This window comes from Archocentrus centrarchus, chromosome 6 (genome assembly GCF_007364275.1).
Source record: "Archocentrus centrarchus isolate MPI-CPG fArcCen1 chromosome 6, fArcCen1, whole genome shotgun sequence".
NCBI lineage: Eukaryota > Metazoa > Chordata > Actinopteri > Cichliformes > Cichlidae > Archocentrus > Archocentrus centrarchus.
The window spans coordinates 8,376,277-8,520,455 of NC_044351.1; the positions used below are offsets into that span (position 1 = coordinate 8,376,277).

At 39.8% G+C, this 144,179-nt stretch overlaps 1 protein-coding gene and 1 non-coding gene across 2 annotated transcripts; one reads left to right on the plus strand and one right to left on the minus strand.

Annotated features, from left to right (window-relative positions):
- The first annotated feature begins 30,513 nt into the window (after positions 1-30,513).
- LOC115781671 (solute carrier family 23 member 2) lies at positions 30,514-99,253 on the plus strand. The gene is made up of 12 exons (XM_030731467.1): positions 30,514-30,585; positions 57,144-57,284; positions 62,661-62,818; positions 65,574-65,757; positions 66,657-66,838; positions 71,271-71,388; positions 78,524-78,680; positions 80,259-80,512; positions 85,976-86,140; positions 88,583-88,691; positions 98,722-98,817; positions 98,907-99,253. The coding sequence occupies exons 1-12, from the start codon at positions 30,514-30,516 to the stop codon at positions 99,074-99,076; spliced, it is 1,806 nt and encodes a 601-aa protein (XP_030587327.1). The 3' UTR covers positions 99,077-99,253.
- Positions 32,938-33,150, minus strand: LOC115782393 (small nucleolar RNA U3). Its single transcript, XR_004020133.1, has one exon. It is a non-coding gene; the product is annotated as a small nucleolar RNA U3 (small nucleolar RNA).
- Positions 99,254-144,179: the final 44,926 nt, after the last annotated feature.

Sequence of the window (144,179 nt, forward strand, 5' to 3'; positions counted from 1 at the left end):
TGGTTCACTCTCATTCATTCTCTCTTTCTTTTCCCCACTCTTAAACTCTCTTCTGTTTCGTATCTCTTTCCAGTGAGGGTACAGGAGGTGACACTGGCTGCTGTGTATTTGTTGCTATAGGTGAAAAGACCTATCTGGATCAACCATAGAATAAGTCATCTTAATTCAAACATGTGCTTTGAATGGAAACATAGCAGCATTTCACAGAAAAGGATCACTAATATAGAATGTGTCACGTCTTTGAAATAACTTTAAAAAGCCTAAAGAAAAATCTATAACTGTTTTGGCAATGCCTCTGGGCACTTACAATTATACATACCGGACAAATATTTGTAATTATTATCTACTTTAACTTTAATTCCAGTGGTCATCAGACAAGCCTGATTTTCTGCACCTGGTGCACCAGAAGTACAATAAGCTGTTTGGCACTGGCAGAGAGGACTTGGCAAGTTTTTTATGGGCGCGACCCACATACTCAAACCACAAATGCATTTCCTTTAAATGTGGTCCCATTTAAGAGGAAATAAAGAGACTTTCCAACAGTATAAGAATTTTTGCCAAGAAACATTGTTACAACAAAGGAAAAAAAAATCTGCCTAATACAAGTTTCCTTACTTTTTGTCCTAAGTTTATATAACCCTGGTCTAGTCATGTTTGTTTTTTTCAGTGTAGAAATGTAACACATTTAAATGGCCGGCCTTTAAGATTTACTGGCTAAAGATTTGTTGTTGCAGAACCGAATACCCTGGCCTCTTCCAGAACCAGTCAAACTGCTCACTATTTAAGGAAGCTGATAAAGTCAACACCACAAAGTTACAGATTTGTTTCAAAATACTGTTTATGAAATATCATTCAACTACATCTACATTACCCTAATAGAATTACAAATTAAACTGATGCCCTTTTATAGATTCATGGGATAGAGACAGCCTTGGGATGTTCACAGTTTATGCACATAGAGACGACTTGTCTTTGTTTTATTATTGTAACACTTGTCAACATGTTCAAAGCCCCGTTTACACGACACCGTTTCAAAATGAAAACGGCGTCATTTTGATGCGTTTCGGCCTTGCGTTTACACGACAACAGAGTGAAAACGATGTGTTTTGGAAATGGGGTCCAGAGTGGAGCGTTTCAGAAACGCACCGGCTTGCATTCTCGTGCAAACGCTTGAAACCGGGGTGATCTGAAAACGGGTGACTCACACATGCGCACTATGGTTGCGACGTCCACAGTTTTCCGCGCATGCACAAATTGATAAACAGTGCTCGCGGATTCACGAGTGCTTCTTATGCTTTTCTTGTGTTTTTACCGTTTTGTAATTCAGCGTTGTGTGCACCAGCGATCCAACCTCATCGTCAGTCCACACAAAACTTCTCACATTGGCCGTTTTGTAAGTAATGAGCAATTTGCCACTTCCTACTGTGTCACTCCACGCATGCGTGTCTTGCGTAAACAAGCTTTGCAAAGAGAAAACCAACGCCAACTTGTGGCCTGGCATGGGAACTACATCGTTTTCATCGTTTCAGGTGTCATCATGTAAACACAGATCGTTTCTGAAATGCTATCGTGTAAACGGAAGGCTGAAACGCATCAAAACGACACCGTTTCCAGTGGAAACGGCATCGTGTAAACGGGGCCCAAGACTCACTCTGCAGCCCATACTGCCATAATCTTTTCAGATTAACAGGAAATAATAATGGATACAGATTTCTCCTACAGTCAACATATACAGACAACAGCTTCTGTGCTGTATGTGCCATGTCCCTTAATTACTGCAGATACTGTCAAAAATAAATAGATTGCATTCTGATAGGTATATTAGGATAAAAGTCCCAGTAGTAAAAGGATGAGACTATTTTTGTTCTTCCATTTCCTTCCTCTTTCACCTCACTTCAACTCCTGTTGTCTCTCCCTCCTACCAGTTCTGCCTCTTCATCCCTTCTTCCGCTGCTTATATAACAGGGTGATCATGGCTGTCCATCGGGCTGACAGGAATTCTGAATGAAGAGGAAATTATGAATGGAAAAAGCAGCCATTCTTAATCTTGTCTATCCTTGCTGCCTTTGGATCCTTTGTCTCTTGACCTTCTGCTGTATATCTCTTTATAACATAGAGGTCTTGGCATTTCCCCTTTTTTTTCTATCTCATGCTTTCGTTTCCTTTGTTTTTCCTCCATCCCTTTCGCTCATCCTTCAGCTCAGCATTACAGCAGCATCTGGGGGTATTGCTGTGCAGATTAAATGCTGTAATCCTGAAATGTAGGGATGCTGTGCGCATGCATGTGGGAGTTTTATGTGTGTATACACATGCACTGGTTCTCTGCAGAGGACCGGATGTTTCTGGTTGCTGCATATCATGGCAACAGCAGTGGTTTACGATGATGATGCTTTCAGTGCTCATTCAGGAAAACAACAGCTGGATGAAAGAGGGGGAAGGGAGAGTGAACCCTGGAGAGCCTAAATGGGAGGGGAAAGCGTGTCATCACTGGGGGAATGTGCTCATGCTCATTCAGAAATAAGAGAAAAGGAGTGATAGCAACAACTAGCCTTACATCAGTGTAACAGAATAGGGGAACTTTGAAAATGGAAGAACAGTAGGTCGGAGGACGGAGTCACGGAGACTATGCTGTAGTCACGCGAGACTTTGTGAATCTCGGCAGTATCGTTAATGGCGGCGTGACTCTATCAGCAAACATTTGCGTGATTAGCCTTTTTTTTTTTTTTTTTTTTTTTTTTTCGCCAATTTATAACTAGACAGGCTTAAAACCAAAAAATATAGGTAGTTTCTTAGCCTAACTTAAATTATTTACAACAATCTGGAGGACGGTGAAGAGGACCTGGATAGTTTGCTGCGGTACATCGACGGGTGTTTTGAGCGAGTCGTCATGGGGAAAACAGACAAGACGCCGACTCCCTCCACCAGCAAAGCAACGCCGTCCACAAAAAGAAGCCGCCCAGAAGATTCCCCAGAGGCAACTTCGTCACCCACCACCAATATTGTGGACATTCTGGAGTCCATTAATAACAAATTGTCCAGCTTTGACGCCCGCTTGGCCCTGGTTGAAATCCTTCACAAGGAGTTTCAGGCCCTGCGGGAGTCAGTCGAGTTCAGCCAGCATCAGGTGGAAACACTGGCTGCTGAAAACGCTGTCCTCAGAGAGTCGGTGAATTCCCTCACCGAGGAAACGACCCGGCTCTCAGAAGAAAATAAGAAAATTAAAGAATCGATTATCGAGCTTCAGGCCCGCAGCATGAGAGAAAATCTTGTGTTTTCAGGTATCCCGGAGAAGGCAGAGGAGGACCCGGAGGCTACAGTGAAGGAATTTATCCAAACTCACCTGAAGCTCCCGGAGGACGCCGTGAAGACCATCGCCTTCCATAGAGTCCACCGCCTGGGAGGGAAGCGACCCGGAGCACGCAGACCCAGACCGATCGTGGCCAAATTCGAACACTTCAAAGAAAAAGAGCTGGTGAAGAGCCGCGGCTGGGAGCTGAGAGGGACGGACTTCAGCGTCAACGACCAGTTTCCAAAGGAGATTCTGGAGCGACGCAAGGCCCTATTCCCCATCCGGAAGAAGTTCATGCAGGGAGGCTCCCGGGCTGTCATCGCCGTGGACAAACTGTATGTAAACGGACAGCTTTACCGAGACAAAAACACCACGCCATGGCTCAGCTGATCGATCAGGTGATCTGTGTCCATATTAACGTTCTTTTCTGAGTTTTTTTTTCAACCATCTAAACAGTACCATTAAATAGTCTAAATCTGTCTAAGTAGTACCATTAACGCCGACGAGTCAGCATAGTACCGTGATCGTTTGTTTGTTTGTTTGTTCTGTTTTGTTTTCCCCTCATCTAATTTCATTCTTATGTCACTTAGGTCACTTTTTACACGTCTTTTTTCTTTCTGCACTCAGCAATATGTTTACGTCACTTACAATGCTACAGTTTACTACACTAACATACAGCGCAGATGCACACACACCAACATACAGCGCACATACACACGCACACATCAATATAAAGGGCACACGCCAACATACAGAACATATGTACACACACACACACATCCTTAGTGAGCACACAACAGTCCATCAGTTAGTTTAAATATGAGCACACTCAGATTTGTCTCATGGAATGTGCACGGGGCTGGTTCGAGGGAAAAGAGACTAAAAATTTTTAATCGGTTAAAAGACTTAAAAGCAGATGTTGTTTTTCTACAGGAGACACATGTGTCCAAAACATCTGTGCTCACTCTTTCCTCTCCACAGTTCCCTCACACGTACTCAGCCTGCTATAACTCCAAACAAAGAGGTGTAGCTATATTGATTAACAAGAAGATAAACTTTAACATTAGCAACAGTACAATAGACCCTGAAGGTAGATTTATAATACTTAATTTATCTATACAGAATACAGATTTATGTATTGCTAGTATATATGGACCAAATGTTGATGACCCCTCCTTCTTTCATGCTTTGTTCACTTCACTCTCAGATCACTCTGACACCACACTTGTAATAGGAGGAGACTTCAACCTGGTACTTAATGCAGATATTGACAGGCTCAGTACAGCAGTGAGTCAGAGGAACTGGCAGTCTGCAGACATTCTTAAACAGTACATGAAGGATTTTGGACTTTGCGATGCTTGGCGTTCACATCACCCTACTTTGAGAGATTATAGTTATTTCTCACCAGTACACAAATCTCATTCCCGCTTAGATTACTTTTTAGTTAGCAGCTCCATAATGATGGATATCACAGACACTCAGATTCACCCTATCACTATTAGCGATCATGCACCGGTGTCTATGTCTCTGACACAGAAAAGAGTCACACCACCAATCAGGAACTGGAGATTTAATACATCATTACTTAAAGAAGAAGATTTTATTAATTATTTCAAAAAGGAATGGTCAGCATACTTAGAATATAATGATATTCCAGGAATATCACCATGTGTTCTTTGGGAAGCAGGAAAGGCAGTAATGCGGGGCAAAATAATATCTTACTGCTCGCATAGGAAAAATAAAGAAAAAGCACTTGTGTTAGAATTAGAACAAAAAATTAAATCTTTAGAAACTGCTTATGCCGCTTCACCACAAGAACATACAATTATCAGCCTGAGGAAACTGAAACTGGAGCTAAATGAAATAATTGATAAAAGGACACAATTTATGTTGCAGAGGCTGCGTTTGGAAAACTTTGAGCATGGAAATAAATCTGGAAAATTCCTGGCCAAGCAATTAAAACTGAATAAAGAAAAAACAGCTATTTTTTCTATTAAAGACTCGACTGGTATTATTACTCATGACCCACAACAAATAAATAACTCTTTCAGAGACTTCTATGAAGCCTTATATTCACCACAGATTAACCCATCTGATACTGAAATTGAAGAATTTCTTAATAATATAAATCTACCAAAACTAAATGACAGCCAGGCTGCAGCTCTGGATTTACCTCTTTCATTGTCTGAACTTAGTGAAGCCCTACAGCATCTCCCAAATAATAAAGCCCCAGGCCCAGATGGTTTTCCAGCCGAGTTTTATAAAGAATTTTGGTCTGAGCTAGCTCCCATTTTTTTCAGAATGGTAACTCAGATTCAGAATGACCACATCTTATCTCCAACCTTAAACTCTGCTAACATTAGCCTGCTTCTTAAACCAGGCAAAGACCCCACACTCCCATCCAGCTACAGGCCAATCTCTCTCATTAATGTAGATCTTAAAATAATTTGCAAAGCCCTTGCCAAAAGATTAGAAAGTATTACTCCATTTATTGTACATCCAGATCAAACAGGCTTTATCAAGGGTCGGCACTCAGCCAATAATACACGTCGACTGATAAATATAATAGACTATTGTTCTATTAACAAATTAGAGACGACAATCGTGTCTTTAGATGCAGAGAAGGCATTTGATCGGGTAAATTGGAAATTCTTACTAGCAGTTCTGCAAAAATTTGGATTCGGTTCATCCTTTATAAACTGGATCAGAACACTACACAGCTCTCCGAATGCGCGTGTTAGGACAAATGATCTCATTTCACAAAGTTTCAGTCTGCAGAGGGGCACTAGGCAGGGCTGCCCACTCTCTCCCTCTCTTTTTGTAATTTTCATTGAGCCGCTAGCAGCAGCAATCCGTCAAAATGCAAATATTAAAGGGATTCAAACTGAAAATATGGACCATAAACTTAGCCTTTATGCTGATGATGTATTACTTTTCCTTGGGAATTCACAAGGCTCTCTTTTGAAGACTATCACACTGATAGATAAGTTCTCATCTATATCTGATTACTCTATCAATTGGAGTAAATCAACAGTTTTGCCTCTGAATTGTAATTTCCAGAGAACCTCTAGGACCCCACTAAAGTCAGGAAATATTAGATATTTAGGCATAAATTTTTCCGCCAGGCTCTCAGACTTGGTACGATTAAATCATATCCCCTTATTAAAAACAATAGAGGATGATCTCACACGTTGGAACAGTTTACCTATATCACTCATGGGGAGAGTTGCTGCCATTAAAATGATGGTTTTACCAAAAATTAATTATCTATTTTCATTGATCCCTAATAAACCTTCTATTCCTTGGTTCAAGTCACTAGATTCAAACATCTCAAAATTTTTATGGAAAAACAAACCGTCAAAAATAAGCTTAAAAACTTTACAAAAGCCAAAACACAGTGGAGGTCTAGAATTACCAAACTTTTATTACTATTTCTTAAGCAGTAGATTGCAGTATATTTCAAAGTGGATCAAATCCAATTCATTAGACAACCCATGGCTGGATCTAGAACAGGCGTTTTGTGGAAAAATAAAAATCTCAGATTTACCTTTCATTAGTTCCAGTATTAAACATCATAACTGCTATAAAGTCCTTAGTATAAATACCTCTCTGACAGCCTGGTGGGAATTTTTAAAAATAACTAAGTCTTCACTCATCCCCTGTAAACTAACACCCATTTGGAACAATCCAGATATTTGTCAGAAAAAGAAAATGCTGAATTTTCCGTTATGGCGTGATAAGGGTATAAATAACTTAGAACATATTATCCAAGATGGAAATTTTATCACGTTCCAAGAACTTATATCAAAATATAGAATTGGCAACGGTAGATTTCTGGAATATCAACAAGTTAAGTCCGTCCTACAGGGAAGATTTAACCTTAATCAATTGAATCTAGAAATGCCTACTTGGGTAACAGAATTTCTTAACCTCTGTACCCCAAAATTGTTATCAAAATTATATAAATTATTAATAAAAACTGATGATTCAGTTTCCCTCCCAATTACAAAATGGGAGCGTGATCTTTCTGTCAACCTGGATCAAAATTTATGGACAGAAATATGTTTAAATATCTTCAAAATGACTAAAAGACCCCAAATACAACTTGTACAATATAAGATTCTCCATAGAACATACTACACTGGACAAAGGATGTTCCAAATGGGCCTTACACACTCAAACATATGCACCCACTGTACAAGCAATTCAGAGGATAATCATCTACACGCTCTGTGGTCTTGTGTACCAGTTCAGAGATTTTGGCAGAGGATTTGTGAAGATCTATCCACATGGTTTAGCTGTCATATCCCAACTTCCCCCAGACTATGCATCTTAGGTGATGTCAGTGAATTAATTATGGAGTTAAATATATCACACATAGTTCTTACTGCCTTGTGCATCGCTAAGAAGATGATCCTCATGAACTGGAAGACAAAAAATAAACTATGTATTACTCAGTACAGAAATTTATTAGTAGATCATGTTAGTTTAGAGAGAATGTCTGCTTCTTCTAAAAACAAATTGGAGGAATTTGACTCTCTTTGGTTCCCACTGCTCAGCTCCATTACTTAGTGGGGATGGTGGGCTGCGGGCTCTGCTCCTGATGTGCTTTGTGGGGGGGTGGGGGGGGACTCCGGGGGCCTGGGTAGCTGGTAGCCTCCTGCGGCTGGGGTCCTGGGGCGACCTTCTGGTGATGTCTGTGCGCCTGTCCTGGTTGATGGTGTTGGGGGCTTGGATGGTGCTGCCTTCGGTCCTGGGGTGTGGGCGGGGTGCTTGGGGGGGTGGTGCCGGCCCTCGGTCGGTTGGCTGGTCTTCCCTGTATGGCTTGGGGGCTGGGGTCTGGGGCCCCGGCACTGGGGCCGCGCCGGCTCCCGGTGGGCCCCCCCTGGCGCGGGGGGGGCCTCTGCTGTCCCGGCCGCGCCGCCGGGTGGGGTGGGTTGGCCTGACGTCGGGATGTCCGGTCTACGCTTTTGGGGCCCTGGGGTGCCTGCATTGCAGGGGGGTGGGGTGGGGGATGGGGCCGCGGTGGGGTGGTTGGGGGGGACTGGGCACTGCATTTCCATGCCCAGGCCAGTATGTCCTGTCGCCTGTTTGTGTCTATTGTTGAGTGAATGGGCATCTAGGAGGAGCGGGCCGCCCTCTGCGGTGGGGGCGAGGGTGCCAACCTCGGGTGCTGCAGTGCTCCGGGATGCTGTCACCACGGCCCCGGGCTCACCTCCCCCTGCCCTGTGCTGGGGTGTGGGAGGTCGGGGTGCCTATTGAGCCAGCGGCCAGCTGGCTCTCTTCTTCCAGGATTTTTCCTGGTCATATGCCCCCCCCCCCCCCCCCTCCCCCTCCCCATACACAAACACACACACACACACACACACACACACAGAATACACATCACTCACAGATGTAGGATGGAGAGGCCACGTGGAGAGCTGCACCACCACTTGCCTCTCCGTTTTAATTGCACTTTAGTCATTATAACTCACAACACATACACACTTACACCCTGATACACATAGGACCTTTGGGGCAGGCATGTTAATCAGAGGTTGATGAGATGGGCCGCTGAGGTGGCCCCACTCGGATCCTCGTCACTGTCTGTCTCCAAATTTTATTTGCACTTTAGACATGGAGGGTTTTGGGGGGGCAGTGTGGGCAAGCGCTGACGACCAACAGTTGGCGCTTGTGGCATAACTGTCCCCTCAATTTTAACTGCACCCTATACACCTCATTCACTCACAAACATTAACACATAGACCTACAAGTTGGGGAGGAGGAGGGGTGGATGGGTCATCTTACACCCCGATTTCTTGCGTCTCGCCCGGGGTAGGGGTCGGGTGGTTCCTTGGGGACCGGGCTGGTGGCGTCCTGGGGTCGCTGTTGGCCCTGGGGTGGTTTCCACTTGCCCCGCCTTCAGAGGGTGGGTAGCTATGGATGAATGTGTGTTTTTGTGTATTTGTCACCGTCTCCGTGAGTATGGGTGGGTGAGTGAATGTGTATGTATGGCATATCTGTGTGTGGGTAAGTATGTATGGGCATGTATGAGTATCTGTGTATAAATGTGTACACGGGTGTCTGGGTGTGTTTGTATGTATGGCTGGACCTGGGTCTGGGCCTTGTGCCTTGCCTCCTGGCCGCTCCTTGCTGGTTGCCTCCTCCCCCCTACCCCCCTGGGATGGGGGTGCCTCGGAGTTCCTGGGTGGGGCTGGGTGTTCTGGCGTGGGTACTGGCCTGCCCCCCTTGGGGGGGCGGTGCGGGGCTGCGTTGGCTTCTTCGGCGTGGGGGGGGGCTCTGTGGAGGGTCGGGCGGTCCTTGGGTGCCGTGGGCCCGGGAGCCCTGCCGCCGGCCAGTGCAGGGGGGTGGCCGCTGGGGGGGGGCTGGCTTCTCATCGCCTTGGGTTCCCTGGAGCCCTCGCTCCTCGACTGGGGGGGCTCCGTCTGAGACCACCCTCTCCCGTCTGCTGGGGTAGGTGTGCGGTTGTCTTTGGACTGAGTGGCCGGGGGTCTTCCTGGCTCTTGGTGGGCTGCTGGTGGCCTGGGGTTCCGGGGGCTTTCCGTACCTGCCTCTGGCTTCTGATGGGTGGAGCTGCAGCGTTTTGCCCTCATTGGTAAGTACGTTCCATGACACAGACACAAACATGACACAGACACAAACGCCCACTCAATCACAACTCAACAAAATTGTTGGTGTGCGTAACATGCTTTGTTAGTTTTGTTTTTCACACACAAATTTATTTTTGCAAGTATTGATAGTATTTTTTTATATGTTAAAGTGATGAAGTATCTGATTAATAGACTTGTGCTCTTTCCCCTTTTTTTTTTTTTTTTTTTTTTTGCTCCCTTTCTCTCTCCCTTTTTCTTCTCTTTATTTTCCTCTTCTTCAGCCTGTCAGCTCTGGCTGTTACATAGTATGTGGAAAAATAACTCAGATAAATAAAATAAAGGGTTAAAACAACAACAAGAAGAGCCTATTGAGAACCTATAGAGCTCATCTTGAAATAGCAAATATGTTTGGCACAACAACGCATTCAGATCACAGTTCTGCTTGCAAGATCTACCAGACATGACAGGCTGAAAAAAAAAAAAAAAAAAAAAAAAAAAAAAAAAAAAACAAGAAAATGGAAGAACAAGGAACACATTTTTGTAATGTGATAAAAGCAACATATGCAACAGTAGGAGATAAGAGATTAAAATGAGGAATTACAACATTTTCATCAGGGTCACAGTTGGATGGAATCCACTGAAAATGCTATAGATTACAGCTTGACCAATTTTGCAGTTAAACTGCATTGATGGTGCAACAACACTGCCTTGATGCAGACAATTGAAGAGAATGATCAAATTTGAGAAAGCAAGAGGGAAAGTGAGAAGAGCTTCACATGTACTGACAGCTTTTTATGATGAGAAATGAACAAATACTAATAAAAGTATTTGAAAGCCTCAGCTACAGAGTGAACAAGGTCTCTTTTCTAACAAACCTCTTTTTGGGACAAGAAGTTTTTGGAAGAAATTGGAAGTCTTTTTGCAACCATATGAGACACCCCCTGCTGGAAATAAATATGTGAAGAAACCCTGGTATAAAAAAAATTACTTTAGGTCCATAACAACTACAATAGTAGTGAAGTTTTTATACCTCACTCATTTACATCTTAGTACAATCTAAATTTATGTATGATTAGGGGCATAGCTGTTTTGAGACACAGGTGGATCTCAGCACAGGTGACTTTAGCAGGTAGCCATCTCCATCTTCAGTAATTTGCATCATTAAACTGGGTCTTTATAATATTCCAGGATATCATGTCTACAGACAGGAACATGAACATGGCAAAGGAGGTGATGTAGAGAGCTTGACTTATCAAAGGACAGTGTTGAATATATTGGAATAACAATTATTCTTTCCCCTGAAATGTCCTTTAATGTAATTGTATTGTATCAACCACCTACTGAAAATGATTTGCTTTTTGATTCACTGTCTGTTGTACTTAGAAAATGTAGCAGTAAAGAAATGATCTTAATAGACGATTTTAATTGGCTAGACAAAATGTGTAGACATTGTTAATAAATTCCATATGAGACAGATAATAGAGAATCCTACAAGAATAACAAGATCTTCAAAAACTTTGTTGGACTTAAGTTTTAAAAAATAAAATGGAACATATATCCAAAATATCTAATCTCATTAGTAGTATGTCAGATTAAATGTATACATTCAGTCCTGTTCACTATTTTTATTTTTAATTATACTTTCCCATTGTGTTTGCCTTATTTTATTATCAAGTGCTGTATTTCTGTCTTTGGAATAAATTACATGTATTTATTCATTTCTAATAAAATTTGATTTTTGTATCACTTTTTGATAGCTGTTTTGCAACTAAAGTTAAATTAAGATCCAAATTTACTAAGAAGAATAACAGAAAACAAACCTTGTAAAAGTAAAAATAAACACACCGCACAAGGCCCAAAGACTGATCAAAATAACACAGGAAGTAACTAAACAGGTCAGGACTAAGACACATGAACAGAGGATAAACAGTAAACATTGTAAAACAAAACACCTGCTCAACCTAGAACACAAAATAATACACAACCAATAATAAACTAAGAATCCAAACTAAGAACCAAACTAAGAAACACAGCAGAATAAAAATAACAACAAATGTCAAAGAACAAAAACACTGGGTAAACAGCCCAGGACCATGACACTAGTTGTGGCAAAGAGTTTTGATTTTTTTTTTTTTTTGCATTTTTGGCCACAGGGGCTTTTCTCAGCAGTGGAGAGAGACAGGAAATGTGGGAAAGATACCCGGGCAAATTCACGACAGGCCGGGACTCGAACCCGCGCCACCCGGACCACAACGGAACATATGCACGTGGTCCCCGGCTTCACCACTAAGCCACCCAGGCGCCTGTGGCAAACATTTCTTAGGATCTGTTGTTTACTATATCTATCTATCTATCTATCTATCTATCTATCTATCTATCTATATCTATATCTATCTATATCTATATATATATCTATCTATATCTATATCTATATCTATATCTATATATATATATATATATATATTTTATTTTTTTTGTTTGTGTGTGTGTATGTGCAGATATGTGAGTATGTGTATTTGTGTTTTGATGATCAATTTAATCTGTTTTAATGTTTTCTACCTACTCAGGGTATGCAGATGGAAATTAGATGATAGTTAAATCCAATACAGTACACTTTTTCCTTTTATGTGTTTAATGTATTTTGTACATGGTCACTGAAAGTTGATGGTAGAGAAACTGAAGTTCACTCTAAAATCTTACTTTTTTCATTAGGTTTATAAGCTTAAGTTAATGTTTGCTAAATGCCTTAAAAAGTAATTGAAAACTGGGTCAGTTAAACTCACTGGGCCCCGAGGCCTTTTTTGTTGACCAGTGGCTCAGTCATTCTTTCTCACACACACATAGAGTTAGAGGTCAGAATAGGAGTCAGGAAGTACATGTGATGTCTGTGTGTGTATGTCAGTGTTAGGGTTAAATTGGATAATTGATTTTTCCCAATGGCCCATGTGCTTGTTTGCGTCAGTATGGAGTTTGTTTAAAAAAAAAAGAAAAACAAACAAACAAACAGATGCACCTAGATTTTAAAATGTGTCTATGCAAAACTAAATAAATAAATAAATTGCAGCACCATGAGCAATAACAGGATGCAGAGTAATCTGATTTACTCTACCTGGTGGTAACAAGTCAATAGTACTGTTGTGGTGTGTTTGTGTTCTCTACATCTCAGAACTGACTGTTCTGGCTGATTTTCACTTACATTCCAATTAATCTCAGTTTGTGTACTGAAATCCTAAGCAGAACGGCCTTGAAATATTCTCAAAAATTATTGTTATAAAAAGTTTTGATGCTTGGCCGGGGTGGGAAAGGTATCACAGACATCTGAGATCTGTGATCAATAAACTGTAGTTATCTTCAAAGTAATCCATAAAACGAACAGAAAAAAAAAAATAGACTGTTGCTTCCTGATTTAGGCTGTACTGCCATCTTGTGGGCAGATATGATATTAAAACCTGATAATGGAGTCAATTTCTAACTTATCATTTTCATTTGGGGATAATCAATAAAAATGACATATACTGTACATGCAGAATACAGCAGACAGATAATGTGGGGAGCTAGTGATTCTACACTATAGTAATGGTAATATATATATAATCTTTATCCAAAATGACATTATACTGATTTAAATTCAGCTATGTTTGATACACTAATGTCAAATTGTGTCAAACTGTGAAGTCCTTTGCTCACGAAAGAAAGGATATCTGTAATTTCCTACAATGTTGACATTTTTCCCATTTACAGTATGAAGATTCAAAATCCAAAGATCAGTGATTATAAATGATCTTCACAAGCAAATAAATTTGACCCTTTAAATGATCACTTCTGACTGATTGTCCATGCAATCATATTTCAAATAGTGAAGGAAATGACAGACTGTTAATTGTAACTTGTTACCCAGGTGTTTCCTTTTGCATTGGTTTTCCCCTCATAAAAGGACAGCAACTGTTCAGCCTTCATTTCAGTTTATATGTTTAAATTTCAGCTGGAGTCTGAAACCACAGACCAACTGAGCAGAAACTGACAGAAAACATTCATTGAGATACCATTCATAGATTTTTTTGGGCTATGTTTGGCGGGGTAAACATTTGCTTCTCTTTGAAGCAGTGCCAATATGGTTTCAGTGTAGAAAGCATGTATAAAGATGCCTCCGCAGAGCAAGATAATTAAGTATAATTAGTGGTCAAAACATTGGGAGCTTATTTTCAGTCAAAGCTTGTGCATAACTCTGTGGAAGTGTCAGTTAAACATAACATCTACAGCAGCTGTGCTCAATCATCTCACATGTTTTCCATATTGTGATAAAAACTGTGGCAGTCACAGTATTCAGATTTTTATTCCACTTGCGAGCATTCACATTTCATGTTCAATGCAAAACACCAGATCAAAAACGGTACATTATTCTCTCAAATGGGATTTTCTGTTAATTTGTGCAATTTTTAATGTTTATTTATTTAACTATTTAATTAATTAAGTCCCTGCCTTGGTTTCTTGTTACTTTTTTTTATTTATTTATTTTTTTTTGTAATGTCATTACCGTTTGGTTTTGCCTTATCAGAGAGGAGAGAGAGAGAGAGAGAGAGAGGAGAGAGAAAGAGAGTGAGAGAAAGAGAGAGAAAGAGAGAGAGAGAGAAGAGAGAGAGAGAGAAGAGAGAGAGAGAGAGAGCAAGAGAGAGAGAGAGAGAAAGAGAGAGAGAGAGAGAGAGGAGAGAGAGAGGAAGAGAGAGAGAGAGATAGAGAGAGATAGAGAGAGAGAGAGAGAGAGAGAGCCTGGGAGCTTGAGGGTCCTGTGCAGTATCTTAGCTGTTCCCAGGACTGCGTTCTTCTGGACAGAGATCTCGGATGTCGTTCCTGAATCTGCTGGACCCATTCTCCCAGTTTTGGGGTCACTGCCACAAGTGTTCCGATTACCACAGGGACCAATGTTACCTTCACCTTCCACATCCTTTCAAGCTCTTCTCTGAGCCCTAGATATTTATCGAGCTTCTTGTATTCTTTCTTCTTGATGTTGCCATCACTTGGCATTGCAGTGTCTATCACTACAGCTTTCTTCCTTTGTTTGTCCACCACTACTATGTCTGGTTGGTTAGCCATTACAAGTTTGTTTGCTTGTTTGTATCTGGAAGTCCAACAGGATCTTAGCTCTGTTTTTCTCGACCACCCTTGGGGGTGTATCCCATTTGGACCTCAGGACTTGCAGGTCACACTTGGCACAGATGTTCCTGTATACTATGCCGGCCACTTGGTTATGGCATTCCATGTATGTCCTGCCTGCTAGCATCTTGCACCCAGCTGTTATGTGCTGGATTGTCTCAGGGGCATCTCTGCACAACCTGCACCTGGGATCTTTCCTTGTGTGGTAGACCCCAGCCTCTATCGATCTTGTACTCAGAGCTTGTTCCTGTGCTGCCATGATTAGTGCCTCTGTGCTGTCTGTCAGTCCAGCTTTGACCAGCCATTGGTAGGATTTTTCTATGTCATCCACTTCTTCTATCTGCCGGTGGTACATGCTGTGCAGAGGCCTGTCCTTCAAAGATGGTTCCTGTTCTTGTTCCCCTTCTTTCTTGGGTTTCTGCTACCTGAGGTACTGACTAAGCACATGATCCTTTGTGGCCATCTTTCTGATGTACTCACAGATCTTTGTCATCTCATCTAGGATAGTGGTTCTGACACTCACTAATCCTCGGCCTCCTTCATTCCGTTTAGCATACAGCCTCAGGGTGCTGGATTTGGGGTGAAACCCTCCATGCATGGTAAGGAGCTTTCTTGTCTTGACATCAATGGATTCTATCTCCTCCCTTGGCCATCTTATTATCCCAGCAGGGTATCTGACAACTGGTGTTGATAGTCCGGATCTTGTTCTTCCCATTCAGCTGACTCCTTAGGACTTGCCTTACTCTTTGCAGGTACATGGAGGGTGCAGCTTTCCTAGCGGCCTCTTCATGGTTCCCATTTGCCTGTGGGATTGTAGCAGTCCTCAGTGTCTGCAATGTTGCCTTCTGGTAGTGCAATCCCCTCAGTTCTGACTTCCTTCCTTCCCTTTGTTACCATCTGACTACACTTCTCCAATGACATTCCAATGTCATTGCTGTAGATACTAGTAGTGTGAATCAATAAATCAATATCTCATTCACTCCTGGCATACAGCTTGATGTCATCCATGTAAAGGAGGTGGCTGATGGTTGCTCCATTTCGTAGACTGTATCCATAGCCAGTCTTGTTGATGATCTGAGGGGATTCAGGCCTATGCAGAACAGCAGTGGGGACAGAGCATCTCCTTGGTAAACCACACACTTGATGCTGACTTGTCCAGTTGGCTTAAAGTTGGCCTTTAGCAGTGCTCTCCACATCTGTCAGGTTTCCAGCTTATCTTTCAGGTCAGCTGCACTGGCATTCAAAACAATTCAACGTATCAGTTTTTACTGGGGCGTGGTATCAAATCTGGAAATGTGGGGAAATCTCACCCGACATCCTGGCTCCACCTTGCCATAGCTGTGTTGTACCTCATCAATCTCTAGTTGCTTTTTGCAGATGTTGAGTGTCAAAGAATCCATAGGTTCCACCACTAGCGTAACAAATCAGAGCCGGGGCGGGGCAAATGACCGGGCCCTTTATACCCAAATAATAAAGCTCATCATAACATCATTTTATAACATATACATGCCCAGAACAACGGGAATGTGTATGTTATGAAGCACTCATGTTAGCTTAGTCCGTAAAAATGCTCCACCTAAGGCCTTTAAGGCCGTTTCACACCAGATGCGTTGCGTTAAAAACATGAAATTCCGAATCTTTTGGATGCGAACCTGTCGGACACCGGACGCGCTGCGTTTTTGCGACTAAATTGCCCTCATAAAACGCACTGTGAAAGAAAGGAAGCCGACATCAAACAATGATGTAATGAGGTTGTGATTTTTCTAAACAAGAGAAGGAAGAAAAAGAGATTCTGGGTTCATCCAACACATTAAAAGCAGCAGCAGGGAGAGTTTCATGGTTTGATCCAGGAGTTGAAGCTGCATCACGGATGCTTTCGCGCACATTTCATATCATCAGTGGACAGTTGTTGTTGACAGAGTTGGGATCACATGTGAGGAGGCAGAGAATAATTTCAGAGAGCCGACTGACTCAGAACAGCGTGTAGCTGTGTGTCTGAGGTAAAATAGTACAAGTTTACTGTTCCCACATCACTGTATATTCAGTACATCAGTGCGCGTTTTGAGCTATAAACTCACATGTTGCTAAATGCAGCTGTGGCCCATCTAAATGATGTAACCACAATAGTGTTTAAAGGTTGCAATTTTAAATGCCACTTTATAAGTGTTACCTTATAGCCTACATGAGTATTGAGCTTATAATCGTTTACTTTGTATAAGTAGTCCTGTTTAAATGATATTGTGGAGGAGCGGAACCTATGCGCACCTCTCAGTCCCGGCTGCATAAGCTGGTGCAACTTCCTGCTCACGCTTATACGCGGTCTGGAGAAAGACATGAGTGTTGGTGTGCTTCTTACTTCCACTCTACAATTGCTTTACAGGTCGGTATCCAGTTGAACAACTGTGAGTTAAAGCCTTAAGCTGTTCATCATGCTCGGATTGCTTAGTCACTGCGTAGGATGATCGCCGTGACTTGCGATGACTGTTTTATTGAGGATCGCTGAGCCGCGATCGGTAACGGCGGTAGAGCTGAGCCGCGATCGGTAACGGCGGTAGAGCTGAGCCGCGCCGCTCGCTTTGCTAGTCTCGCGTTAATGATCGTCTTTCTCGCGATAATGAGCATTTTCCTCTCGACATTGAATTCACGCTTAAAATGTGGTTAAAGGGGTCGACATTATCATATTGATCACCTCATTCACATGTACATGTCTCCCAATCTCCTTTGTATAACTCCTGATGTGGCTTGATGAGTTTTATAAGCATAGAATGATGCATAGTTCCAGATTATTAGTGTTGTTGTGTTAATGCCAGACTGTCAGTGTTAACTTTATGTATTAGGGAAGTATGTTACAACCAAGAGAGTTTATAGTTAAGTAAAATTTCAAAGAGCTAAGTCCAATTATAAATGAGCTTAACATGCTTAGGCGAAAGCACAGGTGATGCACTGAGTTTTGCACTATTGAAATAGGAACCTATAGTACATTGAAACTACAGTATATATACATTGTTTACCAGCATTCCTAAGAGTCACCTGGAGGTGGAAAAGTTGTAATTGCATCTAGTTCTGTGTAATAAGAAATGAATGAGAGCAGGATGCCACTCCATTTTGATTTTTATCTATCTAGATGGTTTGTACTGGACATTTAAAGCATTGAAATGTATTGTAAATGAGTTGAAACAAAATTATTAATATACGCGGTCTGGAGAAAGACATGAGTGTTGGTGTGCTTCTTACTTCCACTCTACAATTGCTTTACAGACACTCTTTTTGTTACCGGAGTCCCTGTGTCAACTGGGACCTGCAACAAAGCACTCTGATTATTCGCAAAAACGCAGCGCGTCCGGTGTGTATATAGGTTACACGACAAGTTCACATCCGAAAGATTCGAAATTTTTTCATGTCGTTTTTACGCAACGCATCCAGTGTGAAAGGGCCATTAGAGTGAAAATAAAGCCAGTCAACATCTTATTCAATATTTTACACCTACTACATCACTAAAGTCAGTCGGTCTTGTAAAGTTTTGAGCAACCATGACTCAGTCCTGACTGTGGCAACCTTTAAAACCCCCGTGTAAAACATGAATGATGGGTGATGTATAGTGGGTTGTATACTGTGCACACTGAGCCATGCATATTGCGATATAATCAAGACAGGGCCCTCCTTCTCCACCTCGCCTTGGACGTGACAGAGGCCTGGCTACCTGAAATCTTATTCTCCTCTCCTCTCTCCCATCCGGGACCCCGCTAGCCCCGGGCCGGGGGCGTGCCGCCCTCCCAGCCCCTCCAGAAGCTCCGCCCCTGGGTTCCACATTGTCTTCATGCAAAGCCCTACTTTCTCCCTGTATCTTGCAAAAACAATATATTTGTACCACTTTTTAAACTGAGTCATGCTGAGACATTGCTTCAGTTTCATGCTCAATCTGTTATACAGCTTCACTTTAAATACAGACATGCAAAAACTTTTTAACATCACATGGAATTTTACTCCCATCTCAAATTTTATTCCCCATGTCTGTTAGAGAAAAGAATTTTAGAATTTTGTCAAGAAGCAGGTTGTTTATTGTTTTATACATAATTTTTGCAGTGTGAAAATGAACCAGATCAGTGAATTTGAGTATTTTTAATTTTACCTTGAGTCTGAAAAAATTAGTGAAAAGAATAGTGGTAATAGTTCCATTAATTCTTCAACTACTGTTTCATTTTGGCCATTATAATTTCCCCAGAATGTACCATGAGCATTAAAATCCCTACAACAAATTACTTTTCTCTCAAATGTACCCTAAATTCATCCACTGATTCAAATGGATAGTCTGCTACATGGGTTGTAATGAAAGTTTTATTTTTGCCTAAATCATGTTATTATTTTAAATGTTTGGTTCAGATTTTTGTCTTTTCTGAAAAGCCTGAAAAAATGACTTACACGTAGACCCTTATTTTAAGAGGCTGACCATAGATTTTGTTCCTTTTCCCAAGACTCTACATCGAATTCTCTGTTTTACGAATGTTATACATCCTCCCTCATTACCCTCACCTCCAACTTTGCAGACACTAACATAACCTTTAATAGCAAAGTCTAAAGATGGTTTAAGTCAGGTTTCCTGAATACAGATGAATTCTGGTTTCTTTCTGAAATTTTATAAATCCTCTAACACTAGAACTCCCAAGGCAGTCATTTTGATCCTTTTTAGAATTTGCTGTCCAATATCTTTGTTGACACAAACCCTATGTAACTATAGGATCCTTTCCTAAATGTGTGTATACTGTGTTTTAACATTTTCTTTTTAATAAAATTACAATAAACAAAAGATTTATGAGTGTTTCTACCTAGAACTCCCATAGGCGGTCATTCTGACCACCATACATTATTTTCATAAGTGTATAATACCGGGGAGGCTGAGGAGTATGATCCCCGTAAGTCGGAGCACACCCTCCGGTCTCCCTTCTTAAAGATGGGGACCAGCCTCCCTGGTAAGGTCTATGCCAGGGTGCTGGAAAGGAGGGTCCGTCTGTTAGTCCAACCCCGAATCCAAGAGGAACAATGCGGTTTTTGTCCTGGTCGTGGAACGCTGGACCAGCTCTTTATCCTCTCGAGGATATTCGAGTGGGCATGGAAGTTTGCCCATCCAGTCTACATGTGCTTTGTGGACTTGGAGAAGGCATTTGACCGCATCCCTCTGGGTATCCTGTGGGAGGTTCTGCAGGAGTATGGGGTGTCTGGCCCATTGTTGTGTGCCATTCAGTCCATGTAGATCCGCAGTGAGAGCTTGGGCCGTATAGCCGGCAATAAGTCGGGCTCGTTTCCTGTGGGTGTTGGACTTTGCGAGGGCTGCCCTTTGTCACCGATTCTGTTCATAATTTTTATGGACAGAATTTCTAGGCATAGACATGTGGCAGAAGGCTTGGTGGCTTCAGAATCTCATCTCTGCTTTTTGCGGATGATGCAGTCCTGTTGGCTTCATCAGGTGGTGGCCTCCAGCTTGCAGTGGAATGGTTTGCAGCTGAGTGTGAAGCGGCTGGCATGAGAATCAGCATCTCTAAATCTTAGGCCATGGTTCTCAGCCGGAAAAGGGTGAACTGCCCTCTCCGGCTTCCGTGTCCAGACAAGGACCCGCCCACACTCATACGTAAAGGAGCAGTTCACAGAAACGCGGTGGCAACGTGGGCCCGTTCTTAAGCGTTTCGCCGGTTCATTGGGAACAGCACGGGCACTGGCACGCGAACCGGTTCCTCGGCTGTGGGAAAGTGGCATTTGTGTACAAGATCCTTCTCCTCACTTACAAATCCCTCAATGCTTTGGCCCCTCAGTATTTGTCTGACCTCTTGCATCCATACAAACAGCCCCAGACACTACGGTCCTCAGCCATGGGTCTGCTCTTTGTCCCTCGCACCAACCTCTATACCTTTGGGGACAGAGCCTTCAGTGTGGCAGCCCCTACTCTCTGGAATGTTCTCCCTTCTCAGCTTAGCAATACCCCATCACTGGACACTTTCAAGAAACTGCTGAAAAATAACCTGCTCATAAAAGCCTTCAATTCCTAGGGGTTTTATTTTCTCCTTTTTTGCCAGGCCCAGGTCCAGCAGCTTAGAGACCAGCCTGGAGGGGACTATGATGTTGAATGCTGAGCTGTAATCTACAAACAGCACTCTCACATAGTTCCCCTTACCAGTGTCTATGTGCGAAAGGGTCTTGTGGAGGAGGAAGGATATGGCGTCATCTGTGGATCGGTCTGGCCTGTATGCGAACTGTAGTGGGCCGAGGGTGGTGGGCAGTGAGGAGGTGATGAATGTCTTGATGAGTCTCTCAAAAATTTCATCACCACAGAGGTGAGTGCTATGGGCCTGAAGTCATTGGGGCTGCTGGGGTGTGGTTTCTTTGGGACAGGGACTATAATGGACTTTTTGAAGCAGGTGGGAATCACACACAATTTCAGTGAGAGGTTGAATATCACTGTAAACACAGGTGCCAGGTCTTAAGGACACGTCCGCTAATACCGTCTGGTCCAGCCGCTTTTTGGTGTTTACACTTCTAAACACCCTTCTCACATCACGTTTCGTCAGTGAGTGTCTCCGCCCCTCTGGCTAGGAGCGCAGCAAGCTGCAAATAAGTTGTTGAGTTCATCAGCCAGAGAAGCATCGACACTCAGCAGGTGGGGGTGTGGTGCTTTGTAGTCCGTGATGCTGCGTAGTCCCTGCCACTGTTCCCTGGAGTCAGACTGTTGTAGTTGCTGTTCCAGTCTGCGGCTGTAGTGATGTTCGGCCTCTTTCACCGCTCTGCGGACGTTGTATGATGCAGCCTTGTAGTCCTCCATGTTCCCAGAGGCGAGGCCGGAGTTGTAGGCAGCGGTGCGGGACCTCATAGAGTTGCAGACAGATTTATCCACCCATGGCTTCTGGTTGGGAAAAGTCCTGATGGTCCTCCTAAGCCAGGGGTTGGCAACCTGTAATCCGGAAAGAGCCATTTGAACCCGGTTTCCACGGAAAACAAAACAGTGAGAGCCGCAAATACTAGCGGAAGCCGGTAGCCGCTACCAGAAGCCGGTAGCGGCTACCGTGAGTGAAGCATATATTGAGAAACTAAAATAAATAAATAAGTAAAATGATTTTATTTTAATATTTCAAGATCACATTAATGTTCCAATTTAAAACTACAACAAAAACCGAACTGACAAAAATAAAATGCACTTCAATTGGATACTTATAATTTACTTCCGCGAGCCGCACAGAGCCGCAGATTAAGCCTGAATGAGCCGCATGCGGCTCCGGAGCCACGGGTTGCCGACCCCTGTTCTAAGCGATGTGTCATCAACAACATTCCCAGTGCCTTGGGTCATGTGATGATGCACATAATGATATGGGTCAGTGACCACCTCCAAGGGTTTAAATACCTGGGACTGTGCACCGTTTGGTTTTAGAACCGAAGAAGCCTCATGAATAAGAGGTGAAATGTATTAAAAATTTATATATATAAATAAGTGCATATTTTTCAAGCTCTTGAGACAACCATGCCCTGGATGAGTGAGAATCTACACAGTCATGTGTTCCTGCTATTGAGGATCCTTGCCATGGCCATCTTTAGTTGATTGGTAACAATTCCATGTATATTTCAGTTTTTTATTGATTGCAAATTATATTTATATAAATAATTTATTATAAATTCATGCAAATAGTGTATGGCAGTCAGAATGACCGCCTGTGAGTGTTCTAGTAGTTCTAGAATTCCGGGAGTTCTAGTGTTAAACTCTTGTCCGTTTGCTATTACACCTCTGGCATTCCACTGTAAAATAATCTTATTGTGCTCTCTCCTGGCCCTCCAGCCTGCCCACCTGTCCCCAATCTCTTATTAACATGCTCCCAGGATATCTGTTTTGTATTTCACTTGGTCTGTGCAATTTATTACATAAGCACTGAACAAAATCATTTTCTCCAGTGTAAGTGCTGTATGAGTTTCCTCTCTGTTCTAGGTCTGTTGTTGAAATTTGACCAACCATTCCCATCTCATCCATTGGCTTCTGCACTTTTTTGACAGCCTCTGAGTAACTTAAGTTTTTTACTTTTACTTTTTTTTCTTTTACTTGTTTTATTTACATAGCTTTCCTCCTAACCTCACATCCCCCATAGGGTACCCCGTGGTGTCCACCAGTTACATTCAACTTATATATTATCACATTCATATCTGTGCTTACCCCCACACTTAAGGCACCTCTGCTTCCCTCAGCACACTACAGTGCTGAAATCTCTGTCATTTGTAGCACCTGAGAGGAGCAGGGCAACCCGATACATCCTGTCTTGACTGGAAAAAACAGATTATTGGAATTCCAAAAGCACAGATAAGCTATCAACTGTCACCCCATCAACTTTTTTTTTCCACTGCCATGAATACTCCATTTGAGCTTCTCTAGATCCTCATCCACTGGCATTCCTGTAATCACTCCTCCACATTCATTTAGTCTCTGCTAATATCTTTCTTTCTCACTGTTTTCTTACACTCTCAGTGTTTAACACTTTGTCTGCTTTTCTGTTTTATCTGCATGCTTCTATCTTTGAGAATTTTGGCTAGTTGCTTCTTTTTCACTTCCCTATAAAAACCTATTGGACTTAAGCGCATGCCTTTGTCTTCCTTCCTGAATTTCAGGATCATTTTATAGTATTCTCTGAGAGTCTTTTGGACTATAATGCCTTCATCTGAACTGTTTTCTTCTAAACTTCATTTGCTGCTCTGTGTCTCCAACAAACTTCTCTCCTCTATCCTGCTTTCCCCTCTTCCTGGCCCTCTCCCACTAGAAACCGACTTCCAGTCTCCTAAATCCATGTCATTGTCATCCTCTACCTGAGATGCCGTTCCCGTCCAATCACATACCAGCTTATGTCAACCACCGAGTCTGTGATCCCAAATCTGTCATCAAAAACCAAAAATGAATTTTGTTTGTAACTGCTTAAATCTTACACTCTCCTCTTACCCAGCTTTGTTTTTCTTCTGCTCTGGTATTTAACAGCAGCTTACATCCATTTGTGTAGCATTACTGCCTCCTACAGCTTCAGTTATTGACCTTTCACTCTGACAGCTGTTGTACAAAGTGATATTCTAGTGAAGTCTGGTTGATTTCAAGAACCTAAATAACATTCTTCTCTCCTGTACTGAGTCTCCACACATGATCACATGTTTTAAATTGACCTCTCCTAGCCCTAAACTTTGCATACTTGTACTTAGCTCTTCTTGCATCACAGTATTCCCTGCATGAAATCAAGACATGTTCTATTGTTTCTTTCCTGACACTGATTACAACAGCCAATTGTGTACTACCTCATAATCAAAACCATACCATTTAAATTACTGTGTCCAATTTGAAGTCTGCTAATGATCATATGCTCCTTCATGTTAGTGTTCCAGCCTCTCATCTCTTCCACCAATGAAATCCTGTTACCACAGTTTGGTTATTTCTTTACATGCAATGCTTCTCCCCTTTGACTTTGGCAATTGAATCTCTACGGTATATTTCCTTTACTGACTGATTCCTTTTATACTTTGTCTGCCCTTTCATTGCTAGGAATCCCTGTGTGTTCTGGTATCCATGTGAATGTTGTGCTTTTCCCTGCTCAGTTAACTGATAAAATTTCATAAACCATCTCCAGGTGCTTGCTGGCTGTCCCTGTATCATTAGATGATAATGCTCACAGTGAATCACTGTATACAAGTATCTTATTATGCCTTACAACTTCTGCCCACTGCACACAATTCTGCCACATATACACTTAAATAATTAGATATTCTTCTACCTATGCTGCTCTTATATGGGGATAAACAATGCTGCCCCTTCCGCCTCTGTTTGAGGATCCTTAAAGCCATCTGTGAAAAATCTGAATGTAATCCCTGTACCAAATCTGCTGCTTTATTCTTGTTCTTAATATTTAACAATTCCAAGTCAACATTCCTCCTCCCTCCACAAGCAGAGCACACAGTGTTGCTGTCTTCACTGCCCCTAAATAAATCCTAAGGGGTCGCACCTGTATAACATCTAATTTGGATAATACCAATTTGGCTGAGGATTCATACAATACACATATATACTATATCCTTGACTTTATTAATGGGACATACACTACTCACAGGGATATTTGGCTTTTGGGTGAAATTTCATTACGAGCCTAAAATGCATTCAAACCTTTACAGGTGAACTTAATGTGACGTTCTCTAAGCTTTTGAATGCACATGTCCAACTGTTAAATGTTTCAGAACTTTTTGCATAAGTTGCTGTTCTCTAACGAGGAGCTTAATGGCAAAATTCACAACAGGTGTTTGATCCTAGAATCGACCAATAAATGTTCTGGTTCATGATGAGGACGACTGTTTAAACACCAGCTCTAATTGAACCAGGACATTTATTGGTCGATTCAAGGATCAAACAGCAGCCCCCAAAAGCGAAAGGTTTTTTTACTATTTCTAAATTATTTTCACGTAACTTCTTTGTTCCCTTATTTTCTTGCAAAGCTCATAACTGTATTTTTTCCCCACTATTTCCCTTTTTTTTTTTTTTTTTACATGGCTTCCTGCAATTTTTTTTAATTACACAGTCATAATTTCTTCCTCTCTTCCACAGAATCCCATCGTCTGCAAACAGTACTTTCCCATGTCCAGCTGAATCCTGTGAAATACATCATTTATAATTACAGAAACCATTGTTGGACTGGTCACACTGCCTGGAGATGTATGAATTTCTCCCACATGTTTATCTGAGAGGTCTGCCCCTATTTTAACTTGGATCAATCTCCAATTTAGAAAGTCCATTATCCAGTTAAACATACTGATTTCAGATTTATTTATTTAAAAGGCACAATGCATATTGATGAATATCGCAATGTAAAAATTATGGTAAATGGACTAGTTCTTATATAGCGCTTTTCTACTCAGTATGAGCACTCAAAGCGCTTACACGTTTACATTTAATTATCTAACATTCACACACATTCATACTCCGACAGTTGCATCGGAGAGCAACTTGGGGTTAAGTATCTTGCCCAAGGATACAATGGCATGTAGCTTGGAGTAGCTAGGAATTAAACCGCTGACCTTCCGATCAGTAGGGGACCTGCTATACCTACTGAGCTACAGCCACCCCAAATTAACCCTCTCTTAGTTACTCGCCAATATGCTTAGGTTGCCAGGGGCTTCCCATGGTGCGCTGAGTGTTTCTTCTTCACACACCTCTTTTCACTCTGTGTTTATACATCACTCTGTCATGGTTGTGGGTTGGTGGCCCAGGGTTTGAGTTCTTTTTTGTGTAGTTCCATTTTGTCGTATTTTTTGATGGTGGCTGTTATTATTTAGATCCTCGGTTTGTTATGGTTAGGTTTTCTGTTAGTTAGTTGTATGTTATTCAGGGTTTCTTGTGTTTGGTTTGGGTGTTTAGTTCCACTTCCTGTTTTATTTTGTTAGTGTTGTGTTCCGTGTGTGTTGTATTAAGTTTTGCTTCCCCTTGTCTCCTCTGCGAAATTATGGTCAGCTGTTTTCCCACCTGTTGTCACTCCCCTCATTAACCCTTGTGTATTTATTGTCTGCTCTTGTCCGTTTCCTTTGTCAGGTCCTATGTCTTTATACGTTTAGGTTAACGTTCGTGCTGAGTGTTTTGTATTTTCGAGTCTCCAGTTTTCAAGTCCTTTCGTGTAACTGGTCTGTCCAGCTTAGTCCTTTGTGTTTATTTGTTTAAATAAAGTTATTGTTTAGTTCAGCTCTTGCCTGCGTCCTGCTGTGAGGTCCTCCCTGCCCTGCCTGCAGCACCCAGCCATGATACACTCTGTAATTAATCATTGGTTATTAATAATTATTAATTATTAATCTCTGGCTCTCTCATCTGCCTCCCTCAACTCACTTCCTAAACTGTGGTGGCAGATGGCTGACCCTCCCTCAGCCTGGCTCTGCCAGAGGTTTCTTCCTGTTAAAAGGGAGTTCTTCTTTCCCACTGTCATCAAGTGCTTGCTCATAGAGGGTTGTCTTATTGTTGGAGTTTGCTCTGTGTTATTGTAGGGTCCTTACCTTACAATATAAAGCACCTTGAGGCAACTGTTGTTGTGATCTGGCACTATATAAATAAAAGTGAATTGAACGAACCCTGTCTGAACCTTGTGGTAATGGTAAGATATTGGCTCTATAGAAAGTACTCTTTCTCACAATAAAGAAGGCAATTATCATTGAAATGAAATTAAAACTTAAGTTAAGCCTTTGTAAAGGTGAGGAAAGACCCTCTCCCTCCTGTCATCGATAGATGCTTTGCTGGTAGATTACTGTGATCATTCACCAAGGTATCAAAATGCCACTATAATTCCTGCTGAATTTTATGAGTTGGCCTTAGCTGTGAAAGGAGCACATGCTTGTAACGTGTTTTCACGTGGATCTGGGGCTACTGTGTGAATGCCTTTTGTTTCTAGGATCACAAGGCTCCATGGTTAATCAAAGCCTGGAAGTTAAGCTCTGATCCATTCTTTTCACATATTTCATTAGTCACTGTCTACCAGAACTGCGTTAATGTTAGAATGTTTTTGGTAATATTTTACTATATGTTTCACTGTAATATGAAAAATGTGTTAATAGTAAACTTGTGTATAGAACTTGTAAGTGTGTGCATTATCGGAAAAATCTATCATTCAGAATTTGAAAATCAACAAAATTACAACAAGTTTAAATTTTCTTCGTCAATAAATAGTGCTGATAATTTTTCACTTATTACATAAAACACTTTCTACAATGCTGTTAAGAACTGTGAACTGAGAACTATCTTGAAACGCCTGCTGTATGGATCCTGAATAGCAAGTGTGAAAAACAGCCAAAAACAAGTTAGATGCACAGGAACCACCATCAAAGGGAAAAACACACCCTGGTTTATAGAGCTGTGTAAAACTGCCTGAGGTTTGGCACCTGAAAACTGTCCTGCTGACTGTTGGGGCTTATCTTTCATTCGTCTCTACACATGAATGCAACTAAAACATTATTCACAGTTTAAAACATCTATGCAAAATAGAGACCATGACCAAGGGGCCTCTTTGTATTGATGATGTAGGTACATAAAGAAAGTGATAAATAAGCATTTCTAAAGCCAACAGTCACAAGCTGTTTTACCTCCTCTGAGTCAATGCGACATGGTGAAGTGTGTAGATGCACTGCTCAGTGGTGCATTAAACCAAGTCCCTAAAAACAAAAACAGTTGCACTTTTTCATGTCAAGTCAGCTTCAGACTTCTCATAGCTGTGTGAGACTTTGAGACAACAGCTTAAGATCAAATATGTGAAACAAGTAGGGCACAACAGGCAAAAACCCTGCCCCTGGCAAACGTTTCAGCTGATTTGAACGCTGTCCGTCTCACAAACATTTCACTCTCCAAACACTGAATCATCGAGATTGTCCATGCCTATAAGGCAAAGGTTCCAAATTTCCATAAGTTGAACTAAAATAACTTTCATTTTATGGTTATTTTCAGTTTTTAAAAAGATTTCTTTCTTATAATGAGAAAATAGGTAATTTGTCAGGTGGGTGATAATTGGGGAATTGAGTGATGGGACTGACCAAAAGTTATTATATTTACATAGCCAGATGCCCTGTCAAATGTTAAATGTCCATGGACAATAGTGATATGCTTCTAAATACAACATGAACATGATGACTCTTTTTTAAGCTGCAATATGGCCAAAAATATACAACTATTTACACAACAATCAGGTGTCATGTTAAGATGCCACACAAATTATTTGAGCTGCTCCAAAAACTGGAAAAGGGATTATTACTTTTACTTGAGATTAAAGTCCTTTTGTTAAATATGGTCCAATGGGTAATTTGATTCAAAATGTTTTCATTCCTTAGCCTCAGCTGTTCCTAGGTCAGCAGAACTTTTTCTCCTTGATTCCCACTCTCATAACAATCACACATGCTACATATTTCATGACAGTGCAGTTCATTGATTTTGAGTTCCCTTAGCAAGGAAATGAGTTCCCCTTTGGCATGTGGAACAGTTGTGTTAAACGTAGCATCCATGTTTGTTTTCACTTACCTAGTGTGTCCATTTTTTGAGAATGCACAGTCATAGGAGAAGTGTGGAGAAGCATTTTTGTGTCAAAGTTACTACTGCAGTGGAAAAAATCTCAAAGATTATAAAGACTGAACCAAAGTGACAAGTTATCAAACTAATTGCAGAAGATCCCAGGCTCCACCCTGAGGCAAGTTTTGTACTTTTGCAATTGATTATTGTTGATTATTGTTATACTGATAAGAGGTGCTGCAGAATGGCAAAAATAACATTTTTAACCTAAAAATATCAAAAGAAATGGCATTAAGTTGCTTTTATTGCATTAGCCTTAAACAGACAAAGTATGGAATGTGTTGTAGCATTTGCAGGTTTATGAGAAAGAAAAGTGTTGTGAAACAAATAAAATACAGTGCTTAGCACTTTTTTAGGCCACCACCCAATGTAAGGTTTATGCCACAACTACCCTAAATTAACAGCACTGGTAATTACCCAAATAATTTTTTTTATGTTTCTGTAATGGTTAGTCCACCAGCATGCACATCCTCTTTCATCAAAATTATATTTTTAATGCTAAAATATAATTGTTACCATATCATCCCAATTGATCACTTTGTTCTCAGACTGGAGGTTTACTTGTGGTTCCTAAGGTATTTAAAAATAGAATGGGAGGCAGAGCCTTCAGCTTTTGGGCCCCTCTTTTGTGGAACTGGCTCTCAGTTTGGATTAAGGAGACACACCCTCCAGTGTCTTTGAGTACAAAAACATAAATTCAACGTGTTACTTGCCTAAGAAATAACAAAATAGTTTTTAAGTTTCAAGCACGCTTTTGACAGGTTTCTAAAATATTTGAGTTTTCTTGTTTTTATGAGAGGTGCTCTAATAAATTTGTTAAGCACTGTACATCATCAGTGATTTCGATCAAGTAAAGACTGCAACACCACAAAATCTAGAATCAAATGCACAACTCCAACTCCAGGTCAACAAGTCAACAGTGTTGGTGATTTTTTTAATGCAACTGCAATTAGTCTGATCTTACATAAATGTCAGTTATCATAATGTGACAAGTGGCAACATGGTACCTGTTGGAGCCAAACCACAGGTGAACATCAGAGGTTGAATCCTGTCACTTCCTTAATTTCCTTAAATATTTAACCTGCAAGTATTTGACAAACATGCTTCTCTATGCTCATAAGGTCCATTGTCACACAACACTAGAGGCACATGACCCAAAGTCAGAGTAACTAAAGCTCACCATCGCTCAGCAGTAGCCCAGGAACCTTTCAGAGCCAAAGAGGAGATTACGAAATAACTAAGCCACTCTCTTTTTGACTGTGATACTCAGTTTCCCTGGTGATGTGAGCCAGTTATTCACGTTGTCCCTTTTTTCACTGTCATTGTCAGAGATTTACTCCCACTTTGTGTGTTTTTGTATTTATGCGGACTTCACACCACCTTGCCTAATTTTTACCATAATGCATCTCACTACAGAAGAGACTATAGAGCTTGGACTCAGTGACCAGGGGACAGACAATCCTGCATTTGGGGTAAGTGAAATGTTACCTTAATTTACTCTAAAGTTTCCAGATTGAGATATTAGTAACAGAACTGGATATTAGACTCCAACTCTGTCACAAACACTGTAACACAAAGTCATGTCTCAATAAAAATAAAACAAAGTCATGTCTCAACATTTCGACAAGGATATGTTTGTGTATACGTATATAAAATGACTGCTTTGCTTTTACTAGCAGACTAATGTAAAATGAGCTACAGTGTGATATTCTTTCAATACAGCAGCAAGAGCAAATGTAAGCCACTCTGGAATGTGAAATCAACAAAGTGTGCGTGTGTTGCACAAAAGCAGGGATATGTAAGTGGAGCTGACTGCATGGCTGTTTATCTATAAATGGAGGGCAAAAAAGGAAAAAGTTAAGACTGCATGTGGTGTGCAAGTGTACACAGCTGAGTTCAAGGCTGATGTTTTCCTCTTCCTACCCATACCAGAATTTAGAAAGAATTTAGAAAAATGAGAACACAAAACAAACTCAACTGCAGATGGACCTACGTGTGATTCTTTCATCATCTGAAAAATGGGCCTTTATTTATCAACATTATATATAGAAGCCTCTTGCTTAGGGCAAATTTACTTCTTCACTTCTTACTCTTTAATCTACTCTATCATATTAAAGTGTGTTGTCCACATGATGCATCTAAAATTTGTCTAAGTTTACAACTTCTCTGTTGTTTGGGTCTGTTTAAACCTTGTAACAAAGCCCTAGATATTTTCATAAATTTCATCCTAGGCAACAGTTATCTAACAAAAAATGCTAAAAGATGACAATAATAAGAATATTGTGTCACTGTAGGAGACAGAGTACATTTCTGATTATATGTAAGATTTAATTACAGCAACCAAGTAACTTACTGAGAACATTTACAGTTTTCTGCAGTGTTGAGATGGGATCATCGAACCTGTTTGCATGTGAAAAATTCTGGTATATAATGAGTTCAAATCAAATTACTTACTGAGATTAGGGATGGCACGATACCACTTTTTTATGTCCGATACCGATACCGATATTTTATCTGCCGATACCAATACAAATCAGATCTTTAAAAAAAAACAAAACAAAAAAAAAATTGGTTTCAAATGCCTGGATACATTTTACGTACATCAACAGTCTCACACACATATTCTAATTTTCTGAGATACTGAATTTGGGGTTTTTATTATTTGTCAGTTATAATCATCAAAATTAAAAGAAATAAACATTTGAAATATATCAGTCTGTGTGTAATGAATGTATAAAAATGATAGGTTCAGATCATTTTAATAACTCAGAGAACAAACACACAACTCTTTTGAACTTGCGCAAGGAGGAGAGATCCGTTCCTTGAACTCAGCTCGCGGCTGAGCGGAAGTTATCTGTCCTGCAGGACCGCTTCCTGCGCAGCGCTTTTATTCGGATTTTCACAAGATCACGTGGGTTACACCAAACGCAGTTTACAGCATGTAATAAACAACATTCTTGGCTTTTTCCTTACCATATATGGTCGTAAGCATACTGTGACATGTACACATGTAACATGGCGTATACGAAACACGTATCCTATATGTGTTCTCTGCAGGCTGAGAGCAGCCTGCAGGTAACTACAACTTCCTTTGTAAAAAATGTCACCACGTGTTTCCATTTCAAACATAAAAACAACAGTATCATATGTACATAAAACAACTTATAGAAAATATACAAACAGAAGATATGATAATTCATAATAAACAGAATGGAATTTATACCATAACTCCAACAATAATATACAAATTTCACTTTTTGAATGGAATTACTGAAATAAATCAACTTTTCATGATATTCTCATTTTATGACCAGCACCTGTATGCCACAGTAATTCTAGGAGCACTGGATGTAAGATCAAGGATGCGGGATGAAGCCCTCCATTAAGAAGAAGGCTGAATTAGGGAAGCCCAGAGGGATGTTAGAGGATGCGTCACAAAATATCAAGTTGACGTGGCTGGTAGACCTAAGACCAGACCACAGCAACCTCCCAGAACAAAAAATTCACAAACTCAGACATTTAAATGGACTAGTTCTTATATAGCACTTTTCTACTCAGATATGAGCACTCAAAGCGCTTACACAACACGTTCACATTTACCCCATGCACACGCATTCATACAAGCACTTCCATGATTAATTAATTAAGCTAAGTGCTTTAATCGTCTAACATTCACTCACATTCATACTCCAACGGAACGGTCGGAGAGCAACTTGGGGTAAAGTATCATGCCCAAGGCTACATTGGCATGCAGCCAGCAGTAGCCAGGAATTGAACCACTGACCTTCCGATCAGTAGGTGACCTACTGAGCTACAGCCACCCACACTCTGATCATACTCCTTCCCTCACTATTTCCGGAGAAACAGTGAACGGTCATCAAAAGCACAGAGAGTAAGATATAACTCAAGTCTCTGCGCCCGCTTCGCGCTCAGAAAGAAGTATCAGCACCTCTTCATCGTGGTTAGCGAGACCAACACTTTAGAAACACATTTCTCAAGTTAGAAACTATAGAAATGATCCCTGAAAGTATAGTCTCATTGTTAAATGAGTCTGAAGACTCATTTAACAATGAGTCTTCAGAATGAAGAGCTCGACAGCACCAGGACCTGACGTGATCCATGCATACTGGCTGAAGAAGCTAAGAGCACTCCATGATTTCCACAGTTTCCACAACATTAATTTTTCCCATGCTTATGTCCACTAAGGCATGACTTATGACTCGTAAATTATGTGCACATGACTCAATACACGAACACAGCTCAGAATGGCATCGGAAATAAGGCCTTGAGGTAGTTAATCGTTAAACTAAGCAACCAGCTCATCTGTAAATAGTTCAGCTTGTCTTCATTTTGCATCATAGCCTCATTCAACTAGTTCTTTACATCTTTCTTCATATCATCCAAGCTGCCAGCCAATAGTCAACCAAATCATTTTTCCCATACGTATGTCTGAATGATTTGGTTACTGTTTTTTGCTTTAATTTCTTGTTTTATTGTCCTCTAAATCCAGTTTGAATGTGTTCCTATGCCTCTGAAGCACCTCTGAAAACTGAAAAGTACTGCAGTTTTGTATTAAAATTACCCTTTCTTTTGGTTGTTAGTAATGTTAACATTTATATGAAAGTGAAAAATGTGACTTAGTATATCAAAACCCAAACATATTTTTGTAACTTATTATATGATAAACCACTTAATCATGTAGACTTTTGATTGTCCACAGTGAGATGTATGCATTATCCAGAGTAACAAGCAGACATTTCAAACATTAAAGTAAGAAATTTGCCTCAGTATCTCAAAACGCAGACAAATAAAACCATGCAGCAACAAGTGAAGAACATGTTGCTCTTGTACTGAACAACTTCCTGACTTCTAGTCATACATATCTCTACTGTATGTAAATGCTGGATTATAGGCAGATAGCCACTAGATGGAAGCAAATAGTCACTGAGCAAATGTTTGTGCATGCTCCTTGGTAGAGAAGAATTGTGGTACAAAGGGGTTTGCAACTGAGTGGTTGAGACAGATTCAATGGTGATATTCCACAACAAGGTGTCAAATTTGTCTGAAGAGGTAAATTAGTGCAGGGCACAAGCTCTGAGACCCAGCAGGTTTCGAAGACAGCCTTGGTTGTGAAATGAATGTACATTGTGGTGAAAGACTTTAGTAAACTTTAGAACCTTATGGTTCGAATATGTGAAACATCCAGTTGTTTCAATAGTTCAAACCCTTTTAATACGTAGTAATTAAATACTCTGACAAAGAGATGGATGGTTTAAATTTTAGTTTATTGTTTTGAAAAGCAACACTGCAAGTGCCTTTCTATTTCAGCCATGTCATGTAAAATATGGTCCTTGTTTTGTCCATGAAATCAATACATCATATTTCGCGGGGGGGGGGGTCTCACAAGCCAGTCTCCTAGTGCCGATCCGAAGCCTGGGAAATGGGGAGGGTTGCGTCAGGAAGGGCATCTTTGCCAAATCAAACATGCACAACATAATGAATGAGATTTCCATACTGGATCAACCAGGATTGGGGTTAAGAACAACTACCTCCGGTGCTGCTGGCCAACAAGGTGCCAGTGGAAACTGTGGTATAGTTGGCTGAAGACAAACAAAGAGGAGGGGGGAAAGCGTATTAGGAGGCAGCAAGCGAGAGCAAGAGCAAGAGAAGGAAAGGCAGGAGTGTGACTGTGAGAGCAGAGACTCTATATGTAGGGACTATTACTGTGTTTACAGTGGCTTGCAAAAGTATTCATACCCCTTGAACTTTCCATATTTTGTCACATTACAACCACAATCATAAATATATGTCACTGGAATTTAATGTGAAAGACCAACACAAAGTGGTATACAATTGTGAAGTGGAATGAAAATTATACATGATTCAAAACATTTTTTACAAATAAAAAACTGAAAAGTGCGGTGTGCAAAAGTATTCAGCCCCCTTGAGTCAATACTTTGTGGAACCACCTTTTGCTGCAATTACAGCTGCAAGTCTTTTAGGGTAGGGGTTATCTTGAAGGATGAGTATGTGAATAGTGTTGTGGAGGTGAAGAGTGTGCCAAATAGGATCATGGATTTGAAGCTGTAAACAGTACTTTGAGGAGCTGATGAATGTAGAAAATGAGAGAGAGAGGAGGACAGATGGAGGATAGTTAGTATGAATCAGGAAGAGCAAAGGAGAAAGTGAGGACAGTTATGATGTTGGCCCACCCTTTGCAGCTATAACAGATTCAACTCTTCTGTGAAGCCTGTCCACGAGGTTTAGGAGTGCTTTTATGGGAATTATTTGACCATTTTTCCAGAAATGCATTTGTGAGGTCAGACACTGATGTTAGACTAGAAGGCCTGACTTGCAATCTATGTTTAAATATTTTCTAAAGGTGTTCTGTCGGGTTGACATCAGGACTCTTGGCAGTTTTTAAGTGGGAAAGATTCTTGTGATCAGTCCATAACACAAATGGTTGGTCCCCCCACCCCACCACCACCCCTCCAACCAGTGTCGCCACTCCTCCAGTGCAATCTTGACTGCTATCAGCTCACAGTCTCCAGTATCACAGTTTCATCACAGTTTCACTTGGCAAAGCTGAGATTAGCCATCTCAAAAAGAAGGCACAAAAATGTAGCTTGCCATCCAGCCCTGAATGCTGTGATAGCCTAGTTCTGGTCCTGAAGTTAGAAGCATCCACCTCCATAATGAACTGTAACTTTCGGTCTGGTTGAACAAATACAAGTGCTGTGATGAATCTTTCTTTGGAAAGTTTTTTCAAACTGTGGATCAATGGAAAGGAGTTTTAGGAGAGGTTAGTTTGGTTAAGGGTGCAGCTAACTGACTGTAGTTATAGATAAGTCGCTTGTTGGTGGTAGGTGGGGCATTCCGATACTACTTTGCTTTTCTCTGGAGTAGCCTTTACCTGTCCACTCTCAAACACAGGGGAAGGTTATGGATGGAATGTAAAACTCACAGTTCTCTGCCTTTACTTAAAGTCACCTTCCCCTTTGTTCAGAAGTCTCTGAACTATATTTATTAACATGTCAGTGATGTTCCTCCAAATAACTAGAGAAGATTAGAATATTATCTAGATAAATAAAGACAAAGCTGTTTAGGATATGACAAAGAACATCGTTACCCAGGGTGTGGAAGACAATGGGGCCATTGGTGAAGCCAAAGGGCATAATTTAATATTAAAATCAGCCCAATTCATGGATCCCAACCAGGTGATAAATGTTTCTGATGTCAGATTTAGATAAAATGGTTGCAACTTGTAAAGGTTCAAACTGTTGAACTGATGAGAAGTAGAGGATATTTGTTTTTAACATAATGTGATTGAGGTCCCCCGTAGACTATGCATAGTCTGAGAGTTTTATCTTGGCAACAAAGAAACATCCAGTACCCACGAGAGAAGAGAATGGTCAAATTATCAATAGACTCCTGAATATACTTCTCCATGGCTCTGGGAAGGAGGTCAATAGCCCAGGCGTACAGGTGGTGATATGCATTGTCCTTGTTAAAGACTTGCTGTTGGTCTCTATACTGATTAAGAACAAAAAAGCAATCTGGTGAGTATGGTGGGGAGTAGGATTTAATATTTTTCCCAAAAATGACATGAATCAAATCCCGGGAAAAGATGAGCCATTTCCCGGGAAAAAGTGTTTTTTTTTTGTTTTTTTTTTATTTTAATTAGGCCTTCTGTAGCCTGTGTCGGGCTTAACCTATTGTGATATTGTAGAGGTAGCTTTCCAGCTATGTCCTGTTATGCCCAGTAGGGGGCAACATTGGCTTGATTAATGCAATAAAACCTACATCTCGGCATTCGAGTGCTCGAGCTATGCGGTGTTGTATCCTTCCTCAACACTCCCTTAACAAATATAATTCGAATATTCCTGCATTGTACATGGAATTATACCAAGCTATTTTACAATTGCTGGTGCAAAACCATACGGTTCATCTACCACACAGCATTGATAAAGGCTCAGCTACTTGCGCTGTCGTGGCGACATCTGTTGCACTATATCTCCACAATGCACACGTTCCACCAGTGGAACGCTGTAATAGTCATTGAAAAGTTAACTACCATACTACACTATAATATGACATAACACAGGGCCTTGAGTAATGCACTACGACTTGGTCGTTGCCATTCTGGCAACAGCAAATTTATAACGCCGTGTCTAAGGGTTAAAGTGCTTTGAGTGCTCTGATTGAGTAGAAAAGCGCTATATAAGAACTAGTCCATTAAAGTAGGTTCGTTGTGAATCGTCTTTTGAAAAACTGGCCAATCCTTATACCCTAAAAAATATACATTTTACTCAACAACATTTTAAAAGCGAAATGTGTTAAAGTAATCTATTTCATGATACTTTCTTCACACATTAGGCCCGCATCCTAATTCATGATTGTTAGTAAGCGGCTGCAAACGAGGAAAAGAAACACTCGAAGTTAAACAGATATTTCTTTATTGTTCAGGGCAGGCATATTTTATAGGCTATATAATGCAATATAACAATATATAATAATATAAAATTATATAATACAAAATACCTTAGGCTAAACACATTGCGGGCAGCACGGTGGCGTAGTGGTTAGCACTGCTGCCTCACAGTTAGAATACCATCTGGAAGGCCTGGGTTCGATTCCACCTTGGCCCAGGTCTCTCCCTCTCTCTGTGTGGAGTTTGCATGTTCTCCCCGTGCTTGCGTGGGTTTCCTCCGGGTACTCCGGTTTCCTCCCACATTCCAAAGACATGCACTTACTGGGGTTAGGTTAATTGGCTAATCTAAATTGCCCATAGGTGTGAATGAGCGCGTGAATGTGAGTGTGAAAGGTTGTCTGTCACTCTGTGTTGGCCCTGCAACAGGCTGGCGACCTGTTCAGGGTGTACCCTGCCTCTCGCCCTGTGACAGCTGGGATAGGCTCCAGCACCCCCGCGACCCTTAACAGGATGTGCGGAAGCGAATGGATGGATAAACACATTGCCTACGATTTCAACAAATTAAAGAGGGAAAAAGTACAACTGTGTAATACCTGTAATAAAACGCTTGAGATGAAGGCTGAAGCCAGCCTTAAACGGAGGCTGAACATGCCTGAAATGAAGAATAATGCTTTTCACATTAAACGAACCCTTCTCTCAATATTTCCTTAAATTTAAATTTTAAATTTTCCGGTTTCCCGTCCTAATGTTTCCCGGGAAACGGGAAATGGTTCTGATCGCATTTCCTGGGAATCCTGGGTCCCGGGATTAAACCCTACTGCGCACTGGTGGCTGATAGGATTTGTAGTGTTTCTTACTACTCCTCTCTTAAAGCCGGTTGCTGTTGCTCAGAAAGTCACTTACAGTATTTCTTTGCCTAAGATTTAGCAATCTTTTAGCAATGCCTTCCTCCCTTAGGGGATGGTGAAAAGTCTTTTTAATTCCTCTGGGAAATCAGCAAACTGGTAAGGTTCAAGGGGTTACACAAAAAAGTGACTAAGATGAGTGGAAGCTTGGGTGTTGGAAGATTAATCCTGGATTGATTAGATGGAGAATAGATGGATGTAATAATATCAAACATTTGCTAGAGTCACTGATAGGTACTCATTAAGTAAGCAGAGAGCCTGCTCATGATGACCAAGCAAGGTGTCCTGTTCAGGTAAGGCAGTGGTGGGTTTACTGTGAGTTGATGGTACAAAATTGATGGTAAAATGTTAAATTCAGCTCTAAATGTCCCACAATCAGTTTGCTTGGAGAGCTCAACTGAATCATGTGAGAACTTCATGATCTTTTGTTATTGATAAGGTTACTAGCATCAGGGCCCTCATAAGTTCTTCCTCTTATGACTGCTCTATCTCTGTCACATGCCCGGCTGTTGTTGCCCAGTTTGAGCCTGTCAGTTTGCCATCTTTGAGATATATCACTGTCATATGAAGCCTGTCGGGTCTTTAAATGACTCTATTCCTCCTTGTCTTTTTAAAGAGGTCTTTTCCACCTTGGCACCATGCGTGCTTTATATTATTAATAGGAGCTTATGTAATGGAACAGGGCCTGCCGTGGTGAATGCAGTGGTGACCCCACTTATTAAAAAACCTGGCTTGGACTCTTAGCTTTTCAATTTTAGGCTGATCTCTAACAACACAATTTTTGTCTTTAGCTTTTAACTCAGTCTGAGATGCAGGCTCTTATTGTTTTAACATATTTAATTTTAATTTTTTTTTTATTTTCTCATTTTAATTTTCAGTGTTATGTTTTGCTTTTTTGTTCTGTTTTCATATGTATTGTTTGTTTTTACTTGTGTACACCACTTTGGCCAATGGCATTGATTTAAAGTGCTTTATAAATATGGTTGAGTTTAGAGTCGAGAATTACTTCCAAAGGATTTGCACCGATACAAAAATAAGGTTTTTATTTATTAATATGTTAAGTTCTCCAAAAAAACATGGACCTAAATTTACCTGCTTGAAGAAAAACTGCAATGCCATTACACCCAGGAAATTTTTTGCACATTTTATTCTACTGTAAATTTAGCTTCATATTAATATAATTGGACTGGTGACCTTTCCAGTGTGTACTCTGCAGGGATAGGCTCCTGGCCTGTTGCCCTTTAATAAACATAAAGAAGTGTACTCATCATTGAATGCTGGTATTCTGTTTGTTCATAGCTTGAGCCCCAGCATAACCTCAATAGGATGGGTGCATACGAAGAAGGTTGGATGGAGGAATAAAAATGGCGTTTTCTCTTATCAGTATAGACCTGTGAACAGTTCCCTTATAAGTATTACATTACATTTCAGGTTTCTAGCCAGAAATTTCTTTCAGCCCCCCCACCCCCTTATGCTAATTAGCAAGCTAATGCTAACAGCTAAATGCTGCTTCTGCTTGTTAATTGGGTAACAGGGCCTACATATGTAACCAGAAAGCACGTCTGAAGCCTAGGCATTAATCACAGTCTTTGTGGACGTGTAGTTACCGTATTTGTCGGGCTATAAGGCGCACTTAAAATCCTTACATTTCCTCAAAAATCGCCAGTGCACCTTATAATCCGGTGCACCTTATGTGTGAATTCTTCTTGTGCTTACTGACCTTGAACCAATTTTATGTGGTACACTGAGCTCAAAAATCTGTTGAAATGTTTTAGTGCGACTTTGGTAAGGGACGTTTAATAAATATCGAAATATTCCAGAGCGTACAAAGCGTACAACAGGGGGGAGGCGGGGTGGCGGTACGCTTTTCAAATAGTTGAGCGCTCCCGTCTGACCGCCGATGGCCGAGGCATCCACACCACTGCACCATTGCGTGGTCTGCAGCGATATTTCCTCCGGTCTGGCAGATCAGTTCAAAGGCCTCATTGAATTCTCTAAAATAGTCCATCATTGATTCACAAAATGACTCTACTGACGATATTAGACAGGAACAAGCTGTGAGTGCAGCGCAGCAGGTGTGGAAAGCAGCCGAAACCCATCCATCCATCCATTCTCTTCCGCTTATCCGGGGCTGGGTCGCGGGGGCAGGAGCCTAAGCAAAGAAGCCCAGGCTTCCCTCTCCCCAGCCACCTCCTCCAGCTCATCCGGCGGGACCCCAAGGCGTTCCCAGGCCAGCCGAGAGATATAATCCCTCCAGCGTGCCCTGGGTCTACCACGGGGCCTCTTCCCGGTGGGACATGCCCAGAACACCTCAACTAAGAGGCGGCCAGGAGGCATCCTAATCAGATGCCCGAGCCACCTCAACTGGCTCCTTTCGATGTGGAGGAGCAGCGGCTGTACTCTGAGCCCCTCCCGGATGGCCGCACTCCTCACCTTATCTCTAAGGGAGAGGCCAGCCACCCTTCGAAGAAAACTCATTTCTGTATTCGCGATCTTATTCTTTCGGTCACTACCCAAAGCTCATGACCATAGGTGAGGGTAGGAACGTAGATCGACCAGTAAATCGAGAGCTTCGCTTTTACACTAAGCTCTCTCTTCACCATGACAGACCGGTGCAGCGTCTGCATCACTGCAGAGGCAGCCCCGATCCGTCTGTCGATCTCCCGCTCCCTTCTCCCATCACTCGTGAACAAGACCCAGAGATACTTGAACTCCTCTACATGGGGTAAGAACTCGTTCCTGAGCCGGAGAGAGCACTCCACCTTTTTCCAGCTGAGGACCATGGCCTCAGACTTAGAGGTGCTGATTCTCATACCGGCCGCTTCACACTCGGCTGCGAACCGTTCCACTGCGAGCTGGAGGCCACCACCTGATGAAGCCAACAGAACCGCATCATCCGCAAAAAGCAGAAATGAGACTCTGAGGCCACCAAGGAAGAAGCCTTCCGCCACCTGGCTACGACTAGAAATTCTGTCCATAAAAATTATGAACAGAATCAGTGACAAAGGGCAGCCCTGACGGAGTCCAACACCCACAGGAAATGAATCCGACTTATTACCGGCTATACGGACCAAGCTCTCACTGCGGTTGTACAAAGACTGAATGGCTCGCAACAACGGGCCAGACACCCCATACTCCCGCAGGACCTCCCAAAGGACACCCCGAGGGATGCGGTCGAATGCCTTCTCCAAGTCCACAAAGCACATGTAGACTGGTTGGGCAAACTCCCACGCACACTCGAATGTCCTTGAGAGGATAAAGAGCTGGTCCAGCGTTCCGCGACCAGGTCGAAAACCGCATTGTTCCTCCTGGATCCGAGGTTCGACTAACGGACGGACCCTCCTTTCCAGCACCCTGCCATACACCTTACCGGGGAGGCTGAGGAGTGTGATCCCCCGAAAGTTGGAGCACACCCTCCGGTCTCCCTTCTTAAAGATGGGGACCACCACCCCGGTCTGCCAATCCATTGGCACTGCCCCAGATCTCCACGCGATGTTGCAGAGGCGTGTCAACCAAGACAGCCCTACAACATCCAGAGCCTTCAGGAACTCAGGGCGAATCTCGTCCACCCCAGGGGCCCTGCCACCAAGGAGTTGTTTAACTACCTCAGTGACCTCACCTCCAGTGATGGTCAAGTCATCTCCCTCGTCCCCAGACTCTGCTTCCACTACAGAAGGCGTGTCAGTGGGATTCAGGAGGTCCTGGAAGTATTCCTTCCACCGTCCGACTATAGCCTCAGTTGAAGTCAGCAGCACCCCACCCGCACTATAAACCGTGTGAGTGGAGCACTGCTTTCCCCTCCCGAGTCGCCTGACGGTTTGCCAGAATCGCTTCGATGCCGTCCGAAAGTCTTTTTCCATAGCCTCACCGAACTCCTCCCACACCCGAGTTTTTGCTTCGGCCACTGCCCGAGCTGCATTCCGCTTGGCCTGCCGATACCTGTCAGCTGCCTCTGGAGTCCCACAGGCTAACCAAGCCTGATAGGACTCTTTCTTCAGCTTGATGGCTCCCTTCACCTCCGGTGACCACCATCTGGTTCGGGGGTTACCACCACGACAGGCACCAACCACCTTGCAGCCACAGCTCTGAGCAGCAGCCTCAACAATGGAGGTGCGGAACATGGTCCATTCGGACTCAATGTCCTCAGCCTCCCTCGGAATGCTGTCGAAGTTCTGCCGGAGGTGGGAGTTGAAGATCTCCCGGACTGGGGCTTCTGCCAGGCGTTCCCAGCACACCCTCACAATACGTTTAGGTGTGCCAGGTCTGTCCAGCATCTTCCCCCGCCACCTGATCCAACTCACCACCAGGTGGTGATCAGTTGACAGCTCAGCTCCTCTCTTCACCCGAGTGTCCAGAACATACGGCCGCAGATCTGATGATACGATTACAAAATCGATCATCGACCTGCGACCTAGGGTGTCCTGGTGCCATGTGCACTTATGGACATCCTTATGTTCGAACATGGTGTTCGTTATGGACACCATGGTTTGCACAGAAGTCCAATAACAAAACACCATTCGGGTTCAGATCGGGCAGGCCGTTCCTCCCAATCACGCCCCTCCAGGTCTCACTGTCATTGCCCACGTGAGCGTTGAAGTCTCCCAGCAAGACTATGGAGTCCCCAGATGGAGCACCCTCCAGCACCCCACCCAGCGACTCCAAAAAGGGTGGGTACTCTGAACTGTCATTCGGCGCATAAGCGCAAACAACAGTCAGGACCCGTTCCCCAGCTCAAAGGCGCAGGGAAACTACCCTCTTGTCCACCGGTGTAAACTCCGACGTACAGGCAGCAAGCCAGGGGGATACAAGAATACCCACCCCAGCTCGCCGCCTCTCACCAAGGGCAACTCCAGACTGGAACAGAGTCCAGCCCTTCTCCAGGAGACTGGTTCCAGAGCCCAGGCCATGCGTTGAGGTGAGCCCAACTATATCTAGCTGGTATCTCTCAACCTCACGCACTAGCTCAGGCTCCTTCCCCACCAGAGAGGTGACATTCCATGTCCCAATAGCCAGTTTCGATAGCCGGGGATCGGTCCGCCAGGGCCTCCGCCCTCGGCCACCGCTCGACACACACTGCACCCGACCCCTACGACACCTCCTGCGGGTGGTGGGCCTACAGGAGGGCGGGCCCATGTAACCTCTTCGGGCTGCGCCCGGCCAAGCACAACGGGCTAATGCCCGGCCACCAGACGCTCTCCCTCGAGCTCCCTCCCCAGGCCTGGCTCCAGGGTGGGGCCCCGGTAACCCTATCCCGGGCAGGGTAAACTGTTCCCTCGTTGTTGCAAACATAGGGGTCTTCTGAACCGCTCTTTGTCTGGACCCTCACCCAGGACCAGTTTGCCATGGGAGACCCTACCAGGGGGACAAGCCCCCGGACAACATAGCTCCTGGGATCACTGGGGCACACAAACCCCTCCACCACGATAAGGTGCCGATTCACGGAGGAGGCAGCCGAAGCTGCCGGAGATAAATTCAAAAAGAAGTGGAAGCATTGTTCCAAAAATAGAAACCGTAAGCAGTAAACCGCAGAACACGATGGTGGATTTTATTCTACATGTTCCTGGCCTATTTTCATCTATGCTGCCCCGGATATTTGTGCGTAATCTAGCGATCAGCGTTGGCGCTGTTGCCAACTTTTGTGCAACAAAACTCACTGTTGACTGTCTCAAAAGTTGCCCTTTTATTAACAATTAAATGGTTGCTGTGTGCCGCAACCAAAACAAAACAGTAACAACAACGAGACTGACTCGGATAATGACGAGACGGAGCCCGGCATGCTTGATGCCGAAATCGCCGAACTGTTCAACTCAGACACTGAAGATGAGGAATTTAAAATGTGAGGGTATTTTTCTGTATTTGTTACAACTGAACAATATTCTGAGTTATTGTGAATGAGTTGAATCAAGTTCGACTTACCTGACGCTTTTGCTTCGCTCTACATATGTTTTTATTAGGAAGAATTAATCGAATCAATTAGAAGCTTTGCAATTAATTAATCGAAATTAATCGCATTTTAATCACATTTTAGTATTTAACATGATAAATATTAATTTAAGTTTGGTTGATGAATGAATCAATATACATAAGCTTAAACTTCAAAATTTTATTTTCCCACCAGTCTACTACACGGATCAACGAAGGGCAGAAGTGCTCCTGTGATAAGCAAACTCCTGAAATTAAAGTTAAGCATCGTAACTGGATAGTTTTATTCAACATTAATGTCTCACTTAATATAGTTGGAAATTAATAATTCGCTCAGCTGTATTCCTTGATGTTGTTATGCTTGTTTTAACAGCTTATTTTGAATAAAGACTTAAAATTAAACCACAAAAAGGAGAAAAAGTTCATTCTCTGTTTAACCAGCTGCTTTTACACAGCTGTGCTTCGCACTCATGGTTGCTAGGCGACATGAGCTAGGCAGAGGTGAGGGCAGGCGACGCTGATATGAAGGCTAGCCGCTCACTTCCAATCTTTGCATCTTCGTGGGCTGCGAAGGACGTGGGCCGGGTCCTTCGAAGGATGCGGCCCCTGAATTTGGACATTGTGCGTCGATATAATCTGTATACCTGGAACTCGTGCACTGAGAAACGTTCCACGGTGCAAAGTGCGATTAAAATGCGTTAAAATTTTTAATTCGTTAATTTCCCCGTAATTAATTAATCGAAATTAACGCGTTAAAGTCCCACCCCTAGTTTTTATCATGCGCCTTATAACCCGGTGCGCATTATGTGTGAAAATAGACCCGTTCATTGATAGTGCGCCTTATAATGCGGTGCGCCTTATGGTCAGAAAAATATGGTACATTTCTCAAGGTGCATGTCAGTTATGTACGTAGGACCGCTGCAGAACTCTAAATCAGGCCTTATTAGATTGATAGAGTGATCATTTTTGCATATAATCCAGAAGTTACACTTATGTCATGCATTTAATGTGTCCCAGAGTGCTGTTTCCTTCCACAAACTGGTTTGCAGAAATCACATAAAAAGCGTACACACACACTCACACACACACACAAAAAACCCCATAATCCAGATGTTTTATCGATCAGCTGCTAAAAGCATTTCCTGCATTGGAATATCAGCCACCTGTTGCTTTTTCTTGAATGCCTTTCATAGCTCCACTGGTGCTGAAACCTAATGTTTGACTATGGATTTTTGAATACAAATAGGGTTGCGACTATCGATTATTTTTAGCAATTGAGTATTCTACCAATTATTCTAATAATCAGATAAATAATTTTTCATATTAACAATTCATCTGCATATTTTAACTTCCATACTGCAGATTTCTCTGTGTGAAACAAGGTAGATGGAGCAGCAACAAAGTTCTCTTTTCTTCATGTTGCTGATCAGGTGGTTGATGAAGGACCTCCAGCTGTTTCCCGGTTGCTCCACCTGACCTCACTGTCTCAGTAGGCTCCGCCTCTTTGTGCTGCAGACAGACTGTGAAACAGCTGCTGCTGTTGTTTTTGTTGAAAAACTGGGGGCTGCCCGAGCTTAATGCTGTAATGCTTTTTATTCACAATAACTTTCAACTGCAGGTCTATTTTTAGTTGCTAATCAGGGAACAAAGCATAAAAAAACATTTTGACGGAGCCCTTCGGTACTGAGGGGAGGCTTCTGGTACAAGATTGCTAGTGCTAATGACACCCCCTCTAGCAAACTGGCAGTGACTTGAGGTTTGTGTCGGGTGAAGCACAGGCTCGTCTGGAGTCGGATATTTACATATATGAACCCAAAATTATGCCAATGGTTAATTATGCTTTAATCAACTCCATACTGTTCAATAATGATGGCAAGAAAAACAAAATATTTAATGTGAGGTCAAACTTCTTTTTTTGGGGGGGGGGGGGTGTCGGGGGGGTCTCGCTTTTTAAATAAATAAAAAAAAGAACGTGTATCATTTTGCCTTTATTTGAAGATTGGTGCGGTACCCCCCCCCCCCCCCCCCCCCCCCCCCCTGTATTTTCGCCATGCATTTATGACCGATTATAAAGAATAAACGTGTCACACACATTTATTCAGTATATTAGACAGACTGTGGGACATCAGCATGTGCAGCACAGGTGTAATCACACATATATATTGGCGATATAAAGAGAGACAGCAATGGGCATGCTCCAGCCGCCTGCTGCATTTATTGTATGTGACACAGCGCCACTAGAGGTGAGCCACAGTACTGCACTGGCTCACCTCGCATTTCTTACATGTGTTTGAAGAGGCCATCCTTAAATTTCGAGCATTTGACCATTAAAGTGTTGAAATAATTCATAAAACAGTTTTATAGACCAGTTTTATAGAACACTCAAGTGGTCAAATGTATTTTCTCTTATCACTGTTGGTATTTTACTTGCCATGATGCCATTATCTAGCCGGTACCTCTCAACCTCACACACTAGCTCAGGCTCCTTCCCCACCAGAGAAGTGTCCCAACCTCAATAGCTGGGGATTGGTCTGCCAGGGCTTCCAGCCTTGTCTGCCATCCAACTATTTCCACTATTACCACATTATTTCTGAACTGTAATAGAAAGTGCACAACCTAGTGACATAAATAGTAAAATATTTTGACAGTAAAATAGTGTAGCTATCATTTTCTAGTGCTACCTTTGTTTTTTTTTTCCTTCACTATGTGTACAGAGTGGTATATATAGTTAGATCTATGCAAGGGATTCAGATAGAAACAATGCTCCCAAAAATACTCTATTAAAAATAAAAGTTGTGCACTGAGTATGTCAGCAAAATATACTTAAAATATGCCTGCAGGTGCACGATATTTGGTTGTAGAGGTTGCAATTTTTTTCCTGCTCTAGTTGGTCAAAGTGAAGATATTTTCTAATCTCTTGGCCAAGAGTGCATCACATTTGCTCATTCCATCATATCTTCTGTTATATGAAATAAAAAATAAACTCAGTGGAGCAGTTACCTTAATATTCATCTTAAACAGGTGCAAGAGACAAAACTATTGTGTATGACAGTGAATCATACCCAAACATGGTCTACACACAAACTGATATTATTGTAATTAGACTGGGTGGAAGTGTAATAACAGTTCAGTCCTAAACAGCATGATGGCATCAAAGCGTGCAACAGACATCAAAACAAAGGATCTTTCAGTGAGACACTTAGCATTAGGTATTCACATTCAGTGTCACACTGAAGAACCAACCTATTACAAGGTGTGGAATATTATTCACTGTCACATCCATATTTGACCCACTGGGATTTATCGCCCCCTATCTTCTCAGTGGAAAAATAATCCTGCAAGAGATGTGCCATCAAGGCACAGGATGAGATGACCCACTGTCTGAACATCTGAAACCAGGGTGGGGCAATGGAGAAAGGATCTTTCCAATCTAGAGAAAGTAAAGATAGCCAGATGTTACAGTATGTGCCTGAAAACTTTGGACGGGTGATGAAAAAGGAACTACATCTGCAACTTTTCAGATGCACGCACCACTGGGTATTAGGGCTGCAACCCGGCCCTTAAAATACGGAATTGTCCTTTATTTGGCAATTAAATGTTGCGTCCGGTATTGAACCGATACGGGACGCGATTTGTCCCGTATTTTCAAAAATGTACAATAATCATTTCTGTCACACCCCCATCAACACTAAATGTAAGCACAAAATAAAATACAGGAAATACTAAGGCCAGCAAAATTGTCGTGGATCATCTTAGCACCCAGAGAGCACACAGAGAGGCCGGGACCAAGGTGGACCAAGGTGGAATCGAACCCAGACCTTTTAGATGTCATTCTAGCTTTGAGGTCTTTAAATGGGGATGCATGCAATGTAGCCTTATTTAACAGCACTTTACATGAAGCAATCTTTTGCAATAAAGTCTTCATTGCTAAAAAAAAAGTATTTAATTTTATGTATGACTAATTACTTTCTTGATCACCCGGTCACAAAAAAACACAACATAAAATGTGAGTCGGGCGACTCGGGTCGTGTTGGTCATGGCCCTGAGAAGCCGTGGTGGGCGTCCCTTATTTTCATTTGTGAAAGGTGGCAACCCTACTCTGAGGCCTCACTCCAGGTACGATAAAGTGCATCAAACGATAATGGATCGTGTGTATGATGACAAAGAAGCAACTGCTGGTGCCTTAACAGTTGTGTTGTGTTACTGTATGTGCAGTTCATGCCATCACGAGCAATCATTTGGATGAAGAGGACAAATTTAGTTGACCAAAATTTCCTTTAGTTGAATACAACCCTGATAATTCATATTATTCAAGTCTTGAGTTTATAATTGTAAACTATTATAAATAAAAATATGTTTCTTTATATATTTAACATTTTCATGCAAAATGACAGATGCAGCATCAATGAGTACGTTCTATAGAAAATGATGCTTTAATTTTGCAGTGTTATGTTATACACTATGGAGTACTGAGTACTTCATGGAACAGTACTTCAAAGGAAAACAATATCACTAACTCACAGTGAAACACTGACAAATGTTAAATGGTCTTATTTCATTTCCTGACTATTACAATGATGAGGAAAGAGTTTATTTAAAAATTGTTTTACTTTATTCAATTTAAAAATTTCTGTAAAGCCAAGTCACAACATTTATACTGTAGAGGTAAAGACCCTACAGTATTTCAGAGAAAACCCCAACAATCAAGTGACCCCCTATGAGCAAACACTTGGGCAGTGGGAAGGAAAAACTCCCTTTTAAAAGGAAGAAACCTGGGGGGTGAGGGGAAAGAGAAGAGAGAAAGGAGAGACAGACAAGGACAAAACACAAACTGCAGGCCAGAGAAGATAGAAGTTAATGACATGCAGTAGTGCAGCAGCATCATGAGAGTAGCTGTAGTCCAAAAAATGACAGCTTCACCATCCAAAGTGGACTGGATGCTGTGTTTCCTAAGAAGATGAAGCTTTTCTACAGAAAGTTTTCCAGTTATCTTGAATCTCTAGCCAGCAGCTTATGGGTAATTGTTAGCCTCATAGAATTATTGCCTAAGTCATATTTTGAGAAAATTAACTTTAAGAGCGAGATGAGTTTTGGAACATCCCACCCACTTCCACTTAATCGCCATCATGTCAACGATTTGCCTTGCTGCTTCGATGGCGCACTGCTGCTCCTCCTTTTGCTTCTCTGCAGCGGTGGTCATCAGCCTGACTGTCCTTTGGATCTAAAGCTGCTCCAGCTGTCTTCATGGGCTTTTCTCGCCCTCTTTTGTGGGCTGTGGAAGGCAGTTTTACCCTGATCTTCCTCTTATTCCCTGTGATGGAGCCCTGTGTCCTGTTGCTTGAGCAGGACGGACCGGGAGAATGCCGGAATTTCTTTCGGTACTGGTCTGACGTCGCGTCAGAGGGGGATGTTTTTTCACTCATATCTTTCCAGTCAGTCGTCCTCCTTTTTACTGACTGACTGGTGTCCTTTATCTCTTCATCAGGGTGCCTTCTTTTAAAGTTTGGTTTGACTGAAACTGTCTGGGCAGTTTGACAGTGACTGAGCCTGGAGCAGTTGGGTCTGCTCCTCTGAATTGAAGGGGGAGGACAGTTTTTTTGGGATGGGTTTGTGGTCCTGGAGGAAGGGGGCCTCTCCAGGATTTTGCTCTCAGCTGCAGGGGGATGAAGCTGCTGTTGGGCAGGTTGTCTGGTCTCGGAGACGGGCTGCTGCAGAGACCCACTCCCTCCTGTCCCGCTATCTGAAGACACTGTGCTTTTCTTACAGATCTCTGTGTGCTGATAACAGGACTGTACACTGCAAGACAGTGAATCATTCAATATGCTAAATTATTCACTCATATGGATGCAACATTTTCACATAAAGTGAGATATACAACAAACAGTCACGGTAAAAAAAAAATCACATCTTCTTTCAGTTAAAAAGTTGAATCTGGTCCTTATTAGGGATTAAAATGGGGATAAATACAACCCCAGATGAACTGCAAAGCATGACATATACCATGACAAGTGTGTGAAAAACTAAGTACACCCTTATTGTTTACATAGGAGTTAAGAGGGGAATGTTGTGTTACTGTCCAACCAAGGTTGTGTTTACCTAAATTTAAACCTTTTTCTTTTTACTACTGTGGGGAAATGTGTTGTACGTGTGTGTGTGTGTGTGTGTGTGTGTGTGTGTGTGTGTGTGTGTGTGTGTGTGTGTGTGTGTGTGTGTGTGCAGTGGGAGGTTAAGGGAGAACAATTATTCTAAATAAAAAGTGTTGACTTACTAGGAGCTCAGGTCGTAGAAGGATGCCATGTGGCTCATTGTTGCAAACGGATGATCCAGCACCTGTTCAGGTGTAATCCGTGTTTCAGGATCAAGCTGAAGCAGTTCTTTAATCATTTTAATGAACATTAGGCGATCAGACATTTCTGCAGCTTTATCAGCATCATTTTGATGCTCGGGTTCCCGGAGCTGAAAAATGAAGAAAGCAACAAATGTCAACCAAAAAGACTTTTTTTTTTTTTTTTTTTTTGCCCACTGAATGGCCAAAGGGTCCTTACATGTAAGAGGTCATTCAGAGAGGTAAACGTTCTTTCTCTTCTGTCTATGAACCAAGTCCCTGTCTCTTGGAAAACCTCTACAGGTGTCTGAAAAGATAGGGAACTTGTCAGCAAATTGTAGGAAAAATGGGCTCTCAGAACAAAATATTTGACAATATGTGAAATATTAGAAAAGAAATAGATTGCAAATAAGTTTAGAGACTGGCATACAGGAGTAAACAGAGCAATGGTGAAGTGGTCAGTACCTTAAGTTTCCAAATACTGGTGGTGGAATTATAGTCTTTGTAGAAAAAATGGGAGGTCTTTTGCCCAGAGTTTAACATTTTGTCCTCTGGCTTCCCTTGGGTTTCTACTATATATCTCATCTGTAAATACAACAGAAAATGTTGTCAAACTGGGAGTCCAGCACAGAATTTTGTCATATATTTTAGTCAAGCAAAAAACAGACTTTAGGATTACTGTTTACTCACCATCTCATATTCACAGTATCCAGGGTACAGCAGGAAACCGAGGTATAGAGTGGCAGCAATGATGCCCAGAGACCAAACGTCTATGGCCTCTGTAAACGGAAGCCCTAGAATAATCTCCGGGGACCTGATGGAGGACAGAGAGCAATGATTGTAATTGTTACATTTGTTGTCAATCGTGATCATTTGGATAAGTATGATTTGTACTACAGCTGAGAGACTCCTAACAGAAACCACAGACTCAGGAGGTTTGTGTGACTGTGTGAGTAAGAGATCAGATTTGAGTCCAGCTACTCACCAATATGGGGAGGTCTGAAGGTAAGAGCCCACTGTGGCAGCAGAGGTGACATGAGCCAGGCCGAAGTCAATCAATTTAATTTGGTATGGCTCTTGTTGGTGATTGACTAACATTACGTTCTCTAGTTTGAGGTCTGCATGTATGATTCCAATAGACTTCAGGTGTTTCAGAGCTATTGCAATCTGAACGGTACCAAAAGAAATTTGATCAGTATCCATTTTCAAAGTACTTATTAATGTGGAGAATCTTATTAATGTGAATCTTATTAATGTACCTTAGAATCTTATTATTGTACTTATTAATGTGGAGAGTTAAACATACCTGCATGACTATTGGTCGAATCTCCGTTAAACTGAGTGGCTGAAAATGTCTTTCTCGCATAAAGTCAAACAGACTTTTGTCGAGATACTCAAACTCCAGACATGGATGGCCTCTATCCATAAAAGCCCGATACCATTCAACCATGTTGTGTTTGTGGCTGTTATGCATGCTGAGCATGTATAGCATAGCCGCCTGGAAACATAGGTCACAGATGGGTTTTACATTAGTTTGACATTTGTACTGCACAATAAGTATTTCTACAGTTTTCATATCCACTACACACATATTTGAAAGAGAAATTCTAAGGAGCACTTTGTACCTCAATGTTTGCCACCTCTACTGAGTAATTTTTCATTACTTTGATGGCTACGGTCTTCTTGTCAGCCATCCTGACACATTTTGCAACCTTGCCAAAAGTCCCTTCTCCAAGGATAGTTAATACTTCATAGTTGGAGAAGCTGGAGGTGAGCCGGCTTCCAGGGACTAACTCGTCTTCAGCTTGTACGTTGGAGTACATGTTTGATGCCATCGCTTTTACGAGCGTCAATTTGTCCTGTTGTCACTCCAAAGGTTTGGTGAAACTGTTCAGTCTTCACTCTGCTTGCAGTCTGATAACATTCTACATTCTGTGGCTTTATAACTTTGTGGCTTTTTTACATCAAAAAGATTCTGACTGGATCAGGTGCCCCTGAACCCTTCTTGCAGTCTCACAACATTCTACATTCCGTGGCTTTTAACATCAAATGTTACAATCAAAGGTTCTGACCACACTTAGAAAATGACAGGAAACTTATATATTAATTTATTCATACATGTAAATGAAGGTTTTCTGAATGTAAATCTGCTACAGAACAAAAAGATTTCAGTGTGGAAATTAATTTAACTGAATTTTTTCATTAAACATAGTAATAATACTACAACAGCTGCATTAAGTGAGATGTTTAATATATTTATAGCTCTTGAATTTACCACATTTGCATAGCTTTTTAGTGCCTACTTTCTTACACATATGATCTGCTGGAGGAAGCATTCATATGGCACACTGTAACAGTACTCTGTCACAAGCAAGGATGCCCACCCCAGCCCTCTCACCAAGAGCACCTCCAGACTGGAACAGAGTCCAGCCCCTCAGTTCAATTCAATTCAGTTTTATTTTTATAACACTAAATCACAACAAATAGTCACTTTAAGGCACTTTATATTATAAGATAAAGACCATACAATAGGAACCAGTCTCCTCTCCAGGAGGCAGATCGCAGGTTGTGCACTGAGGTGATCCCCACTATGGCGGTACCTCTCAACCTCACACACTAGCTCAGGCTCCTTCCCCACCAGAGAAGTGTCCCAACCTCAATATCTGGGGATTGGTCTGCCAGGGCTTCCAGCCTTGTCTGCCATCCAACTATTTCCACTTTTACCACATTATTTCTGAACTGTAATAGAAAGTGCACAACCTAGTGACATAAATAGTAAAATATTTTGACAGTAAAATAGTGTAGCTCTCATCTTTCTAATCAAACATTTGCTACCTTCATTTTTTTTCCTTCACTATGTGTACAGAGTGGTATTTATAGTTAGATCTATGCAAGGGATTCAGATAGAAACAATGCTCCCAAAAATACTCTATTAAAAATAAAAATTGTGCACTGAGTATGTCAGCAAAATATACTTAATATATGCCTGCAGGTGCACGATATTTTGTGCTGTCGTTGGTTAAAGTGAAGATATTTTCTAAACTCTTGGCCAACAGGAATTCCACAAGAGTGCATCACATTTGCTCAGCCCATCATATCTTCTGTTATATAAAATAAAAAATAAACTCAGTGCAGCAGTTTCCTTAGTATTGATCTTAAACAGGTGCCAGAGACAAAACTATTGTGTGTGACAGTGAATCATACCCAAACATGGTCTACACACAAACTGATATTATTGTGATTAGACTGGGTAGAAGTGTACCAGTGGAGAGAAGAGTTTCAAACTAATGTCACCAAAAGTCATAAAATAAGTTTTAAATGCCATAGTTTTGTCACAGCTTGATCATTATTGTGTGATCCGCACCAGTGCATCAGCGAAAGAAGTAAAGTCACAAGTAACTCCAAACATTACTTCTGTAAGAGCATTGCAATGTGTTAGTGTCAGATGCATGGTAACCAGGGCTGGCTAACTCTTATGGCTCATGGCTCATGTGTTAGACAGAGGTCAGTCTATGATATGTAAAGTTTAATCAGGAATGTACTAGAGATGCGAATACTGAATGTAATGTGTGGAAAGCTGTTTTCTCAGGTTAGTCACTACAATTATTAAACATGATTTAACAGACACAACCACAAAAACAACTCTGACAAGAGACAAGGGGAAAACTGAGACAATAAATACACAGGATGGTGATTAGGGAAGTGGAGACAGCTGGGGCAGAACAGGTGAACAGAATAACACTAATGAGACTAAGGGAAGTAAAGCAAAACACAAAGCATAGGGGACATCAAAATAAAACAGGAAGTGAGAGGATACAGACACGCAGACTAGACACAACACGAGGAGACAGATACACTGAGGAAAACAGACACAAAAGTCTCCACAAAATAGGGAGGAACACTGAGGGAAAAACACAGGGAAAACTAAACTCTAAAGCTACTGGGAACTTAACTAAAAGCACATAAGGAGAACAATATAAACCATAAAGAACCAGTAATCACAAAACTGACTAATTACAAAAGTCCATTCAACAAAGAAACACAGGGTCACTGACCCAGGACCAGGACACTTCCCAATAGACGTTCCAATGTGAGGTCTTAAAAACCAAAACAACCATCAAACCCTTTTGGTTCAATGTCTGTTCTGTGTTGCAATAGTGTAGTTCATGTGTTTCTTACAGTGGATCACGTGTCCAGTTTAATTAGTTGATTTGAGGTGCCCCAGCAATTAACGAGGGGCGTCTTAAGAGTTGCTGAGGCAGATCCTGAGGCAGAGCTGTCCACTTTATCTTAGCTTTTACAGAATTAAAGCGCACCGACAATGATTTAATGCTTGGGGTTCTATAAAAGGTCATAGCCATTCATATTATCATGAAAGACCTCCCATAAGGCCACCTTACTGTGTCAGAGTAACATGCACCAGAGTTGTATTTTCATCAGCTCGCATACAGATGCCTAAAGGTGTGTCTGAAACCCAAGTACAGTTCTGCAGGGTTTGTGAGTTCTGCAGGGTTTGTGTGTTTTAGTCTTGGGAAGAAATCGGTTATTAATCAGAGACTGCACGGTGCATTATCACAGATTAAACTGAAAGCAGGAACAAAACTCTTGTACAATGTAACTAAAACTTGTAAAACTATCAGTTAAAAAATGTGCTAATTTCATGTATGTTTGGTTTTTGATGAAGTGGGCTACATATACAGTGGCTAAATATAAGGAAGTTGAATAAGACAATACATTTTTTTCCAGACCCTCACAGTCACCAGAGGATTAATTCTACTAACTGTGGAGATCCACTGACTTTTCCTTTCATGCCAGGCTCATGGTGGCATGTACACGTCTACAACTTGTGACTGTTTGCTGCCACATGAATGGGGTGTCAAAACTATGTTGGACAAATGTGGGCTTTTTCTTCTTTATGGCGTTTAACTTTGTCCCTGCTGGAGAAAAGACATACAAATATACAAAGAACTTTTCGAGGTGGTGTGAAACCCAGTGTTAACTGCAGCCATCGTCTGTGCTTCTCATCCTTTTTTTTTATGGTTTTTACCTTCCCCTTCATGGTGAACTCCACTGTGATGATGGATGGATGGATGATGATCCATGGATAACTTGTGTTGCAGAGGTTTATCAGAGGACTACATGCCAGCATGTCTCTGTAGCTTCTGCATTGGTTCTTCTTCTTTTGAATGCTCCCATTAGGGGTCTCTACAGCGGATCAACTGCCTTCAGCTAGCCCTTGAATCTGCATGTCCTCTTGTACAACATCCATGAACCTTTTTTTTGGTCTTCCTCTTTTTTCAACAAATGCTTGGTTGAATTCCCATAATTCTCAGCTACATAAACAGGCACCAATTCAAATCCAAAAATCTACTTCAGTTAAAATACTAGCATGTTGATGTTACTGCTGATATTGATATTTTTTTCAGAGAACTGTCTAATGAACAGATACTGAAAGATAGTAGATGAATATTATGAAGCTAATTGTCTTAACATCAAACCTGATGATAAACTATGACATAAACATGCTTCTATTTTGTCTTCATATCGCATTTGAGATTAAATATTTCAGATTTTTAAATGACTGTACATCCGTTCCTCAGCAAAATGACAAGCAGGTGTCGTTATGACCAGGGCACAGCAGTACCTGATCCCATCCATGCTGAGAACCCAATTATCTGACCCATAACGCTGACACCATGTTTTTCTTTCTCCTCAGGAATTTTTTTTCTCTTTCATATCCATCTTTATAAAAATTACTCTCTGTCAGAAACTTGAGCTCAACAGGAGGCAGAATGGACGGTGACCTACAGTATGATGAGATCCCATCCAGTGCTCCTATTTTTGTCATCAAGCCAAAATATAATTGACACCAATTTTAATAAGGGGCTCCTTGGATAGTTTGATAGCAAAATTAATAAACTTAAATAAACAAGACTCTTTAATATTAATATTCTTTAAATTGCGGTGAAATGATACAGGCGCAAGCGGTGATGATATCAGCAACCTAGTCGCGCTCCTGTCTGCTAAATGCAGTGACAGCAGAGTTCCAAAAATGAAGCGGTGAAAACCCCAGCCAGGCGCAAGAGCGTCTCAGCAAGGCGCAACGCCTGGCAATCAACCGCTAGCTAGAACACTGCATTTATTCAAATTAATGCTATAAAACATTCATACCAACTTTCCTTTTCATTTCACTTTTGTTTTTTAGATTCAAAAAGTCATTTAGTTCTAGCTCTCATTACAATGGTGTTGTGTACATACTTAAATATTGACATTGATCTGTGTATAATCACTGCCCTCCATTCCACTGCCTTACCTACCCTCCACTATCACACAGATCAATATTCCACTTGTCAAGTTCAGTATTCGTGTCTTAACTGACACACAGATAAATAGCAATGCTGAATTTCTTTTGTCTATCTAACTTTTTCTTCTGTGCTTCTTTTAAAGGATAAAGATGATGAACAGCCTCAGCTGACAGTTGACACCAGGGAGTCTCACACAGAGGACACAACAAATAAAAGCATGGATTTGGTTTACTCCCTTAATGACAGGCCACCATGGTACCTCTGCATTTTACTTGGCTTCCAGGTAAATGTTTCTGATGACTTGTTTAGTCCAGTGTCACAGCAGAAAAAGTTGTATCTGACCTTGATAGTACTGCAATAAAACATTCTGCTTTAATTTGTTTAGCCTCTTATGATAAAGCCTCTTGGTATTAGATGAATGCCAAAGTAAGGAGACAGCTTTGGAAAAAAAATTGCTCTTGTAAAGTGGCATTGGGTAAACAGATGCTCATTTACACATGCAGCAACCACAAGGTCAAATTAACAGTCATTATTCATATTGCAAAGTTCACACTCCCTGTAAATTTGCTTTTGAGACAATTAAAAACCTCCTTTAGCTCATTATTGATAGATATTTCAGTGTCAGCTAGCTAATGGTTATCTTTGTCTGCAGTTTAGTGCTGGGCAGGTAACAATTGGGGATTTGGGGAATGTTTTCCCAGCTGCATTGTTCTAGTTACTGCTTTCTGAAGCCAGAGAAAGCCACAGTAGTAAAACTAAGGCTGACATTAAGTGTAGTAGAAACTATAACACTGAGCAAAAAAGTCATCAAATTCATATAATCCTGACAGATGTGTGGTAATGTCTCTGTTTTGCAACATTTGCAACAGGTTTCTGTTCTGATTACTTGCACTTGTGCATCAGTACAGTGGATCTCAAATGCTGTCAAAATGGCAAACCTTCATCTTGAATTTTATTTCTGGGTACAAGAACAAAGAAACAGACGGCCATATGTGGTGAGCAGGGCAGGTGATGACTTACACCTGTGTTTGTGTCTGGAAAATTCTTCTATTTTCAAGAGGTTCAGAGCTGCACAGGGACCTCATGGGATACTGCGCTTTTTCTACAATAAGCTGTGAGAAACTATGAAGGTTTTAGCTTTGATTTTTCAGAAAGACCAAAATCCTAAACCCAGGATTACTGTTTTGTTCTGTAAAAGCAAACAGCAAACACTTTTTTTTTTCTTAGTTCAGTGGCTCTCTTTCTAACATGTGAGCACATGTAGGAGACCTGAGCAGAAAGCACACAGTGAGGGTGAATTTGAATAAAAAGGGAGGGAAAGTTAAATATGACATCATTTTATTTACATTTTTAGTTAAAGAATTTGACAGCATGTCACAACTTTTTGGGAAATGGTAAATGAACTAGTTCTTATATAGCGCTTTTCTACTCTAATTGAGCACTCAAAGCAAGCGCTTTGAGTGCTCAAAAGCATGGCTGCAAAAGCGTGGCTGCTTGAGACCAGAAGGTCATGTGTTGATTTCAGAGATAAGAAGAGATAACATTTGAATCATGCAAAATGGTTAAAATCCAAAGTATGGCGATCAGTTAGCAGTCTAGACATTTTCAAGATTGTAATAATAGCAGTTTTTTTGATTATGTGACCTTGGTTGAACCAGAGACCAGGGAAAAAATGACCATGCTGTAAAATATATTAAATTTAATCTCAAAGGCTGTCATGCAGAAATAATTAAAATAGTGGCAGCTTCATTATTTTCTCCAGTGGTTTATCATTTATGTGCATTTATTTGAAGATCATCTGTGAGCATGCATTTTGGAACACATGAAAGGTGCTGAGAAAGATATTGGTCATGAAAGAATACATTTGCCTGTATGTTACTCATTAATATTTACTCATTTTACATGTGCCTTGATTTTTTTAAAAAACAAAACACCTGCTAGTTTGTCCCTGCCTCTCATGTGGTGAGGCTTTGACCAAAATATTAGCTTAGCTACATCCTTGAGGTTGGGGATTATGAAAGTTGAATAAGTCATGTCATAAAATGGGGTGGCTGTAGCTCAGGAGGTAGCGCAGGTCACCTCCTGCAGGTCACCTCCTGCAGGTCACCTCCACCTCCGGCTACTCCAGGCTGCATGCCAATGTATCCTTGGGCAAGATACCGATCCCCAAGTTGCTTTCAGACGCAAGCGTTGGAGTGTGAATGTTAGTCAATAAAAGCATTTATCTTAGTTAATCATGGAAGTGCTTGTGTGGGGTAAATGTAAACATGTAGTATAAGCACTTTGAGTGGTCAGCGCTATATAAGAACTAGTCCATTTACCATAAAATGATTTTTAAGCAAACTGCATTAGTCAGTAGTTCAGCCTTATCAAAAAGAAAGAAGATTTTGTCAGAATCTCTTTAGTTACCATTTCTGATTAAGTTATATGGGATATTTCTAGTCGTTTTCAGCTTTTTCACCAACTTACAAATTGTGGAAGAAACTGATATTACATCATTTAGGTTGAGGATAATGATATAAAATAACAGCTAAATACCACACTTCATAGTTTGACATGCAATCCCTGAAATGAAATTCCACAAATCAAAATGTAATATGTAATAGTTATATCTGCCCTGCAATAACTATTATTCTGCCACTTTTGCCATGCACAGTTCTTTCATTTTCACTGCTTTACCTAGAGTCTAGGTAAAGCAGAGTCTAGGTAAACCACTTGAGTCCAGGTCCTAGACTGAAGTGGTTCCAAAGTCTTTTCTTTTTTTTCTTGCTTTGCATGAGTTTAAATAAAAGCAACAGTTGTTCAGCATTTATTAGCTTCACATCCAACATGATCAGCTCAGGTTCACTATTGTTTGAAATACACAACATAACTGACTACTGAGTAGTGTGTTGATGATTTAATTTCAGAGCAATGCAGGTATACTAAGTAGCCTGAATGCTCACTGATGCTGACTAGAAAGAGCTAATTGGCAGTTTTCTATTGACGAGTCTTCACTTTGGTTAGCTTGGCAGGTTTTTAGTAGCAAACAAAAAAAAAAAAAATGCAACTGCACCTCTAATGCAGGTAAGCCTATCAGTAAATATGCATTATATACTTTTTTTTTTAACTCCACTGGAAAACAGATTTTATATAATTTGTCAGCTATCACACCAAATAATAAAAACAGGAAGTATTGGCACTTTGGGCTCTATTTGCAGCATTCTTTTTATCCTTTTGTTTCTAAATGATCTCAAATGTGATTATTTCAAACACATTTAAATACTTTAGAGTTATTGTTAGTCAAATTAATAATAATACAGTTGTTTCGAAGTTTACACACATTCGTCATGGGTATGAATGTCGTGGTCATTTTGGGGCTTTATTGATTTTTTTTTTTTTTAACTGTTCTTTTTCCATAATAGAATTGGATTAAAATTGAGTTCAATTAAAATTTATTTCTATGGCACTAATTTCCAACAACAGTCACCTCAAGGCACTTTATATTGTAAGGTAAAGACCCTGCAACATTATCAAGAAACCCAAACAATCACATGACCCCCTGTGCAAGCACTTGTCGATAGTGCGATGAAAAAAAAAAACTTTTTACAGGAAGAAATCTCTGAATCGGGGAGGGGCAGCCATGCACTATGACTGATTGGGGGTGAGAGGAATGAGAAGAGAGCAGGGAGAGGCAGGACAAAAGACACACTATGGGAGAGAGAGCCAGTGTTTAATAATTAAATACAGTAGTGAAGTATAAACACACGGAGTGAAAACGCATGAGTGGAAAATAAATGATTAGTGCATCGTGTAAGAATGATTATACAGCATATATCTTTAATAACTATAACAAATTTGAATTTACACTGCTCAAAAAAATTAAACACTTTGAAAACACACCAGATCTCAATGGGGAAAAAAATCATGCAGGATATCTATACTGATATGGACTGGGTAATGTGTTAGGAATGAAAGGAATTGATGAAAATTATCAATATACAGAAGGCTGAATTCAAAGACATCCACACAGGGTCAAAGTACACATACAGGCTTGAATACATACAGACACACTCTCAAATTATTTAATAAGTGGTGCTTATGGTTCTACAATGTAATTTAACTTGAATGCCGAGTCTTATTCATTTCTTGTTATGGATCGTGCTTTGCTACAACGCATATTGTGTGCGTCACTTTTCATTGGCAAAATATAAAAACATTTAGGTTTATACATCTGGAAAGAGAAACTTCTGTCAGCCTCTCTCACTGAGGATCGTGATGGCATAATGGTCAGCAATCTCTCTCAAGGAATTGTCCTCACTGCCATGAAACTGACATTAGATATCTCCCTGATTGATGTCTAAGGGAGCTGCAGGTCTGCAAGTTTAAAACTATCCATCAGTATGCTAAGGCCAATCAGCATCTGCCTTCAGTGTTTTTATTCCCCTGTTTTCCACCCCTCTCCCAGACGTGAACACACACACGTTGAAGTGCGCAGGATGGTAAAGCCTTGAATGCGAGCTGCAAAGACATACAAGAATCACACTTTTGGCCATATTAAGGACATTACCTTCCTTTGTCAGCATTGCTGAAACACTAAGGATATCTTTTTTCCATTTCTCTTGAAAAACAAAACATATTAATCATTTCTGCAAAATCATTTAACATTTTTGGAAGACATTGACAAACAAGCTTGTATTGATAGCAGAATGAGCTCTGACTGCACCAATGATATTGTTAAAGAAGACAGATGATGTGTTTTGTGGTTTAGGCTGAAGGATTTGAACCAGCCATTGTCTGTCCAGATACATGTCTGTGCATCACTCAAATTAAATTAATGTGTGAGACATCTGAGAGTGGGCATATCCTGCCAGCCAGGCTGTTATGATTTGATGTGGCAGATGCAGTATTATTGTAGCTGACAACAGTGGTTTTCAGTTACATGAAATGCTCTTTTTCATAATGATTTAAAGAAAAGAAGCAGGCGAACCCTTATTGCTTAGTGATTAAAGCACATCAGATAAATCCAGCATTACTGATTTGGACCTTTCCTCATTTACACTTGGCATTAACATGTGATCTGTACTCAGATATCTTGACATAATAACATGCAGTACAACCTGGTATCAAATGAATTCTCATCTCATTTCTGTGCACAGTGACTGTGTTTCAATGTGAAACAAAAGGTGAGCGTGGCCTGACTTGTACATAGATTTGTACAAGTCATTCGCCAGTCTCATTGTACGTCCTGTATAATGACAATAAAGGTATCCTATTCTATTCTACATCTTAGATGAAGGACGGTAATGCCATAAATGGCCATTATGCATTTCAAAATCACCCATCAAATATTTTTTTCTTGTTCATATGAATGGGTGAGTGTGTCCATTTATTGTAAAAAAAAAAATTTTTTAAATCGGCTTTGGGGTGATACTGAGTTGTACTCAAAACAGGAATGGCACAAGTAAGTTTTTTTTTTCCTGAAATATAATGCATTAAATATAATGCTTAGCATTAGTTAGTTGAAAAATAATATTTTGTGTTTTTTGATCCTCATATTTTGACTAAAAGCATTAAAGATAAATTTTTACTTTTTGAGAAACATATTCACATATCAAAATAAAACTGATTATTTGGTTTAAACCCCTATAAAATCTCTCCATTAATCCATTTTTTGCAGCATTACATTCTCGCTTTTGGTGGCATCATTGCAGTTCCACTGATCTTGGCTGAACCGCTCTGTATAAAGGATAACAGCGTCGCTAAAAGCCAGCTGATCTCCACCATATTCTTTGTGTCTGGATTATGCACCCTGCTGCAGACAACTATTGGAAACAGGTAACACCCTTTTATGATTTCATAGTGCCAGTGAATCAAAAAGTACCAGGCCATGAAGAGGTCACATACACAAGAATTTCCACTTGTGTAATATTTTCTGGCAACCTAACCGTCTGTACAGTGTGTGTGTGTACATGTCCTTGTTTTAAATAGGGCTGTCAGTCTATGTTAACATTAGGGACAAGTGCAAACTGAGGCAATGCCCCACCTAAGAAGGTTTTCTGTTTGTGTTTTATTTGCTCGGCACACCTGATATCAGGGAAGCATTTTTCTATTTATTGAGGACTATTGAGAATTAATAAATGTCTTCCTATGACACAGTCACAAAGAATCTGAAGTAACAGCTCAGCTCCTGAAATGGTTCATGTGGACTTAAACTGTGAGTTAGTTTACTGTGGGGATATGCAATGTCAGCGGTAAATAATTGCATAGCTAGTGCATTTTCTGAGAGAAAGCAACTTCACTGCTCAACACTTTGACACACACATCAGACCATTGTTTCTGTGCAGGACACCAAACACACACCAAACAGCATTATTCTGATTCTCAAACAAAAAATTGTTGTTTCTGGATAACAGCTAAGCGATAGTCACATGTATGTTGTTTGATGTTAGATGCTGTAAGATATAAAAAGTACAACACGTTGCAAACGTACAGGAGCTTTTATTCTTCCCTTTCTGAGCAGTGAGACCATTGTGGTCCTCTTTGGAAGTGTGTGGCATTGTGTCCTAAAGTATGTTTAGCACGATCAAGTCTTTAACAGCATCCTCTGTAGCAGAAGATGATATTGCTGACATGAAATTTATATACAACAGGAAAAAGAGCGTGTTAATGAAATATTGACAGTGCCATTTGTAGATGAATATGTGCAGTAAAAATGGCAAATAGATCTGTTGGCGTGGAAATGAAGATGTCGTTTTTATTATCAGGCTACAGAAAACATAAAACCATTGCTAATTCAGAGTAGGTCATAGGAATATTTCGCAGCTTGCTACCTGGACTTGCTGGGATGTCCTACTAAGGAGGGGTTAAGATTAATGTCACAATACACCCAAATCCTTTGCTTAGAGAGTGCACACCATGGGCGCAATTAATTTTGTTTTAAACTTTTCTCTGGATGTTTGATTTAGTTTTGAACACAAACCACTTTTCATTGTGACCAGATAATAAGAGAAATATGGGTAAATTCCTGTGACTCCAAGTATGAGAGGTTGTAGTCTAAACCAAGGGGAAAGAAAGCATATTTATATTACATAGAGAATTCAAAATAAATACATAATTGATTAATAAAAGTTGTGTTATGCTTTATCAAGGCAAAAGGGTTTCCTTCACTTTTGGTATGCAGACAGTTTCCAGAGGCATGGGGCGATGTCACCACAAAGTCTGATAATGACAAGATCGATGGGCTTGTGTATGTGTGTAAGGGAGGAAAAGTGTTTGACTTAAACTATCACGAGAGGGATAACATTCATGATAATCAGCTGCCCTTGTCTGCACATGGCAGAGTCCAAATCAAGTGGGTTTCTCCTCACCTCTAGCAAAAATTCCTCCTAATCTGTGGTGTAATTTAGTTTGTCAGTTTGATGGCTGTGTGTGGAAAAAATATCTCCTTGATTAATGTCAGTTTGTCACTTTTAAGGTTAAAAGTTCACTTTGTGGCTATCGGTATGGGTAGAGGACGTAGAGTTGTTCTTGGCTTTAGTTTTTTCAGTATATAATTTTATCATACATACTACAATTAGTATGTATTAGTTACCATACACATGCTATATATTATTTTACTGCTTTCATGATACCCCTGATCCCTTGTAATTATAGCTCAGCTCTAGCCCAGATTCTATGTGAACCTAGTAACCCCCTCTCTGCTGTATAATGTTCATATGCATATCGTTTTATGCAGCTTTTTCTAGCAGTGGAAAGGAATGTATTAATGTATTTATTTTATATATGTGAAATCAGAGTAGTCATTTGAAGCTTTGATTAAAACAATCCTTTTGAGACCAAAGGATTAATCTTTATGCTTTCTTTGTTTTGTTTTGTTTTTTCATGTTTGTGTGGGAAGCAGTGTAGCCATACACCACAATGTAGTAACGTGCTCCAAGAGAAAGCCTGAGCTTACTGTTGTAACACTAAGCCTGAGCAAATAAACAAGGCTTTTGCTTGAGTTTTCCTCCTACACAGTTTGGCAAAAGTTTAAAGGTACAAGAATGGAAATGGAGCAAATACTTCTTAGACTGAACATTAAATACTTTAATCTTTAGTTTCAGTCCACTTTTGTAATCATCATTTTGTGAAACAAGAAAATTTAGAGATAAGACCATAAATGCTGCATGTATTGCAGCATACAATATGTTGGCAGTTATAATTTAATTGAAATTAGTAACTCTGCCATTAGTTTATAAACATACAGATTAAGCTGTTTTAGTTACCTCCTGTACTGCAATTTGTGGAATGATTTATAAGATAAGTTTTCAGAATCTTTTTGATTTGTAATGGGATATGTTTGTCAAATCAAAAAGGACTTCCGCTAATATTGTTTTGTTTCATGACTGAGGAGAAAAACAATCTGCTAATTAAAATGATCTTGTTTCAGGCTTGCTTTGAACCTACCCAGATAACCTTTGTTGCCTTGAGGCGACTGGTTGTCGTGATTTGGTGCTATACAAATAAAATTGAATTGAATTGAATTGCAGAGACTTTACATCATTTGGTCCAGTGACCTTTGATCTTTAACTTTAAACTTACTGACTTGCAGATTACCAATTCTCCAGGGTGGGACATTTAGTTTCATCACTCCGACTCTGGCTATTCTTGCTTTACCTAAGTGGCAGTGTCCTCTGCCAAACGCACCTGTGAATCTCTTGGCGCAGCTGCAGAATGCCACCAATGCACCACAAATGGAAAGTTCAGATGAGGTCTGGATGTCAAGAATTCGTGAGGTATGTTCACTTCTTTTGTGTACATACAGCCTTCGTGTCGCTTCGTCACAAAGGAGAATGACCCACCTTAGGGATGTTGTTTCATCGTCAAGGGGACCCCCACCCCTGAATGTTGCTTTGCATGGGGTGTGAAAAAAATTTCATCCAGCAAGGTGGGGTGTGATTAAAAAAAAGTTTGAGAACCACTGTCCTAGACAGAGAATAGCTACATTAAACTTGGTTAGCCGGTCAGAATGGGTCTGTTGTAAAGAAAAAGGGAAACTCTGCTCAGCAAACTAATGAAAGCACACTGCAATTGACAGAAATACTAAATTTGTCAGATAAAGTTTAGGACTGGTGGGCAGCCAGTTAATTAAAACAGTCCTGTACAGCTGGGGATGGAGGATGAGTACACTATTGATGTATTTCAGCAACAGACAAGGGTACTCCATTAATTTTAATTCTTTTTATTATTCTTTTAGTATTTATTTTTAATTTTCTTTTTTCTCAAGAGAACTTTTCAAAAATATTTTATCTAGTTAAAATATGAAACAAAAGAAATTCAAGCATTTCTGTAAAGTCCCTTATTTAACAAAATTATTTTTTCAGTTAAAATTAGAGTATGATCTGGAAACGCAAGAGGTTTGCTCTATTCATATTAGACTATCTACTGACATTTTTATTTTTGTGGTATAGCTAGTCATATTTGCTTAATCCAGCACAAAAGACGAATGAAAAAAAAATTGTCTTCCTTTTTGTGACTAAGAATTTCATGTTAAAAAGTTTTCTAAATTTTTCATTTTGCTGTATTGTGAAATACTTTTGCAATGTTCTTTATTAGTGTGTGTTCAAATATGGGATTTTTTTATTTTTTGCACATTGGCATTGGCATTATGTCCTTGTTGCCTTATCGCCCACAGATCCAGGGAGCCATTCTGGTATCCTCACTGCTTCAGATCATACTAGGCTTATCCGGGATGGTGGGACTTGTGCTTAGATATATCGGCCCTCTGGCTATCGCTCCCACCATCAATCTCATTGGCCTGTCACTGTTTACTGAAGCTGGAAAGAAGTCTGGAGGCCACTGGGGGATAGCTGCTCTGTGAGTGAAAATCCTGGTTAGCTTTATGTTGGAATAGATTTTCAAATAAGTCTCTGAGCTCAGCAGAAGTGTCTACCAGTCTTTTTACCTCTTACATTTATCAGGCACGGACAGGAATCCCCTATCCATACTTTTCTTTACTTGTTACTTCCCTGTATGGCTCCCATCAAAAGATGCATGGACCTGAATGTTTTGGTAATACTGAGCTTTCCATAGTTTCTCTGAACTGAATGCTTGCAAAAAAAGGTTTAATGGTTGACCATGAAGCTGCTTGACCACAGTTACCAGAGCTATGGTTGGAGGAGTAAGGGTGAAAACTACCAACTGTTAAATATACAGTTGGAAACAAAACACCCTGCATCCAGTGGAAATGGTACAAAAAAAAAAAACACTGGAATTAATAATTACAGAGGCAGACTACTTCAGGGTTATTCAACATAACTTCAAACCATCAGCTGAAACTTGGATAAAATCAGCTATTTCAACAGGGCAATGACCCCAAACACTCATTAAAGCTGGTGTAATGGACTATTTGTGAAATGGAAAAAATAGGGCAATGCTAAGCCTTTGGAACAGATTTTCCAAAGTCTTTACCTCAAACATATTGAAAAAAACGTGAACAAGGTTTGAAAGTCAAGCAGGAGCTACCAGAACCATCTGAGCAATGTGCAACTTGCTGTGTGATGTATTTAAAGTTAGGTCCATAGGTTTTTGGATGATTTTAATAATTTTGTCTCTGTACAGGACCACAGACCTTTAGCTTTAATTCAGTTTGGTTAACAAAAGTATTACTTTACATGTTTAAGAATTACAGCCCTTTTTTTCATAAACAGTTCCCTGTTTTTAGAAGCTAAAAAAGTAGTTGGGAAAACTAAAATAATTTAATAGAAGGATTGCTTTTAATAACTGAACCCATCCACAGTCAGTCCCAAGCCCAGATAAATGGGGAGGGTTGTGTTAGGATATCTGGCATAAAAGCTGTCCAAAATCAAACATTCAGGCCATCACAAATGAGATTTCCACACTGATTGGTCGAGGCCTGGGTTAACAATAACTGCTTCTGGTGTTGTTGGGAAACGGGCTGCCTGTGCTACTGTTGGCCAAAGACAGGGGAAGAAGAGAGGGGGAAGGTGTGTTCAGATGCAGCAAGAGAGAGTAGTGACTTTAGAGTAGGGACTTTAAATGTAGAGACTATGACTGGGAAAGGGAGAGAACTGGCTGATATGACTGAGAGAAGAAAGGTAGGTATATTGGGTGTGTAGGAGATTAGGTGGCTGGAAAGCAAGGCCAGGAGCACTGCAGGTGGATTCAAACTGGTCTATTATGGTATATATAGGAAGTGAAATGGAGTAGGAGGAGGCATACGTGAAAAGTGTTGTGGAAGTGAAGAGGGTGTCAGGCAGGGCTATGAGTTTGAAACTGTAAATCTAAGGAGCGATGTTGAATGTTGTCAGTCGGTAGAAATGTCCCACAAGTTGGAAGTTAGAAACGAGGAATTCTGAAGTTGGATGAGGTTGTAGAGTGTGTTCCAAGCGGGAGAAAGTAGTGATTGGAGCAGACTTTAATTAACATGTAGCTGAAGGGAACAAAGGTGACAAGGAGATATTGTTTAGGAATGATATTAAGGAGAAAAATGCAGAAGAACAGATGTAGTAGATTTTGTGAAAAGGATGGAAATGGCTATGGTGAACACATACTTCAAGAAGAGGGAGGAAGATGTGTACAGGAGGACTATACTTTATGTAGAAGGTGCAATCTGAAAGTGATAGGATCTTGCAACGTGGTGTCAGGGAAGAAGCTTGGCAAAAATTGGATGGTAGTCTGTAGGATGACTTCGGAAATCAAGAAGAAGAAGGCAGAGGCAAGGATTAAATGGTGGAAGCTGAAGAAGGAACAATGTTGTGCAGAGTTCAGTAAGGAGCAGCTGTGGGTGATAGAAAAGCTGGGAAAATATAGCTGAAGTGCTGAGGGAAGCTGCCAAGAAGCTATGTGGTGTGTCCCCTGGACCGAGGATGGAAGACAAGTAGACTTGGTGGTGGAATGAGGAAGTACAGTAAAGTATTCAAGGGAAGAGTTTGGAAAAAAAAAATTGGTTTACCCAAGAAGATTAAGAACGTAGAGAGGAGTATTGGGCTGCTAGGTATACAGCAAAGAGCAAGATAACAAAGGAAAAGGAAAAGGCTTATTGAGTGGCACGGTTGAGATGATTTAGACATGTCCAGAAGAGGGATAGTGGCTATAGGCAGACAAAGGATATTAAAGATGGAACTATCATACAGCATGAAAGAGGAAGACCAAAGAGAAGATTCATGGATATAATAATGGGGGACATCCAGACAGTATGTGTGACAGAAGAGGATTATAGGGACAGGGTGAGTTGGTAGCAAATGATCTCCAGTGGTGATGTGTAAAGGGAGCAGCTGAAAAAAAAAATATTAAAAGTTTTGTTTTAATACATTGCAGTCATTGACAAAGTCTAAAACCCATGGACAACAACAAATACTATGTTTCTTCCCTTGAGATGGTCTGCCAGGCCAGGACTGACTTGACTACTAAATGTCTTGACTACTAAACCTGAACCATCCCTTAGTTATGCTGCAATAGGCCTAGGCTGCTGGAGTGTTTCTTTTAATCATGAGTATCATTAATCTCTGGCTCAGTGTTTCGTCCTGCCTCCTTCCCTTCAGATGACTGCCCCTCCTTGAGCCTGGTTCTGCAAGAGGTTTCTTCCTGTTAAAAGGGAGTTTTTCCTTCCCACTGTCATGCCCCACTGTGGTTTTTACTTTACAATATAAAGTGCCATGAGACAACTATTTGTTGTTATTTGGCACAATATAAATAAAATAATACTGAATTGAATTGAATTGAATTGAATTGAATTGAATTGAATTGAATTGAATTGAACTGAATTGAATTGAATTGAATTGAATTGAATTGAATTGAACTGAATTTGTGAATATGTATCCTCAGGACTTCAGGGGAGCAACAGGTGAAAACAAACCTAACAGAGGACACAAAGGAAAGCAAATCTACAAATAAAGCAAGATGAAGTCAAAACAGACAGATGGGAATACTAACAGTTAAAAAAGGGGACACAAAGGGAGCAAGGAATTAACATGGAAAGGAGACAAAGGAGAGCATAAAGAGAAAGCCTGGGCAGCCTACTACAATAACTGTTACAAATAATAACTGTTCTGAACCAAAACCATGATAACACAAAACTGACACTCATCACTAAAAGAAACAAAATCAATCCTAGAACTGGAATCCTAGAAGACTTACTTTATATAAGAATAAAGAAATCAAAATTAAATGATAAAAATTGAAACTTCAAATACTAGACCTATGATGAGCATCAAACATAAACCAAGACTGAAATATATTAATTAGTAATTAAACTAAAAAAAAAAAAAAAAACAGTCAATCACAGGAATCACAACATTGATTCTGTATTTATCATATTTGCAATTTTTTTTTGTTATCAAAGAAGCAATGTCCACTGTTTCAGTCCACCTCTAGTTTGCCCCTGCCCAGTCCAGCACTGTGAAATCTGTCTTCATTTAACATTGCCATCTTGAGGTACTGCTGACTATTACTATTACATAGAGATATTTGTGGGTTTTAAAAGGTCAAGCACATTCACCCCCTGGTGCCATGTATTGATGGTAATCAGTCATATCCGTCTCAGCTTCAAGAGTCTGCCCACCCCCTATCCATCAATAGGAGTGTCAGTCCATATCCTGCAGCTTGTAGCAGACGTGGACAGTGTCTTTGTAATTCACCTCTGCCAGCATTTCGCAAGAAACATTTGAAGGGAAATTAAAAAGTCAATTCCCAAAATATGATGAATAGCAAGAATAAGTGGGTGAAAATCCGTTATAAAGAAAAAGAACTCATGAATGAACGAAATAAATGAGATCATAATAAATTTCCCACAATGTGGGACAAATAAAGGATTATCTTATCCTATTTTATATCACATTGTCTGTCTTTTTGTTTAATTCTGGAAATCACATTTTCATATATTTCAGCATACACCGTTCACCCACATTAACATACACATTATCCACACGTTGTTCATATGTTGCTTGCTCACGTTTAATCCAATGAAGTGGAGAAAGAAAGCGTAATTTCAAATAACACTAGTTTACTTTTATTTCCCATGAAAAGTATTGTGACACTTCTATGTGACCAGTATTCATAACAACTTTCATCACATTTGTAGTGTTACTAAAATATATCGTTTCAGGTATCAAGTTCCAGGCATTCACGCTGTGGAAAGTGGCATGTTATCACTTGCACTGATTCCCCTGGAACTGTGAAAGCATGCCCTACTTGAAAGCAATTCCACAAATAGCTGGGAGCGTGGGCCAAGCCTTTAGGGAAACTACTATGATGGATGCATTTTGTCCCATCTTCTTTGTTTCTACAGCACAGCGGGGCTGATTCTCCTGTTCTCACAATATCTCAGCAAAGTCGATGTTCCAATGATTGCTTACAAGAATAAAAAATGGATGGTGTTCCAGTACCCACTCTTCAAGCTCTTCTCTGTGAGTTGTCAAAATTTCCAAGTCTAATACCGCCTTCCTTTTATAGTGGGAAAAAAAAAAAAAAAAAAAAAAAAAAAAAATATATATATATATATATATATATATATATATATATATATATGGGATCAATAAAACCTGTTTATAACATCATTGCCTTGTTTCAAAACTATAAATATTTGATGTAAAATACACAGTAAAATCATTTGGTCACAGTGTGTCAGTCAAGTCAATCTGGTATTTGCAGAGATGATGTGGTTGTTAAAGAGATGTTAAAACATTAAAATGTTCTAACATCTAAATAACACTCTAAACAAGACAAAGTTAATGACTGTGTGTATAACAGATCACATTTGTATACTCAAAACAAGTTTGCTTTTAGATTTTCAGTTCAATTCAAGTCTGTTAAATGTGCCTTTTATCTCTTTATGGGGCTCATATTGTAATGATGACTACAGGATAGTTGTAGATTAGACATGTGATCCATAATCAGCAAGAACTGAACAGATGTACTTTTTTATTTTGTAAGAGAATGGGTTGGTAGAGGAAACATTCCTCTACCAATATTTTCATGTCAAGGCTTAAAAGTGATACCCGTGGCGCAGTCAATCTGTAGAACTGATAACATGACAAGAAGAACACATTTTTCAATATGCTTTAACATCAAAATAGCAATAACTGTGAATGTTGCACATTTATTTGTAGTCTAATACACAATAGAGTTTTCCCGCCAGTGAGTAAAGGGAATATAATGTGGATTACCTGTGATGTTTTAACAGCACTCATGAAGTACTTTCTTTTTAAACCCGTATTCCTTCCTTCTTCATAATCAACACAGACACCTTAACAGTGTCTGTTTTGAACCACAATCCTCCGGTGGCTGCCAAGAGGACAACCAGAATCAAAACTTGGAGTGCTTTCACAGTGTGAGATCTGTTCCTGCATATCTGTGACTGTACTAAGGACAAAACAAAATTAAAGCAATTCATGAACATTGGCCAACACAAATGAGTGACAGCATCAGCCAGGATGTTGACTGCTTTTGAAGATATTCAACAAACAGAAGTTTGAAAGAATGTAAAAAAGGTTGGCAGAAACATTTGCAGAGCAGGAAATATCTTTGAGTCAGTTTGGCTTCAAGGTTCAGTCTAACATTCATTGTTGTTTTTGGCAACCATTTTAGTTTTAGTCTTCGTCTTTTGGACGAAAAATTCTTCTTAGTTTTAGTCATTTCCAAATGTGATAGTTTCAGTCCAGTTTTAGTCATCAAAAACTGAAAAAAGTTTTAGTCAGCTTTAGTGGGAAAAAAAGAAGAAAGTATCAGTTTTTACAAATTAATTTGAATAATTAGTGGTAACAGTGGAATCAATTACTCCAAAAATGCAGTAAACAAAAACATTCTCACTTTGGCAATTGGGACTTTATTTCTCAGAATTTGCTAAAGTGCAATGAACATACATATGCCCAGAATATTAGCAATGGATGAGGAACACATGCTTAACTTGACCCATGTCTGTCAGGACAGTTAAGTTGTATATTATATATAAAAACAGACACCACACAGCTATCTTTAACTAGTGCAAAATATCAGGGTGCCACTTAAGATTTGTGGTGTTTTTTCCACCAAGTTTTAATCCACAGTGACCACCGTCTCCCTGGACAATGCATTCAGTTTTCCTTTCAAATGTTATTCTGTCCTCGCACAAGCATTCTGGACCATGCTAGACAGATAGCTGACAAAAAAGACTTCAGGCGTTGATAGCGTTTTCATCTTTTATGTAAAACTGAAAAAATAAATATAAAAAAGATATGCATCAACATTTTGCACACTTTACATGCATATTTGGTCTTTAAAATAAACACATGAATTAAAGAAAGAATGTGTGAACCTTGTCCATTTCTGATCACACAATCAGCTACAGAAGTCTGTTAGCAATCAAAGTATCACTTATTAGCATTAGCTTGCATGCATAGCTGTTAAGGCAGCTAGAAACACATTTAGCTAAGTTATGGCTAACACAGAAACATTACGAATGGCAACATAACAACTCGATTATTCCTCATCAAAACAATGTTCAAATACAATAACATTTAGTTAACTTACGGACAAAGACACTCCAAGGCTTAAAAACGCTGAAAACACTGTCTCTCTGCCATGCTGTGAGCGTCCATGCTCGACTGACTGACTTTCTGACAAAAACGAAACCTAACTCAAATCCGGCCACAAGGGGGTAATAAATCAACAGAATACTGGCTTTTCTATATAAACATTTCTCAGTATCACAATACAAATGTATTATTCTGAAAATAAGTCCATAGATCTTTTCTTGGTTTGCGTCCACGAGCCCCTTCCTGTAACGTCCAGCGTCCGCCATGGTCCATCGGTGATTAAAGCACATGTATAAGACCCAAGGCCTGCGGGGAACATGTGGCCCGCCATATAATTTTATATGGCTTTATATGATTTCATATACTTATTATTAATGGCCAGCGGGTAAATAGTGCTCCCATCACATATACTAGAAATCCCACAATGCACTGCAAAAGCTAACCCATTTTCAGTATTGCCAATGACATATTGATCAGTGATCAGTGGATAAAAAAATCGGTCAGCAGTTTTCAGAGGTAAATCGTGCGTCTCTTTTCCCCGCCTGTGATCTGCGGGTAAAAGAGTGGATTGGTGGGATGGATGCGGGAGAAGATGCGGAGGGAGACCGGCACAGGTGAGCTGACAATGCATCACTGGTCGCACACCAGGAGCAAAGTCCTGAAGACAGAACACGAGCATTGCAACACAGACAGCGAACTTTATAAGATGCAAAGCTTTAAGTTGCGGGCAGTTTCGGAGGAAATAGCTTCTGAGTTTGGTGACGTGCCTTATCACACAGGTGCCATCTGTCAAATTCATGAAAAGTAAAGGAAAAGTCTCAGCAGGATGAAAGGTGGCTGTGTGATAAGCATCCATACGTCCGTGGAGCTTCAGGGACGGGACCGCGTGATTATGGTGTGATTGCCAAATCACACGCCTGTGTTAGCAGCTGCGCTTTTTGCTGAGAAACTGAACACACGGTGCAGTTTACGGAGCGTTTTTCTGACTGTGCGCAGAATTTCCATTTTTACCTGAAAAATTTGCAAATTTTCATCAGCTTGAAATATATTAATTTTTCCTGATTTTATTTTTGAAGAAAAATATACTTCTATATTCAATGTGTTGAGGAAAGTTTGCTGTATTTTGGCCATTCAAACCAATTAAATTAAGTTCAATTTTAATTATATAGCGCCAAATCGCAACAAACAGTCGCCTCAAGGCGCTTTGTATTGTGGGCAAAGACCCTCCAATAATACAGAGGAAACCCAACAGTCAAAACGACCCCCTATGAGCAGCACTTGGCGACAGTGGGAAGGACAAACTTCCTTTTAACAGGAAGAAACCTCCAGCAGAACCAGGCTCAGGGAGGGGCAGTCATCTGCTGTGACCAGTTGGGCTGAGGGGAGAGAAAAACAAGACATGCTGTGGAAGAGAGCCAGAGATTAATAACAATTAATGATTAAATGCAGAGTGGAGTATAAACAAAGTAAATAAGGTGAATGAAAAGAAACAGTGCATTATCTGAACCCCCCAGCAGCCTAGGCCAATAGCAGCATAACTAAGGGATGGTTCAGGGTCACCTGATCCAGCCCTAACTATAAGCTTGATCATAAAGGAAAGTTTTAAGCCTAATCTTAAAAATAGAGAGGGTGTCTGTCTCCTGAATCCAAGCTGGGAGCTGGTTCCACAGAAAGCTGAAGCTCTGCCTCCCATTCTACTTACAAATACCAATACGAATACCTTTATTAGTCCCACAGTGGGGAAATTACAGTTAACAGAACGCCCATCCAAGAAATACAAACACAGAGACAAACACAAACAGGGGAGACAGGTGTCTGAGGTCATGCAGCCGTTTTACCGGCACTACCTTTAGCAGGAAAAACAGAAAGAGATACACTGGGATAGGTAGGTTCAAAAAAATCATCTCGTACTGTGTTCATTATGAACACCTTACAAGGTTCCAAAAAAACACCTCAGCAAAGCAGCAGCACATTTAAAGCCTGGAGAGCACTAGGGTGGGTAGGGGAGGGGCTGCCAGCGGAGACGAGCAGGATACTGTGATGGCCACACAGCTTCCAGACTAGCAGTTCATGATAATGTTCATGATAAGATGGTACAGTCAGCCTTGGTTGCCAGGATACCAGTTCATACAGGTCACATCGCGGGGCGGGGGTGAAGAGCATCTGTTTACATAACATCTTCAGAAGATAATTTAGACAGACAGCCATCCAAGGCTGTCTGGGAGCCAAATTCCAAATACTGCAATTGTTTGGGTTCAGGCCGTCTTAACTATTTGCTGACGGGCCTTACAGTTTTCTGGTTACCTCTCAGAAATCCAATCATCCGAATTTGGTTCTACTCCACCACGCAGAACAGAGACTCCAACACTCCTCCAATGTAATCCATTTCGATTCAGATCTACTGAGTCTGATTGAGTTCGTACTGTTTCTGCATCCCTCATAGGCAGCCTTACTGGGGCCCAAACAGCTGCCCAGAAACCAGATATCCCCAGGTCCAATTTGGGAAAAATCCTGGTATCAATATATATGCCACATCCACACAGTACAGCCAGGCGTGTTATCTTCCATCCCCATGGGAATCCATAACATAACCAGTCGGGTATGTAGCTGGGCCAGAGGGTTCCCCTTCTCCCAATCTCCTCGTGATGAGAATTTGATCATCAACAGTGTTGAGAGACCAGCCGATCAGATCCATAATTTAAATTCCAGTTTAGGGATATGTAAAGGGACGCTCTAAGCAGCGAAGCAGCAAAAAGCAGGGATAGATATGGAAGGTTGGGGTCAAGAGAAAAATGCATCCATCTCAACAGAGAGCAAGAAAAAAAACAAAGGATACTATTGAAGTTAACTCCGAAAGATCAACTGGAGCGAACGAGTCTAAACAAATACCAGCAGTGCTGAAAGCAGCTGAACATGAAGATAAATCTTTGAGATGGTTATGAATAATTTTTCTCTAATGTCTAAAATTTTATTTGTAAAGAAATCCATGAAGTCACTACTAGTCAACGTGAAAGGAATACTCGGCTCTACAGAGCTCTGACTCTTTGTCAGCCTGGCTACAGTGCTGAAAAGAAACCTGGGGTTGTTCTTATTTTCTTCAATTAATGATGAGTAGTAAGATGTCCTAGCTTTACGGAGGGCTTTTTTTTATAGAGCAACAAACTCTTTTTCCAGGCTAAATGAGCATCTTCTATTTTAGTGAGACGCCATTCCCTCTCCAGCTTACGGGTTATCTGCTTTAAGCTGCACGTTTGTGAATTATACCACAGAGTCAGGCACTTCTGATTTGAAGCTTTCCTTTTCAGAGGAGCCACAATATCCAAAGTTGTACGCAGTGAGGATGTAAAACTATTGATGAGATAATCGATCTCACTGGAAGCAGAGTTTAGGTAGCTGCTCTGTACTGTGTTGGCACTGAAGAGCATAATAATGAAGGAATTAGATCCTTAAACTTAGTTACAGCACTTTCAGAAAGACTTCTACTGTAATAAAACTTATTCCCCACTGCTGTGTAATCCATTAAAGTAAATGTAAATGTTACTAAGAAATGATCAGACAGGAGGGGGCTTTCAGGGAATACTGTTAAGTCTTCAGTTTCTATGCCATATGTCAGGACAAGATCCAGAGTATGATTAAAGTGGTGGGTAGGCTCCTTTACATTTTGAGAGAAGCCAATTGAATCTAACAATAGATTAAATGCAGTGTTGAGGCTGTCATTCTCAGCATCTACATGGATGTTAAAATCACCCACTATAATTATTTTATCTGAACTGAGCACTAAATCAGATAAAAAGTCTGAGAAATCAGACAGAACTCTGAGTAAGGACCAGGTGGGCAATATACAATAACAAATAAAACAAGTTTTTGAATTTCATATTGCTGATTAAAATTATTATTTTTAATCCTGTTCGGCCGTGACTCAGGCTGTGTCTTCCGTTTTCGCCCGTCCTGTGACTGAGTTTGACTCCCCTGGATTAAAGTAATGGAGGTGGTGGACGTGACCAAAAATAGATGGGATGCAGCAGCATTACTGAGCTTTTGACTGACAGATTACAAGCCCAATAGACAGACATGTCATGTTTTTTGGATGCATGGAACATCATCCATTAACCTTCTGATCTAGTTTCGTCTCCTCAAAGAAAACTCACAGACGTCCCGACATTTTTTAGTCATCAAAGAGCCATGTTTATCTGGTCATCATCTCATTACAGTCATGTAAAAAAGGGTCGTCAATGAAATCATTTCGTTATCATTATCGAAAACAACACTGACTCCAAAAACTGTTAAACCCTGAGAATACCAATAAATCTTAAATGTCTTTTGACATTAACCTTTTATGACTTGTATTTACTATCCCAATATGTATTTTTCACCAGTATTTTTTACACCATACAAAGCAGAAAATGTGGTACACAGAACTACAAGCAATCTGTTGGCAAGTCCTATTCTTATTTTGGCAATCATATAATGATAAGATAATTTGTCACTTAAATCCCAGTGAATATATTATCTCAAGTTTAAATATGAACTTTTGACAAATCTCATTCAGTTACCTTCCTTTAAAGATCAATGTCAATGACTTCAAAGCAGAAATTTAGGAAACATAATAAGCACATTTTGCTTGCATGTTTGCTTGACTTTGAGCTACTTTTTTCACTTTCCTTGATGAGGTCTACATATATTAAAAACATCCTTTTGCATAATTCTTCTCTCCCATGTAATCCCTATATGAATGCATAAATATATATTGGGGCCCTATTGTATGCCCATGTATTCAGGTTCAAATTTAAGGCAGATGCAGCAGTACATCTACAAAAATGATTATTAATGTAAATATACAAACATGAGCTGTCACCATCATCTTTTATGTGGCGGGGGGGGGGGGGGGGGGGGGGGGGGCATTGGCCTTAAGATAGATTCTAATGCATCTTAACATCTTGAGGGGTTGCTGAAAAGAAATTCAGACTTACTTGTTCTAGGTTGGTCAAACTGTATATTTTTTTGTTGTTGTTTTGAAAAAAATTCCTAGGCTTTGTTTGGCATGTGTGGTGGATGGCTAATTTGCTTCTTGATGACCGTCTTTGACATCCTGCCTTCAAAATCTGATAAGTATGGCTTCTCAGCCAGGACCGACATCAGCCTGGATGCTGTTACAAACTCCCCATGGTTCCATGTGCCTTATCCTGGTAAGTGATTAGGTATCGTGCTTTCTTTTTTTTTTTTCTGAATCCTGAACAACTTTTCAGTCAAATATAGAACCTATGCCAACAGTCAGTTGGGTTTGGCTGCAGGATTTGACTCTGAAACATGTGTTTCTCAGTTTCAAAAGGCATTTGCTTGTATGGGAAAATTTAAGACATTTTGGACCTTTTCAAAAGCAAAAAATAAAAAGTTAGATCAAAGCAAAACAATTTAATTTTGTAATAGTACACACAACAGGTGCAGTAGAGGGGCAACAATGAGACAACCCCCAAAACAGGAATGATTTTGCAGGTGAAGGCCACTGATAGTTTTTCCTCTTCATCTTTCCTGTTTTTTTCACTAGTTTTGCGTTTGGCTAGAATCAGTGTCACTAGTCAGTAATTACTAGTCACTAACCACTAGTCACTAATTAATCAAATTTACATTTGATTAATTCTATTGGGCAAATGGCAATGAATACCATGAAATAAAAATATTTGCTCATGATTATGTTCTTTTTTGTTTTGCTTTTTTTTTTTTTTTCCATGACTTTTGACATAAATATCATTCCAAAGAGTAGACCTGATGCGCAGTCTCCACTTGAATTCATCCCAAAGTTGTTCTCTCGGGTTGAGGAAAAGACTCTGCGCAGGCCAGTCAAGTTCAAGTTCTATACTCCCAAAATTGGGAGTATACACTCCCAATTTTGGGAGAACAGTTTGGGAATGGCCCTTTCCTGTTCCAACTTCAGCGAAGCAAGGTCCATAAAGCCATGGATGAGTGAGTTTGGTGTGGAAGAACTTGATTGGCCTGCACAGAGTCTTTTCCTCAACCCGAGAGAACACCTTTGGGAGTGTATTTTATATATATATATATATATATATATATATATATATATATATATATATATATATATATATATATATATATATATATATATATATATATATATCTTCTTTATTTTTTAAGATGTAATGTGATCCTATTTTCATGTTTATATGGGTCTAAAAAAGGAAAGAAAAGAAAAGACTGATTTGCCCGTCTTGGGATCAATTTGGACCTAATTTAGTCCAAACTGGTTGGACAGATTCTAGTTTATATACATTCCAGTTTTCTAAATAAAGGCTATGACTAGAGGACCAGATGTAGCCTAGGAAAATTCCAATCTCTAGTCTGCTAGGTTACAGTTACCTGTAACCCAACAACCATCTTTTTCATATAGATAGTTGAATCTATAGAGTAATTTGATAAAGTCTCAATAGTTTTAAAGTAAGTTAAAAAAAACAAAACAAAATGCACTGAAAATTGTAAAATTCTAAGAGTAAACTATACTAATGAGCACCCAACTGATGTCCAATATAATGTACAAAGTTTTACTCCAGCAACAAAGTATTTTTTTAATATATTTTTTATAAAAACGTATAAAATATAAAAATGACCAAGTATAAAAACTTTATATTTTATTTAAAACTATAACAATAATAGATTTATCTAGCAGACACTGTAGTCACCGACATGACCTGAATCTTCTTCTTGTTTCTGTAGAATAAAAAAGCTCAAGTATGCCTACTCTGTATCCACAGGCCAATGGGGCATGCCCACAGTGAGTCTGTCTTCCGTGTTGGGTATGATGGCGGGGGTCTTGGCATCTACATTGGAATCTATTGGTGACTACTATGCTTGTGCTCGTTTGTCTGGTGCCCCTCCACCACCCACACACGCCATAAATCGAGGCATCGCCATAGAGGGGATCGGCTGCATACTGGCTGCTCTGTGGGGAACTGGAAATGGCACCACTTCCTACAGCCAAAACATTGCTGCACTTGGTATTACCAAGGTATACAGTATACAATAATTGTCTCCAGTTGGGTTATAGATCTCTTTAAGCCACCTTAACAAGATCAATAACCCATTTGTAAGATTGTAGTTCAGTTGATTCAAAACATAACAAAACTCATCAAAAGAATGTGAGGAAATAATAGTTTTGAGTTTATGTCCAAGACATTGTTGAAGTGCTTATAACTATCAGTTTCTTAGCCTTCCGTACTACTCACTCACTTTTACACTAAAAAATTCATAAATTAAAGTTCGAGTAGCACCTTTTCATTATAGGCACACAAACACAGCAGTAGTCAAAAAACAAATAAATAAAGAATAAACAAACATGCAGGAAAACAACAATAAGTAGATATAAAATGTCTACCAGATGTGGTATTGCACATTAATATTGCACATTGTCTGGTATTACTTTATGTTGCATTGTGTTTGTAGTCAGGGTCAAGCTGTTGACCCCCACTCCCGCACCCCTCCCCCACTCCTCCTGTTACCCTTCCCCTCCAAAGGGGAGTTGTACAGTCTGATGACATGAGGGACAAAGGAGTTTTTCAGTCTGTTAGTCCTGCATTTGAGAAGGAGCAGTCTGTCACTAAACAGGCTCCTCTGGTTGCTCATGACAGTGTGCAGAGTTATGCATAATGCTCAGTAGTTTATCCATAGTTCTCTTGCCTGCCACCGTCACCAGAGAGTCCAGTTTCATGCTGACCACAGAGCCATCGCCTGATCAATTTATCCAGCCTGGATTCATCCTTCCTGGATGCCCCCTACCACCACCATCACCACGGTGTAAAACAAGACATTTTGATAAAACATCTCCAGGAGGCAGTATTATTAGAACACACATTTTCATTGCTGTGCAGATGATTCATTGCTGTGCAGATGATACCCAGCTTTATCTACCCATAAAGCCAGATGACACACGCAATAAGTTAAACTGCAGGAATGTCTTAAAGACATAAAGACCTGGATGACCTCTGATTTCCTGCTTCTAAATTTAGACAAAAATGAAGTTCTAGTGCTTAGTCCTAAAAATCTTAAAAACATGGCATCTAACCAGATAGTTCCTCTGGATGGCATTACCTCAGCCTCCAGTAATACTGCGAAGAATCTTGAAATCAGTTTTGACCAGAATATGTCCTAATGCCCATATTAAATAAATACATTATATTGCCAAAAGTATTTGCTCATCTGCCTTCACACTGATATGAACTTGAGTGACATCACTTTCTTGATCTATTGGGTTTATTATGATGTTGGCCCACTCTTTGCATCTTTAACAGCTTCAACTGTTCTGGGAAGGCTTTCTACAAGGTTTAGGAGTGTGTTTATCTGAATTTTTGACCATTCTTCCAGAAAAGCATTTTTGAAGTCAGACAGTAATGTTGGATGAAAAGTCCTGCTTCGCAGTCTTCACTTTAATTCATCCCAAATGTGTTCTGTCAGGTTGAGGTCAGGGATCTGTGCAGGTCAGTCAAGTTCAGTCACTCATCCATGGCTTTATGGACTTTGCTTTGTGCACAAGTGCGCAGTTGTGGTGGAAAAGGAAGGGGCCATCTCTGAACTCTTCCCACAAAGTTGAGAGCATGAAATTGTCCAAAATGTCTCGGTATGCTAAAGCATTAAGAGTTCCTTTCATTGGAACGAAAGGTGCAAGCCCAACTCCTGAAAAACAGCCCCACACCATAATCTCTCCTCCACCAAACTTTACACTTGACACAATGTACCATTCTGCTGACAACCACCAAACCCCAGACTCGTCCATTTGATTGCCAGATGGAGAACCATGATTCATCACTCCAGAGAACATGTCTCCACTGCTCTAGAATCCAGTGGCGGCTGGTTTTATGTGATGTTCATGGCGACGTGATGGAAGGCTTGGATGCAGTTGCTTGGCCATGAAAACCCATGAAGCTTTCTATGCACTGTTCCTGAGCTAATCTGAAGGCCATGTGAAGTTTGGAGGTTTGTAATGATTGACTCTGCAGAAAGTTGCACTTGTTGCAAAAGTGGCATCTTATGATGATACCACACAGGAGTTCACTGAGCTCCTGAGAGTGAGCCATACTTTCACAGATGTTTATAGATGGGGGTTTGCATGCCTATGTGATTGATTTTATACACCTGTGGCCATGGAAGTGATTGAAACACCCAAATTTATGGGTGAGTGAATCCTTCTGGCAATATAATGTATGTAGGACTGCTTTCTTGCATTTGCACAGTATCTCTAGAAACATCCTGTTTCAGAGTGATACTGAAAAACTAGTTCTTGCATTTAGTTCTTCTATTCTATTATTGACTGTTGTAATTCAATATTATCAGGTTGTTCTAAAAACTCCCGGAAAAGCCTTCAGTTGATCCAAAATGCTGCAGCAAGAGTATTGACAGGGCCTAGAAAGACAGTACATACTTCTCTTCATTGACTTCCTGTTAAATTCGGAGTCAGATGTAAAAATCTTCTCCTCACATACAAGGTCTTGAATAAGTGTTGTATATGCGCTTTGAGTACTCCATTAGAGTAGAAAAGCACTATATAAGAACTAGTCCATTTACCATCAGGTCCTATCTTATCTTAAAGACCTCATATACCATATCACCCCAACAGAGCACATTGCTTACTTTTGGTTCCTAGGGTATTTAAAAGTAGAATGGGCGGCTCAGTTTCAGCTTTCAGGCCCCTCTTCTGTGAAACCGGTTCTTAGTATGGAGTCAGGACACACTCTCTACTTTTAACAACACCGGGAAGTGAAACTAAACACGAGACCAGGGACTAAGACATAAGAAACAAAACAGACACAGGAACATCAACAGAGATGTGAGGAAGACAGGAACAAGTGGAAACTGGCAGTCGATAATAATAACAATAATTAATGACTGAACTTAGAAAACTTACGACAACCCAGAATCCAAACCATGAACAAATTTAGAACTACAATTATAACAAAACAAAAAGGAAAACAACACAAACCGCTGGCATGAGGCCCCGTACCATGAAACCTTCCCTCAGTAAGAGTCGTGGCTGGGTCTTCCAGCATGACAGTGACCTGAACACACAGCCGGTGCAACTAAGGAGTGGCTCTGTAAGAAGCCTTTCAAGGTCCTGGAGTGACCTAGCCAGGGTCCAGACCTGAACCCAACAGAAAATCTTTGGAGGGAGCTGAAACTCAATGTTGCCCAGCGACAGCCCTGAAACCTGAAAGATCTGGAGAAGATCTGTATGAAGGAGTGGGCCAAAATCCCTGCTGCAGTGTGTGCAATCTTGGCTAAGAACTACAGGAAACATCTGACCTCTGTTACCCTTTTCCACTGCCGGGGTTCCGGTGCTGGTTCCCATGCTGTTCCCAAAAGAACCGGCAAAAAGCTTAAGAATGGGCCTGCGTTTCCACCGCACTTGTGAACCACTCCTTTATGTATGAGTGTGGGCAGGTCCTCGTCTAGACACGGAAGCTGAAGAGCGCAAACGTGGGAGAACATGTTCCCCTGTCTTGTGCTGCGAACACATTTTACAGTCCAAACCAAACTACTGCAGCATCTGTGTGCAGCACAGAGGTAAACACAGACAGAAAATACGAGCAAGACGACAAGTACACACTTTGCAGCCTTTTATCTGTGATATGAACTGATACAAAGCAGCAAGTTCAGCCTTAAGACCCAAGCTAATTCAGTGAGAATCGCTTCGCTTTTCTCATGTAATACACATGTAATATGGTAGAAAAGTTTATGTTGAGAAGGCAAAGTCATGCCCTTCTGCCGCTTTCGTCACGCGTTCTTGGTTCCAGACCAGCTAGCTTGCGGGACCCGAGTTGAACCCATTTTTTGGCTGAGCACAGAGTGCGTTCATGATGGAAAAAACGCTGAACGGTTCAAATACTGGGGACCGGCATCAGAACCCTGTCAGTGGAAAAGCAGCTATATATATATATATATATATATATATATATATATATATATATATATGTATATATATATATATATATATATATATATATATATATATTTCATATATATATATATATATATATATATATATATATATATATATATATATATATATATATATGAAAGAGAGCTTTTCCAGCTGGGGGTGATATCAGCAATTGTTAAAGGCACTGGAGAGCCATAAGAATGGAGTGTGATGTTAATTTAGTGTCATGTAAAATAGTCACTGAAACAGTCTGAAAAAATAATAACAAATACTGCTTACAGTTTTATGATCATGTGACTGGAATTTCTGTAATTATTTTTGAATACAGATGGGGAGGTTGAAACAGTTCACGGCCTTGGCAAATCCATATCTACCATATTGTATACAGAGGCAGTTCATTAGAACCGTGGTTGTATAAAGGTCATATATAAATAAGATTTATTTTTTTAAAGTCACATCGTCACATGTGTTTGGATTTTAGTGAATAAACTCTCTTCATGGGTGGGCACAGTGCACAGGGTAAGCTGGGTGAAATATGATTTTGTTTGACCTTTTGATTATGGTCTTGTGATACAGTTAATCAGAGAGAGAAGTTATAAATATGGATGATTTAGTTATATTGCATTGTTGTTTGTGAGCTTTACTGTGCTGCAGACTGAATTAAGCATTTAATTGATAGCCACACACAATTAAATGGTGGAGTATTCACTGTTTTTTTTTAATTTACAGAATCATAGCAGGGCCTCTGTTGATTTGTGGTCTGAGCTAAAGTTCAAATTTTGTGAGTTGCTGAACTGTACACCCTGCTTGAATGTTGTTGCTGACAATGTCCATCCCTTCGTGATCACAGTGTTCACATAAGATGGGAACACTGTGATCCCTTCGTGATCACAGTGTTCCCATCTTATGTGGGCTACTTCCAGCAGGATAACGCACCATGTCACAAAGCTCAAAATTGTTTCAAATCAGTTTTTTGAACAGCTTGACAGTGAGTTCACTGCACTCAAATGGCCTCCATAGTCACCAGATTCAATAGACCACCCTTTGGATGTGGTGGAACAGGAGATTTGCATCAACAACAAATCTGCAACATCTGTACTATCATGTTGATATACAACAAACGTCAATACGGAATGTGCATAAAATCTTTGTCTTATATTTGTGGATTTTTGGTTACTGGTGAGCCCCTAACATAAATGTGATACTCCATAAACTTTTTATTGTTTGTTGTTGCTGCTGCTGTTTTTTTGTTGTTGTTTTGTGTTGTTTTTCAGGATGATGGGGGGTGGGGGCGGGGGGCAGGTGTAAGAAAACATTTATACCCTGTTTTAACACAAGACACCTCCCATTTCAGATGGATTTATTATTTTATGTTTTATGACCTTTGAAAGTTTAACTACTTTTTCTTTGTTGTCATGTCACATGTCCAGAGATTCTTCCCCCTGCAAGATCCTTGCAAAAAATAAAATAAATGCTAGCATAGTGAGAATGATGGATTAAGCTTTCTTGTGAGTCCCTGTGCTCCTTTTTATGTAACTGTAGGTTGGCAGCAGGTTGGTCCTCCAGACTACTGGAATTCTGATGATCATCCTGGGAATCTTTGGAAAGTTTGGAGCAGTTTTTATCACCATCCCAGATCCAGTCATTGGAGGCATGTTCCTTGTTATGTTTGGAATAATTGCAGCTGTGGGGTTATCCAACCTCCAGGTAAAGAGAATTTACTTCACAGAATATTGTATTTTTTCTTTGATGCAGCTTTTAATCCAGAACACCTGATAAATGTAGCATGGCTTATTAAGATGGCCCAATCCCTAACCCCTTCAGATATGAAGATACTGATAAACAAAATATCATCCCTTTAAGGATTCCTTGACCTACACACTGATTCTACTCACTGGTTCCACAATAATTGGTGTTGTTAGTTCTATCTAGAATACAAGCAAATAGGGATCATGTGGTAAATAAAAGCTTTATTTGGGTTTTTACTGTCATTAACCTTTTTACCATAGAGCACTTTAAATTGAACTAATTTTTAAGAAAATGCTGCACAAAAAAGTCTGATGATTGTAAAATGCCTGTATTCTTGCTTACGAAGCATGGCAGTTGCTGGCCTACTATAAGCGTAGTCCATAATGCATCCATGAAATTCAGTGTAAATATAGTAATAGGTTTCTTCCAGCGGGCAGCATGGGAAACACTTCAGGCTACAGTGAGCGAAAGTCAACTGTAATCCTCTTTTCTCCCACAAGCTTTTTGTAATTAAAGCAAGCATACTGGGAGAGGTGTCTGTTACGCTTGACTATTAAAACCATCCATAAATATATAATTGAAATGATTGAGTGCTTTACCTCTGGGGGGAATTCCAATGCTGTGTAATTAAGATGGTGGAAAAAGGCACTCCTTATCATACAAACAAGAAAACAGTGATTGAATAACATCCCAAAATAATTTTAGTGTCTTCCACCATTCTTTTTCCATCATATACATTTTTCCTAATGCCTAAATGACAGCAGATAACTTATCAATGGGAATTTTTAGGTGTTATAAAGGTGTCATACTGCTCCCCTAATGAATAGTTGAAAAAAGAAAGTGGTAGGGTGTTTGAGGAAGTAAGCTAAAAATACAAAAGTACTTTCCTGTGCTCTTACACAACAATTTAATAAGTGAATCGTTAATATGTAGAGCCAAAGTCACACCCCTCTAAGGTATTTTTCTTCTAAAGAACTTCCTCAGTCTTTGTAAAGACTAAAGATATTTCCCACTATATATTCTGTAGGTCTTTTGTTTGCACTGAATACCTAAGTATTCATGATTAGTCATAGTTCTTAGTAAATTCTTGGAGCTAACGTGCAATGTACAGTATATACCAAAAAAAAAAAAAATGGTTGCACTGGCAAAGTGCCCAGCTTAGGGCAGAAAAAACAATTAAACAAAAAACACATTATTATATGTCATGTTTCATTTTTAGAGGCAGACTAATGGGCAAATACATGAGGACAGGTTCATGTATGTGTGCATACACTCACATACTTTGTGTGTGTATGAGTTAATTTATTTGGTCAGGACAGATTAACACAGGCCAGAGTAAGGTCTATATATATATATATATATATATATATATATATATATATATATATATATATGTATTGACCTTACTCTGGCCTGTTTTAACCTGCCATGACTAAATAAATGTGAATCCTATACCAAAATAGAATTTGGGTCTCTTTTTTTCCAGTTATTTCTAATCACATTTTAGTTCCAAAACAGAGATGTCAGCTAGTTGAACACAGAACAACAAATTAATGGCTTACCTCTGAGAGTCAATAAACCAATTTGTATCACATAATGTGTCGGTCTCTCTCTCGCTCTCTCGCTCTCTCGCTCGCACACACACAACACACCACAACAACACACACACACACACACACACAACACACACACACACACACACACACACACATCTGCCCCCCCCCCCGGCGCGCACACGCACGCCACACACCACGCGCGCCCCGCGCGAGCGCGCCGCGCGCGCGCGCACACACACACACACACACACACACACACACACACCACACCCACACACACACACACACGCGGCCCCCCCGCGCGCGCACACGCACGCGCACACACAGCTGGGCCGCGCGCCCGCGCGCGCGCTGCGCGCGCCGCGGCGCGCGCGCGCGCACACACACACACACACACACACACACACACACACACACACACACACACACACGCGCCCCCCCCCGGGCGCTCACACTCACGCACACACACACTCTTGCCCGCGCGCGCGCGCGCGCGCTCTATCTCTCTCTCTCTCACACACACACACACTCACTCTTTCCCTCTCTCTCTCTCTCTCTCTCTCTCTCTCTCTCTCTCTCTCTCTCTCTCTCACACACACACACACTCACTCTTTCCCTCTCTCTCTCTCTCTCTCTCTCTCTCTCTCTCTCTCTCTCTCTCTCACACACACACACACACTCACTCTTTCCCTCTCTCTCTCTCTCTCTCTCTCTCTCTCTCACACACACACACTCACTCTTTCCCTCTCTCTCTCTCTCTCTCTCTCTCTCTCTCTCTCTCTCTCTCACACACACACACACTCACTCTTTCCCTCTCTCTCTCTCTCTCGCTCTCTCTCTCCAGTATGTGGACCTTAACTCTTCACGTAACCTCGTCATCCTAGGCTTCTCAACCTTCAGTGGTCTTGTCCTGCCTACCTGGTTTCGATCCAATCCTGGCATCATTGACACAGGTGATTTTAACAAAGATATACACTCCCACATTGGCCTTTAGGCTTATTTAAAATCAGCCATTCCCATATTATTTCTATTTCCACAGAAATATATATTTAATCTTTACATTTAGCACATATTAGATGACTGTGAACAGCAATCTCTCATGGTTCTGGGATTCTGGGGTGTTTGGGAGTTGTTTAGGATTTTTAGTGAATACACTCAAAAAAGTTTTACTGTTGTTTTACTGTTGTTGGCTTTAAAGATTCTCTTTAGTTGGATTTATTGAACAAATTAATATTTTTTTAAGTTTGTGTTATTTCAGTGAATTATTGTGTTTTGAGAGGCTAACTCAATGACTTTTCATTGAGTCAGTTCAACATTTTAGAATAAAATTCGGTCAATTTCTTGGGTGAAACCACTTAACATAACTTTTTAAATTAAATCCAAAAACATTTTTTTTTTTGAGTGCACAATATTTTTGTTGAAACGGCACTGACAGGTAAACAGGTTTTTTATGAAGGAAGACACCTGAAACACTTTAAAATAAAAATTAATACATTTAATGTATTAAAGAATCAGAAAAAATACACACATGCATGCGGGGACTCAGAAGAGACAGGCCTGTGTGTGTGCTCTCTCTCTCTGAGCCCGTGTTCCTGTCTAACCAAAACATCTTTATATCGCCTGTTATCTATTCATAAACAATCTCTGGGTGCTATGAGTTGTCCTTCGTCATTCAGTCTTGTTCAAACTGGCTTTTCATGACCCAGATTCCTCTCAGTCATAAGCACATCTTCTTCCTGATGTTCTAATTTAATCAATACAGTGAAATCTTTTCCAGATTAATAACAGAACATGGTGACGTTGGTGATGTTTTAATTGTACGTTTGGTGGCCAGTCTTCAAGGTAAGATGCACTGAAACAGAGGAGTTAGTCTAGAACTTTCTGATGAGTTGCTCTCTGTCTAATGTATTATTTAATTGTTTATTATTTGGTTGATCGACTGTTAATTATTTAATTTACTGGCATTTACCTTTAAAGATTTGTCCTTTATTCATTGAGTAAAAAATAATACCTAACAGCACAAATGTCTCAAGTAAACTTAAAAAAAATAATTTGTTCAGTAAATCCAACTAAAGTGTACTTTTAAAACCGACAATAGTGAGATTTATTTATTTATTTATTTTGACTGTATATTTGAGGCCGTTTGGAACAGGAAAAAATGAAGATTTTTAGATGCAACTTTATTCCTGTTTTTCATTTATTTTCTGTTGGCTGGTCTACAAACATTTTTACAACAATTTTATTCTGTAACTCTTAACATGCATTTTGTACTTGTGGGCCTTATATAAAATGATGGCTTAAGTCATTTTTTATTTATTTATTTATTTTTTGCGTAAATCATCATATTTTCAATATTTAGTTCTTTTTTTTTTTTTTTTTGTATTTTCTGAAAAACCTGAAAAAAATTACTTTGACCATTATTTGAAGAGGGTGTTGACATGACCATTGGAGAGAGAAATCAACAATGTTAAAGCATTAAAGGGCATAGATAAATATATTAATCCCCTCCATTATATTTGCAATGAAATTATCAAAGCATAATTTTTGCGAGTATGAACTCTGGCTTTGAATCAAAACACTGCGCTACAGTATCTATTTCAGTCTGGTTTATAATCATTAGACATTTCACAGCATAATGTTAACAGAATAGGTAAGCTGGTAAAACACACCTGTAGTAGGTGGCACACAGGTGTTGCGTACAAGTCCACACAAACACACGCTGGCTTGTCATTATACAGTACTGGTTTGTTTTTATGCATCAGTGAGCATTAACAATGTTGGAAAGGAGCAGTTTTGTGTAATTTCCTGCTTAATTCGGCACACAGTAGCCACCATATCATGACTATTCCTTTGTCTACATCTACATCAGGTGTCATCTGTGATTTACAATGAGTGATCTAAAATTCTGGAGCATAATCAGAGGACCGACATGTTCCTCTCACACTGAATGACAGGCTTTGTGTTCCCACTGCTCCACTTACAGATTAACTTTGAAAAGATAGCAGTAGTTTTGCCAGCCTAAGCTCCTAATGCCAAGGTGTTCCAAGCTCCTGCAGGCCAAGATGGTAAACATTTTATCTTTAGTCTTTACTCTGGAGTTTAAAGTGGCAAGCAGATAATTTTAATTGTCTTTTTAACCAAATATGTTTTGTTTTTCCTCGTCCTTATTATGCAGTTTAATGACAGAAATGCATTCAATTTGGAGTTCAGTCTGTTAAGGCAAGTTTTTTTATGGGTTGGATAGGGTGAAAGCATCTTTTCAGCCTGTTGGGGGCACTGGGGGCTTTTACACGCTTGACTTTTGTACAGCCACATGTGACTTTTTTTATTAACACAAGGAGGAGGCTGGGTTGTTGTCATATTTATTTCAAGTGTAATACTCTGGATGTTTTCAATACATTTGGGAGTATAATTGTAAGGGCTTGGCTTGGTTATATGTGACTTTAGCTGCTTCAGAAAACTACTATGACTATGACTGTGCAGATTGCTGGTGACCATCAAAAAAAGAAACTGATACTTAAATGTACAAGAACATGATCATGTGTTGTTGTTTGCTTGATTGTTTTTTTTTCATTAGTCTAGATTTCATTTGTAATAGTATAACGTAGAAAAAGTATAACAGCATACTGTCAATTACAGATATTACTGACAACTTTAATCAGATCTCCCACAATTCTGCAAATAATTAAAAAAAAAACAAACAAAAAAAAATGTTCTTGCCCTGCAACTGCATGAGTATTTGTAATCTGGTAAACCCATCACTTACATCTTATAAACTAATCACAGTGCTTAAGTGACAGAAGTCAAAATTATAACACATTCTAAGGGTTTAATCATGGATAAGTTTAGGTTAACTTGCACCACCCAGCTTGTGTGTTCCAGTGTGCAGAAAGGTCAGTAGCTCTCGATGAGGATTGTGTTTCACTTCATTAATGTAAGTGCTCACTGGTCTGGTACAGAAAGGACTAAACTGGGAAAAACAATGGTGGAACAAACCAAAAGTAGAAAAGTAGGTCACATTTAGGTTTTAAAAAAAGTATGAAATAGTTTTGTAATACTAGAAAAATTTCTCTACATAACTAACTGATCCAGCCATCAGTCCAAACATTAATCCAACTGATGAAATTACACAGTTCAAAGTAACTATGATCAGTCAGAGATCTTAGAACTAATCACAGATCATCACAGGTTGTCATCTGATAATTACATTATTTTGACGACATATCGATTAGCTGATTCATAGGCTTTGTGGCCACCTCCTATGAAGCGCCATCAAAAGAGCAATCTTCAAGATTAAACTGCTCTTCTCTGCAGACATAAGACCTTGATCCCATGAGTCATGTGATGCTGGTGTCTCCCAAGAAAGTGCTAATCCAAAGTTCAATACTGGGCATGAGGGCTTGTCTGGTTTTCTCTGGTCTAGGCTGCTTACCTCCCAATCCTCTTGTCTTGCCCCTATGTAACTGGCTGTAATCTGCCCAGGTCAGATAAAGCACTCTTGCTCCAGAGTCTATCCTCAACCTCAACACTTAGCTGATGGCTCCAGACAAGAGGAGACCTGTCAATGCTCTTTGTAAACAAACTCTTGCTCATCCCGACGTCTTTCGATGTACAGGCTATTGGATTTAAAATCAACTCAGTGGATGCCTTGAACTTTTGACTGCTGCCTATTTGGGCAGGAAATGTGTGTGTGTTCCTTTGTGTGTATATGTTTTGGCATGGCTTATTTGAACAAGATTTTTTCCGAGTCAAACTACGTCAGCACTGTTTTCAGTTCTTGATTCAATTCAATACAACTTCATTATGCAGTTTATTGCCTGAGAAGGATTATGAAAGCAGGGCCTTGGGCTTGAAGGCAGTTACATTTTGAATGGCCCTCTGTATTTTCCCATGTGCTGGTGGCCACACATGGCCGCATGAAAAGCCAACTCTGACTCAAGATTTTGGAGTATCTCAGTGGTCTCTAGTGATTATAAAAGGTGCCCCTTGGTCAACAAGCAACCTTTATAAATCCATATATGTGAACATCTGTGGTCCTTTTGTAGATGTCACAGGACATTCTTGTGAGGTACTAGGGGCAAATTGCACCTGTGTTGCTACTTTCTTTTACCACAGCCAGGCCTGCCACGTGGTCTTTATTAGCGCAAAACTACTTGCAAATTTCCTCTTTGGACATGTTACTCCTATCTATTTCTTGTTATCCTCTTAACTTAATATTTTGCAGATATAAAGCTTCAGGTAAAAAGTTAATTCCATCAAAGTTACAAAAAATAATGTTTTTTCTTAGCTAGTAGCTAATTTTAGTTTTACTAGAGATTATTTTCAACAGAAATACATACAGGTGACACATGCAGGTGTGGTCACAAAGTTTGGCAACTTTGACAGTTAAACAAACACCTCATAGCTACTATAAAGGCAGACTTTGGAAAGTGTTGATTAAGAAAATAATCACTTTAAATTCAAATTGATGGTTCCTTCAATAGACCTGTCCTGTTTTTGGCAGCCATATTGAAATTCATCTGGGAAGTTATTTGGGCAGTTATTTCGAACATCAGTCAAATCTGATTTTGAAGGTTTTATGGTTTGATAAAGTTTTAAAATCTTTTCTCTGTGTTAGATATACTTGTAACACGTCAAGTACGATTGAATAGAATAAAATAATTTTAATTTTTTGTCAGATATTTCTCAATATGAAATAACCAGATAACCTCAGCAACACATCATGCAGTAAGTAAGTAAGTAAGTAAGTAAAACTTTATCTACTGTATATAGCACCTTTCACAGATAAAATCACAAAGTGCTTTACAATGTGCAAGTAAAATAAATAACAATAGCCGATAAGACAAAGTAAGACATTTAACTGAAAGCTTGTCTGAATAAAAGTGTCTTGAGCTGCTTTTTAAAAGAATCAACAGATTCGGCCATACGGAGAGACAACGGCAGGGCATTCCACAGCCTGGGGGCTACTACTTGAAAGGACCGGTCGCCCCGGGTTTTAAACCGGGTCTTAGGGACCCTCAGGAGGTTCTGGCTTGAGGACCAAAGAGTGCGGCCCAAAGAAAAAACGGTCAACATTTCGGTGATGTATTGGGGGGCCTGTCCATTAAGAGCTCTGAAAGTCAAGACTAAAAGTTTGAAATCAATTCTAAATTTTACAGGTAGCCAATGTAGAGAGGATAAAACAGGTGTGATGTGTGCCCTTCCGTTGGTTCCTGTCAAAAGCCTCGCTGCAGCATTCTGGACCAGCTGCAGACGAGTTACAGCAGATTTATTAAAACATGTAAAAAGAGAATTACAATAATCTAAACGAGAGGAAATAAAAGTATGAATAATCATCCCTAGGTCAGATTTGGATAAAATTGACCTCAACTTGGAAATATTCCTCAGATGATAGAAGCAACTTTTTACCAGATGTCTTGAATGTCTGTCCAGAGACATTGACTAGTCAAACAGAACACCAAGGTTTCTGAGGCTGGACTGGGAGGAGGAGCCCAGAGGACCAAGGTGTTTTTTGATCCAAGAAACTTTTTGTTCCGGCGCAATGATCAGGGTTTCAGTCTTACAAGAATTTAACTGAAGGCAGTTGTTAGCTAGCCAGTCCTTAACACAAGAGACACAGTTACGTAAGTCATCAAGCTTGTGTAATTCTGAATCATTGAAGGAACAGTAAAGTTGAATATCATCAGCATACAAATGGTAAGATACCTTATTAAAGCTACTGATAATCTTACCAAGGGGGCTGATGTATAATAGGAACAAAATGGGTCCTAGGACTGAACCTTGAGGAACGCCATGCAGGAAGGGAGCGACTTTGGACATTACGTTATTTGCAAACAAGAAAAAGGTTCTATTGCTCAGATAGGAGGAAAACCACTGAAGAACATTTCCAGAAATTCCTATCTCATTCTGCAATCGGTGTAACAGGATTTTGTGGTCGACTGTGTCAAAAGCAGATGACAAATCTAATAGGACCAATACACTGTACTGACCAGAGTCTGCAGCCATCAATATGTCATTTGAGACTTTTAACAAGGCAGTCTCAGTAGAGTGCATCTTACGAAAACCAGACTGAAACTTATCAAGGATATTACTACTTTCCAAGAAAGTAATCAGCTGCCCAGCCACTACCTTCTCCACAACTTTTGCAAGAAAAGACAATTTTGATATAGGCCTGTAGTTGCTTAGATCAGCGGCGCCCAAGTTTGGCTTTTTCAAAATAGGACTTAGTGCTGCTTGTTTTAAAAAGCATGGAACTGACCCAGTTGAAAGAGAAATGTTAATCAACTTGACAACATATGGGCCAACAATATCAAACACCTTTAAAAATAAAGGCGTGGGTATAACATCAAGCACACAGGAAGACGGTTTATTCCTTTTTAGCAAAACCCTAACATCCTCCAAAGTGACAGAAGTAAATGAGGACCAGGAGCATGCTGTAGAGCCAACACTAGCAATGTTCCCTGGAGGTGGCTTTACACTTGCCCTGATATCATCGACCTTTTTTACAAAAAAGTTTAAAAATCTGTTACAGTCATCAGTTGTGAATACAGGCACAAGTGGGGCTGAGGGTGAAACCAAGTTATTAATGGTATCAAACAAGACTTTTGGATTTTTCTTGTTCTTATTTACAAGATTAGAAAAGTATGCAGATCTGGCCTGTTTGATCATTTCATTTAGTGATGAGATCAGATCCTTTAAATGTAGCCTGTAATCCACTGTCCAGTTAAAATATATAATATAAATTAGGATATTACAAGCTTTAACTTTGATTAATTGTCTTTTTCTCTGCGTCTCTTTCTCAGATGTTTTGCCATTTCTCAGAGTATCGCACATTAACCTGCCTTTAGCTAGTAGACATACTGTATGCAAAAGTGCAGAGAAAAATTTTGCATGACTCCTGATGTTTGTTGAGCTGATTGCATCTGAAATTACCTAGTGATTTAAAACAAACAAACAAATACTCCATGTATGCTTGCACCTCTTCAGTAGAGCAGTCTAGATCCTGAAATTGCAAATTTTTTACATCTGCAGCATGAGAAGGGGAAGAGGGAATAATTTATGTATAGAGAAGGGACAATATGATGATTTAACTGTCTCCAAGGTATCAGCTGGAACTGATGCAGTACTGCAGCACATAAAAAAATACTATAAACTACTTGGCACTATTTTGTATTTACAGTACTTTACAAAGGACGTGAGCCACTCCTCATTACTTTGTATTTTGCTTCCAAGGAGCTAGACAGTCTTGTATAGTTATGGCCAAAAGTTTTGAGAATGACACAAGTCCTTTTTTTTAGTTTTCAAGATGGCAATTTGCATTTAGTCCAGAAGGTTATGAAGAGTGATCAGATTAATTGCAAATAACTGCATCTTTGCCATGAAAATGAACTAAATCTCACCCAAACAAACAAACAAAAAATAAAGGAAAAAAAAAAAAGGATATATATAATAAAGAATATGTGTGTGTATGTGCAGTGTGTGACTGAATTATATTTCATATATTCAGGGAGGGTACCTGTTAAATAAATATCTATTAATAAATAATGCAAATTGTATTGCATATGAGTTGTTTTGCACAAGGGTTTGAGGTATTGCAGAAAGAGAATATTTCACTGTTACTGAGAGAAAGACACTTGCACAGTTCAGTTTTTTTGTTGCTCTGTGATTGCTTTATGGGCTGAAGGAGCTGGTGAGTTATTGTGATGTGTTTAGGAGTCCGATAGCCCATGAATAAAAACTGTTTTTCAGTCTGTTGTATCTGCATTTCTGGGACCTGAACCGTTTGCTTGATGGCAGAAGGTTGAACAATACATGGCAAGGGTGAGTAGTGTCTATGGATATTTTCTTGGCCTGGCAAAGCCCGCAGGAGCTAGCAATGTTTTCCAGGGTGGGCAGAGGGCTGCTTTTTCTGCCATTCTGGTTATTCCCTGCAGAGCTTCCCTGTCTGCTGCTGAGCAGGCAGCAAACCACACCATAATGCCGCGTGTCAATACTGACTCAGTGGTGGCCCTGTAAAAAAGACAAAAGCAGTTTCTCCTCCAGCTGACAAAGTGAAGCCTTTGCTGAGCCTTTTTGATAAGCATAGATGTGTTGGCTGTCCAGGTCAGGCCATCTGATATTTGTATCTCCAGGAACTTAAAGGAGGCCACCCTCTCTCCACTTTCTCCATTGATTGTTAGTGGAGCATGGTCCCTTTTCCACCTATTGAGGTCAATGACCATCTCTTTGGATTTTGTGATGTTTAGCTACAGGTTGTTCTTGGTACACCACTCTGTCAGTGCCAGTACGTCCTCTCTATACCTTGACTTGTCACTCCCAGCCCTTGATCAGTCCAACTACAGTAGGACACTACTGTAGTCAGTGGGAGTTGGGGAACGTGATGATGGAGTTCGAGGGATGAATGGGTGCACAGTCATGCATTTAGAGGGTGTACAGGAGTGGGCTCAGCACGCAGCCAGGTGGTTGGTCAGAAGGGGGGGGGGGGGGGGGGGGGTGATGGTATTGAACGCTGAGCTGTAGTTGATGAACACAAGCCTGACATAAGTGCCTGGGTGCTTCAGGTGGGTTAGGGTGGTGTGTTGTGTGGTACTGATGGCATCTTCTGTGGACTGGTTTGGTCTGTAGGCAAGCAGGTGTTTGTCATGGGACTCTGGTAAGCAGGATTGATGTGCTGGAGACAAGTCTTTCAAAGCCCTTCATGACAACAGATGTCAGCGCCATAGGTCTATAGTCATTGAGGCTTGAGCTGATGGTTCTTTTTGGCTCTGGGATGATGGTTGCTGTCTTTAGACAGGACAGAACCTGAGCCAGTGACAAGGAGGTGTGGAAGATCCCAGTCAGGACCGCTGTCAGCTCATCTGCACATGTGTGAAGCACTATGCCCAGAATACTGTCCAGTCCTGCAGCTTTCCACAGATTTGCCTTCAGTGCACATCTCATCTGGTGTTCCTGCAGGGTGAGAGTGGGATGACTGGTGGATTGGTGGGTCACCACCAATCCACCAGTGGTAGGTCTGGGTGACTCAAAGCAGGCAAAGAAGTAATTAAGTTCTTCTACTAGCGAGGCATCAGCATTGACTGTAGCTGGCAAGTTGCCTTTGTAGTTCCCTTGCCACACCCACCATGAGTCATTGGCTTCCAGGTTGAATTTCACTTTCCTCTTGTAGTCTTCTTTGGTCACTTTGATGCCCCACTTGAGGTTAGCTCTTGCTGCACTGTATAGTACTGTGTCACCTGACTTGAATGCCGAGTTCCTGGCCCTGAGAAGTGCCTTCACCTCTGAGGTCATCCAAGGTTTTTGGTTGAGATAGAGCCAGATTCTTTTGTCAACAGTAACGGTGTCTGTACAGTGCTTGAATCTAAGACTGCCTCTGTGAGCTCCTGTAGCGCCATGTGATCAAATATGGCCCACTCTGTCTACTGGAAGCAATCCTCCAGTTGGTTGAGCACACCCTCTGGCCAGGTTTTTACAGCCTTTAGTACTGGTTGGGTTTTCTTTCTGAGGGGTGTGTAAGTGTGGCCAAGGAGCAGGGAGAGATGGTCAGACATGTCTAGGTGGGGCCTGCAGTGTCATGCAGTAGCGACAGAGCTATACTAAAGTTAGCATGTGGTGGGATATATACTGTGGTTTTAACTACACATTAGCAACAGTGGTGAAAGGGCACACCAGGTATTCTCGCTTTCACTTACAGTAAACTGAGTGAGCGTGAATCTTTGTCTATCTGTGTTGATCCTGTAATGGACTAGCATGTCAGATGGGATCGGCTCCAGCTCCCTCATGACCTGAATTGCATAAGCAGTTAAGCAAATAAATGGATGGATGGATGCATGGATGATCAGATGTTAATTTTGTTTTTGAGAAAGAATGACCTCTAGCCTTCATAAGAAAGGAAGCAAGAGCAAAGAATTATAGTTATTTTATCTCAAGTTACTTGTTCATCTAGTTAGGTTATCTGATTATGTTTGCTTGTTCTTATCTCTAAAGGAATAAAAGAACTGGACCAGCTGATTCTAGTGCTTTTCACCACACATATGTTCATCGGTGGATTTTTTGGCTTCATCCTGGATAACACCATCCCAGGTGCATGACACAATACTTGTATTAAAGACAATCAACTGTAAGGCAAGCTCTATCATCATTGTAAGCTAACCTAGTCCAGTCTTTTTCAGGCACTGACAAAGAGCGAGGTATCAAGACCTGGCAAAACAACGTGCAAGATGAAAGCAAAAGCACACATGACCAGTCGTGCTATGATATCCCCTACTGCAACGAGGTTCTGAAAAGGTTTAGATGTTTCCAGTATCTCCCCTTCCTCCCTTCTTATAAGACCACCCAGTAGGAGGCAGCCATGTAATGATGTGATAACTCAGAGTGCAACACTGATGTTAGCCTGTTAGCCCCATAAATGAAAACAGAAGTGTGCACTGAAAAAAAAAATTCTTTCCTCACTCAATGGCAGAAAAGTGTACATGACATAACGTTTTATTTCTTTAACATTATTTTTGTTGATTTAAATCCTCACTGGTGACATACGGTGTTTTTGACAGTGTCACCTTTCTGCTCCAGTTTCCTAGTTCCAGGTTTGTTGATCTGGCTAGCTAAATCTAAACAGCTGAACCTCTGAAACAAATATAAGTGTTTCCAATTATAGAGGTTGTGTACATGGCATCAGTAGGCATCCAGAGGTCAGGCAGCTATGGCTTTAAACTTCCAGTGTGCTTCTGAAACCACCATTCAGACTGAGCACCCACTGCAGACATAAGGATGATGATTCTTTAACATTAGTGAAATACAATTTAGTTATGTACTGAAAAACACTGTAACAATGTTTTACTAATTATTTACTAACTGGTTAATGATTTGTTTTTATTAAACCAAGTTATGATTTAGATGGTTACTGTAAAGTTGCAGCTGATGTTTATAAATGTTTGTAAATGGTTAATCAATACCGGGATGTGGATCTATAAAAAATTAAGATGGCTTTTGTTTTAGATATTGTATAAGGTTTGTGCCCTGTTTCATTCACTGTTTCATTTTGTTTTGACTTGTCAGAGATTGTATTGAAATGTGATAAATTGGGAGTGAGGCTGTTGATTATTAATTTTTTAAAAAATTATTATTAATGATTATTTTATAGCTTGTTAAGACTAAACTGTTAATTATAATGATCACAGAGGAATTTGTTTGCAAATGCAGAGCACAAAAAGGGAAAATTAAAGTCCTAAAATCCAAATTTTGAATTAAGAAACAGGCATCAGTTATACACAGGAACTCAGGCAGAGGAGTCAAACAACTCCAAATGAGGCAAAAATAAAGTCGAAGACACAATTCAGAAATGCATCCATGAGGAAATCAACACATGTGCGACAACAAGTCAAAAAACCCCAGGCATACAAAGAGTATACTAGAAATACTAAAGTGGTTGGAATGCTTGACCAGAGAAGGACAAGATATTATGGTAATGTCAATTTTATTTTAATGCACATTTCATTGTACTCAAACTCAATGTGCTTAACACAAAAGAAAAATACCCCCAAAACCTATGTAGGTTTACAATGAAAACAGGAAAAGAAAACTACAACAAAGTAAAATACAGTTAACACATGTATGCACAAAAGCACACACACGTACACACACGCACACACACACACACACACACACATTCAGCTACAGGTTAGAAGAGGTCCACAGTAACTGAAAGCACCCTCAACACACTTAAATCCAATTCTGGGGACACTTAAAATAGCTGTACCTGATGACCCGAGAGGTCTGACTGGGTTATAGACACTGAGCAATTCAGTGATATACTGGGAGGGGCAAAGCATTGAGAGCTTTATGAACTAATAGAAGGATTTTAAAGAACTGGGAGCCAATGAAGTGACTTCAGTACTGTGGTAATAATAAGTCATCATGCTTATGAGTTAGATAACCTGCTTGATATGAATGCATGGACCAATTTGAGATTTGATTTTTCTAACTTATATATATATATATAATTTTTTTTTTTTTTTTTAATTATAGAAAGCCGTCCTGTTGGCCTTATTAATATGGTTACCAAAACTAAGATCACTGTCCAATATTATATCACAGTTCCTGTTTCAGAAACTGGAATGAGAAACCTTTTAGAACTTAACAGAGACATCCACTCGTTAATGTAATCGGTGCAGATTATTAGTTTGTGAACAGTGGTTAGATCATCAGATGAAAATGATAGATACAGCTGTGAATCATCTGCATAAAAATGATAAGATATATTATATATATTATGAATCTCTATGACAGTACCAAGCGGGAGCAGGTAAAGGTTAAAGAGTAATGAACCAAGGACAGATCCTTGTGGGACCCCTGCTTGAATTTTTGTTTGTCCAGATCTAAAAAAAAAAATAATTCTACACTTTGAGCCTTTGAATTAAAATGTCATGATTTACAGTGCCAAAGGTGGCAATGAGATCAAGTAGAACTAAGAGTGAAACTCTGTGAGTCACTGTTGGTCATTGATGACTATAGTAAGAGCTTTTTCTGTGCTATAATGGTTCTGAAACCTTACTGGTACTTAAGGACTGTGAGATGAAAGGCATTCATTCAGTTGTTTATAAAACAACTTTTTAAAAAAAATATATGCTGAGGGAAGAAAGATCATAAATACCAGTGGATACCAAAAATTACCAGCGGACCGGAGTTATTTTTCGTGAGCAGCAGTGTGATTACAGCACGTTTGATAGAAACAGGGAAAACATCAGTGTATAAAGAGCTTTTGATAATATTTACTATTTGATTTTTAAAACAATGAAATGTTTCTCCACATATACAGTTCTGACAGGAACAATATGATAATCCAAGAAACTGCATTAGAGTACTAGCTTTAGAGTAATTGGCCAGCATTTCATCAAATGACAATACCGGTAATGTGTACTTTGAAAATTCACTGATAAATGTATCAGTTATGCTGGTATGTGTGCTGGCTTGATGTCACGCATGTTAAAAAATCAGTTGGTATTTGACAGATGAACAAAATAGTTCTGAAAATATGCGATATTGATCAGAGATGTCAACATTCTGAACATTTGTAACTGTGACGTCAAGGTTTCTGGAAAAAATGTGATCAAGTGTGTGACCTTTTGTGCGAGTGGGTCCTGTCACATGCTGTTTAAAATGAAAACAATCTAATAAACTGATGAACTGCTTTGTTTTGGAGTTTTTGCTGTTTTCAGTGTGAATATTGAAAGACTGAAATAATAATACAGTCAAATTGTGTTGTAATTTTGGAAAGACGTTAACCAGTGGCCTCCAGGAAGCCGTGTCTTAGTTCAGGGGGATGAAATATGAGGAGCAATATGAGTAGGAGATATAGAAGATATAGAATTAGTAAACTTAACTTGGATAATTATCAAATGACACAGATTTACAATTAAAAATTAAAACCACACTGATTCCACCACCCCTCCTGATTGTATAGCTGTAATCTTCAAAAATATAGTTAGTCGGTGATGTTTCAATCAGCACTGTGTTACCAGTATTATCAAGTCAGGTTTCAGTAAGAAGCATAAAATCCAGTTTATTGCTAGTACTAGTATTGCTAGTAGATGTTGCATAACAACAAGTTTTATTTGCTAATGATCTGACATTAAAGAGTGTAAGTTTTAAATTGCAGGGAATGATGGTGGCATTAGTTTATTGAGACAAGGTGGGTTTAATATGTACAAGAGCAGTAGATGTTTGAGGTTTGCATACTGGCTTGTTGTTGGTGACTGGCCTGTTATTGATTAATGCCTTAATATGAGACAGTGGTTTGGCAAAGTTATTAGTGATGTATTAGTAATTGTAACTGGTGAGGAGTTCAAGGAATCAAAAGTAGTTAGAGCTTTGTTATAAAAGGAAGAACTCTATATGGGAATTCATAATGTTTACAGAGGGTCCTACCTCAACTTGAAAGGCAGTTAGAATAAGTGAAAATGAATTAGGGCTGGTATCAGGACCCTGATGATATCAGTAATAGTGGGGCTGGTCAGACTGAGTGGACTTTGATGAGCTAATTTCACCAGCTGCTATACAAGTAGCTGAGTGGATAATACCATATTTGAGGAAAGAAGTTTTGCTCCAAGTCTGTTTGGATGCTTACCATCTGAATAACTGACTGTATTCCCAGAAGAGACTGAACTTGTCAGTAAAGGAGACATTGTGGGCAGAGCAGGCATGCAGGCATGTCCTACTGAGAGGAGGCCCCGAGGGCGGACCTACGACATATTGGAGAGATTATATCTCTTGACTGGCCTGGGAAAACCTCTCTGTCCCCCTCTCCACTCCATAAATCTAATAAAACAATAGTTTTTTTTACAAATGAGGTGAACATCAATAAATATATATATATCTTTTTTTAAAGGTTCTTTGTGGCATTCTTGACCTTTAGAAGCGCCATCATTTTTTATGGATCCTTATTCTGTTTATCTTGTGCACAGATGCGATAAGATGACCCCAATGTCTGTCACCCTACATTCACCCCATCAGTTCACACATTTTTTAGTGGATGCTCATGTCCCTACTCCTTTCTGTGTATCTTGCCTCTAAACTAATCAGTGATCATTGATTACTACTGCATAATAAAAGCTTTAAATTAAATCATGCCATTGATCCACCCATCTGTTGTGCATATTTGTCAGTTAGAAAATGCCGTAAGGAAAGGGGACTAAAAACATTTAAAACAATAGATCTCTGTTCTCTGTCCTCGTCTCTGTCATCTCTCTTTGCTGCTTAAGGGGTTCAGCTACTGTTATTAGGATATTAGCTGCTGGCAAATAACTTCTTTCAGCTAAAAAAAAAATCAGTAATCAATTTTTGATACCTAACCAGTATTCTAGACCACCTCACACCATAAGAGGAGTAAGATGCTAAAGATTAAGTTAAGAACCATGTTTAAAGCCAAGCTAAATTGGTCTTCACTTGATATGGAAAAAATAAATTCATGCCTTTATTGAACCTTTGTTTTTCACTATATTTAAGTCTTCCTGGCTGCAAGAAACTTGTTCATCTCAGAATTAATTTCATTTCACTTTTTTAATACTACTGATGTCATCTGGGTCCTAATGCCAGCCCCGATTGATCCCCAGTTCTTCCAACTGCCTCCGAAGTGGAGATAGGACCCTGTGTAAACATTATAAATTCCCACATTGGAAGATCATCTTATAACATAAATCCAAGTACAGCATCTTTGATCCTTTGAGCTCCTCACTTTCAACAATTACTAACAAATCACTATATAGCTTTCCCAAACCACTTTCTCATATTAAAGTAATAATTAACAACAGACCAGTCACCAACAGAAAGCAAATCAGCAGATCTAAAAATCCCTCTGCTCTTGTACACATTAAACCCACCCTGTTTCAATCCACTAATACCTCTGTCACTCCCTGTAATTTAAAACTCGCCCTTCTCAATGTCAGATCTTTAGCAAAAAACACTTCTATTATTAACAACATCATTACTAAAATTCAGCAATAACTCTGACACCAAATAGTTCATCAGTTTATTAGAATGTTTTAATTTTAAACAGCATGTGACTGGGTCCAGCCAAAAGGTCATGCTTGATTTAATTTGATGCCTTGATGTCACAGTCCCAAAGGCTCTAGATGTTCCTGTCTCTGATTATTACTGCAAATTTTCAGAAGTATTTTTTTAATATTGAAACAAATTTATTAATAAACGTTATGTCAGTACAAGCACAGCACATTCATTGAATGAATGAAAGTGCACATTATCGTTACTGTCGTCATGTGATGAAATAATGGACATTTTCTCTGATGCCATTTCTCAAATTATTGACCATGTTGCTCCCTTCAAAACTATTAATATACATGGTCCACCTAAAACACACTGGAGAAAATATACACTGTAAACCCAGATTTTGATTCCACTTAAAAATATTGAGTTCATATTACTTAAAATTACCTAGAATGTGAACATTACTTGTTAATACTGACTAGACTGTACTTTTGAGTTCAAACAACTTAATATCATCAAGTTTTGCACCTGCTAAAAATCTAGTTTATACCAGTTTTAACAGACTGGTTTAATGCGCAGCTGCATGGTGACATGATGGTTAGCACTCCTACCTCACAGGCATAATGCCATCTAGAAGGTCTGGGTTCAATTCCGGCTTGGCCCAGGCCTCTCGCTGTTTGGAATAGTAGACATTTGGTGTTTTTGTTCACAATGCTCTCTCGTATAGTTTTTTTATTGTTCCATGGACAAATGTTATTTGTAAATGTTAATGTACCAGCATTCAGCAGGGCTGAGTTTTATCATGTTTATTTACCAAATTTAAACAGACACAGTTCAACACTGTAAAAAATATTTGTGTTACTGGGCAGCATGGTGGCGTGGTGGTCAGCAATGCTGCCTCACAGTTAGAACAGCTATCTGATAGTCTGGGTTCGATTCCACCTTAGCCTGGGACTCTTGCTGTGTGGAGTTTGTTCTCCCTGTGTCTTTATGGGTTTCTTCCCACAATCTGAAGACATGCAGTTACTGGGGTCAGGTTAATTGGTCTCTCTAAATTGCCCACAGGTGTGAATGGTTGTCTGTGTCAGCCCTGCAACAGGCTGGTGACCTGTACGGGGTGTACCCTGCATCTTACTGCCTTGTCAGCTGGGATAGGCTCCAGCCCCCACCACCCCCACACAACCATGAAAAGGATAGGGGGAATTGATTGATCAAGAGACATTTTATTTTTTCATGTCAATTAGAACATACAATACAGTTCAATTGGAAATGGAGTAGTGCTTACTTAACAGGCTGAGTTAAATGAACTGTTTCATTACTTAAAAAATTTAAGGCAGCGAGTTACCTTGGTTTTTTTAAGTAGATTCAACTTATCCAGGTTTACAGTGTAGAAAAAATAAACTATAAATTAATTTTGAAATCTATAAAAATGCACCTTACTGCTACATCAATTAAATAAAATCAGTCAGCCACTTCTCCATCTCCCAACTGATTAACAATAATTAGTCTGGTTTTCTATTTTCATCCATTGATAAATCCTTCAATTTCACTGAATTTGAAACTGAATTTCAAATAAACAACAAATAAGTGTTTCATTTGCTTCTTTCTATAAGCACAATGTTCACATTCTCACATGTAAATTCTAAAGATCTGGAAGAAGATAATCAGTTAAAGTCTTGCACCTCTTTACTTAACCACGTCCCCAACAAACTCTGTATGTCATTGTTCTACAAATCATAGTAAACATAATCAACAGCTCTCTACAGCATGGCATTTTCCCCATTTCTCTTTAATGTGCTGTAATCACACAGCTGCTCAAGAAAAATAACTTAGATCTATTGGTAATTAATAATTACACACCTATTTCTAACAACTGATTGATTGCCTTTCATCTCACAGTCTTTTTGATAAATACCAATAAGGTTTCAGAACCAATTATAGCACAGAAACAGCTCTTACTGACGTCATCGATGACCTTAAGATAAACAGTGACTCACATGATCCCACTTGGTAGTGTCATAAAGAGCCATAATATATACTATCATTCTTATGTAGACGATATATTTGTACTTAACATTTTCCTTCTAATGATCTAACCTCTGTTTACAAACTAATGAGCTGCACTGATAACATAAATGTCTTGAAGCTTTTTAATACTCAACAGAGAAGACAGAAATATTTGTTGTTGGTCCAAAAAGTCAGACTGAAAATGTGTTCATATCATCCCTGTCTCTGAAACACAGCAAGCAAGTTAGCAGCCTTGGCATCATTCTGGACAGTGATCTCAGTTTTGATAATCACATCAACAAGGTTACCAGAACTGCTTTCTACCACTTAAAAATATACATCTAAGGGTAGAAAATTCTTATCTCAAACTGACTCTGAGAAATTGGTACATACTTTGATATCAAGCAGGTTAGATTATTGTAACACTGTATTTGCCAGATTATCAAAATCATCAGCAGGACAATTTCAAGTCATTCAAAATGTAGTAGCCAGAGTCCTTACAGCTAAGCAAATATTTGATCATATTACCCCAGTATTGAGATCACTTCATTGGCTCCCAGTACAATAAAGATTTACCTTTAAATGGATCTCTGTCTTGTTTACTGTCTACAACTCAATCAGAGCGCTTTGAGTGCTCTGATTGATTAGAAAAGCGCTATATAAGAACTAGTCCATTTACCATTTACCATTTACAACCCGGTCAGACTTCTTCTTCTTCTTATTATTATTTTTTTTTTTTTTTTTGCTGTTTTCCCTCCCCTCCAGCACTGTAAACCTACACAGGTTTTCATGTTTTTATCTTCTGTGTTATATCAGACCTTTTGCAGTTGCCCTTAGATGTCTGAAGCCTTACAGGCATGCACACTTTGTGATTAGCACCAGATACACATTATTCATCTACAGTGCAGTAAAAGTATTTGCCCCTTTCCTGTGTTCTAAGTTGTTTGCATATTTGCCAAACTTACATGGTTCCGATCATCAAGTTTTAATATTAGAAAAGGATAACCCGAGTAAATACAAAATGCAGCTTTTAAATGATGATTTTATTTATCAAGGGAAAAAAGCTATCCAAACCTACCTGGCCCAGTGTGACCAAGCAATTGCCCCCTCTTGTTAAACTCCAAGATCACATAAATGGCTCACCTAGGATCTCACAACAGAAGCCAGAACAACATCTAAACATCTGCAGGCCTAACTTCCCTTAATTAAGGTCAGTGTTCATGATTCAACAGTAAGAAAGACACTGGACAAATGGCATCCATGGGAGGGTTCCAAGGTGTCTCACATTTGCCAGAAAACATCCTGATGATCATTAAGATGTTTGGGAGAATACTCTAAGGAATGACAATACAAAAGAACTAGTCAAAGTCAGGACTTAAATCTGATTGAGATGCTTTGGCATGACCTTAAACCAGTTGTTTTTGCTCAAAAACCCTCCAATGAGGCTGAGGAAAAAAAATTCTGCAAAGAAGAGTGGGCCAAATTTCTTCCACAGTCATGTGAAAGACTCATTGCCAGTTACTGCAAATAATGGCACTTCTTGCTCCCAAGGGTGGTACAACCAATTATTAGCTTTAGGGGGCAATTCATTTTTCACACTGGGCCAGTTGAGTTTGGATAGCATCTTGTAAAAATTTCATTTTGTACTTACTTGGGTTATTTTTATCTAATATTAAAATTTGATTGATGATCTGAAACATTTAAGTGTGACAACTGTGCAACAAAACTAAGAAATCTGGAAGGGGGTGAATGTGTTTTCATGGCACCAAAAAAGACTACATAGACAAATTATGGCAATTATGTTATTAGAATTTTAATGTAATAATAACATTCAGTTAGTCAGGTGACAGATACATTGCTGGCACAAATAAAAATGATTAAAAATAACAGTGAAAGTTGGGAATGTATAAGCAGAAAAATTAATTTTTATACCAGAAAAAAGTCAAATTACAGCAGGCAGATACTGATACTTTTTTGTTTTAAATATGAATGTTGCACATTTGCTGAAAAAGCAAATGTGTTCAAATGTGCAGGTGAACTTACACTAATCAGTTACACACCATATCTGTCACACAACATGCTGCCCAGTTACTGAAACAGGATAATTACTGGGGCAAAGGTTAATTGTTGTAGGAGCTTTGAGAGGCAATGGTTAAGGGAGGTTTATCCAGCATAAGAGACCCTCATGGGGGTAGCCACGGTATAAACAAATGACTACGTGTTGGTAGAGTCGAACATAAACTTGCAGTATGTGTCTGCATCTTTTGGTATTTCTGAATTATTTTCCTTACTGGTGTTTTGTCTTCACCTCTCCCTGATATCAGAAATCTCTTTCTTTCTTAGAAATAGGATTTATAGGCTCCTGCTGAGATTAACATCTCAACCTTTTCTCAACTACTTTAAGAAATTTTCAGAGATCAGAGCATTTCTGTGGTCTTAAATTCTTTTGATGGGGTACATTACAAAAACCACAGCTTTAATCTTCTGTAGTATTTGCTGTCTATCTCTAAACACATGTTTTTGTAATGCGAAGACAAAATTTGGATGGAACAACTATGCAAAACACTGATATAGTCACAGATCCTCAGTGTTTAGCATTAAAATAACACCATGTGAACCATATGCATAAGGCATATGGTAAACTGGTTTGAAAAATAAATTAAGAACCTTAACAAATTATGTAACTTCATATGACTTATAATAAATGAATAACTTTAAAGTGATACTCAAAATTAGATGCTGATCTCCCTCCGATATCAAGAATTTGATCATTTACTTTTCCTTTCCAAGCTATTGAAAGGAACTGATTTTGACCAAAGACCCTGAAATGACACTTCTCAAATGGCAGCTCATTTGCAGCACAGACTATTATTGTTTTGGATTGCAAAAAAAACTCAGTGTATAAATCAGTGTATAAAGAGAATGAAATTCCTAAAATCACAGACTCATTATCCATCTCCGAGCACTATAAGTAAAGATTTGGAATTAAGGACACTGACTAATGTGGCATGAATTAAAGGGAGCTCACGTTGTGCAATTTGGCACTTTTTTCTTCTTTTCTGGATCATTCAATAGTTTTCATCTTTTACAATACACTGTCTAAGACTGATGTTAAAAGCAGTGTGTGGCTTATTTTACCAACAGCTTCAGTGGCGCAGCAAATGTAAATTAGGTCACACACTGTGAGTACCATATGTAAAAGCCATGTGGCTGGCAAAAGTGCCAAGTTTGTCAGCAAGTCACCTGGTCAAGGAATAGGCCAGTGACACAGATAAATATTTAAAATGGTGGTCTAGCTTCGCAACTACACTGGCACAAAGCTAACACGATTACCAAATGCTAATCAGGATTGAGTTGATTTGACAGATGTGAGCATTCATTAAGTGAAGAGACGCCTTCAGCCACAATGTTCCGAACGGGAGGTATTACAGAAAGTCTGTCAGGGCATTACCTGCCCCGGGGTTTATCAACCCTTGGAAACGTGACCTGTCTTGAATTCATGCCATCTCTGAGCTAAAAGGATGGAGGATAAGAGACCTTTCAACTCTATGCATAGTGTTGAACCCTTCATAGGGTAATTAGGAAAGTGATTCAGGTGTTTTGTTTGTTTTTATTTCTTTGCTTGAATAAAAGTAAGGAAGTAAAAAAAAAAAAAAAAAGTAAATTAAGCAAAGAAAATAAAGTCATAAATCATTAACATTTGTTTTTTTTTAACCAGCTAATTATTTGTTTCGCTACATCCAAGAAATCAAAATTGAATGAGAACATTTATAACAAAAAATTTTTAGTGTTCCTTTTTGGAATTGGAATTAAAAGTAATCTAGACAAACCAAAGGAAATTCATCTCCAACAGATCATGGATTAGCGCAAGAAATGCCGCAGGTTGGTTTCTCCTTGGTTAAGCTACTTTATGCAGCTTCACCCTAAGGTACACCATACTGAACTAATCTGTGGAGACCAGAAGATTGGAAACTGTTATTAGATTTATTTGAGCCACAGTGATTTTGGAAAGACTCCAAATCTGTCATTATTATGAACATATAAACATATTGGGGGGGGGGGGCTATGATGTACTAATTTAGTTAAATAGCTGCTTGTTTCACTCCCACCTCAGTAAAGCATACTCAGTTATTTACTGCTGCTTTGGATTGTTTACATAATTGTATTTAGCCTTAAAAAATAACAGGATAAAGCTTGAAATACAGTTATTACAATGAATATGTTTTCTTTATTCTTTTGAAGCACTGTGTAATCAACCTTTTGCAAATGACATCATATTTTACAAGACTCATTTGCCTTGGCTATGATGTAAAGAAATTAAATACAAAATGCTTATCAAAATGAGATTGTTTTGACTTTCTGTAATTTCCTGTTTTATCTTGAAACTACATACCTTGTTTTCTTCCTGTCAGCTCTATATCCAGCTTTCTGTTTCCCTCCACTCCAGTGTCTAATCAGTTCATCCTCACCTCAGTATATATTCAACCTGACCTTCTTCCAGCTGGCAGGTTGCCTTTTTACTCCTTACAATTAAACAAGCCAGCCATGTTTGCATTCGTTTTTGTTTTTCTAGTTTGATTCTATTTATTAAAAGAGAAAAACCTTTAGCTGTAGATTAATATTATTTATTGATTTAGATGGGTTTACTTTGCTTGTTTGAATAAATAAAATAACTTATGTTACATACTATTTCTGTATCACATAATATCCATGACTGTATAATGAAGATTTCCCCTCATTATACAGTACCCCTGACACGACAAAATGGCAATTAGCCAGCATTATGAAAACTGATATCCCTGATTCATAGAATCCTGGACAGAAGCCATACAGTATCATTTAATGGCATTGCCGTTACCAGTGTGCATACTTTACAGGGAAGAAGAACAGCTTATGGTTTCTCAAGAACACTTTTTCCTTTACAGAGAAAAAAGATTTTGGCATAATGAATTTCTAATGGGTGTTACTACTGACCTCATCAGTATGGTATTTGATTAAAGTGAATGTAAATAAAACCATCTCTTGTGCAAGTACAAGTGCAAACCACAAGTGACAAGCCATCTGTCATGGACCCAGGTCTTGAACCCAGAGTTTTTGAATTTTGCAGGTTCAAGATTTCTTTTGGGTTTCATGAAGAGATTTGTTCTCTAGTCTGAGAGGAGACTGCATGCCCTGCTGAGCAATCTCTGCCTAAACCCAAGCGTCCAGAGCTTGAGGGTCCTTCTCCACCCAAGACAGAGAGTCCAGAGCCTGAGGGTCCTTCTCTGCCCAAGTCCAAGAGTGCCAAACCTGATACCGCTGAGCCCAAACTTCCTGTGCTGCCCAAACCGGGGACTGAGTGTCCCGCGCAACTTGAAACTGAATCCATGGCCCCTCACCAACTACAGAGTCTATGCCTGAGTAAAGGCTCTCCATCATCACTGCTGGTCACCTGCTGAGCCTCCAGAGGAGTTCTGTCTCCTCCCTCGTCATCAGCCCCCCGCCAAGCCAACAGAGGTGACAGAACACCTCTGTTGGCTTGGCGGGGGGCTGATGCCACTCTCTAGAGATTTTCCTTTGTTGTTACTGGGTGCCAGAGGGTTTCCATTGTCGTTGCCAACTTACTGCCATGCCACCTGAGGTGCCCTGCCGCCTGCATTGCTGCCGGCCTCTTCCCAAGCCACCGTCAACCACCTGCTAGGCCATCTGATGGGCTTTGCCTCAGCTGCTGACTTTCCGTCTGCCTTCCAGAGGACAGCCGCCTCTGTCGCCACTGGCCTTCACTCAAGAGTATCCTCCTTCAACACAGGCCACAAACCAAGCTTCCAGAGCAGCTCCATCTCTATTCCTGGCCTCCTGCCCAGCCCCCAGAATTGCTTCATCTCCACAAAGGGTGTGTCACCCTTTTACAGTTGTCTTTTCTTCCATGTATTTATTCCTTTCTCTTTTCCAAAAGTATAAATGCTCAATTTGTCTCCTTGTGTCTTAGTCTCTCCCACCACAGATGTGAGTTGAGGAGCCGAAGAAGTGGCACAAAGAGACAAGGGCTGAGGCAGCAGGCATTTAATGAAATGAGACTTTCACTTCATTTCAGAGTGACGTCAGTAAACATTTGACATTGTTGGTTTCGTGGCCCGACGGAAGCAGAAGCCTCCCGGGAGTTTGTGCCTTAGCAGTTAGCAAGAGAAAAACGGACAGCAACAGCACCCACACCTCACGTACACTGCCCCCAACTACTACTACACACCATCTTACAGTATATACTCTTTGCCTTTCTTTGTCTAAGGTTTTGTGCATAGTCACTGATTTGTAAGCATACATTAGAAACGGTCATTAATTCTACTGACATTATCTGAAAAGGCACAAACATCCCGGAGCATCTTCAATACATCAACAAGACAGTAAGAAAAATTCATCACAATAATTGTCAAAAACAACCTCCTTCCTCCTATCATCCTATGGTACTCCTGGAGAAGGATTTACAACTGCCCACACTTACACTGACCAGATGTAGGGGAGAAACTGAGGCCCAATTTGCCCTTAGACTTGTTGCATAGACAGATTTACACTTTCTTGATTTGCATTTCCAAAATCTTTGGCTGTGCTACATAAGCAAGATAGCCTATGGTTAGGTCCACTGGACAGATTTATCTCTACCACCAGAGTAAATCGAAATTTGGGCACCCAGTATGACGGTGTCCTATACATGAACCCAAAAAAAAGGCAGTTTTATGAGTACAGACCCCTAAGCATGAATTTGAATGACCCAGCGGTTCAACACGGGGCCAGAGCAGAAGATGAGTATGCTTTGAGGATGATCTAAGAGGGCCTGTCCGACCAGGGGAGCCGCTACAGAGAGGTGGCATAAGCTTCTGTGTCCTGATCATGAATAAGAGCAATTCAACAGGCCTCAAACCCTCCTACCACTTCTAGACACACAGTAAAGTTACAAGTTAAGTAAGATTTTATTTCAGTGAAAAACAATTGTGCTAAACAAAAGTAAGAATAATAGCTGTATATGTCAGCATTAAGGTAATAAGAATCCCAACACATACAGTAGCTTTACATAAGAAATTTAGCCCAACTACTGCTGAATTTCATGATATCAGATGTAACAGTTCTTATGATATATATATTTTTTTATTTAGGATCATTTTTAACTAAACTTACAAATGTGACAATACACCTTCTAATCACACACAAAAACTGTGAATGGCAGAAAGTCTAACCGTCTTAAAAAACTCAAACACGTGTATAAAAAGGACAATTTATTAGAAGAGTTTTCTTCTCACTATGGTTTGTCTCAGCTTTGTGCCATGTTTGTTTTATACACTGAAGGTAAAAACATTGCCACAAAGACATGCAGTTAGTGGGGTTAGGTCAGGGGTCGGCAACCCACGGCTCTTTTAGGTTTAAGCAGCGGCTTGTGGAAGTAAATTATAAATATCCAATTGAAGTACATTTTGTTTTGTTGTAGTTCTAAATTGGAACATTATTGTGATCTTGAAATATTAAAATAAAATCATTTTTATTTATTTATTTTCGTTTCTCAATATATGCGTCACCTGCGGTAGCCGCTACCGGCTTCCGCTAGTATTTGTGGCTCTCAGTGTTTTCTTTTCCGTGGAAACCGGGTTCAAACAGCTCTTTCCGTATTAAAGGTTGCCAACCCCTGGGTAAGGTAATTGGTGATTCTAAATTGCTCATGAGTGTGAATGGATGTCTGTCTCTCTGTATTAGCCTGATGTATTCAGCAACAGGCTGGTGACCTGTACAGGATGTACCCTGCCTCTCACCCTATGACAGCTGGGACAGGCTCCAGCCCCCCTACGACCCTAAACAGGATAAGCAGAAGAGAATGGATGGACGGAAGTGTGCATAGGTCCCACATCATCTTCATGTAACCCCTTTTGCTGGGATTACATGTGTAGTAGCATTCCAACAGTTCCTGGTTCTCATCTTGTGTCTATTTATGCCGTAATCTTCTAGTTCCAGTAGCCCACTTATCATCAGTATGCCCTGGTTCCTCAATACCTGACACAGACCTTGTTAATCCAGTCCCATCCAACTACCGGCCCATAACCTGCCTCAGTACAACATGGAAGCTCCTGTCAGGCATCATAGCAGCTAAGATGAGCAGGCACGTGGCTGAATACATGGGCGAGGCCCAGAAAGGAATTGATAGAGACACCAGGGGAGCAAAACACCAGCTACTGGTAGATAAAGCAGTCACTCGATACTGCAAGACCAGACAGACCAACCTGTGCACCGCCTGGATTGACTACAAGTAAGCCTATGACTCAATGCCTCACACATGGATCCTGGAATGCTTAGAACTGTACAAGATCACCAGGACCCTAAGAGCCTTTATCAAGAACTCAGTGGGAATGTGGAGAATAACACCAGAGGCCAACTTCAAGCCAATTGTACAAGTCACCATCAAGTGTGGGATTTACCAAGGAGATGCTCTGTCCCCACTGCTGTTCTGCATAGGCCTTAATCCCCTCAGCCAGATCACTGACAAGACTGGCTACGGATACCGACTACAAAATGGCGCAACCATCAGCCACCTCCTGTACATGAAAGACATCAAGCTGTATGGCAGAAGTGAACGAGATATCGATTCACTGATCCACACCACTAGAATCTACAGCATTGATATCGGAATGTCATTCAGAGTGGAGAAGTGTAGTTGGATGATAACTATGTATGCACCGTGCTTTTGCCTTTAAACCAGGTTTAACAAGTGCATCAAATAAAACAAATCTAGCGTTTTATAGCACTTTTCAAGTCTTAGCAGTCACTCAGAGCACATTCATACATTGCAGGGTTTTGTATGCCATACAGTTTATGCAGCCTTCTAATGTAAGTATGTGATCAATTTGTACACTGTCAGTGGTTTTGATATTGTGCATGATCAGTGTATATATCATGCCATGCAGTATAAGAAACATCCATATTTTTGAACCTTTCTCTTAGGACTAAAGCTGGAGCCAGCCTGATATCTGTAGCAATATTCTCACAAAATCAGCCTGAAAAAGTCAAATAAGTGAAGAAATCTAAGATGTGAGTATTTGTAATACTATGATAAAGAAAACTTTATCAGAAAATTTGTAGAATTTGTGTTGCTCATCTACAGTACTGTGTAGATTCTCAGTCTCTCTCTCTCTCTTTGCTCTGGCTCTCCTTCTCTATCTGTGTGATCGTGTTTGGTGTGAGTCAGTTAACCTCGCCCTTGTGTTTCGGGGGCGGGACTTGTCCTAGATTCCTGCCCTTCTGTTCCATGCACCTGAAGGTAACAAGTTCACCTGTTTGCAATCATGTTCTCCTGCTACCACTTAAGGTGATGGAGCACCTTCAGCCTTTGCTGGATCATTGAACCGACTGCCATTAGTGAAACTGGCTCCCTTACTTTTTAATTTGCTCTGCTTGCATGCCGTGAGTTACTTACCTTGTTCTTTCTGCGCACTGGTGCTTGGAGAGAAGGAGACGTGCATGTGGAGAGAGATTCTGAACCCGGACTTTGCTATCAGAAACCTTTATCTGGACTGCTGTTACCTTGCTGTGCCTGCAAATAAACTTGTTAAATTTTTCTTAGTCTTGTGTTTGAGTCTAACCTGCCAGAGTGGCCCTGAAAAGACTGGGCTCACTATTTGTGGTAAATTCTGGAGGGATCAAAAATGAAGGCCAAATTCATTAATCATTTAAACCAATTTTAGGCCTCATAAAGTGATCCACTTTATCTAATCACTCCCGGCTCCAGAGAATTGAAATGCCTATAATGCCTTCAATTTAACTGCTACTTTGCCCTGCATCACATGCTGATCTGTCTGGCCGACTGACTACAAGACATCAGATATGGATGCTGTTCCAAGAAATTTCTCTAAGGAATTATTTTTGTTGTGGAATCCTTGACGAGACAGAGAGAACATTTTAACTAATTCTTGAGAAGGAATGTGGAAGTAATTGAGTTTCCCTATGGGATCCTTAAAGTATTTATGATGAAAACTATGTTTAGTGTGCATTCTTAATTAAAACAAGGTTCAAAAACAATACAATCAATCAACGAGGACCATGACTGTAGTGGCACTGGCAATGTTTCCACTGTTTTTAGAGCATTTTTGCTGTCAGCAATTTGTTTTGGTTTCATGCCCCAAAAGCAAGAGCAGATAGCTGATATTCATTTGGCCTTGCAAGTTGTTCTGGGGGAGTTATTCTGATTAAAATATTTTTAATGTTCCTATTTTCTTCCAGCTAACTCCAAATGATACCAATTAGTACAATGTTAAGGGGGAAAAAATAAGCCTGGAGAATTTATTAACATTGTGTTTAATTGAACTGTGTAACTTAGAACACAGATGCAGAATTGCAGATTTTTTTTTTTTTTAACCGAAAGCCAGGCTGGTTTCATTTTCTGCTGCTTGCACTGCCATTTTGACGTAAATTTAGCAATAGTCTGGATAAAAACATTGTATTTAATACAATACACTTAAAGCTAAGTATTATAAATGTGAAAATTATCAACAAACAGGAAGAATGCCTTCTGGTGTATCATTCCCCTAACAGTACGGTCAGCTGTCTGATCAGCACACAGTCAGGGATCAAGCACTGAGACAAGCGGCTAGAAACGGATGATCCCTTTTTGGAAATGATCCAACTCTGGGTCAATGGGTTTGCAGCACTTAGGAAACAAAAAGTGATCAAAACGCACAAAAGCACAAAATCAGTGTGTGTAGAGGGGAGTTTTGCTTTGTTTTTTGGTGTGTTTTTTGGGTGTCATTTCAAATCTGACTTAAGGCAGTCTATGGCAGGTATTATTTTTTATTCAATTCAGATTTATTTATATAACACCAAATCACAACAACAGTCATCTCAAGGCACTTTATATTGTAAGGTAAAGACCCTACAATAATACAGAGAAAATCCTAGCAATTAGATGACACCCTATCAGCAAGCACTTGGTGACAGCGGGAAGAAAAAAATCCCTTTTAACAGGAAAAAAACCTCCTGCAGAACCAGGCTCAGGGGCAGCCATCTGCTGTGAGGGGGTGAGGGGAAGAAGACAGGACAAAAGACACACTATGGAAGAGCACCAGAGATTAATAATAACTAATGATTAATTGCAAAGTGGTGTGTCAACACAGAGTGAAAAGAAGTGAGTGAAGAAAAAACACTCAGTGGATCTTTGAAAGCCCCCAGCAGGTCTGTTGGAGCATAACTAAGGGAGGGTTCAGGGTCAAAAAGGAAAGTTTTAAGCCTAATCTTAAAAGTAGAGAGGGTGGCTGTCTCCCAAATCCAAGCTGGGAGCTGGTTCCATTAAAGAGGCACCTGAAAACTAAAGGCTCTGCCTCCTGTTCTATTTTTAAATGCCCTGGGAACCACAAGCAAGCCTGCCGTCTGAGTGTGAAGCGCTCTTTTGGGGTGATACGGTACTAGGAGGCCTTCATCCACAGATGATCAGTTAGCTGGTTTATACTGCTACTCTACTCTTTCAATTTTTGAGATAAAAGAAAGTTTGAAGATTGGCCTATAATTAGCTACGACAGCTGATTCAAATGATGGCTTTTTAAGTAACAGTGTAATTACTGCTACCTGAAAGGCCTGTTATATGTAGCCCATCAATATAGATAGACTGATCATATTTAAGACTGGAGTATTAATTAATGGTACAGTAGGATGTCATTGAGCAGTCTTACAAGAATGGGGTATTGATAGATATATGAATACCTCATTGATTTATTGATGATGATCCATTTTTAACAGCAATAAATTATATGTATAACAACAATTTAAATAGTAAATGGTCTACACTGAGCCTTATAAACACACTCTTACACCAGTGTTGCACTGCTGCCAGCCAAACCAGTCAACCTCATCTGGAATGGCTGGAAATAAACTGTCCACTATCCAAATAGCATACAATGCGCTCTACCACCTGAGACACAGTTGCTCCAAATTCATCTTTTGGCTCAGAATGATTAATCGGTGTATGGCTGGCTGGCTGGCTGGCTGGCTGGCTGGTCAAGTTGATTTGTTAGAAAATTATTTTATGTGAATTAACTTCTTTTGTTTACAAAATGCCCCAATATGAACTTTTTTAAAAAAAAAAAACTATTTTAATTCCTTTGGGCAACTAGATAATCATTTAAAACCATGTTAATTCAGTATTATGATTTATGCATCGCATTACAGAAAGGGGAATGTGGTCATAATATCATCAGAACCAATAACATATTATGACAATCTATTGGGAAAAGTAAATACTAAGAGACTGACCTCATAGTGTCAGTTACTTAGTCAACAGTCTTGGCTTCCAGGAATGTAAATGGTAAATGGACTAGTTCTTATATAGCGCTTTTCTACTCAGTCTGAGCACTCAAAGCGCTTATACAGCATGTTTTACATTTACCCATGCACACCAACTCATACAAGCACTTCCATGATTAACTAAGATAAGTGCTTTAATTATCTAACATTCACACACATTCACACTCCAACGGCTGTGTCGGAGAGCAACTTGGGGTTAAGTATCTTGCCCAAGGATACATTGGCATGCAGCCTGAGGTAGCCAGGAATCAAACCACTGACCTTCCGATCAGTAGGTGACCTGCTCTACCTCCTGAGCTACAAATCAAAAGATAAAAAGGACGTTTTTTTTGTTAAAACAGAGGGCAGATGCACATGAAGTAATATTCACAAGGGAAAAGGTCAACGAGAAAATTAAGGCAATATGCACCCTTTAATGTGCCAAAATGAATTTAAAGTAAAGCAGTCCTGTAAATAACTGTATAATAATGCAATAAAAATACATAGGAGCAGGTTTGCGGTTTGTGGAAGCTGCTATGTTGGCAGGGCTGTCTGGAGGCAGAGGTGACATAGGGCCCCTCCTTACCAGCAAGAGGCCCCCAAGTGCACCCAAAATTTCCATGAATATTTGGTATAGTATATTTGGTCCTGGTCTCTGTTTCTTGTGTGTAGTTTAAGTTCTCCAGTGTCATTCCTTCCTCTTGTGTCTAGTTACCTATGTTATATTCTTGTTCCTCTAGTGCAGGTGTTGTAGTCCCTACGTGTGCCTGCTTCCTCGTGTTGTGTCAAGTCAGCATTTCCCTTTCCATGTCTACTTCCTGTTTATCATTGTAGTCAGGTTTGCTTGCCTTGTCTTGTTCAGCTGGTGTCTTATCTCCCCGATTACCTCGTGTGTATATATTGTCTGTGTCCTCCTGTTCGTTGTCATGTCATCTCACTTAGTGTGTTTCCTAGTTAAGAGTTTCCCTGTGTATTCCTAGCTGTTGATTTAGTAGCTCCAGCTGAGTTTTCTTCTTTTCCTGGTACCTGATGTGCAACCAGCAGTAAAGCTGTGTATTTCTGAGTTCACGCTTTTCCTCCTGAGTCCTGTGTTTGACTCCTTAGCCTGCCTGCTACACTGCAGAATCGTGGCACATCAGGGCTGTTGAATATTTAGTGTTCAGTGGCTGGGACATGCTGGCGGGGCATATCTTGGCTTTATTGATGGTAAATGGTAAATGGACTAGTTCTTATATAGCGCTTTTCGACTTTGTGTGAGCACTCAAAGCGCTTATACAACACGTTTACATTTACCCATTCACACCCATTCATACAAGCACTTCCATGATTATCTAAGCTAAGTGCTTTTTATTATCTAACATTCACACACATTCACACTCCAACACTTGCGTCAGAGAGCAACTTGGGGTTAAGTATCTTGCCCAAGGATACATTGGCACGCAGCCTGGAGTAGCCAGGAATTGAACCGCCAACCTTCCGATCAGTAGTTGACCTGCTGTACCTCCTGAGCTACAGCCACCCCAAAGCTGTGCATTTGTGAGCTGAGGTGGTTTAAGCCGACTGATTTACTCACTGTTCCTGTGGTGACAGTGTTTTGTTGTTTTTACACTGTGGTTAGGTTGCATGGAGAGACTAGTAGACCTCACTTTCATGCCTCATTTGTGGTCTTGGGATGGCACCACGCCATAGAAGCCTAATAACATATTTACGGTGCTTCTTGTAGCACTGGGCCCGATTGCTGACCACTTGTATTTGATATTATTCCATTGATGCTCAGCAATTCTGCATGCTGCATAATTATTGATATATTACAAATGGCTTATTTGCTAGTCTGTAATTAGGTGCATTTGCATAGTTATGCAAAAATGTATATCTTTTGGATGACAACAGCATGTTCAACATGTCCAAAATCAGGTCAAACACCCTAAATCAGATATTTTCTAAAAAGCCAATGCCCTTTAGATTGAATATGGCATGCTTTGATACTTGTCCCACCCTCCTCAATGTCATGGACATGACATAGTTTTACAGTGTATATCATACTGAAATACCTTGTTTTCAATGGGCTTATGTACTTGGGGCTGGAAGAGCAATGCATCCCAAAGATTGATGTTCATTTTTAACCTTCCAGGAGACATGGAGACAAAGCAGTCACAAAATAACATATTGGTATAAACACTAAAATGAAGGAGTGCGTCTTGTTGTATGTGTGTAAGGGAGTGCTGGGTGGATGTGTGCAGCTGTATTTAGTCCAAAAGATAATATTAGCAAAAGGGGGGGAGAACTAAGCAAGGCGGGTGGGGGTTGGGGGGCATGACAAAATGAATTTAGAGGTCTGGGCAACATTACAGCTCCATTTCATAACAGAAACCCTTCAGCAAACATTTTACTTTCTTACTTACTTACTGTAAAACTATTTTGTGGTAATTTGGAGGCCTTGCCCTAAATCTTTATCCAAATACTTTTTGACGCTTGGGGTGGTAAAGATTTAATACATATTCCATCAAAATAATGTTTTCAATATTAATAATACTCATGAAATCAAAACAATTTTCAGAATGCTGTAAGAGACTGATATTCTGTGATTATCTTTAACATTTCTACAAATATTTTTTGGTAACCACTTCCTAGAACAGACGCAAAAAAATTTCCAAAATACATGAATTAGAGAAAGTACCATACTGTGTATACTACATGATGTCTTTCTATTTATATAATCTATAACAATAAGGGAGACATATTGCATACTTACAAGGTATTCATATCATATTATACTTGTGTGTACAGGAATATTACTACATAATGCACCCATACTACATAATCTGCTGATATTAATGCATTTTGTATAACATCATTAAAATCATCAGGCAAGCACATTGTCTAATCAATAAGGATGCAGCCTAGAACTGATGTTACTATAAATCCCAGATTTCTAGATAAAGTAATTTGGGATTTATAGTAAAATCAGTTCTAGGCTTCTAGGCCCAGTTTCTCACTATCTAGCTACTGCCCGCTGTTCAGTAACCTACAGTAGGCTGATTGCTAGATACAGGACGGACATCATCAGAAAAAGCTGAACATTATGATACCAGGATGGTTTGTACAGCCAAGAGTATCCACAAGGACGATTTAAGCTGCAATGTCTACAAATCCATAAGATACCAAATACTGAATTTACTGAGTAAACAGGGTTGAAAAAGAAAAAAAATTGAACATAAAAGACCTTTTGTTAGTGTTAAATTTAATATGGATGTGTTAAAATGGTTGGACCATAAACTAACAATAGATTTTTGTAATCTAATATTTAGTTTTGAACTCTGTGGGAGCTGTATGTTGATGATTTAATGAGGCAAACAATGCATTTTTAAATATATTTAACCCTTTATAGGGCACTCATTGAAATACTTTAAAACTCTGGATTTCAACCATACAGTGTTATTGGGGGACATAACAAAACTTAATTACTGTTATGACATATTTCAAAATGTTTCATTTTCATATAGAAAATAAAGGTTGATGAAGTTACCATATTTGGTTCCTTGCACATCTGCGGTAAACAAATATTCCAAGAAATGTATATATTCAAAAATACAAGAAAAACAAATATATGGTGAAAGGAGCATGTGTTTTAGAACATTACAACAAATTCATTACAACATCACTCCTCCCATGTCACATGGGCCTGTAATGTCCTGGTTTTAGGTGGGAGGGATAATGTCAGTGTCTGCCACATGATCATATTCCTTCTCGTCGTTATCACTGACAGCAAGGTGGGCTAGTGTAACCGCAGTCTCCCTGCTCTTGCCATAAACCATCTAAACAGACATTTGCTAGAAATTAATACACAAGCAATAAAACAACTGGTATAATGCCAAAACCTAACAAAAGTCAGTCATCTTCACTATTTATAGCTTTAAAAGGTCTCAAAATGGTTTAAATTTCTCTCTGAAGAATTATATTATTTTTCAGTGTTATAAAAACTTTGGTATTATAAAAAAGAGTTCTAAGCTTTATTCCCTCATTTGTAAAGGAAATAGTAGTATATAATTATATATAATTAGTATAATTTGTAAGATGCATCAGGTATATGTACCTCTGGAATTAACAACAAAATCACAAAATATTTATATTTATATTATAATATTTGTACTTCCCTTTATTTATTTATATACACACACAGTTGTGTTCAAAATAATATCAGTGCATTCAAAAACATGAATAAAGCTCAGAACCCTTATAATAGTTTTTATTTACAGGCATTGGGGACACTGCACATTATATATTAAATCAAAACATGTAGAAAAATGTATAAATTTTCCAATTACTTTACAGGAAATTAAGAAAAATTGTTGGGCTGTTCAAAAAAAGGAGTGTCTGCATTTTTCTTTATAAACTCAAATATTCACTTTATGAACTGAAAAATCTTTAGGAATTAGCATTCCTGTGAATCACTAAACTAATATTTAGCACCATAACTACTGTTTCTGAGAACCTCTTCACATCTGTGTTGTATGGAGTCGACCAACTTCTGGCACTTGTGAACAGGTATTTCAGCCCAGGATGATTTGACAACTTTCCACAATTCCTCTGCATTTGTTGGTTTTGCCTCAATAACAGCATTTTTGATGTCACCCGACAAGTTTTCTGTTGGATTAAGGTCCGGGGATTGGGCTGACCACTCCATAACTTCAATTTTGTTGTCTGGAACCAAGATGCTGCTCGCTTACTGGTGTGTTTGGGGTCTTTGTCTTGTTGAAACACCCATTTCAAGGGTATTTCCTCTTCAGCATAAGGCAACATGACCTCATCAAGTATTTTGATATATGCAAACTGATCCACGATCCCTGGTATGCAATAAATAGGCCCGACACCATAGTAAGAGAAACATCCCCATATCATGATGCTTGCACCACCAGGCTTCACTGTGTACTGTGGCTTGAATTCAGTGTTTAGGAGTTGTCTGACAAACTGTCTGGGGCCCTTGGACCCAAAAAGAACAATCTTACTTTCATCAGTCCACAAAATGTTTCTACATTTCTCTACAGGCCAGTCGATGTGTTCTTTGGCAATTTGCCGCCTCTTCAGCACATGGCTTTTTTTTTAACAGTGGGACTTTATGGGGGCTTCTTGCTGACAGATTAGCCTCACACAGGCATCTTCTAATTGTCACAGTACTCATAGGTATCATCAGACTGTCTCTGATCACCCTGGAGCTGATCATTGGCTGAGTCTTTCCCATCCTGGCTATTCTTCGATCCATTTGAATGGTAGTCTTCTGTTTTCTTCCATGTCTTTCTGGCTTTGCTTTCCATTTTAGAGCATTGGAGATCATTTTAGCTGAGCGGCCTATTGTTTTCTGCACTTCTTTATATGTTTTCCCCTCTACAATCAACATTTTAATCAAAGAACGCTGTTCTTTTAAACAATGGACCGGCCCATTTTTCTCAGGTTTTCAGTGAGAAATGCATGTACAACTGGCCACCTGATTGACGCCTGTTTTTTCACAGAATGACTGACCTCACTGATTGGACTCTATACTGCTATTTTTTTGAAAACGCCCCTTTCAATTAATTATTCAATTACACAGACTCAGGAGCATGCATCTCATGAATGTTGGGTCTGTTGGTTTTCCATGACACGTACTGGTAAATTATTTGCCATGTAGTAATATGATTTCTACCAAAAATATTGATTGATCTAGTTAGTCATGTTGGACTGCTATTATTTTGGTTTTATATATATATATATATATATATATATATATATATATATATATATATATATATATATATATATATATATATATATATATATATAATTTATCACTATTTATTACTGAACTTATGATTTGGAATTAAATAGATCACAACATAGCATTAAGGGTCAGAATATTTAAGAGTTTTTTAAAATGTGTTTCTAAGTATGGGGCTGCAATTTGAAGCAATTCAGTAGAATGCCCCAGGGACGGAATTGTACTTTGAGAATCAACATGAGTTGTTACTTGAGGATGTCTGTGTAGATTCTCAGTCCTCCAGGTCATAGTAGTCTCTGGAGCTTGAAAAAGGCGACTGGACTTCTTTTTGTTTCTTGAAGACGTTTCACCTCTCATCCGAAAGGCTTCTTCAGTTCTCAACCAAATGGTGGAGAGACCCAGGTATTTAAACCCCTGTGGGCGTAGTCCCCTGGAGGTGGTTATGACCCTCAATGACAACCATCATTGAACAGAGGAGGTGGATTACGTCACCAACTTTCCCCCGCTTACAGTGCTGTCCTGAGCTCCCTTCCCAGACGTCTCAACCCCCATTCACACCTTTGTTCCAGTGACCTCAATAGGCCACAGGAAACAATGGAGCGGAGTCCTAAATTGGTTTCAACTGAAACCACTGATTAAATATGACCCACGCCCCCTTCACACCTGGGCACGTGTTCACGCACATGATCAATAGAGGGTCATAACAACCTCCAGGGGACTATGCCCACAGGGGTTTAAATACCTGGGTCTCTCCACCATTTGGTTGAGAACTGAAGAAGCCTTTCGGATGAGAGGTGAAACGTCTTCAAGAAACAAAAAGAAGTCCAGTTGCCTTTTTCAAGCTCCAGAGGTTACTTGAGGATCTTTACTGAATTGCAAGTGGCGGATGCAGGAAACGGTTCCAGAGGACTGAAGTACTCGAGAGTGGACAGGCAGGTAAGTTTTCCAAGATGAGTATGGATGAGGGATCCCAACATTTGGTTTACAGGTATGCCCTGGTTTGGGGACAGCAAGGAATTTATTCAGGCTCCAGGTGACTTGAATCTAACCAATGCACATGGCATGGACAACTAGGAGTCCAAGGGCACAGTGGCAAACCAGGGCATTGCTCAAACTCCACCTAAGAGGAGAAAAGAGAGCAGGAGAAAGAAAGAAAAAAAATGAGCAGGACCTGTTGTGACCAAAACAGATTTTTTTTACAGTATTTTTACCTTATTTTTTTCCAAGTTGTCCTAGTGATGACTTAGGAAAGAGCAGTAAAGGAAACTTCTAGCTAAAGAATGAAGTCTTTTCAGACAGCTTAAACCTGAAAAATGAGACATAGAGGTCACTGGCTTTCCATCTTCTCCCGTTTCTTGTTTGAAGTTGACAATTTTTTTTAATGCCTCAATTAGAGCTAGGGAGCATTCATTAACTGCACACATGAACTGCACTTAAGTCTACACAAGGAAGAGGAAACTGCCTTTTGTTTGTCTGGTATAGGTCTGTCTTACGCACGCGTACAAACAACAAAATCTCACAAATCCAGACAAGAGTTTAACAGACCTACAAAATCTGATTATCTGTCTTGGCTCTAACTTCTAATTGATCTGATGTTAAAGGCAATTAAGAAATCATTAAGAAGACAGCTGAACATGCAGTACTGCTGTGCTTCTAGTATCTTCAGAGCTTCTCCAAATTATGTACAGGGCATTCATCAGTGCCTGATGTAACAACTCTAGGCATTGGTGACATGGATCTGTCACTCCCAACTGTTCACATATACGCATGTAAACTGGGTAAAGCTCTTTAATTAAAAATAATAATAAAAAAAATAAACGTGGGAATGTTTTCCTAAACCTAACTAAGAAGCTTATAGATCCTAAACCTAATCAGTAAAAAGCTTGTGAAAACAAAAGACATTAGTGAGTGCAAAACAAGCTCCCAAACAGGATTTAAACCATCATTACCTGGCTGTCAAACTTATGAGTTAATACACTGCTACCCCTTCTCAGTTTCAATGATATACAACAGAAGTATATACAAATGGGAGTAAAAGAGAGGAGAAAAGAGATGTTCATTGCACATTATGAGAAATTTCCCAAAAACTTGAACCTACAGCAGCTTTGTTTCTGAGTTTTGTTTTATTTTTTTCTGATTTTAAAAGAAATTTAAAGCTGAACCAGGGCTCTATGTCTTTAATACATGTGTGGAATCCAACTGACTGAATTGTGTTATCTGGCTCCATTGGTAAACATAGCTGGGTGTCATCTGCATAGCAGAAACATATCCCTAATGATACTGCCACTGAAAAATGTATAAAAAGATGAAAACTAAAGACCCAAATGCACAAAGTGAGAACCAAGCAATGAAATATGTCTTTGCATGGAAAAAAAACTACTCTAATCTTTGCATATGCAGAACAATATTGCAACACTGGTCATCACAAGGTCACAAATCAAGAGGTGACATCATGTTGGCTGTCCATCTTTTGTATTGACTTACCAGAAGTACAGTAAATATGCTTAAGGAGGCACATACAGTACACAATTTTATATATGTATCTGTAGTCCATGTATACAACTACCATTTCACTGGGACATTAACCTTAGACCAGTTCTGCAGAGGGATTATCGTTAAAGCAACTGTTTGTCAGAGGGCAGATGGAGTATGTTTCATCCAATGTGGCTAATTTATTGAGGTCATGAACCTTGAGGTCATGAACTTTTCAATTCTGATCCGTTTAAATGCTGAGGCCATACAGGTTAAATTCACTCCCTTTGGTTTTAGGCATTTAAAGTCTGAGCTGGGATTGCATAAAGATTTGTTTTGTCTGGCATAAGTTGCAACTTCTTTAAAATAATTTTTAAGTGTTGGATTTTAGCTTGAGTGTTTTCCAGTAATATCTTATAGTCTCTTACTGATTAAAGTAAAATAATCCTAATTTGATGGTTTTGTTTAAATCCGACATATTCTTACCAACAAAAGTCTACACTGGGAGGCAGGTGGAATGGCATGATCACATTTCACAGAAAAGAGAAAACTGAGCTTAGCATTTTAAGAGGGTCTGACCAGGTAGCTGAGAGCTCAAGTCAACTACTACTGGGAGGTCCTTAGGTGTTTGGTCAAAGAACCAAACACACACTTATACACCAAATATATACATTACTGTACAACACATACTACGCATGTAAAGAACGAGTACCGCAAAAACCCGCAAAACAGCGAAAATACCGCAATAAATATTTAACACTAGGGTTGAGAGGCTGCATGCAGAGTCACGCGGCCACTTGCATCTCCTTTTTAATTGCACTATAGACATTATAATTCACAACACATGCACACATACAACACGATACATATAGGACCTTTGGGGCAGGCATGTTACACAGAGGTTGATGAGGGGCGGCCGCTGAGGTGGCCCCATTCAGATCCTCATTTCTGTCTGTCCCCAAATTTTATTTGCATTTTAGACATGGAGGGTTTTTGGGGGGGCAGTGTGGGCGAGCACTGATGTCCAGCAGTTGGTGCTTGTGGCACAACTGCCCCCTCAATTTTAACTGCACCCTATACACCTCATTCATTCACAACATAAACACATACACTTATAAGTTGGGCGGGGGGAGGGGGGGTGGGCCATCTCACACCCCAATTTCTTATGCCTCGCCCGGGGTCGGGGTCGGGTGGTTCCTTGGGGACCGGGCTGGCGGCATCTTGGGGTCACTGTTGGCCCTGGGGTGGTTTCCGCTCCCATCTTCAGAGAGTGGGTAGCTGTGGATGAATGTGTGTCTTTGTATTTGTCACAGTCTTCGTGAGTATGGGTGGGCGAGTGAATATGGTGTATCTATGTTTATATGTGTGTGGGAGAGTGTGTTTGTGCATAAATGTGTACACGGGTGTGCTTGCCGGTGTGCGTGTGGTTGTATGTTTGGCTGGACCTGGGTCTGGGCCGGTGGCTTGCCTCCTGACCGCTCCTTGCTGGTTGCCTCTCCCCCCCTGCCCCCCTGGGGTGTGGGTACCTCCTGGTTCCTGGGTGGGGCCGGATGTTCTGATGTGGGTGGTGACCTGCTCCCCTGGGGGCTGCGGCGCGGGGCTGCATTGGCTTCTTCGGCGTGGGGGGGGGGGCCATGGGGGGGCTCGGGCGGCCCTCGGGTGCCGGGGGCCCTGCTGCCGGCCGTGCGGGGGGCTGGCCGCTGGGGGGGGGGCTGGCTTCTCGTTGCCTCGGATGCTCTGGTGCCCTTGCTCCTTGGCTGCTGGGACTCCATCTGAGACCTCCGTCCTCCGTCTGCTGGGAGGGGTGTACGGTTGTCTTTGGAATGAGTGGCCGCGGGTCTTCGTAGGTCTTGATGGGCTGCTGGTGGCCTGGGCTTCCTGGGATTCTCTTTGCCTGCCTCTGGGTTCTGATGGGCGGGGCTGCGGCTTTCTGCCTTCATTGGTAAGTACATTTCATGACACAAACACATACACCCACATAATAACACAAAATGGTTGGTTTGTATAACTATTCTTCTTTTATTTTTATTTATTTATTTATTTTTTTTCCCCACACAATCTTTAATTTTGCAGATATTGTCAATATCTTAAGTTTAACAAGTGGCTAACTATTTGGTTTACTTACTTGCACTCTTTCCTGTTTCTTTTTTCTATTTTCTCTCCTTTTTTTTCCCTTTCTTCTTCTTCCTCTTTCCCTTTCTCTTTTCTTTCTTTTCTCTTTTCTATTTCTTAAGCCTGTCATTTCTGGCACAATCTGATAAATAGCATGTTAAAAATAATTCAAATAAAATAAAGGGTTACACAGTAACAAGAGGAGCCTATAGAGAACCTATAGAGCTCATCTTGAAATAGCAAATATGTTTGGCACAACAATGCATTCAGATCACAGTTCTGTTTGCAAGATCTGCCAGACATGACAGGCAAAAAAAAAAAAAAAAAAAAAATATTTAACACTAATATTGATTGAAAACCCACGAAACAGCGAGTCTGCGAAAAGCGAACTGCGAAGTAGCGAGGGATTACTGTATACTATGACATGCAGACAACACGTTCAAAACTGGACAAAGGCTACAAATTCTTCATTTAACATCATGGAGGTACGTGTTTTTGTCTTTTCTAGCTATTAATTAATATGCTAGGATAGCATTAGTCAATTTTTTAGCTAGCTAACATTACGTGACCTTTCTGTTTTGCAAATAGAATGTCTTTAGGCTCTAATCTTGATTAGGTCCTTATAGTATAGACCAGGGTTGCAACATGTCACGATAAACATGCAATCGTTTGTTATTTGGCGGTTAAATGTGGTTTCCCGGTGCTGCCTGAGCATCCTGCAGTTTCGGTTGCCTACAGACAGACACCACACACCGGCGCCTTTATTACTGTCCACCCGCTACTATACCGCATCCTAAGAAGTTAAACTCTTGCAAAGGTACAGATGTGAGTAGGAAGACGCTCATCCCAGGCTGAACAGCTTCAGCGAGGATGAGAGGCGCAAGGTGAGCCGTCTGATGTCAGGAGATAAACATTGCAGACAAATAATAACCTAGAAGACCCAGACATCAGTCACATTTCTTCGTCCCCCAATCATCTAAATGACTATTTGAAGAACAAATTAAGCTAATAGATTAACAGTAAATAAATAAATATTCTCAAAAAATTATATATATATACCCACACACACACACACACACACACACACATATATATATATATATATGAGCCCCCAGCTATTTAAAGATGGTAATGCATTTCCAAGATAACCATAAGAGTGAATAGTATGTATTGCTTTCCATATATGCCCTGTATATTATCTTTGCCAATTTATAATAAAATTTTACGATTAAAATTTGCAGCAGCTTAAACTATTAAAAGAGTTATTTTGCATTACAAACATGTACAGTGAGGTGATTAATGTGACTGTCATAGTTTTAAAGGCCACATGACATAATGAAATCTATGTTAAAATTGACATATGTCACTTTGCAGGTCCTCTTCCAGATCCTCACATCATGGCCAGCAGGGGAGAAACTGAAAGACACACGTCCACAACCAGGGATATCCTCTCAATGAGACAGAGGCTCGATCATTTCTATCATGACATCTACATGGATGTCTTCTTAAGTTGGAAACCCTGAGGAATGTAGGTTAATACTGAAATGCAATTGATATGCCTTTCATAAATACATTTTCTCTGCCAATGCAAAATGGACTTAAATTGTGTATGTACTTCACACACGCACACACATATAGTTTTTTTCTTTTTTTTAAACAATCATTGCTCCATGTACAGTGTTTAATAGAATTATTAAATGTTTGCAAGAAACTGCCACACACCTTGTTTCTGCTCACAGTTGTTTTTGAGCCTGATTGGTTGTAGTTTATGTTTCCTCTGTTCTACCCGTGGAAACCACTTTAATCTCAGTGCTTTGATTTAGCTTGTATTTTGTATAATATCTTGAGCTAGCTATTTGATTCACGGAACTCATGTTGAAGCCAGGGAGCAGAACTGAATACGAGTCAACAGTTCTTTACTCTGCTGCCTGTTTTACTTGTCAAATGTTTCTAGAAGATTCAAATGATTTGTTCTCCTTTGATAGGAGAAAGTTTGGGAAAAAGTTTTTTTTTTTTTTTTAATACGTGCTGTTTTGATTTGCTGTAGTATATATTTCTAATCTGATACGGAAAAAAGATCCTGATGGCTTGGAAGCCTTCCTCTTTTTGTTTGTTACCCCTCTTTTTGCTTTCATACTACACGTTTGTCAATTGGTCTGGCACTTCTAGGGGAGACAAAGTTTATGTTTTTTTGGTATGTTGTTCACATATTTGCATTCAAAATTATCAGGCATGCAATTCAGATGAGATGAGATCAGGAGGTAGGGCAGGTCACCTACTGATCGGAAGGTCAGCGGTTCAATTCCTGACTGCTCTGGGCTGCATGCCAAAGTATTCTTGGGCAAGATACTGAACCCCAAGTTGCTCTCCGATGCAAGCATTGGAGTATGACTGTGTGTGAATGTTAGACAACAACTCATGGAAGTGCTTGAATGAATGGGTGTGAATTGGTAAATGTAAATGTGTTGTATGAGTGCTCAGACAGAGTAGAGAAGTGCAATATAAGAACTAGTGCATTACCAAATAGCTTTGTTTTACATGTACATGCAAAAGTCAAGTTAATTCTACTTAAGAAAAATCATTAAATACATTTAACAAAATTAAGTAATTTATAAAAAGGTTTTTTGTTTGATCTACATAATGAAATGAAGTTGATTTTACTTGCTAATTTAATTTACTACATTGAAAAAGTTGAGTGATTTATACAAAGTTTAGTTTTGCTTAAGCTACATGACAAAATTAAGTTCACTTTACTTGGATTTTATATTTTATGTAAAAAAATAAGTAAGTACTTTAAACACAGAAAAGTCTTGCTTGATCAACAAAAATAAATTATGCAAATAGTTGCCTTAATTTTATTATGTAGATAGGGAAGGATATTTTTATCAGTGTAATAATTTCTCTGCATAGTCAAATCTCTTTTAGTACCGACTTTCTAAAAAATCATTTTCATAAGGTAGTCAACTAAAAGATTTTTCAACAGGAGTCCTAAAGTGTGGCCTATGAGACCATTACTTACATTAGGGTAACACTAAATTGGTGTCTCATTATCTGATTTCATTGTTTGTGTGTTTATTTATTTCTGTATGACAAATCACTGTAGACCAAGTAGTCAATTTACTAGGCTGCTTACTTTTATCATTCAGCAGAGTTAGCCACACTTCAGTCTGTGGTGGCCATGTACCAGTTTTTAAATTGTGTTAATAGGCCATGTAAACCAGAATTATTAATTAATTTATGCCATGTTTTTTCCCATACATTGTCCTCACATTTGATGCACATTTTGTTCATGAAGAAATGGAAAAAATGGGATATTTTCTAGCAGGAAGCACTTGTGAATAAAAAAAACAAATGAGTTCATGACATCTCCTTTCCTACTGCTGAAAAAAATGCACCACATCAACCAATCAGAAAATTATATGGCAACATGTGGCATCTGGTTGCTGAGGAACAGGTCAAAAGGTGGTGAAAGACAAACAATAATGATGGCACGTTTTTTGAAAATTTGAAGTATTTACTACTCAAATTTTATGTTTTTGTGTAATTTTAGGTCCAGTGTTTTAATACAGTATGTCAAAATGAAAGAATAACTGTACAGACACATGTGAGCTTGTGCTGAAAAAAATTTTACCAAACAAGGCAAGGTAAACAGTTTTTAAACTGAACTATAAAGGTATGCAGAGGTAAAACAATGACATTTTCTTCTGAATGAATTTCATGTTTTTGGTAGTGACACATTTTGGGAGAGGAAAGTTTTTACAAGATAGTTTTTAGAATACAAAATCAACAAATGTGTGTTCTTTAGATAATGGAGCAACAGATATCTGGAAAAAAGTTTTGACACAAGAAGATACAAATTTTAATCAAATTCCAACTGAATTTGAACCAGTTCAATAGAATGGTCCCCCTATACCCAGCCAAAATCTTTTTTCTCTTCTCTGACCGTCCCCTGGTGTTCTGCTCCTCAGTCCCAGCACCAGAGGTGGGAAGTAACGAAGTACAAATACTTCGTTACTGTACTTAAGTAGATTTTTCAGGTATCTGTACTTTACTTAAGTATTTATTTTTCTGACTACTTTTTACTTTTACTCCCTACATTTTTACACAAGTATCTGTACTTTCTACTTCTTACATTTTCAAACAGACTCGTTACTTTTTAACACGTCAGAAGAAGTTTGCATTTCCGGTCAGTGCGCCGTCAAACATCAAACGATCTGAGCCTAAACGGAGGAATAATAACACATTAGAGACAATCGTACTGGCGTATCCTCCATCATCGGGGCTTATCTCGTACAAAGGGATTAAATACGCAAACCCATATAATTAATGTATCATTTATAGCGCTATAATCAGGGGTTACAGCGGGCCGGACCGAGTCCGTAAGTTGCGCTGCGGCACATAAACAGCTTAGCTAGCGCTACTGAAGAGGAGCGAGCATGAAGGGAGTAACGTGTGGCAGGTAAATGCAACGTTTCTAAATGCTCAACAAATATCAGCAAACACACAAAGTGTGTGCAGTTTGTTACACAGCTAGCTAAAAGAAGAGCTGCTGTATTTCAGGGAGAGCAAAGAGAGAGAAGTTCACTCAGAGATGGAGAAAGAGGACAGGAGAGGAAGAAGAGAGGTTAGAATTAAAGGAAAGGACTGGAAAATAAACTGAAGTATGCTGACTTTGTGTAATTCAAAGATTCTATGAAAATACTACAGTTTAGGTTAGCTTGTTGTACTGTATTTACAGTAAAGCTCTGTGTTGGTGCACAGAGACTGTGTTCATGGTCAGAGTTACAGGTTACATCAGTGCAGCAGAGATGAGTTTGAATCAAAGCTGCTGATGCTGAGATTCATTCACTGAATCCAACATTTCTGTAGCCTGTATCCTGTCAGTGTAGGGGATGGAGATCAGCTCAGAGAGCTGTGAAATACTGGGTTACATCTTTGTGACTTCAGTTCATCCACACAGAGCAGTAAACCTCAGAGCAGCAGCAGCAGGTCAGCTGATCACAGCCTGCACACCAACATCATTTACTGCAGCTCACAATAGAAAGTTGTGATTCTTCTCCCCATGCAGAGACACTACAGCTGATCTTAGGGTTCCTCCACCTTCTGAATCCCACTGTAACCCCTGAGTATCCTCATGTTGGTGTTTAGGTGGAGACACAGTCACCCTCTACTATGGAGGACACAGAGAACAGAGCTGTGTTTAAATTGCCTTTCACAGTTTGTGTCCTACATAACAGTTTCAAGCTGAGTGCATTCATTAGAATTAAAATTTAGATTGGAATAACGTTTGTATTCTCATGTAATATTATTTTATATTATTACAATAATATGTAATGAGGTTCGGTTAGTTTTACACAAAAATAGCTTGTAGAAACATCCTCCAAAGAACTACTTTTACTTTCTTACTTTGAGTACATTTCAGAGCCTGTACTTTTTTACTTTTACTTAAGTAGAGAAGTTGAACCAGTACTTCGACTTTTACTAAAGTATTTTTTAACATAAGTACTTGTACTTCTACTTAAGTACAGAATGTCAGTACTTTTGCCACCTCTGCCCAGCACTGCAAACCCTAACTTGAATCCAGACTCCATATGTTATATCTTGCTTGTGTAAATTAAATTGTTAAACTTGCATTGATCTCTTGGTTCTAGCTACTGAGTCCACTCATTCTTATAAAGATGTTTATTTCATGTTTAATGGGACTTCCTTTTTATTGCTCCCACAGGCAGTTTTCTATTGAATCCAGAGGTTTACTTGCTTTTTCCTCATACACAGTGAATAGATGATAGGTCTTTTAACAAAAGAAAGCAAGGATTTTGATGGTTTGGGCACATTATGTTTGTGTGTACTTGTATATACATAAACATAAAATCCCATTTTATGGCAAAGTAATGCACAGAACAACACACTACAGATTCTTTTTTCTTGCCACTGTGATATAAGAAGAATTGAATCTAGACTTGATAAGAGAACCAATCTCAACCTATACAACTCCAAAGATTATTACACAGCCAGTTGTTGTCATGGTCCCTTGGTCTTGGACCCAGAGTTTTGCAGTGTAATGATTATTCCTTGTGACTCCTGTTTTTTTGGCTTAGGTTTTTTTGGACAGTGTTTACCTACCATTGCACCCTCATTAAAGACGCTCACCTTATATTAACCCCCATCTCCTGTGTACTTGAGTTGGAGCCACAAAACTACAACTACCTTCCACACAGTGAATGTTGACAGTTGTAACGGCTGCCCTGAACAAGCACATTTTAACAGCCCCTTTGGCTTCACAGCATCAATAATTACAGTGTGTGTGTAATCTTTCTAAAACTGATGATTGTTCATTCAATCATACAGAACACTTACAGATTCAGCACTAACTGATGAAGTTTGCCACAAAAATCATTTATTTTATTTAGTTTTGGCAGGTTTGTGTATGATTACCTTATACTCTCCTTAGAAGTTAAAGGTTTGCAACTTATACTGCCTTGGACCTGCAGCTGAAGTAACAAAGTGCAAATACTTTACTTGAGCATTTATTTTTCTGATAAGTTTTTATTTTTACTTCCTATATGTTAATACAAATATCTCTCCTTTCTATTCCTTACATTTTGAAAACAGCTTCATTACTTTAGGTTTAAGGTTTTTTTTTTGTTTTTTTTGGGGGGGGGGGGGGGGGGGGGGGGGGTATTTCACGTCACTGTGTCCCTTCACACAGCAAACTTATTTGAACCTAATGGAGAGAGCAATAATAAATAAAATATAATCTTATTGGTGTCTCCATAACTGGTACACAAAGAGATGGATGGGCACAAAACATAATCTATGCATCATTTATTGCATCAGGGGTTAAGGTGGGTCGGAACAATCTGGAATGATATTTTTGGTGCAGGTGTCCATCTAGCTAGCATTACAGAAAATAAGTGAGCATAAAAGAAGTAACATTCTTTTAACTGGCAGGTAATTTCAAATGCAATGCTTCTAACAGCATAACAAGTAGCAGCAAACACAATACTGTGTTAGTTTATAACACAGTATTTCTGCTATACCGAAATGCTGTATTTCCCAGGGAGAGAAAAGAATGTGAGATAACTTCACTCAGAGATGAAGAAAGATGTAAGAAAGACAGGACAGGGGAGAAAGAAGGTTATATTTAAAGGTAAGAATTGTTCAGTGACATTTGAATAACTGGGAATTCCTTGTAAGCTTCCTTGTAATGTCCTTAGATATTTGCTCTATACATGATGTTGTGAAACAGCCTTCAAAACAAACTGAAGGATACTAACTTTTTGTTATTCAGTAGGTTGCATGAAAAAAAACTAGACAGTTTAGTGCAGGCTACACTGACTAGTTTCCAGTACTATGGTGAAGTTTACAGTAAAGCACTATGTTGGACTGGTGCAGCTCAGCTGTGGTGTTCATGGTCAGTGTTAAGTTATGGCTAATCATAACAGATATTAAATTAAATTTAAGGTAATGAAACTGATCAGATTTTCTGACTGAATTCTTCTCAGTGATTCAGTATTTCAGCTTTTATCTGAATTTTTTTTTAACAGTACAGTATCTGTACTTCTACTTAAGTGATGAATGTCTGTACATTTTTCCACCTCTGCTAATATCACAATTTTCTTATCCAATTTCCAACATTTTATCATTGTCCAGCTCCAAGTACTATAAAACAAGATTGGGGATGAATGACAGTTACAGCAACTTAAGTACTATAATTGGTATCAATGGTGCCAGTTAAAAGGGTTCATGTGTGCAATTTGTCTTTTTTTTTTTTTTTTTGTCAATGCAAGAGTTTTTTTCTTTTACAATATAGGCATCTAAGAGAAGTGTTAGATGTAGTGTAACATATCTTATGTAAGTGATGAATGTGTGTACTTTTGCCACCTCTGCCTGTTACTGCTTTAAGGGTGGTATGGTTTATTTTTGTGCAGCTAATCCTGCTGCTCATCTACTGCATGAGCAGTTCTACTTCCTGCTGAGGAGAGAAAGTAGGTTATAATCCAGCATAATTAAACTGTATTTGAGTTTAATGCAACTGTATTTTCTAAGGCACTGTGTTATAATGTATGTGGTACAGAAGTACTCAACCTTGTTTACTTTTGAATAGCTTTTTATACTGACACTTATCTACAAGCAGAACAGATACTGTGAGCTGCGGTTTGGCCTTCGTCAGTGGTCCGTCCAGTGCTGGTTTTCACGACTCAGATTTCTTCTATCGGCGATTTTGTCCAGGACTTTATCGATGATGTTTCCCTTAATCATTACAAAGTAGTTCTATCCAGATTAATAACAGAACATGCTGATGTTTTAGTTGTACATACTGTGGCTGAACCTTCAAGGACGAGATAAACCGAGACTTGGAAGTTAGTCTGGCACTCTCTAATGTCTAATGTATTAATTTATTTATTAAATTGTCTGTTGTTCATTTCAACCACTGTTTATTAATTAATTTCCTGGAGTTTACTTTTAAACATTTGTCATTTTATTCCTTATGTCAGTGGGAATATGTTCAGTTGGATTATGAGTTTCCTCAGTGTAGTGTAAGAACAATTCTGGTTGAGATTGGGTCAGAACTATCAGAATGTCATGTGGTAAAAAATGGTACACCCCAGGTTAGTGTGATCAGTCCTTTACTGTAATGATAAATTATATATTTATAAGGACACCATCAGACATGGAAAAGTCTGTTTGCGAATGATAGGACTTTATCGCAGAGAAGAAGAAATCATGAGTATATAAACTCTTATACAAAAAGTAAGGAAATTTGTATTTGGTTAATTATTTCTTTGTTATAACAATGCGTCTTGAGAATTAATCTTATACCACTGGAAAGTGGTATAAGAATTGCAGTCATGAAAAACTTGAAAAATCTCTGCTAATGCCAAACATTCTGACATTGACTATTCTGCTATTGACTCGTGTTTTGAGCTTCTGCTACCCCAGGTGCTGACAATCAGGCTTGCCATCATTAGAGGCAATCTCAATGCAAAGCGGTATCAAGATGAGATTCTGCACCCAGTGGTAAATCCATATCTCAGCAGTCTGGGACCCAAGTCTACGCTGAATCCAATGCTCACCCCCCACAGAGCAGGGTTTATCAGAGACTACCTCCAGAATTTGGGAGTGGAGAGGATGGAATGGCCTGCCTGCACTCTTGAGTACTTGAGTATCCCTTGAGTGGGATCAGCTTGGGTGTACTGTTTGTGCCAGAGTGACCAACACAAGCGCATTGGCTGACTTTTCCATACAAATGTGTCACCATTTAAGGGGAAATAAACAGGCTTTCCAATTTACTGCCAAAAGCCATTGTTAGAACAAAGAAATAATTGACGAAACACAAATTTCCTTACTTTTAGAGTTAGGTTTAGTTAAGAAGTTGCAAGAAGGAATAAATCAAGTGGAAAAGTGGGGGGCAAAGTAAGTTTTTAAATTGTCTACAGAAAAACAAAACAAATGTTGTGTCCTTTTTGAATAAGAAAGTTGGGAAAGGAAGGGTTCTAAAGCTACATGGGAATAACCTGGGAATAACCGTATATAAGTAACAGACCATTTACCATTCCATTTAGGATAGCCCCTCCTCAAGGTGGAGGTAGGAGAAATGCCAATTTAGATTCAAAGGAAGTAGCTTGCAGCAAATTACTGGGTTATTTTAAGGGGATGTAATGAGCCAACCTACAAAGAAGGTCTTCAAGATTTGTTGAAGGCCTTGTAGGCGTCCTTCTTGGACAGAAGAAAAGGACATAAAGCACATTTTGGATGGGTAGGCATGGACATAGCTCAGCAGATGAAAGTCTACAGAATTGCTGATTGTTGTCTCTCTGTGATTTGTTCCAGTGTGGAAGTTTCAAAATACATGTTCTGACAGGCAGTTATTACATTATTAAAAGTAGGAATAACAAAGCAGATCTTATTCAGGTATATTACAGGCTTAAGGACCTTAAATATAGTGCCACAAACAAAGGCAACAGGAGCAGCAGGCATCAGATTGCTGTATGTAAAATTACATCAAATCATGTAACTGTATATGCTGTTGAACAGTGTGTAATTTTGCAGTGGGCAGAGGAAATGTTGGAAAACAAAATTCTTGCACGTAGTGTTTCAGTTTCAGCTTTAGTATCCATTAACGCTGGGACAGCCAGTACCCACCCAGAGTTGGCTTGTGGTCCGTTAATTCAATTAAGCGATAAATATAGTATTCATGTGGGTACCTGCTCATTCAGAAATTCTTGAGAATGAGAAAACAGGTAAGTTATCAAAGAAACCTATCAGTGCAGGAAATATAGATATTCAGATCAAACTATCAAAAACAGAGGAGAAAATGCATGGTTTGGGGGCAACAATTAAGCTCTGGCAGCAAATTTGGGATGAAGACATTTACATGGAATTCAAAGGAATGTAGGGGAGGTGAAAAGCAGGGGCTCCAGTAGGAAAAGGTAAGTAATCATTAATAGATTGAGAATAGGTCACACGAATTTGAATAATACACGTTTTATCACGGGGAAACATCTAACTGGCCATTGTAATCTGTGTAATAAAAAAGTCATTGGGGCATTTGATTTCATGCTTAAGGTATGAGGAAGAAAGGAGCGATGTGGGATGTGGGTGTGGTTAGAGGATGTCAATACTGATACTTTTTTTTTTTAAATCAGACAATAGCATCAAGTCAGTTAAACATCTGGGACATTGATCTGGTCAATTAAGTAGCTAATTGTGCCACTGATTACTGTAACATTGGCCTAACAGTGTCAGATTCCAAAATTCCCTTTAACTCATTTGTATACATTTACAATACTTTAAAAACACAGTCTTCAAAATACAAACTCCTCAATGATGTGGCGTTTTTGCCTATAGTTTGACACTAATTTCGTTGTAACAAACTACAAAGATTTGGCAGATCCATCACTGGTGCCCTGTGGTTTTCACAGATGAGAACAGGTTCACCCTGAGCACATGTGACAGACATGAAAGAATATAGAGAAGCTGTGGAAAATGTTATGCTGCCTGTAACATTGTTCAACATGCACAGACCTTTAAAGGTAAGGCAATGGCATCGTGGCTGCCATTAGGCACTGGGATGAAATCCTCGAACCCACTGTCAGACCCTACACTGGTGCAGTGGGTCCTCTTGGTGCACAACAATGCCCAGCCTCATGTGTGAGCCTATACAGGCAGTTTCTGGAGAATCAAGGAATTGATACCATTTACTGGCCTCCTACGCTGGTGTGACTGAAATCCAATTAAGCAATTCTCAGACACAATTCTTGGGTCCATCCAGTACTACCAGGTTGCACCTCAGACTGTCCTGGAGTTCAGTGATGCCCTCGTGTAGAGCTGGCAGGAGATCCTCCAGGACACCATCCATCATCTCATTAGAAGCACAGTTGTTGCTCTGAAATTTCAGCAAAATGGACTAGTCTGCTCTGTGATTTTTTTTTCCCTTTTATCTTCAAGGTGTTTTTGAATTCAGTACTCTGCAGGTAGACTAGCTAATGTAACAATATCTAAACTGAAAGTTCAATAGACCACAATCTGCCTATAGAATGTCACTTATGTCGCTTGTTGCTGGTATTTTAGATGGATGTTAATTAAAGTTAAGTGTTTCAAATTTTACTCATTTGTAAATACACTATACTGCCAAAAGTATTGGTTCTGCCTTCACATGTATATGAACTTGAGTGACATCCTATTCTTAATTCATAGGGTCTAATATGAAATCAGCCACCCTTTGCAGCTATAACAGCTTCAACTCTTATGCAAAGGCTTTCCACAAGGTTTAGGATTATGTTTATGGGTCTGTAGTGACTGACTCTGCAGAAAGTTCTCGATCTCTGCACACTATGCACCAGCTGACCCCGCTCTCTCATTTTATATGGCTTACCACTATGTGGCTGAGTTGCTATTATAACAATGGCTTTGTTATAATACCACTAACAGTTGACTCTGGAACATTTAGTAACAGGGAAATTTCATGACTGGACTTGTCGCACAGGTGACATCCTATGATGATACCACACTGGAATTCACTGAGCTCCTGAGAGCGACCCATTCGTTCACAAATCTTTGTAGAAGCAGTTTGCATGCCTAGGTGGTTGATTATATACACGGCCACGGAAGTGATTGGAACGCCTCAATTTAATCGTTTAGTTGGATGAGTGAATACTTTTGGCAATATAATGTATTTACTATACTTAAATACAATATAATGTATTTACTATACTATGTCAACACAGTCTTCAACATGCTAACTCCTCAGTAATGTCACATTTTTGTCTGTAATTTGTTACTAATATCTTTGTAGCAAACTGCAGGTGATGTCCTTCTGTCTTGCAGTTATTCTGTCATGTTTGCCTCTTCCCATCACCTAATGAACCCACCTAACTGCCCTGCTGTCATCTCTACGAATGCTCTTAAATGGCAGAAAGCATGTTCTGACGTCTCTTTGAACTGAAATATTTTTGCCTTGTTGACATTTGAGTTCATACATATTTTAATGAGCCATTGTTAAAACACACCTGCAAGATTTTTTTTTTCTTTTTTGCTACAAATAGCAACGAGATTTGTGTTTCTGCACTTCCTGCAAATCATTTATCACTGAGCATTGACTGAAGGACGTTCCATTAAAATCATTAGGTTTATTGTCTCTGTTATCCATTTCAGAGACCTTAAGATTTTGTTGCTGTAACCAAATGTAATTGAGCACTTTTTTCAGTTGGAAAAGCCAAACAACAACCTAAGGCTTAAAGGGTATCATATATGACATTAAGGAACTGTCACTTCATTTTCTGAGCCCCTCCTCCCTAGCTTACAAGGAAAGCGTCATGAGGCATTGCCTAGCAAAACTTGTGTGCTACATCTAACATATAATTTCTTTATGAACACTATATTAAGCATAATCCAGCAGATAAAAGTGAGCAATTTTTCACCAGCTGTTAAAGAATGGTGATTTACAGTTAAAAGCTGACATGCAATAACTGATGGCCTAAAATTAAATTCAGCAAACCTTTGAAATAAACAGGGATTATCATTTAGAATCTATCTTAATCTTAATTTCTTATTTGCCAAACTAAATCTTTGCGATCTTGTTGTTTATCTGGTGCTCATATTGAAGACTGTGCAGCTTGCATTTCACAATATTGTTAAAAGATTTGTAATAAATAAACGAAGGTTATTTAAGTGACTTTGAAAGTGGCATGGTTATTGGTGGCCTCAGTATTTCAGAAACTACTGAGAAACTGCTGGGATTTGCAACCATCTCTAGGGTTTACAGAGAATAGTCCAAAACAGAGGAAGTATCCAGAGAGTGGTGGTCAGGGCAAAAATGCCTTGTTGATGCCAGAGGTCAGAGGAGAATGACCAGACTACTTCAAGCTCATAGTCTAGGAAGTCAGCAGTAACTCAGATAACCACTCATTATAACCGAGGTCTGCAGAAGAGCATCTCTGATTGTGTGACACATCAAACTTTGAAGCAGATGGGCTACAGCAGGAGAAGCAATCGCTATATCCATACCAGCTCAAACTGGACAATGTAAGATTGGAAAAATGTTGCCTGGTCTAATGATTCTCGATTTCTGCTTTGACACTCACATGATAGGGTAAGAATTTGGCATAATCAGCACAAAAGCATGGATCCATCCTGTCACGTATCAGCTGTTCAGATGTGTAGGATATGTTTTTTGGCACACTTTGGGCCCCTTAGGACTAGCTGAGTATCATATAAGTGCTGCAGCCTACCTGAATATTGTACCCATCTTGTGATGGCTGCTTCCAGCAATAATGCACCATGTCACAAAACTGGAGATTGGCATCATGGACGTGCAGCCAACAAATCTACAACAACAGCATGATGCTATCATGTCAATATGAACCAAGATCTCTGAGGGATGTCTTCAGCAGGCAGCATGGTGGCATGGTGGTTAGCACTACTGCTTCACAGCTAGAATGACATCCGGAAGGTCTGGATGGCCAGGGCCTCTCTGTGTGGAGTTTACATGTTCTCCCCGTGTCTGAGTGGGTTTTCTCTGGGTAGTCCGGTTTCCTCCCACAGTCCAAAGGCATGCAATTAGTGGGGTTAGGTTTACTTGGTCACTCTAAATTGCCCATAGGTGTGAATGTGAGTGTGAATGCTGCACCGATATGGACTGAGTAACCGTTTGATGGAAATGAAAATGATCAACCTACAGAGGGCTGAATTCAAAGACACCCTGAAAATCAAAGTGGAAAAATTACTAGGCAGGTTAGTCCATTTTGTCGAAATTGCATTGCAGCAGCTACTAAAAAATCCTTCTCACTAGTTTGTATGGCCCTCATGTGCTTGTATGCATGCCTCACAATGTCAGGGCATGCTCCTAATGTGACAAAGGATGATGTCCTAGGGGAACTCCTCCTAGATCTGGGCCAAGGCATCACTGAGCTCCTGGATAGTCTGAGGTGCAACCTGGTGGTGTCAGATGGACTGAAACACAATGTCAGAGAAGTTTTTTTTTTATTGGATTTAGATCAGGTGAGCATGGGGGCCAGTCAGAGGTATCAGTTCCTTGATTCCCCAGGAACTGTCCGCATAGTCTCGCACATGATGCTGGGCATTGTTGTGCACCAGGAGGAACCCAGGACCCACTGCACCAGTGTAGCATCTGACAGTGGGTCTCCCAGAAGAGGAGAAGCTGTGGCTACAAAGGATGAGCCAACATCATATTAAACCCTATGAATTAAGAATTGGATGTCATTCAAGTTCATATGTGTGTGAAGGTAGATGAGCAAATAGTTTTGGCAGTGTGTGTGTGTGTGTGTGTGTGTGTGTGTGTGTGTGTGTGTGTGTGTGTGTGTGTGTGTGTGTGTGTGTGTGTGTGTGTTTAACACTAACTCTCCAACATGACATCACCACTGGACAAAAATCAGTTGGTACAGTCTCCCGATTGTCCAGACATTCCACAGCAGACTTTTCTGTATTTCATAAATACAGGAAATCCTGTTTCTTGCAATTCTGGATTACATTTATTGACAAATATCCATGAAGTCATAGTATTTCACAGACAGATTAGCCAAATAAGCACCTTATGTAATTATCCCTCTCAGACAGCCATTCTACATGAGAGGTCAGCAGGCTGGGTTTGTGGTCATTCAGTAAACAATGATTATTGATCCTATTATCTCTCTGCTACTGGGTCAGTGTCATATTAACATTCTGCATCTACAAAAAGCTTTGAAAGCTGAATGTGAAATATTTGCAGATCATCTGCACTCAGTCAGTACAGTCTTCACATAGGTGCTGAAAGGACTGTTTGAAACCTTTAACAGTGAGGGATTCACAAGAACTGCCA

What these genes read in the sequence shown, in the direction of transcription:
- LOC115781671 (XM_030731467.1), top strand. Translation starts at nt 30,514, where the DNA reads ATGCATCTCACTACAGAAGAGACTATAGAGCTTGGACTCAGTGACCAG. An exon ending in GCATTTTACTTGGCTTCCAG is followed by an intron (nt 57,285 to 62,660) that starts GTAAATGTTTCT and finishes CATTTTTTGCAG; the next exon opens with CATTACATTCTCGCTTTTGG. An exon ending in CTGCACTTGGTATTACCAAG is followed by an intron (nt 80,513 to 85,975) that starts GTATACAGTATA and finishes ATGTAACTGTAG; the next exon opens with GTTGGCAGCAGGTTGGTCCT.